Here is a 137740-nt window from a genome sequence, read left to right on the forward strand (position 1 = left end):
ACAGGGGTGGACACCTGCCACAAGGCCCAGGAGCTGCAGAGAACCTGCCAAGGGCTTTGTGGAATTGCCCATAGATGAGGATTGTGATCCAGTCAGGATAAACACGTCCAAGCTGTGCACAGGGATCAGTCACAGGCACCCCTGGAAAGCACACAAGGAAAAGCCCAGAACCCCAGGAGAGAGTGAAGCAGGACCATCATTTTCCAGAAAATTCTGACATTTTGAAATTCTTCCAAAGGCCTATGGGTAAAAGGGGAAAAAAGGGCACATTCATATTTTCATCCCAAAAAATAATTTTGGAAGTGTGTAGCCTAAAAAAGTTGGTACATTTTCTTCTGATGCTTTAAAATGTTACACCATTATATAATTCACAATAGAAAATATGCTCTTGGAATATAAATGTCCTTGAAAGGAAGGATTTTTTTAAGAACTTTTCTCAAAAGCAGAAGTCACTGGCATGGACAATTGATAAAGTCTGATTTCAGTGAAATGAGTTCCAGAGAAATGTCCTGGAGGAAGATATTCACTCCCCTGTGTGAGTACCTCAGCCTGATGTGGCTCAGAGCTCTCCCATGCCCTGTGAGAGGAGAACTGCACTGTGCTCCCTGCAGCTGTGCCATTCCTTCATTTTTCATACAATTCTTCCCAAAGCAAGCACAGCATGGGAGGGGCCTTTCAGTCTCACTGCAATATGAGAAATACCAGACAAAAGGGGCTCCAGTTCATGGGGGAAGTGGTGAGAGGAGAACACAGACCATGGAATATCCTGAGTTGGAAGGGATCATCCAGGGCATCTCCTGGCCCTGCCCAGACACCCCAACATCCCACCCTGGGCATCCCTGGCATCACTGTCTAAACATTCCTGGAGCTCTGGCAGCCTCAGGGCTGTGCTCATTCCCTGGGGAGCCTGGGCAGTGCCAGCACCCCTGGATGAGGAACCTTTCCCTGAGATCCAGCCTAAATCCCCCTGACACAGCTGCAGCTGTTCCCCCCAGTGTGTCCCTGCTCACATGGGAGCATGGCTTGAGGCAGAGGGACAACAGAGCTTGAGGCTGCTTGGCAGCAGCAGCAGTGACAGTGGTGGCCGCAGTGACAGCAGTGACAGCACTGGCAGCAGCAGTGACTGCAGTGACAACCACAGCAGCAGTGGCAGTAGTGACACATCAGCTGCCACAGCTCATGGTCAGCAAAGCAGATCTGGAAAAGACAATGGCACTGTAATTCCTTCCATGTCCTTATGCAAATAAAGAACCAAGTCTGGACTTTTTTGAGCTCTAAATGAGCCTCACCACATCTGCCAGGGGAGGAGAGGCAAAGGCTTGGGGGGCTCTGTATGAGGGAGCAGCGAGGGGTGGGTGGGCAGAGGTTCCATGAGAAGATGCTGGGTGTGAGGAGCCAGCTGTCCTGGCACAGGAAGGCTGGCGTGGCCCTGGCTCAGGAGCACCTCTGCCATGTTCCCATGCCCAGCACAGCCAGCAGCAGAGGCACCCACTGCTCCAGCAGCCCGGGGAGGGAGGGGACAATGGGCAAACACCGCAGGACGGGAGAGTCCCACCCTGTTTTCACCAGCACCAAGGAATGGGCAGCTTTGCTTCTCTTTATTTTCCAGTAAAATGCTGAGGACTCGTGGCTCTTTCAGTGAATGTGTCAGGAAACAGGGAACGAGGGGTTCCTGCACACAGCCCCAGCTGGGTATCAACAGCAGCAGCAGCCAGGGCTCCACTGGGCACAGGATCACCATGGGCACCCCAGCAGCCGAGCACTGGCCTGTTAAAACATAAAGGAACAGCAAAATCCTATAGCTCTGCACCCCAAACCTCAGCTCCAGTGTCTTAAAGGCTTAGAGACAGCAGAAAAGAGAAAACCAGCCTGACACTGTGATCCTTTTCTAAATTATATCATACTCCTGGGTATTACAAAATGTTTTACCCTCCCTGGAAGTGTCCACCAAACCCTGGAAGTGGTCAAAAGGCGTGTGGATGGGGATGTGGGGACATTGTTTAGTGGTGAACACAACAGTGCTGGATTAATGGTTGGACTTGATTGTCTTAGAGGTCTTTCCAAACTGATTGATTCCATGATTCTATATTTGAGCCAATTACATTTTCACTCTTGCTCCTGATGTCTGCCTCAGAATTTGAGAAAATGTAATGCTGGCACCACTGGAGAAGAAATATGATGTGAAGATAATTTTAGGTTCCAAAGGAGCTGTTTTGAATGGCTGTGATTTTGCTTTCAGCCAGTGCAAAGAGCTGGACTTACACCTTTTGTTAAATAATGCATCTGGGATAAGGCCTGGGCTGCAGGAAGAGGGCTGGCACACAGCCCTGCCCCCTTACACCCTGCTCAAGTGCTATTGAGTGCCTTCCAGGGGATTACAAGCCGGGAGTGGGCTTTGTCCTGGCTCCCACACAGCCCAAGCTGTCATTATTCTCCAGGAGAGCCGCTCTGCAGATGGAGCTTGGTGTTACTCCATGCAAATAATCTCCATCAGGAAGTACCTGCTGCTCGAGCACTGCATCGAACATTCCACTGATGGTCACGGCCATTATCTGAGACTCCTGAAATATGGAAAAAAAGGCAAGAAATAGAAGAGTCAGAGGGCAGGATGGTTTGGCATGGAAGCATCCCTGACTGTCACCTCTCTCCCTCCACTGGCAGAGAGCCCGGAGCCCAGCAGCGATGGCAATTGTCCCACCTCATCAGGTGGCACCAGGAGTGCTGTGCCTGGGTGTCCTGCCCACCCTGACACCTGCCAGCCTCCCCCAACAGGATTTAAACACGGAATTAACTTGCATCTTCCTGCAGAAATCAGCCCCCAAGATACCTCACTTAGAATTCAACATGAGGAAACAAATCAATGTTGATGTGACACCTCGGGTTTTGTGTCCTCCCTGATGGTGCTGACAGTGCTCCTGGAGGGGAACCGGAGGTGCTGCCAGCAGCCCCTGGTGGGTTTAGCAGCAGGGTCGTGCTGATGTTGGCAGGTGAAACAGCTCCCATCATCCGCCTGCCTTGGGAAAAGCCAGAGCTGGCTCTCAGCATCAGCTGTGCTGGTAAAGGGAGAGCAGGGAGTGTGTGCCAGGGGTGGGGAGATCCTTCAGCACCCACTGCCATCCCCAGCCAGGGTGCTGAGCACCTGCTGTGCTTTGTCCCCAAAACACTTAGAGATGCAGCTACACAACTCTCTATGGGTGCCCACGCTTACACCACAAACACCCCCCACCACTGCTGGGGCCCTGAGGCGGCCCCTGCCCTGCTGTGGGGAGACAGGCTGGGTGCTGGGCCCTGGGAACCGGCCACCAGCCAGGACAGCCCATGGCCCCTTCCCCCTGGGCATCACCCAGCCATGGCCCCTTCCCCCTGGATGTCACCCAGCCATGGCCACCTTCCCCCTGGATGTCACCCAGCCATGGCCCCTTCCCCCTGGATGTCACACACTCCTGCTCCTCTCTGCACGGGCAGCACAGCCCCCTGCCCTCCACGAGGGGAGGGTGGTCTCCCCACACAGCAGTTCCCAGGTGCTGGAAGCAGGCCAGGATCCAGCTCTGGGATGTGAAAGGAGCTGAGATTCCTGCTCCTCATCACAGCATGACCCTGGCAAAGCCACCCAGGGGGCCACAGCTTCCCCTGCCACGGCACAGAGCTGTCCCTGTCCCCAGCATCCTGTGTGAGCCCCCTGTGCCCAATACCAGCACATCACACAGACTGTCCTTTCCATCAGCTCTTCTCCATCAGCTCCCCTCAGCTCCCTGTGGCACTGCAGGAGCTGCAGAAATCTCCCCTGTGCACCCTGTGCAGGGAGCAAAACCCCAAATTGCTGGAGAAAGGGGCTGGAGGGACAGGCTGGGACGTCACAGCCACTCCCAGGGATCCACAGCATGGACTGAGCTGTCCCAAGGGCCCCAGGGTCTGTCTGAACACTGGGGTCATGGCACTGCCCAGCCATGCAGCGATGGATGGGACATGGGGCCGTGTCTCAGTGCCATTAAGAAGGCAGAGGTGAAGGGTGCAATGAGGAAATTGGGGTTAACCTCATCAGTTGCTGGGTATCACGTATTAAAAATCCATCTAGTTCTGATGAGGGCTCTGCCCATTGGGATATTTGCTGTGATTTACACATAATCCCAAAAGCCATGCTGAGATGAGATGCAGCATCCTTGTCTCACACTCATTCAGGAGCCCCTGAACCCTTTTTAACCTATTTAAGAAGGGACTGTCCACTCTGCAGGAAGAGAGATGGGATTGGGGAATGCTCCAGGTTTTTAAGGAAATCTGCTGAGCTACTTAAACCTTGACCAGCTGGAAGGGCTCCCACAAAGATGGTGATCTTCTGGAGCACAGGCATGACCAGGAGGGGCTGAGGGAGCTGGAGGGGCTCAGCCTGGAGAAAAGGAGGCTCAGGGAGCCCTTCTGGCTCTGCACAAGTCCCTGACAGGAGGGGGCAGCCAGGGAGGGTCGGGCTCTGCTCCCAGGGAACAAGGACAGGAGGAGAGGAAATGGCCTCAAGAGCCAGAGGGGCTGTTAGATTGGATATTAGGGAAAAGTTCTTCATTGAAAGGGTAATCAGGCATTAGAACAGACTCTGGAGTCACTATGGCTGGAAATGTTCAAAACAGTATCTGTATGTGGCACTTGGAGAGATGGTTTAGAGGTGGACAGTGCTGGGTTAATGGTTGGGCTCGATGATCTTGGAGAACTTTTCCAAAGTAAATGATCCTGTGATTCTGTGAGAGAAAAAAGAAGTGCACAGCAAAGCCCCAGGAGCACTGTGGGGCACCACAGCAAGCACTGACCACCTGCAGCAACGACTGGACAATGCTCTCAGGCACAGGCTGGGATTGCTGGGGTGTCTGTGCAGGGCCAGGAGTTGGAGTTGATGATCCCTGTGGGTTCCTTCCAGCTCAGGATATCCTGTAATTCTCAGAGCTGCCTCAGCCCAGCCCCATTCCTTGGAAAGGGAGCTCAGTGCTGGGACACGGCTGTGGCTGTTGGGAGTGCATGGCAAGGACAGCTCTGGGCCACCTCCCCAGGCAGGCAGGGAGTCCCTCTCGCCCTGGGCAGCAGCTGCAGCCCATAAACCCCTTAACCCTTATTTTGTGTTGAGGACAAAAGCCATCAACAAAGTCCTAATTAAAAAACAACCACCAAGCAAAAAGCACAGCTAATTGCTTTTTGACTGCAGAACAAAAGCCGCTCATCTGCCTAATTACACTGTGAAAATGAGAAAAATTTAAACAGGAATTATAAGTAATCACAGAAGCAAAGAGAGGAGTGAATGCCTATGGAAACCTGGACGCAGGGCTGAGCACAAAGAAGGCAACAGCTAGAAGAGGGGGATGACAGGGAAAGTATTTAAGGTTCATTATATTGAGCTAATTGGCTGCTCCTCAAGTACCTTCCTGCTCAGGCACTCTGAGCATCCTGGTGAATTGAAGCTTCCCAGTATCCCAGAGGAGTCCTATGGGTCAAAATCACGGTCTCTGGCAGGTGGGGAAACACAGGAGTCACTCTCCCACTGAGGCCACCAACCCTCGAGTGCACGTCCCACTCGGGCACAAACACACTTCTCCCAACTCCTCTGGGGCACAGCTGGATGCTCTGCAGGGAAGAAGACCATGCAAGGTCTCCTGAGAGCAGAGCTTCCTCATGGTTGGATGCTAAAGGCTCCCTGTGGGGTCTGCAAAGGTCAAGTTCACAGAATATCCTGAGCTGGAAGGGACCCACATCAAATCCAGCTCCTGGCCCTGCACAGGACGCCCCAACAATCCCCCCCATGTGCCTGAGAGAATTTTCCAAATGTTCTTTGAACTCTGGCAGGTTCCTGTCTGGGCAAAGGGATGGAGAGCCCAGAGGGGAGCCTGAGCCCTGCTCTCAGCTCCACCCAAGCCCAGGGCTGTGCAGTGGCCCACTGGGGTGAGCTGACTGACCTCTCTCTGAGAGAGGAGGGTGGGGAAAGGAAAAAGTCATTTTGTTCTGAGAATAGTCAGTGGGGCAGAAACATGAGGAGGAAATCAGGTTACATGGAAAATCTCAGGGTCCTCACGGGAAAAGCAAGTCCTGCGTTCCCGAGGCCTGCACGGAGACAGTGGTCAGGAAAGCTGGAAACAATCAAATTAATGTTTCCTTAGAGGTAATTAGCCTGCAGAGCTCCCTGTGGGGGAGGAGGGTCCTTGCATCAAGTACCAGGATGACTCCCTGTCATGCCAAGGCCTTGGACCCCTGGAGGACAGACAGGTGCCAGGAGAGCAGGGGCACAAAGGACACACTTGGGCAGGAGGTTTTGCTTTCTGGTGCTTGAAGCACGGGACTGTGACAGCCCCTGAGGGGCAGCAGGAGCCTTTGCTCCTCTCCCACTGCACCTCTGCATGCAGCTCCACAGCCCGGAGGCCACACAGGAGCTGGATCAGGAAGGGCCCAGGGGGAACCTCCCCTTTGGGCTGAAGCCCTGCTCAGGTCCAAGCCAGGCCCAGATCCACATTAACCACAACATTTAATCCTGTTACTCCCTCCTGCAGTGGAGGCCAGGGGAGGCTCTCCCCTGAAATGCTGCGTGTGAATCAATAGTTCATTTCTCATCAGAGGGGCTGGGGACAGAGGGACCGGCAGCAGGAGAAAATCAAAGCAAATGCAAATGACACAGCCACAAGCTGATGTCTGAGCCAGCCCCACAGCAGCAGCTGCAGGTCAGAGCAGCCCAGGCTCTGCCACATCACTGTCAGACTCAGAGGTGCTGGGAGGTGTGAGAGCCAAAAGCCTTTTGTCACCAGGCTTTGTCAGCACAGCTTTGTGATCCAGCTGACCAGCCCAGTGGGATCTGGGCTTTGACTCCATGTTGAAGATCCCACCTGAGGCCACCAACCCACCAGAGACTGCCTCTGCCCTGGAGCCCAGACACAGCCTGGCATTCTGCACCCGACAGAGCAATCATGGAATGGTTTGGGTTGGGTTGGAAGGACATTACAGACCATCCAGTGCCACCCCTGCCATGGCAGGGACACCTTCCACTATCCCAGGCTGCTCCAAGCCCTGTCCAACCTGGCCTTGGTCACTCACAGGGATCCAGGGGCAGCCACAGTTGCTCTGGGCAACCTGAGCCATGGCCTCAGCACCCTCACAGGGAGGAATTTCTTCCTAACATCTCATTTGAATCTCTCCTTTTTCACTTTAAAACCCTTCCTTCCTGTCAATATCTGCCTGTGTAGGAAGTCTCCCTGGTGCAGGACAGTGCATCTCATCCCCATCCCCATGCCATTCCATGCCTTTCTGTATTTCTCCCATTCCATAGCTCTGGCCCTAAAGCTCAGACACAGCTGCAGTGCTGCCAAGGTGTCCTTTGCTCCAGGTAGGTCTATTCCCAACACTAATGAGCCTACCTTTCCCAAAAAAATCTGCACAGGTTTTTAAAAGAAAGGAATTGCTTGAATGCATCCCAGACTCAGAAACAGGGAGAGGGAATTTGCCATCCTGCAATTAAACATTTTTCAGTGCTAAAAGCAGCATCCCAAGATCTGGGATGATGGCATTATCCTGCCTTGAAATCCCTGGTTTGCAACATGCTGGCAAACACAGGCAGCTGCAGCAGGGGATGCTCTCCCAAGGGCTGTGTCCAGCAGGTCCCTGTGTCCAGGCCAGGGAGGTCCCAGTGCCCGGTGGCATACCCAGCCCCATATGGGGGTCACTCCAGTGCCACCAGTGGAGGGCCCAGCATCCAGCCTGTCCCACCAGTGTGTTCCACTCCTGGAGGAAAGTTCTGACCACTAACTGCCCAATCCAAGAAGCTACAAACTCCTTTGTGCATGGAATCACAGACCCGTTAAGGCTGGAAAGGACCTTTTAAGTCAGTCAAGTCCAACCCTTAACCCAGCACTTCCCAGTTTCCATGTTCCCAAGTGCCACATCCACACACCTTTGGAACACTCCCAGAGATGGTGACTACACCATTGAACCTGGGCAGCTGTGCCAGTGCCACCCTTTCAGTCAGTGGCAGCTTTTGGAAATCCTGACCTACCTGGCTGTGCCAGGATACCTTTGTGGTGGCCAAAAAAAGATAAATATTTGAGGGCAATCATGTTTGAACCATCTGCCTCCCCCAAAATCTCACGCAGTGCTGTATTTGCCTTCAGTCCTCAGCAGCAGGCAGATGAGCTGCACAAATGACCTGGAGAAGAATGACCAGCATAGGAAGTCACCTCTCCCCTTGCCCCCAGGCTTGATGTGGCTCTGACACAGGAGGAGCACATCTGGGACTGTCTCAGGGGAAAGATGCTGGAATACAGGAGGGATACAGGATACAGCTGGAATACAGGATGAGTAGAAATGTACATTTTTCTCTTGGAGAGGTTTTTCTACAGAGGAAAGACTCATCCATCCTAATCTGCCCCTCCTCCTTCCTGCTGCCCAAATGCTGGAATTCAGGTTTACCTTGGGCAGCAGTGATGCTGTTTCTCATATTCCTTGGAAATGTTCTTCTGCCTCAGCAAACCAGCCCTGGTTTACGTAAGCAACCTCAGGGATATTTGCAGGAGGCAGAGGCACTCAGCAGGCAAGGGGTGTGTTTTGTAAGACTGCACACTCTTCAGGGAGCTGGGGATGCAGCGAGGGGAGTGGCTGCCAAGCGAGAGCCAGAGCTTCAGTCCCGCTGCTGCCGTGGCACTTCCAAGTTCTTCAGAGAGAAGACCAAGGAACAAGGGATGGAATCCTCCTTGCCAGCTTTATCTATACAGGATGGCTCTGGCAGGGGAGAGCCTGGCATCAAGAGCACAGAGGCTGTCACAACCACAAAACCTCAGGATCTGTCTGACACCTGGCAGGAGCATTTATCTGCAGCTTGTGGAGCTCAGGAGCTGGAGCCAGAAGGGAATTGCCAATACTAACCCTCCTTGTTCAAGCATTTTTATTCAGCACAGTATCTCCTTCCTCATCCCTTCCCTCAGCCCTCCCTGCCAAACTTCCCACGTGTTCCAGGCAGCACTGTGGCTGCTGGGTTGGAGGCACCTTCCAAGAAGAATCACAGAAGATTCGTAGAAGATCCATAGAAGATCCATAATTGTTTGGGTTGGAAGCAACCTCACAGGTAATTCCACCTCCCTTCCAGGACCAGAGACACTATCCCAGGTTGCTCCAAGACCCACCCATCATGGTCTTGGACACTTCCAGTGGTGGGGCAGCCACAGCTTCTCTGGGCACCGTGTGCCAGGGCCTCACCTCTCACAGGGAACAATTCCCTCCCAATATCCCATCCATCCCTGCCCTCTGGCAGTGGAAGCCATTCCCTGTGTCCTGTTCCTCCAGGCCCTTGTCCCACCATCCTCTTCAGTTCTCCTGGAGCTCCTTTAGGCCCTAGAAGGGGCTCTGAGGCCTCCACAGAGCCTTCTCTTGTCCAGGCTGAGCAGTCCCAATTCTTTCAGCCTCAAGAACCTGTAGCACTTGTGTTCACCATGCACACACCTGCAGCTGTGACTGGAGACCTCAGAGGAGCAGCTTGAATCAGTCTGGTTTATTAAACAACTCACATAAAATCTTTGCCATGTTTCATTTGACCCTGATGCAGAAAGCTTGGAAGAAGCTCTGGGTTCCAAAGGCTTCAGACCCAGGAGTGGTAGAGCCAGAGTATTTCATGGTTATGGGACTGGTTACATTAGTCATGGGATGCTGGTGGATTCCAGCACTCATGTCACCTGGGATCAGCCTTAGCTGATCTGTGTAGGCCTCTTGTTGGACCTTATTCCAGCCAAACCATCAGGAACAAAATTAATCTCATCCCTGGAAGTGTCCAAGACCAGACTTGGGATTTGGAGCAACCTGATCTAGTGCAAGGTGTCCCTGCCCATGGCAGGGGATGGAATGAGATGAACTTTAAGGACCCTCCAATTCAAACCATTCTGTGATTCCATAATCCTGGACACTTTGGCATCAGACTGGCCTTACCAGTGCAATGCTGGGGGCTTTGGAAGCTGGACCTGTGAAGAATTTGTACCACATGGTGCTCCTGCTGAGCTGGGAACCTGAGCCTGTGCTGGACCATGGCACTGGTATATCCTGTCCCCCACCAGATCTACTCTGCTCTCAAAGATAAAGAAATGTGGTGGAAGAAGCAAGGACTTCTCAAGCAGTGACTGTAAAATAGGTTGTTGTTGGACCTCAGAGGTCAAAGCATCCCCCCCCTGCGCTGACAGAGGATAAATATATCCAGGCCAGCCCTCATGGCTGCTCACCCAACCTGTTCCACAGCCCCTGTGGTTAATGGGCTCCAGAAGGCTGGAATGTGAAATGTTTGGAGCCTGCAGCTGTGCCCAGGGGCTGTGAGCTGGGTGTTGAGGGCTGCAGCCAGGCTGCTCCAGGCACATTCCTCTGCAGTCCCTGTAATTCAGGAGTCAACACGGGGCTGGTGCTGGCAGGTGGAGGCAGTTTCCTCTTGTGTATGGGATCACTGAATTTCAGGGCTATAAAAACATGACTTGCAGCCAGGATAAGGCAAAAGCCTGGAGGATCACTCACCTGGATGAAATCAGGTGTCATCCCACAGCAGAGGTGAAGAGAAGATTCAATTCCTGCTTGTCTTCCAAACACTGCTCTTTCTGCACATCCTGGGCTAGCTTGAAAATCTCTGTGCTTTTAAGGAGGCTTGTGGCAGTTGCTGAGCAAGAAATCCTGCAGTAGCAACCACCTGAACTCCTGGAAGAGATGCTTGCACCAAGCCCTGCAGCCCCTTGTCCTGCTGAAGTCCTTCCCACTCTCTCCCTCCTGGGATCCCCCTCACACCATCCCACTGCAGCCTGGGGTTTATCCGCCTCTTTGCATTAGAGATTTGGCCTTTGTCTTTGTTATTTGCGTCTCCAATTCTTCCCCTACCAAGTACATCAGTCGCTATGGAAACGATTATTTCCTCGGGATGAGTAATCTTCGTGACAGCCCCGAAAACAGCAAAAAGTCAGTGCATACACTGCACCTTCTACTTAATTCAGCGAGTTGTTAATTAGCTCTTCCCTTCAAAGGGATCAAAATCTCTGCCACCAATGATCTGCAGGGGAAAAAAAGGAGTTTTGACTGGCTGCTTTGATCATTTTGTGCTAACTTGGCATGAATAGGAGAAACCCACCAGGCAGCTGCTGGAGCAGTAACCACCATCCAGTCCCTCTGTGTAGGAGGACCAGAGGATATCAGCTGGATGTAGGAAGCTCCCAGTAACTCACAGCATTTGTTCCTGAACCAGTGAGCAAAGCAGAAATCCCACTGGAGTCCCAGCTCTATGGAGCTGACAAAGTCACTGCAGCACAGCTGGGGGGTGCAGGATCTCCTCACCAGTGTCCCCAGGTGGGCAAGAGGCCAGGGCACCAGGCCTGTACCAGCCACGATGTGGCCAGCAGGACAGGGCACTGCCTGCCCCCTGTGCTGGGCACTACTGAGATCACACCTCAAATCCTGCGTCCAGTTCTGGGACCCTCAGAAAAAGAGAGACCTTGAGGGGCTGGAGTGTGTCCAGAGAAGGGAACTGGGCTGGGGAAGGGGCTGGAGCACCAGGGCTGGCTGAGGGGCTCAGCCTGGAGAAAAGGAGGCTCAGGGAGCCCTTCTGGCTCTGCACAAGTCCCTGACAGGAGGCGGCAGCCAGGGAGGGTCGGGCTCTGCTCCCAGGGAACAGGGACAGGAGGAGAGGAAATGGCCTGGAATTGTGGCAGAGGAAGGTTTAGATTGGATATTTCAGAACATTTGCTCACAGAAGGAAGTCAGGCACTGGCACAGCTGCCCAGGGCGGTGGTGGAGTCACTGTCCCTGGTGACATCAAAAGCTGTGTGGATGTGGCACTTGGGGACATGGGCTAGTGGTGGTTTTGGCATTGCTGGGGAAGGGGTTGGACTCGATGGTCTGAGAGGGCTTTTCTGACCTTTACAATTACAATTAGTGAGAGAAAAAGACACTCTGTAGCAGGGCCCATGAGCATCTCCATGGGCTACAGTGAGCAATGACTGCCCCAGCAGGGACAGCACTGGCTCTGCCAGGTCCATTTGCAATATCTCAAAGTTTATCCAAGGCTTGACATTAATGAGCCATGATTAAACAGCTCAGGCTCTCACAGGGTGTCTGATGGCACAGCTGGGGCTGGTCCCCTGTGCCAGGATGCAGCCCAGACCCCTGAGGCACACGAGTGCTGCTGCTGCTGCTGCTGCTCCTCACATGGACCTGCAGGGCTGAGGGGAGAGCTGGCTACTGCAAGCTCAGTGAGAACTGATCTCGATGGAACTTTAACTAAGTTCTACAAGGATCCAGGGATGAAAGGCAAAGAGGAGCCTGAGAAGGGCATCTCCTCCTGCCTTCTGGAGGAAGAGGCTCAGGTTAGGATGTCCCAGAAGAGAGCCTGGCTGGCTCCTCAAGCCAGCTGGGGTGCTGGATGAGAGACACAGGTGAGCACTGCCAGGTCTCTGGCGAGAGCTGATGGCACAGGCCCAGGCTCACATCAGCAACTGCAAAAGCTCTTTGGTGTAGAAATGAACAGCCAAAAAGATTGGGTAGAAAACTACCCCAATCCCAAACCAAAAGAATCCCAAACCTCCTGAAGAAGTTGGTATCTCCAGTGATCCATCCACAGCAATAAACCCAGGAAAATCCCCTCCCTGACTGTGAACAGCCTGGCTCTGCAGGCTACACCACTGAGGATGGAATGTGTGAATGGGACGGGACAGATTGAGCTGCTGCTTTATTTCTCTTTGTTTCTACCCAAGGAAAACGTACTGCAGCTCAAATAACAGCCCAGCAATGAATACTGCCTTCTCTCCCCACTCGGTCTCATCCCAGCAGTGACTGGTACTGACATTTCTGGGGGTTGGGGGCAGCACTACACTCCCTGCCACCTTCCCTGGGAGCACCTCCCACCCCAGCACCCCACACTCCTGCTCCATCCACTTGGCTGCAAAGGCAGCCACTGCTCCCAGAACCTGCAGGACCCTGGGCTGCCACCTCTGAGATCTTCCTTCCCACCCTGTGGAAAGTCCATGGGATGGTGGGGAGCTGCCTGCAACCCAACACTGCACTTGGGCACTGCCAGGTCCCAGGGCTGGCAGCTTGTGAGGTGTCAGCTGGGTGCTCATCCCTGAGCAAAGAGCTTCCCTGAGTCACTGCACTCAGACAGGGGCAGGCCAAACAATCTATTTTCCATCTCCTCCTGGCACCGCAGCATAATTAGAAGGTGCTGATGTCTCCAGATCGATCACCAGGAGCAGGGAAGGTCACGTGCAGACAAGCTGATTGCTTCTTCATGTTGCTGAGCGAGGCATTTTGCATGTTAAGTGTCACCTCTGGGCTGAACTTCACCCCTGTGCTCACCTCAGGGGTCTCTTACCCTGGAGAGGACACATGGCACAGGGGACTAGGCCAGGCTCTGACTCAGCTTCCCAGAGCTCTCCCTGTGCTGGAGAGCTGGGAGGAGACACAGAGCCCCTGCTCCAGGGTTGCCTAAACAAACCCAGCTCTTCTCCTCCACCACCCCTACAAGCAGCTTGATGTGTTTTCATATTTAACACCACCACTTCTCACCCTGCACACTCTGCTTTTCTCCCCAAATCCCTCTATCTCCTGCCTGCACCCACCTGTGCTGTGTGTTTCCTGCAGGGACTGTAAGCCAGCCCTGCATTAAGTCCTGGCCTAGGGCATGCTTAGGTGCATCCTGGGAGGTTGGAATTTCTGTAAGGACTTGAAAGCTCACTTTCAGCTGGCCAAGTTGCTCCTAAATCTCAAGGCTTCATTCCCAAGGTGGAAAACAAGCCACTGGAGCAGCTTTTGGAAGAGGCTGGTGGGGCAATTCCCTGACACAGATACCAGCTCCTTTCCAAGCTCGTGCCTGCCCCTGGTAATCATGCCTTCTCTGGGCTCTTGTGGTCACCCCCTTGGCACTGGCCCTGCTGACAGGGCTGGGGGATGTCTTGCTCCAGGCTCAGCCCAGCTCCCTGCTGGAGCAGCATGGGATGAAGGAGGCAGTGGGAAATCCCTGCACATCAGCCACAGGACCACGTGTAACAAACAGTGAGGTCACCACAGTGACAGCAGGAGCCTTTCAAAGTCCTCTGTGCCATCTCATGGAAAATCTCAGATCCACACCCCATCCAGTGAAACCCCACTGATCTGCTGGCATCCCTCTGCACTGCTGTGCCCCCACCCAGGTGGCAGGAATGCAGCCAGATCCTGCATCTGCACACCATGGGGAAAATGCTACAGCCATGGGTTTTATTTTTCTATGGATGTATTTCAGGTTTTACTGTAAAAAGAAAAAAAAATATTTAGCTTATTAAATGACATCTAGACAATCTTTTAATTAAGACACCCAAATATTATTCCATCTGTGTTTGTACTAAGTGAAAACTAAACCATTCTTATCAACAGGCTTGTCAGCAAGTCTTGGGAAAAGGGTAAAATTAAGCCATGAGTGCAAACCTCTTAATAATATGAGCATCTGTAATGCCCTCAAAACAGAAGGAAACTAAAAATCAACTCAGTAAAATCAGGGGAGAAGGAAATTAACCAACTACTCTTACAGTACAGTAGTTTTCCTTTCTTGGAAAAAATCCACAAACAGGTTGATCTGCTCTGTGTCAAAAGATGCAAAACTCTTCTCCTTTCATCACCTTCCACCCCAGCCCCTGGAAGCTCAGCCCAAAAGACAGCCCAAGTGTACCAGCAGTTACCTGCACTGGGGTCTTTCTTCCAGTCAGTTCTGTGTGCTATTAAATCTCTCTTTCTTACTCATGGCACAACCCAGATATGTTCTGCTGGATTTACCAGGTCAATTCTGAAGTCTGGTCACATAAAGCTGTAGCAGAGAAAAATAAACTCAACACATCTTAATTCAAAGCCTGAAGACACAAACCTTCATGGAAAGCAGTTTGCACTGCTGAGAATAAATCTCTATCTCTGCTCATGTATAAAGATCTAAGAATAAATTATTTGATAATGTTTATCCTTGTGTGGAAGTCTTGTATCATTCATTACATGCTCAGGATAAGCAGCTGAACTCTGAGCTGCTCTCCTGACTGGACAGGAATGCTCTGAGGTCCTGACAGGGTAAATTAATTTCTCTTCCCCTCCCTGAGCAGTGAAGGGTCATTGCCTACAAGCCATGGCCGAGCCCAGCCCCACCCCTGTGTGCCAGATCCCTCCAAGCTCTGCTGGCGCTGTCCCAGAGGGACATCACCTCATGCACCACCATCACAGCTCCTGACTGCTCCTCCCCACACCTCTGCTCTGCTCTCCAGATCTCTGGGAGCTGGAGCTCCTCCAGAGCCTGGGGCAGCAGGGTCCCACCCTCCTGCTTGGCTTCATCGTGGTGCCCCAGCTGAAATCCTTGCTGGCATTCCAAGGAAAGCCTCCCACTCAGCAGGGGGACAGAGCTGATCAGAGCCAATGGCCTGGGCACAGCCTCCACATCTCACCAGCTCCACAACCTGGCAGTGCTGGGTTAATAATGGCTGGGCAACAGCAGGTCAGGAGTTCTGCTGCCAGGCCTTAACCTTCCACTTCATCCCACAATTTTTTTTTATTCCAGCTCCCACTGCTGTAAACTCTGCCCTTTCCCCATGGCTGGGAAGGAACACTGACACGCTGCTTCAGAGAGGAGATCAGCTCTTTGATCTCCTCCCAGAGAGATCAGCTCTTTGGATTTCCACCCATAAGGGTTTAGGTGTTATTAATACTTTTGGAAATGGCATTTTTAATGCTAAATCAGTTTCAGCTTAAGCCAAGAAGGCCAAGTATCGTGGGCAGCACAGAGAAGGACTCACAGGAAGGATTCACAGAAGTTAAGGATTTTTTTTTTTTTTTAAATAAAGAAATCTGTGATTAATCTCCTTAATGCAAAGAGCATTTTCTGGGACGTCAGTTTAATGACTCAACACTTCTGCTGCAATGTCACAAAGTCCCTCCACTCATCCAGCTCCTGGAGTCCAGGGAATTTCTGGCTTATATTCAGAGTCAAAAGTGCTGAACCCCAGTGGAAGGCAATAGCCAGAGAAGGGAATAGAGGTCCCCCAGGAAGGCATGCAAAGGCACTCAGCAAATCACCATCCTCAGACCAGACTGAGGTCTTGGAGTCCCATCCCCATCTTCCTGTGCCTACGCCAGGCTCTCCCCATCCCGAGATCTCCCAACCCTGGCACTGGAGGGCTGGGACAGTGGAGCACCCAGGGACAGGGGGCCGGGCACTGATGGCCATCCTGTCCACAGGTCTGTCCGACATCGGGGATGGGCAGTGAGCACTGCTCAGGGCATCCCAGGGGCTGCTGCACCGCCCAAAATCCACCCCACAGTGACAAATGTCAGCCAGGCCTGACAGAGCAGATGGACAGAGGCTGGGAAGCAGATGGAGAGAAAGGAATTTGGAGCTGATTTGAAAGGCCCTGAAGTGCCTCGTTAGGAAAACACATACAGGCACAGACAGAGCAGCCTGCAAAGTGGGGAGGACAGGATGTGACAGGAGCTACCAAGCTCTGCTCCTGTCGCCCGTGGGGTCAAAGGACAGCCAGAGCTCCCAAGGGAGACCACACACCTTCATTCCCACTGGGTGCAGACCCAGGTGGCAGCTTTCTCAACCAGCCACACACTCCAAGCAAACAAACCCAGGAGAGGCTGGGAGCCCCCATAACAACCCAGAGCACTCCTGGGGGTTCTCTCACCGCAGGATTCCAGCCATGATCCCTGGTGAGGGCTGTGCCAGGTTGGCATCGTGTCTGTGTGCTGCCTGTGCCCGGAGTGATGGCCAAGGCACAGCCCAGTGTGTGCCCAGACCGGGGCTGTGTCCTGGGCCATGGCACCAGCAGCTCCTGGGTGGCTTGGCTGGCTCCTCCTCACCCCCTCCATCCCCAGGACGTGGAGGGAGAGGGATGGGATCTGGGAGCAGAGGGGATGGGATCTGGGAGCAGAGGGGATGGGATCTGGGAGCAGAGGGGATGGGATCTGGGAGCAGAGGGGATGGGATCTGGGAGCAGAGGGGATGGGATCTGGGAGCAGAGGGGATGGGATCTGGGAGCAGAGGGGATGGGATCTGGGAGCAGAGGGGATGGGATCTGGGAGCAGAGGGGATGGGATCTGGGAGCAGTGGTAGCAGGTTTGGTGCCTGTGCTGGTTTCTACACCCCTCTGCTGGGCAGCCAGCACAAGCACTAAGGAAAGTGGCAGAACTGCAGGAAGAAGCCTAGCAGGAAAAGGAATAAAACCCCAACATGTTTTTAAAATAAAAATGCCAGGGAAAAACCCCAACTTCTTTAAAATTCAAAGTGTGGAAGATCACCACCAGCACTGTGGCCAGACAAGCTGAAGCCTGTGTCAAGATCCCTTGGCCCAGCTCTGCCTGAGGGGACAGGACTGATCTGAGATTTTCACCTGGACAATTCCTGAAAGAAAAATAAGCTGGGAATCCTTGCTGTTCCAGATATTGGTCATCTAGAAGACCCACATAGGATTCATATAAAAAAAAATATCACTCATCTTTTATATTCTTGTAAGGCAGAGGAACCTGAGAATTTGGGCTTGGACACATCAGTTTTTAATCCAAGCTCAGGCAGAGGTTTCCCACGTGTTCTGTGACTTTTCTTTCATGGTTTAGTCCCAGCTGGCAGCTCAGCCCTGCACAGCCATTCACTCACCCCAGTGGGACAGGGGAGAGAATCAAAAGCAAGAAAAAAATTAATGGGTTTGGATAAGGACAGTTTAACAGGGAAGTAACATACACATACACAAGTAAAAAAAAAACCAAGGAATTCATTCCCCACTTCCCCAGGGCAGGCTCAGCCATCCCCAGGACAGCCAGGCTCCTTAATGGTAACATCACTGCTGGGGCGAGGAGCAGAACAGCCCCTGGCTGTGTCAGCTCTGCTCAACAACAACTAAAACATCCCTGTGTTATGAGAACTGTTTTCAGCATAAATCCAAAACACAGCCCCATACCAGCTACTGGGAAAAAAATTCACTCCATCCCAATCCAAACAAGCACATTCTACCCTTTATTCCATATCATTTATGTCATGCTCAGGTCCCACAGTATCCACCAGTCCACTTCCAATCTTTTGATACAATACAGAGATATCTTTCCCCTAATCTTTGCACCACTGTGTAAAATGTCCATAAATTGTCCACAAAGTGAGCATTCAGTTCATTTAGTCCATGTCTTTGGGCTCCATGGCATGGTGCTCACTCAGGGCTGGAGAAATGGTGTTTGTGGGGAGTTCCTGGGCACCAAAGGCAGCCCAGGTCAGGTCACTGCTCCCTGCAATTTCTTCTTTGTAGTTCCTCCACTGGTTCAGGCAGTTCCTGCTGTATTAATTCCCATAACCTGCAACTCCAATCCTGGGTTACAACAACTTGAAGACATTTCCATGACAATCTCCACCTCTTTGCACCTGATTATTTGGTTTAACACTGCAGTGAACTCTTCCCTTCTTCCCTGTCTCTGCTCCAGCTTGGATTTAATCACAGATTGCAGCCCCTTAGGGGGTGTCCCTGCTGCAAGTGGAGTTTTACCCATAAGCCAGTCTCCACGGGAGTCCTGCTGTGGCACAGACCTATCCAGAGCCACAGAGCTCTGAGTTGCACCTGCTCCAGTATGGCCTCATCCAGGGGCCACAACACCTTCAGAGACACACCTGCTCCAGCATGGCATTATCTGCAGCCACATTCCCCTTGGGGAATCCCTCTGGCCCTGCTCAAACACGGTCCTACTCCTGCCTTCATCCCTCTGTGTGTGCTAATCCATGGCCAGTTTCAGGTGCTCCAGCATGGCCTCATGCACAGCCATGGATGTTCAAGGTGTACCTGCTGCAGCATGGACTTATCCCACAGCACCAGATGCCCTGAGACATCTCTTCTCCAGCATGGATTTATCCTTAGGCCACAACCCCTTTGGAGGTACAGCTTTTGCAGGATGAACATGACCACAGCCAGACACTTCCAGCAGTACCTGCCCTGGTGTGGAGTTATCAGACACTTTGGGGTGTCCTGCTCCCATGTGGACTCATCCCCAGATCCCAGTCCCTTTAGGAGAGAACTTAATCCTGCACAGGCTCATCCCAGGTCCCAGCCCCTCTAAATGGAGCTCACCCGGAGTCCCAGCCTCCCCAGCCAGCCCAGCACAGACACAGCAGCAGTGTCACATCTCCCTGGCTGTTATCCAGGTGTTCCAGGCACAGCACAGTGAGATGATCGGCACCACAGCCAGCAGGGAACGGCAAAAGCTGCCACTAATGAGCACAAGACTGCAATCTGTCAGTGAGCTGAGCCCCCAGCCAGCACAGGAGCTGCCAATTAACAGCTCAACAGCACTCACACCTATAGATTCCACCCAGCACATTCCAATCAAACCTGTCACTAACTTGAACGCTTGGAGCCCCACAGCAGGCACCAAAAAGGGCTCTTGTGGGCTGCTGCACACACAGGCAGAGCAAACCAAGGGATTAATTCCCCACTTCCCATGGGCAGGGAGGTGCTCAGCCCAGGACAGCCAGGCTCCATCATGGTAACAGGAGCTTTGGCAATTGTCATCACTCTGAATATCCCCCACTTCCTTCTTCTTCTCCGGCTTTCCATCGTGGTCTGGGATGTCCCTGGGGTCAGCTGTGCTCAGCTGTCCCCACTGTGTCCCCCCAGCTCCTTGTGCACTCCTCTTGCTGGAGGAGTGAGAAGCAGAACAACCCTGGCTGTGCCAGCCCTGCTCAGTAACTACAACACCTGAGTTACCAGGACTGTTTCCAGCACAGATCCCAAGCACAGCCTGCACCAGCCACTGTGAGGAGAATTAATCCCACCCCAGCCCAAGGCAGCACAATGTTATTAACCCAGCAGTGTGCCAGCGGGGTCTAGACACTCCATGTGGAGAGATAACTGATTTTCTATAAGTACCCATAGCAGAAGCTGAGACAGCCTTTTCACACAGTCCCCAAACTGAATAAGATGGAAATTCAGGTTCAGGGTTCAATTAGTGCTTTTTGTGGGCACAGAATTGATGGCATTCCTCCTCTGGCCTTCTCAGAGGCAGGCAGGACCTCCTGCCTTGTCTACCTGGAGTACAGAGAGAATTTTGGCTGGAGTCTGTGACCATGTTGGAGATGCAAAAAGCCCACAAAACATCAGCTGGTGCTACTGGGCAGAGGAACAAACACTTTCAGAGCCCAAGGATACCCATTTCTCTTGGCTTGTGTGAGCTCTAGCTGTACCAACACCCACTCTGAGCCATGCTGGGAGCCCCTGCTCACATGGAGGGACCATGGGGGCATAAATCCATTGGTAGAAGAGAGAGCAGGAGTCTGAGAGCCAGCTCATGTGCATCTATGCTTGGTTGCTCTCCTGCACTGGCCACTTCAAAAACCAAGCCCAGAGGGGACCCACAAGGCATATGAGGACATTCCCTCACATTGTGCAAAGGGAAATGTGGGGAAAATCCCATCCCAGAAGTACTGTACAGAAACAGCCACAGTCAGTTCAGCAGCTCTCTTGGTATGTGTCAGGGGGTCCCATTTTGATCCAAACCCAGGAGTCAGTGGCTGGGATGGCTCCAAAGGAGGTGCTAAGGCACAGCAGATGGATGAGCTGCTTGATCAGCTCCTGGGAGCTGGAAACATCACCCATGGCCTGCCTGACTGAGAGGCAGTTTTTGTTTGTGCCGTGACTGGATGCCAATAGCTTTTGGAGCTTTCATGTTTTAATAGGGCAGAGGACTTAAAATCCTTAGGAATTGTATCTGAAGAAATATAAATCCATAGGAAATAACCCATTTGAAGCTCACTGATTTGCCGTGGCCTGTCTCTGAGACATCATTTCTTTGTCCCTTTGCTTTCTTTCCCCCATCCTATAGAAGAGAACATTATCCTGTGCAATGCTTCCTGATCCTGAATTTTGGAGAGAAAATGTGCAAGAAGAAGGAACCCTTGTAGGCAGGGCCACACCTTAAGGTGCCACAGGGACACCTCCTGCCTTCTGCTCTCCCTCCATTCTCCAGAGCCACAAAGAAGATGACGGTGAGACAGCCAGGGCTGCTGGGAATGACCCCAACAGTGAAGCACCCAGCTCCCAGGAACACCGGAGCTGAGTTGGGCCATTTTGCACGTGAGTCCTTCTGGTGTCAGTGCCTATGGGCTCCCCAAGAGGAGCTACGGGAAAATGGGAGAAAACCTGCTCATTTTTACTCTGGAGCAGGCCCCAGATTCAGAACTGGGTTCCCAGTCAGAGAAGCATGACAAGAACAGGCTGATGGGAGAGGGAAGTGCAACAGAAAGAGTCGGACATTTGACAGCAGCATCCTGAGACACCAGTCTTGCAACACAAGGCTGGTGGATAATAAATTCATAATATGCATACTTTAGACTGTTTTCATGAGCCACTCATATATGGCCATACTTGGTGCTGGCACGGCTGGAGGAAGAACATGAATTTCACACTGAGGGCTCCTCTGACAACAGATTATAGGAAATAATCACAAGCCAAATATTAACCCCCAACAAGACAGACAAATTACATTGATATTTATATTGGACTAACAATAAAAGGTGTGTAGGTTACCAGAGCTCTGCTGCATATGTTGCAGATTATGATTAATTACAGACCTGAACCTTTGTACCGAGAGATCAGGGCCTTTCACTATTAGTAGGGAAAAAGATGAATGTAATTTCTTCTTCTGACACTCCTCCCTCCCTCCACTGTCGCACAGAAATACCATGATACTCATCTGTCTTAATTTCTCTTAAGTGCCCAGGGAAAAGGAACAAAGGTCTGAACTAAAGAGTTGCAGGTTCCAGTTGTGCAGCTCCAGCTGATTTGGTGGATCAAACCATAAAACTCACAGGTCTGGGGGTTTATCCAGAGTCCCAGGAGCACACATCCCTCTGGGCGTGAGAAAAGCTGTGGATTCAGGGCTGAGCCTGCAGTGTGCTTGTGGGTGTCAGGAACAGGACTGCCAATCAAGGGTGTAAAAATGACAGGGCACAACAGAGAGAGGTCAGACACTGCTCTGGAAGGATGGAGAAGATAATTGGATCTTATCTGCTTTGAGCGATCCCTACCATCCTGCCTGGACTGTGGGAGAGATGAGGTTCACCTCTGGTCACTGTGTCACTGCTTTACAGCCAGTTCTTGTCTTCCAGGATTTCCAACAGACCAAAAGAGAAGGAATAAGACAGCACAAGGGTATGGCCAATACTAATTACAGCCAAGGCTGGTTGGAGAGGTCCCTAAATGGCCTTGGAATAGGGGGAGGTTTTGCCATTCACCTTCTGGGCCCCAGGTTGATTCTAATCCAGGAATAAGGAGGGAGAAAGCTAGAGGAAGAATGAACAATGTGAAAACACATCACTGATTATGGGGGACAAACACTGAAAAAAGGGCAGGGGATGTGAGAAAGAAAGATAGGCAAATGGCTTGGAGGAAGATGTGGTACCAAGTGAGGAGGCACCTTGAAGACTCTTGATTCCTTCTCAAGGACAGAAATGGAAAAACAAAACAAAAGGACAAGATCCTAACATGAATCCTCCCTCCCTTTCCTTGTGGCCTCAGCAAATCTCACTCTGCTGGCACCTGCCAAGAGCCTTGAGATGCTCCACCAGAGACAGCCATCACATTACCAGCCTGAAAGACACAACAGCCAGTGCTGGTGTATCAGCATCCCATGGGACACGGGACTCCTCATCCCGTGTGTCACATCCTCTGCATATTCCAAAGAGCACATGGGGCCCAGGCACTGATGCTTTGGAGAAAGGAGCTCTGGCTGTGGAGGCCCTGGCCCAGTTGTGGAGCTGCTCTGGGGGCTGTGCTGGCCCAGTCCCAGGGAGGTGCTGTGATGAGATCCTGCTGGATCTCCTTACACACAAGCAGGAAGCAGGGAACTGTGTCTCCTTTTCCCATCTAGACACTCCCTCACCCAGCAGATGCACTGATAGTGCTGTTTCTCCCTTTCCTGATCTGTCTCACTCCCATCTTGCTTTGTTGCAGACTGGCTTGGGGATTTTTCTAACCTGACTTTGCTTTTGGATTTGCTGGGTTGTCTCATTACAGGAAAACCAATTCCTTCATGTGCTTTTGTTTGCCACCACCCGTTCCAGGGTGGGCAGGGCCAAAGATCAGCTCTCTGCGTGCACAAAAACCAGCCAGGAAGCACAGGGCCTGTGATCACTCCTACTCTGTGTGGCCCTGAGCTGAACAGGCTGCATTTCATCCACCTCCAGGGCACGGCACAGGGATGCTCTCCCCAGAAATGGTGCTGATGTAAACACCAGGCGAAGATTCAGAGCTCAGAGGTTGCATGGATAGCACTTTTGCCATCAAGAGTTTATTTTTCCCTGTTGGAACAGGGAAAGAAATTCCTTATACTGAGAGGCAGAGGTGTTGAAATGAGCACCATTCACCCATGAGAGAGCAGCTTTTATGGGCTGTGAAAACAGCACTGAAGGGCAGGTATTTGGAGGAAGGCAGTTCCTCAGGGCTCTGGTCCTGAAGAGCATCCATCTGCAGGGAAGCCCTTAAAAACAGGCTGAGTTTCCTGCCTTATCCCTGAACTTCAGTCCAGGCTTTCACTCTGCCCTCACTGGGCATGGGATGGTTTAGCTGTACCTATCTAATGGGGTTGTTTCCAGTGAGTCTTACAGGCAGCTCCATAGGTGCCAGCACAGACAATTCCAGGTGAATGCCCCTATCAAGGGCTTTTTAATTTGTGCCAGGGAGTAATTTCTTAGGGAGAAAAGGAGTGGAAAATAACAGAATCCAGCTGTGTTGTAGAGGGGAGCTTTGGGACTAGGCCCTACAACCTGCAGTTATCCCAAAGGAGACACGAATTACTTAAATAATGTGGGTTTTACATTTTAAGTCTTTTGTAGAATTAATCCTTTAATTCTGTGTGTGCCCCACTCAGTGCAATGGTGTTGCTGCCCAGAGGAGAGGCTCAGAGACACTGTGACACTTTATTACTAAACAGTTTTCCCATCAGTTTCTGAGAAAGCTCTGGTGCTTCAGAGCTTGTTCTCCAATAGAAGTGCTACAGGTGGAAAACCCTGAGTGTGAGCTACATCCCAACACTTCCAGGAGAGCTTTTATTTCAGTAGGCTCAGGGACAAGATACAACATCTCATACTGTTCCTCTCTGTGTAGGGCTATTCAGGACTTTAAAAGACTTTTTGAATTTTCTACACAGAGATGTGTAATGGCTAAATTTATCTACGAGTCAAAATACCTATATATCATAAGGAAAAAAACAATACAGCAACTTATAAATTAGTTGCTGTAACTGCACACAGAAAACACTCCATCAATTTGTGAAATCATCCGAGCCCTTTCCCCTGTAACAAGCCATTCACTGCCTGTTGCACTATGTGGATCAAGCTTTTATTAAATGAGAAAAAACTGTGACTTGATTCTCCCAGTTCTGTAACTCAAACTCAGTAGTTGCTTTATTACAGATTCACTCTGGGCAACACCCCGGATAGGGAAGGCAGTGGTGATGCCCTGGGCTGTCACAGACAGGGATTTCCCAGCATGGAAGCAGGAGGTAAACATAAGCTGCTTTTAAAGCAACTGGGAAAAATCCTGCAGTAGGACTAAATGTGGCCTTTTCACTATTTAGATTATATTAATAATGACAATATAATATTGGCTTTTGCAAATGTATGTATTAAATTTGCTAATTTATGTATTAGCTTTTACTTGTTGGTATTGATCATAAGTATTTGGATATGGTACAATTTGTAACTCTTTTTGGCTGCTTGTTAGTGTAACACAATCTATTAGTTTTGCACTGTATAGCTTGCAGAAATAGTGGTGTGATGACTGTATTATATTGTAGGCCTTAGCAAACCACAAAATGTTAAAATGCTCCTATGCAACTAAAAGAATGGTGTAAGGCAATAATGCTTGTTTCCCCCACATCTGCTGACTGACCTCTCTAAGTGATAACAGTGACATAAACTAGAGCGCTGGAGAAGAATTTTAGAAGAACTCTTTATCAGGGAGTGGAACAACAGGGTGGAAACAGGAGAAGAAATAAAATATATGGACTTAACCCACAGGATGTCACACAGAAAAGTCGGAGTGTAAAATTAAACAAAAGAGTTCTTGAGACATCAAAAAGCTCACAAGAATGTTTGAATAATGCATGAAACACATGAATATGTATGTACCTCAGTAATGTAACAGTATATATATAACACTTACTTAATCTACCAGTGTGTTCTTTGGCCAATAGCCAGAAACACCCCAGTGCTGGACATTGTCCTTTTTTATTCCCTTATTAAACTTTAAAAAATTCTAGAGACTGAACTTTGTTTTCCACAAAGTTCGTTTTTATGTAGTATGCAACATAAAATTTTATCTGCATTAGAATAAAAATGCTTTATAAAATCTAAGTATTTCATGTAATTAGATATATAGAAGTTTGTCTCAAATATACAAATCATAGTGTATACTATGAATACCTCGAATGTAAAGCCCATCAGACTGTAAAACAGTGCATTTATCCACATATGAGAGGATTTTTATCAGCAGATAAGGAGAATTTTTCTAATTCAGAATATGGAAGTCAGGGCGCAGTCTTGGTGACTCCAGGCTGGTGTTTGGTGATTCTCCTGCACAGCCTGGAAGGGACCCCACACACACAGAGCCCCAGGGGCAGCCCGGGCTCTCAGGAGGCCGTGACAGGGCTCTGAGGGACCGACCCCGGGGCTCTGAGGGACCGACCCCAGGGCTCTGAGGGACCGACCCCGGGGGCTCTGAGGGACCGATCCCGGGGGCTCTGAGGGACCGACCCCAGGGCTCTGAGGGACCGACCCCGGGGGCTCTGAGGGACCGATCCCGGGGGCTCTGAGGGACCGACCCCAGGGCTCTGAGGGACCGACCCCAGGGCTCTGAGGGACCGACCCCGGGGCTCTGAGGGACCGACCCCAGGGCTCTGAGGGACCGACCCCGGGGGCTCTGAGGGACCGACCCCAGGGCTCTGAGGGACCGACCCCGGGGCTCTGAGGGACCGATCCCGGGGGCTCTGAGGGACCGATCCCGGGGCTCTGAGGGACCGATCCCGGGGGCTCTGAGGGACCGATCCCGGGGGCTCTGAGGGACCGATCCCGGGGCTCTGAGGGACCGACCCCAGGGCTCTGAGGGACCGATCCCGGGGGCCCTGAGGGACCGACCCCGGGAGCGCTGCAGGCTTGAGCGCGGCAGACGCCACGTACGGGCGGCGCATGCGCACAACCGCCAGCAGCTCCCGCCGGACCCTGCCCGCGCCCCCGCGCGCGCGCGCGCGCGCAGCGTTCAACCGCCGCCCCCCGAGCGCGCGCGGCTGCGCGGAGACGTTCGCGCGAGCCCCGCCCCCCCCTATAAAAGCGGCGGCGGGTGGCGGGCGCCATTGTGGTGCGCCAGGCCCGGCCGTGCGGAGAGGACCCGTAGCGCCTCCGCCACTCACGCCGCCAGCGCTTTCGCTCCTTTTCTTTCTCTCTCACTTTCTCTTTCTGTCTCTCTTCCTTCCCCTTCCTCTTCCTCCTCTTCTCCTTTCCTCTCCCTCCCCTCCTTCCCCCCTCTCCCCGCCGCGGACATGCCGCGCGTCTACATCGGTCGCCTGAGCTACCACGTCCGGGAGAAGGACATTCAGCGCTTCTTCAGCGGCTACGGCCGCCTGCTCGAGGTCGATCTCAAAAACGGGTGAGCGCCATCCGCCCGTCCGCCCCTCCCGAGAGCCCCGGGCCGGGCCGGGCCCGTCCATGTCGCGGCCGCTGCCGCGTGGCGCCGGCGCAAGATGGCGGCCGGGGGGGGAGCGGAGCGGAGCGGGGGGGCCGCGGCATCGTCCCGGGGCTGCGTCATGGGCCGGGGCCGTGACATTGTGCCCCCGCCGCCGCCTTACCGGGCCTTTCTCCTCTGCCCAGCTACGGCTTCGTGGAGTTCGAGGACTCCCGCGACGCCGACGATGCCGTGTACGAGCTGAACGGGAAGGACCTGTGCGGGGAGCGGGTTATCGTGGAGCACGCCCGCGGTCCCCGCCGCGACAGGGATGGCTACAGCTACAGCAGCCGCAGTGAGTCCGGGCCCGTCCCTCCCCGCGGGGCTCGGGGCGGCGGCGGGCAGGGCCGGGGGCGGGCAGGGCTCGGCTGGCACTGAGCCCCGGAGCTGGGCTGGGGGGGGTCGTTAGCGGGGGGGACCCGGTGCACCGCTGGGGCTGCAGCCTTTTCCCCAGCACCAGCGGCGCCCTCGGGTATCCCGGAGCAGTTCTGGCTACCAAGTCGTGGCCTTCTAGAAAGGGTATGCTCTTCTCATTAACGGCTCCAGTATTCCTGGGAGCGTTTAGATGTGACAGCAATGTTGCATCAGTAATGTTACTGTATAAATATCGTCGTGTAACTGGGGGAGAATCGCTCAGCTGTGAACTTTGATGTGATTGATTCAGTTGGATATATGGGAGGGGCGGGGGGAGGTTTTCGAGCAGGAATCTGTTGTGCTGAAGGGGGGGCATTGTAAATATTTCTGTGCTCAGCTTGCTCGTGTAGCTTCTTGAGCTGAGCTGTGTAGCGCTTGAACGGCCTAGTACTGTAATTGAAAGTACTAAGGTTGATTTTTCGGTGGTGTTTGGAAACGTGGTGTTGGGGGGGGTGGGTTTCTGTCTTTTTAAAAAAATCAAATGTATGTTGTTTTAAAATTGTTGCATGTTCAATTCAAACTTTTTAACAAGTCCTTGATGTTTCAATTTAAAAGTGACCAGTGGGGCTGAGGCTGTGTCCACTGAGGCTAAGATGACTGCCTTTCCTGGCCATGGCTTTTCCATACATTGTGTGACCCTTGCCCTATGACCCTTTGGCTGACCTTACCGGAAGCCATGACGACAGCAGCCTTTTGCCATTAGACGCAGGGTGATGGTGAGGATTCCAAGGGTTAGACAAAACTGGTTAAACTGAACTAGGTGACTGTTACCTTGCGTGTTTTGTGGCCAAACCACCACCAAAAACCTCATACTGTGATGTAAGTACTTAGTGTAACTAGTAAACGTTTTTGTAAAATGTAGAAATGCATGTAATCAGTTAAGTTTTATATTTTACAATGTTCTGTAAAATAAAACTTAGCAAGGTGAATCTAATAAGGAGCAGTCACTCTCTAACAGATCGTAGGAGCACAGACTTGTAGGATGTTAGTCTGTTTGATTTGCCATTAATATAGATCATGGCAAAATTGCAAATTTTATTGGAGGCTTAGCGAAATAAAGTCCTACTCCAGTAAATATGACTGTTAAACTAACTTTCAGAACATTGAGCTTCCTTCATGCTAGGAGACAACCTAACTTTGTTTCTTTGTACAATCAAGGTGGGGGTGGTGGCGGATATAGCAGTCGGAGACAATCGGGACGAGATAAATATGGACCGCCCGTTCGTACAGAGTTCAGGCTGATTGTTGAGAACCTTTCCAGTCGCTGTAGTTGGCAGGATTTAAAAGTAGGTATTGGATGTTCTGTGTGGAGTCTGTTGTGAGTATCAGGAAGCAATAGCTTCCTTTAATAGCAATGTTGATTTTGTTGAAGTAGAATAATTAAAATGTGTGCATTGAGTGCTGCTTGCAGAGCCCCCGTTCTGTAACTGCCCTCTGCTCCCTGCAGGATTTCATGAGGCAGGCTGGGGAGGTGACCTATGCAGATGCCCACAAAGAGCGTACAAATGAAGGAGTGATTGAGTTCCGCTCGTACTCAGACATGAAACGCGCCCTGGACAAGCTGGATGGCACAGAGATAAACGGCAGGAAGATCCGGCTGGTGGAGGATAAGCCACGCTCCAGCCACAGGCGATCCTACTCTGGCAGCAGGTCCAGGTAAGTTGGGGGTCATGCTGGTCACTGCAGCAAAAATGGTTACAGGCAGCATGGGGATGAGTACCCTACCTGCAGCAGTTACCTTGAGCTGATGGTTTAGGAACAGGAGGAGGCCTCAGTGTAGAAGGAAGTATTTTACATTATGCAGCAAAGCCAGCTTTGAGCAATTCATCACATGTGAAACCTCAGATGTGATTCACTGACAGTACGTTGAACCCACCCTGCTGGGACCACCCTTACTCTTGAGAAGTTCTGTAGAATGTGTTAGATTGTGCTACTAGATAGCACAATGCATTAGATGGATTCAGGAAGATTCTTCCCTGTGAGGATGGATTTCCCAGAGAAGCTGTGGCTGCCTCATCCCTGAAAGTGTCCAAGGCCAGGCTGGATGGGGCTCAGAGCAACCTGGGGTAATGGAAGGTGTCCCTGCCCATGGCAGGGGATGGAACAGTGTGATGTTTAAGATCCCTTCCATCCTGTACTTGATGATGGAGGGCACAATCAGGCAAAGAGAAAGGGAATGACATTTTAAATGTCTGCAGGTCACGATCCAGGAGACGATCTAGAAGCAGAAGTCGGAGGAGCCGGAGCAGCCGTAGCAGATCCCGTAGTGTCTCCAAAAGTCGTTCCCGGTAAGTGCCCCAGAGTTAATGCTGCCAGTGCAGGAAGCTCCTCACTGACAAGTGTTTACAGCTTGCTGGAAGTACACTGCAGACCATGCAGAATAAATTTCTCTCTCTCTTTGAAAGATCTAAATCCAGGTCACGAAGCAAAGACCGCTCCCGTTCCCGATCCAAAAGCAGGAAGTCCAGATCAAAGAGCAAATCCAAACCCAAGTCTGACAGGGGTTCACGCTCACACAGCAGATCCAAGGAGAAGTCGGAGAAGTCCCGGTCCAGATCCAGGTCCAGGTCTCGGTCTCCCAAAGAAAATGGTAAAGGGGATGCTAAGTCTAAGTCCAGGTCCAGGAGCAGGTCTCGCTCCAACTCTCCTCAGCAGCAGCCATCTGCCAAGGCTCGCTCCGAGTCACCGCCCAAAAGAGCCGCCTCCAGGTCCCGCTCCAGGTCTCGCTCAAAGTCCCGCTCGCGATCAAGATCCAGTTCAAGAGATTAGGACTAGAACTCTCCTCTCACCTTGCACACTATTATGGAACATTTTCCTACCTGTCAGGCCATTAGTGTTATGTTAGTACTTCAGAAGTTGGTTTTTTCTCTTGCAGGAGTGAATGGCCTAAGAACTAAGTCATAAGGCCTAAAGGTTTAATTTGTATCCCAAATTTGATAATACCAGGTGGAATGGTGGTACAAAGCAGGAAGAGTCCCCCTTTTGTAGAAATTGAGCTGAAAGTTTGATTTTATAGCATTTCAGCAGGAGTAACTTAACTACTCTTAAATGCAAAGTGGTTTTTATATTAAAAATAAACAATATAAACAGGCTTAAATATGGGCTTTTTGAAAGTATCCTTTTTTTCTTATTTTTTTCATGGCATTAGAGCTATGGGTGTCATTAGTTTAATAGGTTTCAGCCTCCAGCCAAAGGCAGGATTGCCTTGCTGGGCAGGTCACACAGTTTATCTTAATTTTTGAAGCAGGTGGCAAACTGTACAAACCAGTAAACAGTACTGGGAAGATTTTAGACCAGCAATAAACTCAAGTTGGAGGACTTAGGTTGTACCTTGACTTGCCAAAAGAACATTCCCCCCATACTGAGATTGTATTAAAGGTAACAGAAGAACTCTGGAACCTGTATTGCTGAAAACCCTTTCGTTCCAGACTTGAAAGAATAAAAGTTTTCTGACGTTTCTTGCTTGAATCTCAAGTGTCACTGTTGTCAGACACGAAGGTGTCTCTTGGCTGTGGTCCAAGTCTTAAGTATGCTGTATGGTTTGTCAGCCTCTGAATCCCCACTGGATATGAAACCCAGGTAAAGTAATCTGTCTTCCCTCCCCTTTGACTCACTTATGTTAACGTTTTGCTTCAGACTAGGAGAACTATAATCCTCGTGTGTAGGTCCGAACTTTATTGGAAATGTAATCTCTTGGAGCTAGAGTTCTAGTTTTAACAAAGGCTTTGCTAAACCACAGTTGCCAATTCACTTAAATTGTGGAATAGGACTCATCCCAAAAATTTCCCTTTATAGTTAAATTGATTTTTGTAACATGCAGTAGCAAACGTTAGAACTGCCTTGTACTCTTTATACAATGTGTAGTTTGACTTGTATAAAATTAAATTGGTGACTCAAACTTTTGTGTTCATTGCAGTGAAATGGGATTCTTGCTCTGCGTTTTGCTGGGGAAATCACAGCTTACCCTGTTTTTATGGAGAGAACGTCCTTGGTTTAGTGAGACACTTGGTAGCTCTTGACACACTCTTGGTGGTGTGCTTGAGACCAGCACTAGCTCTTTGTGTCCCAGTGTGTCACCCTGTCCTTTCTGCAGGTGTGGCTGGGTGTGACAGCTGCATCTCTGGTCCCAAGTTGCACACCTGCCCCGAGGAATTGGGTCAGCATGGGCACATGGGAAATGTGACTTGATGCCAACTTGTCTTTCCTAGAATTTCTTTGCGCTGTAAACAACTGTTAAAGTCAGTTTCTCACCATTTCCTGACCATCTCTGAAAAGCTGCACTTTGCCTGCTGCAGGTGAGTATCCATGCTGGTCACACAGGGGGTCCAAGCTCACGTTCCTGGAACTTGTATTGGAGTGGTTCTGTGCCTGGTGTTGCCATAAGATCAGGTTATCAGCCTGGGTGCTGCAGTGTTATCTGCACCTGACCCTGGTGGTAATTTGTGATAAGGACTTTTTGGCTTAAATTGGAGCTGTTTGCTGAGGGTGGTGTATTTCAGCATGAGTAGAAAAATGGTGTCGCAGTGTTGATTAGTGCAGGATCTCAGATGGGAGAGGAGTGTACTGGGGGCTTCCTACAGAATTCAGACTGGGCAAGAACAGTTAAGTTCAGGTTTACAGCCTAAAATACACTTGAGGACATACTTGAGTTAAGCTGCTTTGGTTATACTTCTGATCATGGAGTAGGTCAGACTTCAGAGGGAACTGCTTCTCTTTGTGAAACAGCTTCACAGAGAACGCTGGTAAAATACACATCACACTCCTCAAAAGAAGGATTGAGCTTGGAGCTCAGCAGGTTGAAAAGTACCTGTGCATATTCCCAATATCTGTCTGGTAAGATGTTGACCATTACTTTTTTGTAGATACAATCCCTTTCTAAAACTGACCCCAGTACCAGCCTGGGAATGTCCCGGCCACTCCAAGGCTGTGGGTGCCCCAGCCTTGGTCAGCAATGCAGAGGGAAGGCTCTTAACCAGCTACACTGAGCTTTCTGAGCCAAGATTGCTGTGACAGTGGTTATGTTTTGAGTGCTCCTTATTCATGAATTACAGGGAGGGGCCAGATGGCATTTTACCAATATACCTGAAACTCCTTTAAATATCAAGATTTCTTTCTGTGTTACTGGAGCCACATTGCCTGTCTCCTTTGGCTGCTGCCCTTCACTGTGCAAGTGAAGCAGGGATTCCTTGGCACAACTCATCCTTCTGGATGGGTTTCCTCTGGAAAGCCAGGAAGATTTTGGCAGTGCCAGATCCTGAGCCAGACAATGAAGTGCTCAGCTTGTGATAATGCTGTAATGAACCAGCAAAAACCCTAACACCCTCAGTGTTCAGCTCTGTCAGCAGCACTTTTTCTGGGAGTGGAACATTGAGGCTGGTGTGTGTTGGTCATCATAAGTGTGATTATTCCTGAGATCTCTTTTGGGAGTGCGGGAAAGGGTTGGGATAAATCTCCATACAAGAGTAAAAGGCTACAGGACCTGCATGCTGGCTGCATGTGCTTTGCTTTGCGTGCAGTAGCAGCAATAGTTTGATGGGAAAACCACTTGGCATTGTCATAACTCATTTTTAACCTGACCCTGGAAACAACCTTTTAGGAATGTCCTTCATAATTGGGCTACCTGACTTTTTTGTTGTTGTTTTTGTGGGGTTTTGAAGATTTTTTTTTTGCATTTGGTATAATCAATATAAATTTGTCTTTAAAAAGACAAAAGAGAAACCTGCCTTCTCATGAAATGTGGGTTGCAGGATTGATAAAAATCAAAGTGTCCTGTAGCAAATTGTGAAAGACAAATCAAAAGTACTGTTAAAAGTGAAACTTGGAATCTGGGACCGTATTTGCAGTCTGGTCCTGGCCTTTTCCTATATTCAAAACGCATCCCTCCATGTGTTTTGTTTTTTTACATTGATTCAAGTTTTGTCCTTAAATCATAGAATCACAGACTGGTTTGGGCTGGAGGGTCCTGGAAAACCATCCAGTCCCATCCACAGGACTGGGCAGGGACACCTGCAACCAGTCCAGCTTCCTCCAAACCTCCTCCAGCCTGGCCTTGGAGACTTCCAGGGATGGGGCAGCCACAACCTCTGTTTGATTCACTTTCTATTTGATTGTATATATCAGGAAGAGTTGTGTTGCTGTAAGGAAGGAAGGGCACAACTTCTGTGTCTGATGTGCACTAAAATAAGTCTCTCACCTTGCAATATCACTGCTTGGAGCAGCGCTGAGAGGCCCAAGTAAGCAATCCTCCTTTTTCCTACTATAACATTTCTACCTCTAAATTCTGTGGTTTCAGATTCTGTTTAAAACTGGGATATGTCTCTGTCTCAATCCTGATTGTAACCACCTTTAGATGAGCAATGGGGAGCGGAATTTAAAACAATTCTTGGATTTCTTCTTCACACATGGAATAACTTGAACTATTTCCAATTCCAAGTGTAGTTTAGGTTGGCACTGTAACATCCACAGAGCAATTTTATACATCAAAGAATGAAAACTGTGAAAGCAGGAACTTGGCTGAGGAACCTGGAAATCCCAACAAATAGCTGAGGTGCTGGGAATGTCTTTGAGAGGTGATACAAACCCTGGATCATTTGAAAGATGCATCATTTGGATGTGGCTGGTGATAAAGTTCTGCAACACTCTCAGCAGCTCTTTGCTTTGTCCTGGCTTTGTCAGGGCTGTTTAAAGCAAACAGGAACACATTACTTTAAAAGGTGAAAAGCACAGCTAACACAAATACTGCACTGGCAGCAGTTCAGTGTGTCTTTAGGATCATAATGGTTGCTTTTACACTGCGATCAACCCTTCCCCCTCCTTTTTTTTTGTGGTTAGGTGAAAAGAATGAGAATTAGGTGAGAATATGGGCTCAACTCTCACAGCTCCATCACACATTATTACTTTGCTAAATGTGTGTGTAGGTGTCAGAGGGGAAGTTTCAGCTGTTTCATAATCCAGTAAAAATCTGCAATAAACAAACTACTCTGAAGTGGCTCGTAAACTTCCACCCTTTTAGCAACACTGTCTTTACCAGGCTGGGTTGGAAGCACATAGGTGTGTCCCTGAGGGAGAAGGAAAGGCAGAGCAGTTGGTATGATCCACACCATGGAAAAAGTGCTGACCACGAAGATGTCAGCAGCTAATGCATGACTCAGGGTGTAGTTCACACCAGCTTGTACTAGGGCTCAAGTTTTGGGCATGATTCTGGGTGATTCTCTGACTCAAGGGCAACATCCGCTTGTTCAAGGAAAGTGTCTTGCAGGGTTGTCTGATCTAGAATATCTTAAACACTCTTTTTATTCATTCTAGAAGCAGACACTTAAGTCTTGCTCCAGTGTTTTTCCTTTGGGCAAGAACTGAGTACGGTGATTTCGGTCCAAAGTACCAAAAACAGTGCAGGGAAAGCTGTTTTTCCTGTAAAAGCTGCTTTTCCAACCCTGTAACGCCAGGGTTGGAAGTGACAGCCTGTGCTGGCATGTGGATGGAGTGGCGGGGTTGTAGATTTATTCCTGGTTTGTGCAGCTCCTGGAACAGGATTATTGTGTAAATGGGAATAGGAAGTTAGTGCTGTTATACTAGCAGGTGTTCAATGGATCACAGCTCATGGGCCTGCTGTGACCACAGTGACCAGGTGAGCTGCTGGGAGTAGAACAGGGTAAAGTACAAAATGCTTTCCCCTGCACAGCTCTTGTGCCCCTTGTTCTGCTCAGCACCAGCACAAGAGGAAAATAGCAGTCTCTTGTGATCACAGTGGTGACAGGGATGCTGTACAATTCACCTGGAGGGTGCCACAGCAGCTCTTGTTCTGCTTAGCTCTGGCTCAAGCATGGAGTAAGTGCTGACAGTAATGGGAGACACAAGAAAAGTACTTCTGAAAGAGCCTCTCCAATTATCTTGTCTGGGTCTATTTGCTGACAATTAAAACCAGTTCCTCTGCAACACTGGAAGTGTAATCCACCACTTGCCATAATTCAGGTGTCAGCTGTATACATGTGGCAGTCCAGACCAGAATTGTTCTGTAGTTCTCTGCACACAACATCCCCCTAGAAAGCATGAAACTGATACACAGCACTGCAGTGACCTTCCCAGTGGGAATAAAAGCTGTGGATGGCAGGAGCTTGCTGTTGCTTCACATTTTGAGGTATCTGCCAGGTTTTTGGGATATGCCTGTGGGTAAAGACAGGAGTGATAGGCACTACCACGTGTGCATGCTGTCACCCTGGGAATAGCAGGATGCTATGGGGATAAATCCCAGCCAAACAAGTCCTAGAGCAGCACAGCCCTGCACATGTTGGGTCTTGCAGGACTAATGGCATGGCAGAGTTGAAAAATCCATGTCAGAATAAATTAAATCACAAAAATATTACGAAGAGCTAAGTTTAAGTAAACGAAAGTTCATAGAATGGCAGAATAGCTCAAGCTGGAGGGGATCCATGAGGATCATTGAGTCCAAAACCCTGCTCCTGGCACCACCACTTCAAATGAAACCACAGGGACTGAGTGCTGTCCAGACACTCCCTGACCTTGGTGCTGTGACCCCTTCCCTGGGAAGCCTCTTCCAGGCACTGAGCAGCCTCTGGGTGAGGAACCTTTTCCTAACCTGAACTGCCCCTGAGGCAGCTTTGTTCCATCTCCTGGGGTCCCACTGCTGCTCCCAGAAGGGGAGATCAGCACCTGCCCCCCAGGAGGAAGGTGCAGACAGCGATGGGGTCACCCCTCAGCCTTCTCTCCTCCCTGAATGGGCCAAGTGGCCTCAGCTGCTCCTGCCACGTCCTGGCCTCGGGGCCTTTCAGCATCCTGGTCCCCTCCTCTGGATACAGCTCCAGCCCTCAGATGTCCTGTGTGTGCTGAGGGGCCCAAACTGTGCCCAGGACTGGAGGTGAGGCTGCTCCAGAGCAGAGCAGGACAGTCACATCCCTGATGTCCCCCAGGACAGGACTGGCCCTTGGGGCTGCCAAGGCACTGCTGGCTCGTGTTCCACTTGCCCTCAGCCCAAAGCCCTTGAGCCCCTTTCCTCAGGACAGCTCCCCAACCCCTGAGGTGTAAGTTTAGATCCTTCCCAAGAGAGGTCACAGAAATTGAAGTTGAGGATCAGAGAAGGAAATGATCTGGTGTTACATCAGCCAGAAGGCTCCCTGGGAAGTCAGGGTTGTTTCCTCTTTTTTACCTAATGTAGCTGTTCCCCAGAAATTCATCATTCTGAATTCCTGATTGTTTTTTTACAGCAAGCTCAGCCAGGAACTCTGCTTTTTAGTTTCACTCTGCTCCTCATTCAAATCTGTTTGACCTTGCCTCTGCCACATAAAAGGATTGATATGGGAATTTTTTTTCTACACTGTGCCACTGGAGTTTTATTTGGAAATGTGGAAGAAGGCAGTAGTAGCAAAGGAAGTATATTGTTACTTCCTTCCTGATTTGCAGGACTTGTTGCTTCATGGGTCTGACTTAATATTTTTAATGTGGTAAGAATTTTGGAATACAAAACTCAAGGTGGCAAGGAACTTGCAGATGCAATAAAACTGTGAGGTTGTTCCTACAGTTTCCAGAGTGAGCAGGAACACTCCATGCCCTGGGTTTGGAGCAGCCAGAGCTGGCTGTCAGTGTGAGCAGGCACTCACCTCTCCCCAACCCATCCAAAACACATTGAGAGGTTTTCTCAGAAGCTTTTTGTACATTTGACCCTTGTGCTTCCAGCCTTGGTTCTTTCCACTCCCACTTTCTGCAGATAAGTGGGACAGACCTTGTGTAAGTGTATGAAGACACTTCTTGTGTGGCCATAGAATACTGAAGGGTGGGCAGGTGAGCAGCCCGGCTTCGACCAGAGTCATTTGGAAGTGCTTCTGCAGTGTGTCCATCCTGCATTTCCACTACAGGACCACTCCAAGTGATCCTTTCACTTCCCAGGGATCTTGGGGATGTCACGTTAACACCTTCTGCTCCCTCTTTGGGCCTGTGGCTGGAGAGCCAGGGAGAGAAGTCTGCCCTGATACTGAAACCAGACAAGGCCTGGGGAGCTGATATGGTCTCCAGGGCCCTTGGCTGCTGTGCAGGGCATGTCCCCATTGGTGTTGTCTGATTTCTCTCAGAGGGGTGTTTGGTTAATCACACAATCTTAGAATGGTTTGGACTGCAAGAGACCTTAAAGGCTCATCCCATTCCACGCCTTGCCATGGGCAGGGACAACTTCCACCATCCCAGGCTGCTCCAAGCCCTGTCCAACCTGGCCTTGGGCACTTCCAGGGATCCAGGGGCAGCCACAGCTGGAGTGCCAGGGCCTCCCCACGCTCACATAGAAGAATTCCCTCCCAATATCCCATCCATCCCTGCCCTCTGGCACTGGAAGCCATTCCCTGTGTCCTGTCCCTCCATCCCTTGTCCCCAGTCCCTCTCCAGCTCTCCTGGAGCCCCTTCAGGCCCTGGAAGCGGCTCTGAGCTCTCCCTGGCTCCTCGTCTTCTCCAGGTGAACACCCCCAGCTCTCTGAGCCTGGCTCCAGAGCAGAGGGGCTCCAGCCCATCCACAGCACCCCGTGCCTCAGCGCAGCAGCACCCTGTGACTCTGTGCTTCCCCGTCCCGTCTAAGTCTGGCCCGGGGCTGCCCGGCCGCTCGGGGGGGCTCCCGGCGTTGCCATGACGCCGCCCCCCTTTCCCCGCATCCCCCCGAAAAGCTGCGGCGGGGCTGAGCGCGGCCCTGCGGATGCGGCCCCGCGCGTTTCCAGGGCGACGGCGCGGCTGAGCCGCCCCCTCCCCGCGCTCCCCGCGCACACTCGGACCGGCCCCGCGCCCCTCCCGCTCCGCGCCCCCCGCACCGGCCCGGCCCGGGCCGCCCAGCGCCGCCGGGGCTCGGAGCCGCGCCCGCCCCGCTGCAGGTAAGGAGGGCGGCCGGGCAGCCCCGGCCCCCGCCCGCCGCGTCCCCGCCCGGCATCGCCGCAGCCCGGTGCCCGCACGGGCGAGGCCCCGGCCGGGCGAGCGGGGCTGGGCCCGGCGCTGGGGGAGGAAAAAGCGGCGATATCCCCGTGGCCGCGGCGGGGCTGCCCCGGGCGGCGGGAGCGGCTCGCTGGCCCCGAGCGGCGCTGATGGCCCGGCCGGGCCCGCACACACCGCGCTGCCCCAGGCAGCCTCTCCGGGGCTGCGGGCGCCCTGCAGGGGGACGCTTGGCCGTGTTTCTTCAGGTGTTCCTCAAAGAGCGGCTGAGCAGGTGCTGTCCCGGAGCCTGCAGTGACACCACTGCAGCCCTGGACACGGCCCTGCAGCCCGGAGGGCTTTGGGCCAGCAGTGCACAAACAGCCCAGGCTGTGGACAGGCTGCTCCGCATGGTCCAGGACTGATTTCTTTATTCATTATAAAAGAAAATAAAACACTGGGCAGTTAGAAATAATTGGAGGTCAGGTGTCCATCCTGTTTAGGTGTTTCCATCTGCTTAGAAGTGTGGGAAAATACCCGAGCTGTGGCGGTCTGGGTGGTGAGCAGGGCTGGTGCTCTCGGGGGCAGTGGGAGGGGGCTGTGGCTGTCCCTGCTGTGCCCCTCAGAAGTGCCTGGGCTTCAGGCTGCCTGCTGGCCTTGGCGTTCAGCTTGGATGGTGTCGCCTTCACCCCTCTGGGGTGGCACATGGGATCTCTGGCAACTGCTCATCCTCCCCACCTGTGGGTGTGAGCACATCCACAGACCCAAAAGCTGGTGACAGTGAAACTCCTGGGGACAGCAGGTGACACCCAGCCTGAGTGTCTCTGCCTTGTCGTCTGTGTCTGAACATAAAGCTGAAGGCAGCTTGCTGCTTTATTGCCCTTCTCCCTCTGATCTCCGTTTCCACAGACTCTATTTGCTCTTTTGAAATGTGTAACATAAACAGCCTCTTACTGCACAGAAGGACATTTCATCTGGTTTTGAGGTGTTGATAAATACCGTGGCCCACTCCAAACCTCACCCTGCTGCACAATAACCCAGGAGCAGAACTTTGTGGCCCCTGGTTTGTTCCAGAGGAGGCATTTACTCCTGAGCAGCAGTCAGATTTGGAAGGGAAGAAGTGTGTGATTGTCTTTCTCCACTGGGCCAGCTGCCTGTGCCAGGGGTGTTCCTGAGTGCTCCTGTGTGTATACAAAGCAAGGATTTCCTGCAGTGCCATTAGTCTCCTAAACACCTGCCCTGGGCAATGCCAGAAGACAGGGGAAGATCCAAGGGAGCAGCTCTCAGCCTCGCAGGTCTCTGTAGTGCTCTGGTGTGCCACTTGCAGTTTTAGCATGATCCCAGCTGGTGGTCCTTCTTAAAGGCTCAATTTTATCACTGGAGGGAATTAAAAATCCATATCTCAGCTGATGGCAAGGATGGGGAAGTTCTCTGTTATGGGCAAGGAGATTACTGAAAATAATAATTTATAGAATCTCAGGCTGGGTGAGGTTGGGGGCACTTCTGGAGGTCACCTTGCACAGCCCCTGCCCCATCAGGACCACCCAGAGCCAGCTGCCCAGGATGTGTCCAGGTGGCTTTTGAGTCTCTCCCAGGGTGGAGGCTGCATCACCTCCCTGGGCACCTGCACCAGTGCTCGGCCACCTTCCCAGTGCAGAAGTGTCTCCTGAGCTCACAGGGCCCCTCCTGTGTGTCACTTTGTGCCCGTGGCCCCTGGGGCTGTCCCTGACCCCATCCCCTCTGCAGCCCCACCCTGGGTATTTATCCCCAGGGGTGAGATGCCCTGAGCGTGCTGTGCTCCAGGCTGGGCAGTCCCAGCTCTCTCAGCCTCTCCTCATGGCAGAGATGTTCCAGCCCCTCCATCGTGGCCCATCATGGCCCTGTGCTGGGCTCTGTCCAGTCTGTCCCTGTCCCCTGTACTGGGCAGCCCAGCTCTGGGCCCAGCACTCCAGGGCTGCCTCACTGGTGTGGAGCAGAGGGGAAGGATCCCCTCCCTCCACTGGCTGTGTCACAGCTCCCAGTGCAGCCCAGGATGCTGTTCTGCACTGCTGCAGGAGCACATTGCTGGCCCATGGGCATCCTGTGTCCAGCAGGACCTTTCCTCCCAGCTGGGCAGCCCCCAGCACGCACCAATGCAGATTTTAGAAATGTCTGAAAATCTGAGAAGCCACAAAGTGAATATCCATTAATATTGTTCGAATTAGACTACTTTAAGCCAGTTTTGTGGTGAACAGAAGCAGCTCTTTTGAGCAGATCGTGCTTTATAAAGTGCTGTTGGGGCTGTGCAGTGGCTCCATACTGGGAGCTGCTTTTCTCCATGCTCCTCTATGTCCTGTTGCATGCAGCATGTCCCTCCTCTTCCCAAGGAGCAGATCATTCCCTGGCTCTGGTTTGGTGTGAGTGTGAGGCAGAGCTGGAGGCTCGTGTGTATGGCAGCCCTAGAGATGCTCTGCAAGCCCCAGGTCACTTGTCCGGAACGTGGCTGTGCCAGCACCCAGTGATCTCTGTTGGATGAGCTAAACCTCTGTGAGCCACAGAGCCAGAGATCCTTGTTGCCCCAAAGTGTGTGTTTTGTGGCCAGTGTCCTTGGCTCGTGTGGCTGTGTGCACGGGCTGGTGTCCCCAGCTCTCTCAGGTGCTCAGGCTGGTCAGACTGTGCTCTGGGCTGATGCCCTTCCCTGCTGGGTGAGGGGCCGTGCAGGGACCCCTCTCTGAGTTGGTGCTTTGTCTCCTGAACCTGGAGGTTTGATTTTGACAGAGACCACTGTTCAGAGACACTGATCCTGCTGTCAGAACTGGTTGGAATAGGCTGGTACAGACAGTCTCCATGTGCACAGCCCCACCCTTACACAGGGCACAGGAATCCAGGAGCAAAGCAGGAGAGAGCGAAGTGCTCCCAAATGAGAATCGTCCTGAAAAATTCCACCTTCCAGCCAGCACATTGTGGTGTTCTCTGGAGGGACCATGTGTGTGTATGTGTGTGTGGCCAAAGTTTCTTGGGCTGGCTTTCCTCCTTCCTGGCTTCTCCTGCCAGAGATCCTTGGGTGTCCCTCAGCAGAAGGCAGAGGTGAGGAGTGGATGTGAGGAGTCATGGAATGGGTGGGCAGCTGGCTGAGGGGTGGGGCTCACCTGCACCCTTGGTAAGATGTGGGGTTACACCCAATACCAAAAAAAATGGAGAACTCAGGGCCTCACTCTTAAGGCCAAAACAGCTGCAGCTCCACTGTTGCTCTTTTAAAAGCTACCCTGGGGGGAGGGGATGGGTTTTGAAGGATGCTGAGCAGCCTGATTCTGGTTTGTCTGGGTGGGCAGAGCTTTATCATATGTCACTGGGACATGTGTAGGCCAAAAGCTTTTTAAACAACAGCTTAGATAAACAAACAAGCAAACAAATAAATAAAGCTTTTGTTCAATATCTAGGGCAATCAGCAGAACAAATCATAGAATATCCTGAGCACAAGGATCCTGTTCCAACTCCTGGCCCTGCACAGACACCCCAGCAATCCCACTCCATGCCTGAGAGCATTGTCCAAATGCTTCTGGAGCTCTCACTGTCCTGGGGAGCCTGTTCAATGCCAGACCACCCTCTGGGGTTAAAAACCTTTCCTAACATCCAAGAAAAAGTGTGAGTTTGGTTTGCCAATTTCTGTGCTAATTTGCAGGTTTGCACCCTGGTAGGTTGGATAAAGATGTGGCTGGGTAAAGCCCTGAGCAGCCTGGTGTGATCCCAGGTGTGTTCCCCTGCTGGGAACAGAAGGTTGAATAACAGACCTCCCAAGGTTCCTGAATTATCCTGTGATAATATGGGTCACTCCAGGGCTTGTAGGAGACCCCCTGAAGGGACCTCTGGGGCAGTGGTACCTGTCTGGGCTCTGGCTCCAGGAGCTGAGGCTACCGGAGTTATCTGAGCTGTGGGCATCCCCTCCATGACATCTTTTCTGCTCCCAGGGAGCAGGGTTATCCAAAGTGCCTTTCTCCTGCTCTGTCAGGGGTGCCTGGGCAGGTAACAGCTGTGGCTGAGCCCCTTTTCCTCATTTAGCACTCCTGACCTGAGATACTTCACAGCAGGTTAGGCTTCAGGGGGTTTCATATTGGGATTTTAAAAACTCTGAGCTCCAAACAACATCTCCAGTCCTGATTCTCAGTCCTCCAGGTGAGGATGGAGCTCTGCAGCCCAGTGTCATGCCCACACCTGTGAGGCCATGGTCCAGGGGCTGTGGGGGTTATCCCAGGAATCCTGAGTTAAAAGTTTAACAGTGTGTGCTATGGTTGGTGAAAACAGTGTTGTGGTAAATTGTTGTCTGGCACCATGGAAGCCCCTGACAAGAGGTGGGAGAACCCTGGGAGCTGCTGAGTTTCAGCTGTGGCAGGAGTGTGCTTACAAGTTCACACCAACAGTGTTGTTGCTGCCCATGTGTGGCCTTGGAATGGTTTTGGGCTTGGAATAGAATTTGTGCTCCATGTGTGCTCAGAGGGTGGGAGTTGGGACAAGGAGTAAGGGAAAGGTTTCCACCAGCAAGACAGAAGTTGCTCCAGCCAAAGCACTCACACTGCTGCTGAGGGACAGGTGAGGGGAACAGGAGGCACAGTTTGTGGTAGAATGATGGCACTGTTAAGGTTGTAGAGGACATGTGAGATCACCGAGTCCAACAGCAGGGCAGGGATGGGCTCCTCTGCCTCTTGAAGGGCTCCCAACGTTCTGAGCTGGGCTGTCCCAGCACTGGGACATGCCCTTGGCTGCAGTGAGGCCTTTCCCAGGAGGCTACTGAAGGAGGGGATGTCTGGAGATTAATGTCAGTTGTTCAGCTTCTCCAGTTTAAAGACCAGCACCACAATCTGTAATCCAAATTCATTCTGTTCACCCTGAACTCACAGGAGAACCAGTATCCACAGCATCAGCCTAGCCCCGAAAGGATTTGGAGAGTGATCCACAATCACAGAATATCTCAAACTGGAAGGGACACATAAGGACCATCAAGTCCAACTCCCTGCTCCTGGAACCCAGAGTTAAACCATAATGTTGACTACTGCTTGGCATTTCCTGTGCAAATATTTGCTTTTGTGTTCACATCAGAGACTGTGAGAAACCTGGGTGGAGCATCATGAACCTGAGCACTGGATCTAGTTATTTCTCTTCCTTTCTAGGCATTTTCCAGGCCCAAGTTTTGTTTGATTTTAAAAAAAGGCAAAAATTCCCACAAAATGGGGAACTGTCCTTGAAATACGTGACCCAATGATGAATTAAGGATTGACTGGATTTAAAAAAAAAAGCAGATAGATTCCTATGGGGTATTAGGAAGCACTGAAACAGGTTGGCTACTAAATTTATTTTGGCTTTCACTTGGAGTCTGGTGTCCAGATTAGTTTCTCAGTTCCTTCAGTTATCCTGACACTTAACAGTGCTTTTCTGCACCTGGAGAGCCTGAAAGGTCTGTGCTGTTTACCAGTTGACATCAACTGTGTTGATATTTCTGGTCACAAACCTGACAGAACTGGGAGAACTAGATCTTCTCCTCAATGTGATCACACCATCCCACTCTGTGCCCTCTGATTATAACACCTTTATCTGAATGTCTCTGGTTTTAAAATTCCAGACTTTGTCCTTTGTAGCCCAAGTCTTAGCTGACCCTGCTTCACCGAAATGGGTACCCTGTTTTCCACATGGATGTCTTCCCTTTCAAATTCAAACTGCATCAGAAGGGGCCAAGACATGACGGTGGTCCTCTTTGTAGCCCTGCCTCCATCCTGGCAGCAGGTGCTTTGGAGAGGATGCTGCTGCAATGTGGAGCCCCTGGGCCCATGGGTGGGGGGCTGGTGACAGCCAGTGAGGGCCAGTTGTGCCCTCGAGGCCCTGACATTTTGCTTCTTCCTTGAGATTCATGGCTAGACAGGCTGAGCATCACCAGTGCCATGAGAAACTCAGGTGGGGTTCAGGGAGCAGTGACCCCCCAGTAACTCCTGTCACTGGTGAAATTCTCTCTCTTGCAGCCAGTTAGAAGATCAAGGGTGACCCTCCAGCTGGAGAATTGGAAGGGGACCTGGAGGGAGCTCTGCCTGCTCCAGGCTGGGATTTGGCAGCTCTCAGTCACAGTCTGTCAGAGCACTGTAGGCCCCCGTGGGAGCCAGGAGCAGCTTGTGGTGGACCTGTTGTGCTTGTACCATCTTATGGTGGTGCCAGGTGAGAAAAAACTCTCAGCATTTGCAGGCTCTGAGCTGGGACCTCACAACAGGGGCTTTCATGGGTCACGTTGATGCCAGCTGTGACTTTCATGTGGGTTTAATGGACCTTTAGTACATCTTGTAGGGGTTTCTTCTGGGAGAGACCATCCTGTGCAGTCACTGTCTCGCTCCATGGTTGTGTTCATACTGGTACCCAACTTGGTTTCTTCCCTGCTGCCCTACAGGGCCTCGCTGTGTGTCCAGGCAAGGTGATGGACAGCAGGGGGGAGATGGAGGTGGTGAGGAGCACCAAGGGCAGTGCTGCTGGGGAGGTCAGTGTCCACGTGGTCACCACCGAGAGCACTGTGCAGAGCACCCACCTGCCCACCACTGCCTTCATCATACCAGGTATGTGGAGCAGCCCCCTCCATCTGCTGCCTCCCCAGCCTCGATAGCCCACTCTCCTTGTGTGGCTGTGCTCCTCCCAAACCTTGGGAGGCAAAGACAAGCTGCTGTTGCCGTCTTGGAGGTTCTCTGTGGATATCCCACATCACTTGGACTGCTTGTGGTCAATCAAATCTTCTTGAGCTTTAAGCTGAAGCCTGGATGAGAGGGGCCCTGAGCCAGGGTAGCACAGTGTGCTGGGTGCCTGCTCTGCAGGGCTGTGGGCTCCTGGGCTGCTGCATTAGCCTGGAATTCCAGAATAGCTCAAGCTGGAGGGGATCCATGAGGATCATTGAGTCCAAAACCCTGCTCCTGGCACCACCACTTCAAATGAAACCACAGGGACTGAGTGCTGTCCAGACACTCCCTGACCTTGGTGCTGTGACCCCTTCCCTGGGAAGCCTCTTCCAGGCACTGAGCAGCCTCTGGGTGAGGAACCTTTTCCTAACCTGAACTGCCCCTGAGGCAGCTTTGTTCCATCTCCTGGGGTCCCACTGCTGCTCCCAGAAGGGGAGATCAGCACCTGCCCCCCAGGAGGAAGGTGCAGACAGCGATGGGGTCACCCCTCAGCCTTCTCTCCTCCCTGAATGGGCCAAGTGGCCTCAGCTGCTCCTGCCACGTCCTGGCCTCGGGGCCTTTCAGCATCCTGGTCCCCTCCTCTGGATACAGCTCCAGCCCTCAGATGTCCTGTGTGTGCTGAGGGGCCCAAACTGTGCCCAGGACTGGAGGTGAGGCTGCTCCAGAGCAGAGCAGGACAGTCACATCCCTGATGTCCCCCAGGACAGGACTGGCCCTTGGGGCTGCCAAGGCACTGCTGGCTCGTGTTCCACTTGCCCTCAGCCCAAAGCCCTTGAGCCCCTTTCCTCAGGACAGCTCTCCAGTCTTGTTCCCCAAGTCATACAATTTTTCAGGATTATCCCAGGTGCAGAATCCAGGTCTTACTCCTGTTTCAAGCACATGGTGATTGGATTGCCCAGCTCTCTGGTCTATCCAGATCTCTGTGTAGCGTCTCTCTACCTTCAAGGGTGTCCACAGCTCCTCCTAATTTATTGTCATTGATAAACTTACCTAATTGATATTCAATTCCTACATCCAGATCATTTATAGAAAATTTAGGAGCACTGGCCCTAAAACCTGGGCAACCCCACTGGTGATGGCCACCAGCTTGATGTGCACCCAGTTCGTGTAAGGCTTTGAGCCCAACTGTAGGGTCCCCATCATCCATTTGTTCACCTGATGGACAATGGACTGGATGAGCTCTGTACTGGACACTTTGTCCAGAAGGATGCTGTGAGAGACAGTATCAAGGCTTTGCTAAAATCCTAAAACCCCACATCTATTGGCTTTGCTTGGTCAGCTTAGTGGGATGACCTTTCCATAAAGGGAAATTCAGTTGGTTAACCAGGACTTCCCCTGTGTTGGCTGTGACCAACAATTGCATTGTCTCTCCAGTGTTCTCCAGGAACTCCCAGAGTAATCTCCATTATTTTACCAAGCACTGTAGTGAGACTTACAGGCCTGTAATTATCAGGGTCGTCCTTCTTACCCTTCTTGAAAATTGGGACAGCTTTGAGTGCAGCTGATCAGTGTTTTTAGTAGGTGTTTGAGCAAAGCATGGCTGTGTGTTAGGTGAGATCAGGGGTGTTCTCTAGAAGATCTCCCAGTTTTTCCTGGTGCCTCAGTTCTCACTGCAGGGAGGCCCTAGGTTGCACAGTGTGTTCCTTTGAAACGTAACTAAACTGGAAGTTGCAGCCCAGGAGCAAATTCCTGTCACATCAGGACACCCTGGGCACAGAAACAGTCTGAGATCAGGCTGAAGTAGAAACCCTTGAATGTGGGTAGTGTTGGTGCCACCCCCCCAGCATGAGCCATTACTGGCTGCAGATTTTTTGCATTGCCCTGCTTGCTCTGTGCTTTGGCCCACAGCAGAGCCCTCATCTGGGAGACCATGTCCTCTGGGATTCTGAGCTGCCTTTGAGCCTTATTTGCATCAGTGAATTGTTCTGTGTTTGCCTCTGGTTGTTTGTCTCCTTTCTTCCCTTCTCAGCAAACGCCACTGCCATCAACCTGCCCACGAGCACCTTAGAAATCCAGCGATTCCCCCGGGAGCCCCAGAGAAGCACAGGGGCTGAGAGGCCAGAGAGAGGAGCAGGGAATGAGCCCATCACAGCTGCTGTCATTCCCCAGATCAGTGGGGTGCAGACCTGCAGCACAGTCCGTGTGCTGGAGTGGAAAGATGGGGTGGCAACTTTGCCTGGGAGTAACCTGCGGGTAAGTGTGGCCCTGGGCCACTGGGTTTGACCCCTCTGCCTCTCCCCACAGGTGCTTGTGCTTGTAAATCCCCCAGTCTGTGCCAGGCAGGGAGCACCAGGGTGTGCTGTGGCCCCCCTGCCCTCCAGCTGGAGGATCCTTCAGTTGCTCCAGCTCTTCTCCTGCTCCATCCCTGTGGCCTTGCCATCCAGGGAGCTTAGTACAGAGCTCACAGGGGTGTCTGGGGGGTGCAGCAGCTCTGCCCTGCACAAGGAGGCACAGTGGTGCTACAGGACATCATGTGCTGTGCAGGACATTTTTCCTTCCAAACTGTGCTGTGGACTTGGCTCTGCCTAAGCTCCTGCCCTCAACCTGGGAGCAGCGGCCTTGTGCTCATCTGGGCTCCTCAGGGGTACCCTCAGTGCATGACAGCTTGCAGAAAATGCACCCATTTCTCATCTGCTGCTCAGCCTCAGGACACCTCATCCTCCAGCCACCCACCTGGCAGCTCCAGCTGGTGCTGGTGTCACCTGAGAGGCCAGCACAGGCTGCAGGCAGAGCACCTTCACAGGGCCTGGGGTGCTGTGCTCACCTCTGTCCTCAGAAGAGTTGTCCTCTGTCAGACACACTGATGACCAAACCGTGTCCCTCATTTTCAGACCCAGTTGTAACCACACAGTTAAATGTCTGTCCTCCTTAACTCCTTTTCCATGCTTTTTGTTCAATGGCACAGTTCCGGATAAATGAGTATGGGACGCTGAAGGTGGTGAGTGCTGATAAGATGCCTCCTGTGGAAGCTGTGAAGGAGGGTCACACAGAGAAAGATGGGGACTCTGAGGTGGCACCCCCCAGCAGAGACAATCCTACTGTGGCTCAGGGTAAGGGCACCGTGGTGGCACTTGTGGGGTGGGTACCACCATGCAGCAGATGCTGTCTGGTGTCTCCGTGGGCGAGGCAAATGCCTCCTGCATCTGCTGTTCCTCCTTGTGCCTCACTGCTCTCCTCTGTGTCCCAGAGGTGCCGGAGCAGCCCACGCTGCCGGCGGCAGAAGGCCTGTGCCACTGCGATACCTGCGGCCGCAGACACGTGTGGGACGGGGCCCGGGAGGGCAGGGGCTTCTGCAGCGAGCACTGCCACCAGCAGTTCAAAGAGAGGTAAAGGAAGGGGGGTCTGTGCCCTGCAGAGCCAGTTCCATCCCTCTGCCCTTCCTCCCTGCCCTGATCCACATGCTCCAGCACAGGATGTGAGCACATCTGCCTCTGGCAGGTGCTGGGGGTCCCACACGTTCCTCTTGTTCCTGGAGGCAGGCTGAGAGAAGGAAAACTTCCCAAGGGAACAGCAAGAAGCACAGGAACCAGATTTTCTCCTATCCAATTGGTGGCATTGGAAACATATCTGCTGGAGCAGGAGGCTGCAGCAGTGCAGGCCACAGAGGAATGCCACAGGTCACGGGGGCAGTTCCAGCCCTACTTCTGACCAGTGTATGACTTTCAGGACTTGTTTTCCAGCATCTCTGGTGCAGATTAGAGCCCTGCTTCTAAACTAGATCCCTTTTGATTCATCCCTGGGTTCAGGTTTCTGACATCCAAGTGTGTGAGGGTGACTCTGGCCTATCCTTGGCTCTAACTCTTGGCAGCTTGTGTGTGTACATCCATCAGGAGGGGTGGGGGTGTGTGTAAGAAATGGGGGGACCGTGATTGTCCAGCTGCCCCTCCCTTACTGACACCCCAGGCAGTGTCACCGTGCTGCACTGGCTTCAGTGCTTGGCCCTCCCTCCCTCTGTGCAGGTCTGTCATCGTGGAAAACTCTGCCAGCAGCACCAATGCCACTGAAATCCTCAAGCCTGTGAAGAAACGAAAGAGGAAGGACTATCAGAGCCCTTCAGAGGAAGAATATGAATCTGAGCAAATGGTAGGACAGGCAGTGAGGGGTGTGTGCAGCCAGTGTCCTGGGGGCTGGGGGCCAGCCCTGTGTGCACAGATCTCATGGTGCTGCTCAGGGCTCTGTCAGCTGCAGGTCAAAAGGGAAACGGCTTGGCCAAAATGCCAAAAAGATTTGGATGTGTGGAGATGAGGCTGGGCTGGTGGCACTGGGCTGTTTGTTTGGCACATGGAGCACTGAGGCCTGGGCAGTGCCAGGCTGTCTCTTGAGTCTGGGCCACCAAAGTAGGGGTTGAAGCAGGGGGGTGTCTGTCTGTTTGCTGGGTGTCCTGGGGAAGGAGAGGCTTTGACAAGGCAAGGAAACTCTGCTTGCCAGCCCTGTCTGTAGCAGGTCCAGTCCAGGTGTGATTGCTACCAGTCAGCACCGATGTCCCTGCGAGCTCCCATCATCAGATTCTCTGGTAGCCCATTTCTGGGCCAGGCATTGGTCAAACCATAGACCTGGTGGAGGTGCACTGTGGCCCTGGGCACCAGTGGGAGGGTACGACACAGCCCAAAACCTTTGTGGACCTGAGTTCTGTTTTGTCTGCTCTCATGTCTAGGAGGAAAAGCAGGAAGAGAGGAAAAGCTCTGTGGAAGACTCTGCCATGAGCAATCTGGAGGCTGAGGCGTGGAACGGGAGCCAGCACGGTGAGAAGGGTGGGGTGGGCAGTGGGGTGAGCACTCCTGCTGGGGCTGGGGGATCCCACTGCAGGTTTGGACACTTTTGGTGCTCCTGCAGGGTCAAACACCCACTGCAATGTGCTAGCATGTGGTCCTGAAGGCTTGTAAGCTCCTCTGCTTGCTTGATCCTGCTCTCTCTGTCTCTTTCCGTTTCTCTCCTTTCCTTTCTTTCTCTCCATGGGAAGGGGGCTCCCCTATGGACACAGCACTGGCCCGTGCTGGACAGAGCTTCCTGCCCCTCCCCTTGGGAGCTCAGTTTCTTACTGGCTCGTGGACACTGTGTTTGCTCCCAGGGACACTGTCCTGAGCCAGAACAGGACTGCCCTCCCTTGGGATGAGCTCATGGGGAACTTCCTTCGTGGCATCAGGAGCTCACAAGCTTGGGAGCTGCTCGTGTAGATGTGGTGCCAATGAAACCATGTGATTTGGGGTTGTCTCATCCTGTGGGGTCTGTTCTGGGACTGTGTCAGAGATCTCAGAAGCAGGGCTGTTGACATGGAGGGAAAGGAGACAAGCTGAGGGATGCAGTGTTTGCTTGGTTCGTTTTTTTCTCTGCATTGTCAAGGAAAACTTTGGGAAACACTGAAAATAAACATTTATGGGAAACCTTTTGTCTTTGAGTACTGAAGGTCATACTCAAAATAATTTTAAAATTAAACTGTTCCGACTTCATACCGCTCTCCATAGCCAAGTGCAGGGATAGTGTCAGGGGTCTTTAACCCCTGATGTTACACTGAGTTAACCACCCTTAAAAAGGAATCTCAGATCTCATATCTGCTTCTCACTCTGAGCCCTGAGCATGTAACCTTCCCTGCTGCATACAAGTAAGCAGTGATGAGCTTTGTTAACTTCAGCATTTTATTTTCTCTTAATTTAGAAGTACTTCAGCAAACAAAATACACACCTGGATGCCTCAGTGCAACATTCAGTGTATGCTCTGACTCTTGGTGTATTTGTCATTCTCTAGGAGTGCAGAGCTTGTACTCACAGATTCCCCAGCCATGCCTGGCACTTTTTCTATGTCCTAATGAATAGTAAAAGTGTTTTTCACTCTGAAGTGTCAGCAAAGCAAGGTTAGTCACCTTGCTCACTGAAGTTCAGCTTTAATTTCTTCCCTAAGTTTCTGTTTTTTCCCCATCTCCTCTTCCCCTAAGAAGGAGGAAGGAGTTGGTCTGGTTTTCCCCTGCATTTGTGGCCTGCCCTACCCAAGGCTGTCTGCCATGGCTGACTTGTAGCTGGGAATTCCTCAGCACCAGAACAGGCACAAGCACCCCTGGAGTCCCTTCAGCTCCCTAATGGGAGACAAAGAAGCTGGAGAACAAGAGACTTGGGTTGTGTCTCATGGTTCTTGGGCAAGGCCTCTGTGGCCTTCTCAAAGGCATGAAGAGTCACCTCCCTGCCTGTGAAGAGTCAATGCTGTCTTTGTAATACGGGAAGATACATCATAGGGCACCAGAGTGGCCTTGCTGTGCCATGGGGGCTCAGGTGGCTCAGAGCAGAGGATGGCAGAGCTGGGATGTGAACCTGCTGCTGGTTTGACTCTCTAGGAGCCCCTTGCAGCTGGCAATGATTCCCAGACCTCTGCATGGATCCTGCTGGCTGCCCCAAATCCATCCTGTGTGGACATAGCACATATTGTTGCTGGAGGAGGGTCTGGTTGCACAGGTGTCCTGATGGTTCATCCCTCACACTCCTTGGAATCCCAGACTTGTTGGAAAGGACCTTAAAGCCCATCTGGTTCCACCCCCTGTCGTGGGCAGGGACACCTTCCACTAGCCCAGGTGCTTTATTAGGACATGGTTCAGGACATTTGGGTCACGGGGGCTCCTGGCTCTGCCTCTCGTTGTGCAACTGGCCTGGTTTTCTGGAAAAGGGGCTCTGGTAGGATGCTGCTGAGCTTTGCAGGGATGCAGGACCCTGTGTGAGAGCGGGATGGCCCCAAGGCAGCGGGGCAGGGCTGGAGTGGCCCCTCAGCAGCGTTTGTGTGCGTTTGTGCTGCGCTCAGGTGCCAGTGAGGAGAAGAAAGAAGGCTGGTCTTGGGCGTCCTACTTGGAGGAGCAGAAAGCTGTTGCTGCCCCTTTAGATCTCTTCCAGGATGTGAGTTGGGATTTTCCTGTCTTTTTCCCTCTTTCATCTTCTCTTTTCTCTCCCTTTTTTTTCCCATCCCTCCTCCTCCTCCTCTCTTCCTTGCTTCCCTGTTTTGCGGGACTCTAAGCAATAGCCAAGCTCCCGTTGTCAGCTGGAAGGGAGCGGGCAGCCTCCAGTTTTGATTTGCCCGGAGTCCCACTCCCCAGCAGGGTGCTGGCCCCCATCCCAAACACCCCACCTGTGCCTAGGACACTGCTCTGACTCTGCCAGGGTGGTGGAGCCTTTCCAGCCCTTCCTGGAAGCCAGGTGGGTTCTCCTGAGGCTGTGCAAACAAGTCAGGCCCGTGCCCCTCTCCCCTGGCTGCAGCTTTTACCCCAGGGACACCTTGCCCTGCCAATAGCAAGAGATGTAAATCCATAAGGAGGTGAAACACTGTTTTTTTCTATGGGAAAAAATTAAAATTTGGATGACAACATAACCTGTGGCCCACAGTCTCTTGGTCCCAGCAGCTCCCATTGCCTGGTGATTGCTCCCCTGGTGGGCTCCAGACCCAAATCCCTGTGTTGGTTTTACATTGTACTTTAATTTTTGTTTCCAGTACCAAGTAGCTTCCCAGCACAAGAATGGCTTTAAAGTGGGGATGAAGCTGGAGGGGATTGACCCGCAGCACCCATCTATGTACTTCATCCTGACAGTGGCTGAGGTAAGGAGCCTCCAGTGCCTGTATTCCTTGGCTCCTCCTGGCTTCCATTCACCCAGAGGCTCTGGGGCAGGGGAGGTGCTGCCAGCTGGCCCCTGGAGGAGACAGGGCCTGTTGCTGCAGGAGATGAGCTGCTGCTCCAGCACCACAGGCAAACAAGCAGGGAGTTCCCTGCCAGCTTGGAGGTTCAGGACACTGCGCTGTGGAGCTGTGTTGGTCTCTCTGTCACCCTGACACAGCATGGAGGGGGGGATTGTGGTGATGGCAACAGCTTATATCCCTAAGACAGGTCTGAGCCCTTGAGATGGAGGGTGTGGAGGCATCCCACTCCCTTCCTTGTGTCCATGCAGGTCCACTTGGCACTCAGCCATGTGGCAGCCAAGCCAGCCTTGCCTCACAGAGCTCCCCAGGCAGCCAGTGTGGCATTTAGCCAAAATCCCTGCACCAGCAGCTTCCTGGGCTGCAGAAAAGGGAGTCTTTGCACTTGCTGGATCCAGCAAGGTGATCCACCATGTCATTTAATGCACCAGCCTGAACATCCCTTCTTTGGGCTGGCTTGTGGTGGCTTTGCACTGACCTTGTTCCATGCTGGACACCCTTTGGGACTGGTTTGTGCCTCCCAGTTTGGGCACTGGCCTGTGATTGGCTTTTAGCTTCCCAAAGTGACCCATGCTGAGCTGGTGTGTGGGAGAGGAGAGGGTGTGATGCTCAGCCAGGGACAGCAGCAGGTCTCCATGGCCCTTTTCTTCTCCTGCCTCCCTGCTGGCAGGTGTGTGGGTACCGGATGCGTCTCCACTTCGATGGCTACTCAGAGTGCCATGACTTCTGGCTGAACGCTGACTCCCCTGACATCCACCCTGCTGGCTGGTTTGAGGAGACAGGGCACAAACTCCAGCCTCCCAAAGGTAAGGAGTTAATTTATCTCAGGTGCTGTGTCCTGCTGAAGGAGGGGGATGAAGAGTGGGCGAAATGTAGAGCTTGAGGTGGGGACAGGGTGGCTCCATGGGGCCGGGGAGGGATGCTGCCATACTGGGGGAGTTCCACAGGACAACATTTCAGGCACCCATCTCTGCTTGCTCAAATTTTGAGGCAAAGCCCTGTTGCTCTGGACCTCCCAGTGCCACCATCTGTGCCCCAGTGCATGCAGGACAGGAGGAGCAGCTGTGCTCTGGATTTCCACTCCTCTGCTCATGTTTCCTAACACCCCTTCAAAACCATCCATCAGCCCTCAGCCATGGGCTTTGGGCATCCCAGGGCTGCTGTAGATGCTGTGTGCCCACAGCAGGATATGCTGGCAGGGTGACAGTGGGTCAGGGATGGCCAGGCTCAACCTCACATCCTCCTAGCTGTGAACTCACTGCTCTCATTTCTCTTCCTGAGGGGTTGTAGGTTATAAGGAAGAAGAATTCAGCTGGACAAACTACTTGAAGTTAACAAAGGCTCAGGCAGCTCCTAAGCACCTCTTCATGGTCCGAAACACTGTGAGTAGCAACATCTCCTTCCTGCCAGAGCCTACAGGCTCAGCTGTGACTCTTCCCCTCCAGCTGAGCAAAATGCTTACACTAGCTCTGGGCTTTGCTTTGTCCATCCCACACTCCTCAAGCCCACAGTGCTCAAGACCCTGGAGTGTGTGGCACACTTTGCTGCTCAGGATCTGTAGCTTGGGCACTCATTTGATCTGCCCAGAACTGGTGCTGCTCTGATTCTGTTTCATCCAGGTTGATCTCATGTACAATTAAATCTGTTACAGAAATACTGGTGAGGAGAAGTAACTACTACTCTCACTCTCAACAATTATTTGGCTAAAAATGCATCACTTAATGTTTTATAAGTATGATTCCTTTGTCTCTGTTTTGTGTCTTTGTTGTTTCTGTGTCTGCCTATTTTTTTTACATGGAAGCTTGGGTAAGGAAAGTGGGAATATAGGAGAATGAAAATGCTGATGGTTCCTTTGTCAGCTGCAGAGGAAACTCACCCTACTGGCGAATCAGCCTCTCCAAGTTATTTATTGTGTCTAAACCCTGCTGTTCCTTGCTGCAACATCCCCACCAGTGTGTGTGTTTTGCACAGAATCTGGATCCAAGAAATAAAGGCAGGGAAGGGAGAAGGGCCCCATCCCAGATTCTCCTGCCATGCCTGAGGCTTTGGTTGCTGCTGACTGTGACCACAAACAACTGTTTTGGGACAAAATCAGAACTAGCATCAGTTGGAGGTTTTTTCTCTCTTGGAATTTGCTGCTTATAGAAGATCCTGAGGGTCTGAAGATCACTTTTCCTCTTTCTTTGTGTGGCCCAGCTGAGTTTCTTACCCCCTTCCTCTTTCCTTGCACAGCAGCACACTGCCCATGTGGGAGCCTGAGTGGTCCCAGGCCTGTCTGGAGGCCAGAGAGGGTCTGGTTTGCAGAGGGTTTGGGCAGGTGTCTCCTTGCAGCAGACATAGGAAGTGGTGAGGAAGGAGCTGGGGCTGCAGCTCTGAAAAAGCCCTGCCCCTCTCTCCTGCCAGCACGAGGCTTCCCCAGGCTTCAAGGTGGGCATGAAGCTTGAAGCCGTGGACCGCATGAACCCTTCCCTGATCTGTGTTGCCACAGTGACTGACGTGGTGGACAATCGCTTTCTGGTGCACTTTGACAACTGGGATGATACTTACGACTACTGGTGAGTGCACAGAGGCTCTTGGGGGGCCAGTGGTAGGGAGACATGCACAGAGGGCCCTCTGTAAGAGCTTGGGTATGTTTTCTAGGTGTGATCCCAGCAGTCCATACATTCACCCCGTTGGATGGTGTCATGAGCACGGCAAACCCCTCACACCTCCTCAGGGTGAGTCGGTGATCAGTCAGGGGCAGCCTGGGAGGAACCGGCTTCCCAGGGTGGTGTGGGGGACACAAACCTCATGTCAGGGCTCCTGTACACATGCTCAGGTGCAGCACAGTGCTTGTGTTGGGCCAAGCCTCCACTCAGAGATAGGAGGAGGACCCCAGCTGTCTGTGTACACACAGCTGTTTCTGCTTCCTTGTACTGTGGGTTTCGTGGTCCATGAGAAAATAGCAGCACTTCTTGGGTGTCTCTCAGGTTCCCATGCACCTGGCAGAGATTTGGTTAGCCCTCAAAGGCAGTGGGGCATCCTGGGGTACTTTCTGATTTCCTGCAGACATGGCTCACCTTCTGCATCTTCCTCCTTCCAGATTACCCTGATCCAGACAACTTCACCTGGGAAAAGTACTTGAAAGAAACTGGAGCATCTGCTGTCCCAGCTTGGGCCTTTAAAGTGGTGAGTGTCACATCATCTGCTCCAGCCCACCTGGGCAGGAATTTGGGTTTTCTTCCTTGTCAGGTCTCTGCTTTTGTGACAAGTCCAGAGATGCTCTGTTTTCTCCTGCCACAGGCCTAGGCTTTGGATCTACACTCAGGGTTCAGAAGTCAGGGCTATCCTGGGCAAATAGTTCAAAACTGGGAAAAATGAGGAGTATGACTGTACCCTCAGCTAAACAGGAACTGAGTGATGGGAAATAATTTAAGTTTGCTTGATTAGTTTTTGTCTCAAACTGCACCACCAGCAGCTGTGTCCAGCCAAGCATGGTTGCAATATAGATCCCCAAAATGTGTCTCTTAGAGACCTTCTTCCCTTGGGTACATCTTGTTAAAGACAGCTCAAATGCAGGGAGCCTGTTCCTGCTTTCTCCTGTTGCCACTGCGAGCTGGGATGGCTCTTCCCTGGCCAGGGCAGGGGTGGGAGCTGGCTCAAGGAGGACACAGTGCTGGGAAAGCTGCTGAGGGGACAAGAGCCTGAAACAGGGCTCTGCTCCCCCTGACTGGGCTCTTCCAGCGCCCGCCCCACGGCTTCCTGGTCAACATGAAGCTGGAGGCAGTGGACAGGAGGACTCCTTCCTTCATCCGAGTGGCCAGTGTGGAGGATGTGGAAGATCACAGGATAAAGGTGAGTGCTAGAGCATCAGTGCTGAGCCTGTGTCCAGGCACTGTGCTGGCTCGCTTCTGCCCTTCCCAGCTCACTGGGAGTGCTGTGTGGAAGCACAGTGTGCACAGGTGGGCAGGTCCCAGTGCCTGGCTCCAGGAGTGGAGAGCCTTGTTCTCTCAGTAGAACTGCACTTCTGCCCTGCTGCTCGCTCTCAACTCGGAGGGCTCCAGAGCTCCTCAGAGAGGTGTGCTGGCATTTGAAGGGTGACCTCTCTACTTGTTCCCCCAGGTCCATTTTGATGGTTGGAGCCACGTGTATGATTTCTGGATTGATGCCGATCATCCAGACATCCATCCCATGGGCTGGTGCTCAAAAACAGGACATCCACTGCAGCCTCCTCTCAGTAAGTGCTGCAGCTGTGTCAGTCCCTCCCCACAGAGCACACCAGATACCACTGTCACTGCACCTGCCCGTGCACAGAAATGGGAGGGCAGGTTCTGGCTGAGAATGGGCAGGGAGGAGAGGCCACTCCGTGGATTTGTCAGTTGGAAAAACCCTCCCTGTTTGGTGCAGGCAGGGAGCCCAGAGCCCTGGCTCTGCCTGGGCTTGCAGCCGTGACAGCCTTTCTCCTGTTCCTCTCCCCCGGCTGCAGGGCCAAAGGAACCGGCCTCCTCTGCCCATGGGGGCTGCCCAAGCCTGGGCTGCAAGAGCATCCCTCACTCCAAGAGCTCCAAGTACAGCTTTCACCACAGGTGAGCTCCCTGGCATGGCCTGGAGAGGCACAGCTCTTCCTCTGCTCCTCCTCACCTGCCACCCCCACCTGCAGCATCCAGCCCTTCTCTGCACTGACCCCACACCTGGCCCTGCCCCCTGCTCCCCCAGGGCAGCACCCCCCAGCTGGAGTAACCCCTGTGAGCCCCTCCTGTGCCTGTCCTGTGGCCCCAGAGCCCCTGAAGGTGTCCCGTGTGTCCACCTAGCACGGGCACCTGTGGATTGTGGAGAGGACAGTGAGTGTGCTGTTCACTGGCACCAGCTGGGAGGACGCTGTTCCCCCCACCCCTCTCTGATGCCTTTCCCTGTTCGGCTTTGAGCTGGGAAGTTCCAAGGAGCAGTGCATGGTTCCAGCTCAGGCAGTCGCTTGAGGGACCTTTTCCAGGGGAAACCAGGCTGGGTCTAGTGCTAACCCCAGCACTAAGCTGGTGTCAGGAGGAGCCTGTATGGTGGAGTAGCCATGAGGATGGGGAGGGTAGGTCTGCCTCCCGGAGGTTTTTCTGCTGGCCATGCTCCTGGCACAAGTTCACTGCTGGCTCTGAGGCTGGTCTGGATGCCTGTGGGGGCAGAGGATGATGGGGACTCTGGGAGCCCCGAAGAGCTGCTCCATCAGCATGCTGGTGCCTTGCCCAGGGATGGCAGAGGGCCAGGGTTTGTACCTGGAGGGACTGGCTGTGCCCTGCCCCTGCCCCCAACAGCCTGGCCTCAGCAATTTGCTCGGAACATCTTTCCTCTGCTTTCCATGGCCAGAGCAATGGCTGCCTGTGCTCGAGGGCAGAAGGGTGGCCCTGCTGGCTCATCCCCTGGTGCTGCTCCAAGCTGGGCCCAACGCTTGTGTCCCCTCTGTTCTCTAGGAAGTGCCCCACGCCGGGCTGCGATGGGTCAGGCCACGTGACGGGGAGGTTCACAGCCCATTACTGCCTCTCAGGGTGCCCGCTGGCAGAGAAGAACCAGGGCAGGCTGAAGGCCGACCTGTCTGACACCGAGGCCTCAACTCGCAAGAGGAGCCCCATGGGTTTCCCTCAGCGAAAGAAATCTCGGCACCACGGGAGGTAGGGGCACGGGAGGGAGGGCCCCTGGGCCACACTGCCCACCCTGGCAGGGCTCACCAGGCCGCAGAGGCTCCTTGGCCTCGGTCCTGCCGGCTCTGCTGGGCACCTCTCGCTTTTTCTTCCCATGGTTTCTGGCTTTGGCTGCCAAGCCTTTGGGTCAGGGTCCAAGGGGTCCCTGCTCTCACTGTCTCTGGGTGCTGGGGAGGAGGGTCCTGGGGCCAGTCCCAGCCCAGCCGGACATCAGGCTTCCTGTCTCTTTAGAGGGAGACCTCCAAAGTACCGGAAGATCCAGCAGGAAGACTACCAGAGTAAGTGCCATCCTCTGCCATGGTGTCATTGCAGGGCAAGGCTGGAGGAGCTGGGGTGGATGGGGGTGCTGGGGGCAGATCTGCCTTGGCTCACACAGATCTGCCCCAGTGAGGGGCTTGTGGTCAGCTGCAGGAGCTGACCATCGACAAGAGACATGTGGGCCTTGTGCCAGGGCTCACAAGCTCCCCTGGTTTGGCTCTGGGGTAATGGCTGGGAATCTTTGAGTGCTTCATGGCATGGAATTAGGATCCCCTCTATGGCCATGTATTTTCTGTGGTGCTTCGTCCTCTTGTGGATAGTGTGAAGTTGTGGGGAAGTTGTGCCCCAAAATTTGAGTGTGGTTGTGAAGTGCCAAATTCCTGCTGCCCCACAGAAACTGATGCTGGACAGTTGGCTTGGCATTTAGTTCTGATGCCTGACAGGGGCAGATGCCTGATGTGTATTCCATCCAGCATCCCTTTCAGCATGGGCTGTCCTGCCACCTACCCCACCACTGGGGGTGAGTGGAAAATAAATGATTAAAGGTCATGAGAACAAGGCCAAGCCAAGCTTGTCTCAACTTCTTTCCCCAGTATCCCTAATCCCACCCAACTAAACACTTGGATACACTGACACCCTGTTGACTCAAGAGACAGCCACTAGCTCTTGATACCTGAATGGGATGATCCCATCCTTTACCTCGTATCACATGCTGTGCTTTATCCCCAGCTATTTCTTCAGACAACATGCACCAGTCGCTCTTCATGTCCGCCCTGTCCGCCCACCCCGACCGCTCCCTGTCCCTGTGCTGGGAGCAGCACTGCAAGCTGCTGCCAGGGGTGGCTGGCATCACAGCAGCCACGGTGGCCAAGTGGACCACTGATGAGGTGAGGTGTTTGGACAGCTCTGTGCTGGCCCCTGATGTGCTGGGAGTGCCCTGCCTGGCTGTGCAGCACCGTGGCACACGCACCAGGCACTTCAGCGGCCATGTCCCTGGGCTAGCAAGGAGGGGTCTGCCAGACATGTTGTCAGCTTTTCTCACTTTCTTGGGCAGCCATGGTGACCCCTGTTAAGGCCTGAGTAGGTGGAGGAGCTCTGGCACCAGCTCCAGTAGCCCCTGCCTGCTCTCAGGCACTGGCAAAGGCTGCCCTGGGCAGTGGTGGAGTCACCATCCCTGGAAGTGTTCAAAAGGTGTGTGGATGTGGCCCCTGGGGACATGGGCTAGTGGTGGCCTTGGCAGTGCTGGTCAGTGGTTGGCCTCAATGATCTCAGAGGGCTCTGCCAACCTGAACAATCCCCTGATGTTCCCATTCCCCTCCGTGTGCCCCTCTCAGGCCAGTGCCTGTACCCAGGGCCAGGGGTGGGCTCTGGCATGGGAGAGCAAAGCAACTGCAGCCTCTGCCCCAAGAGCCCCATGGCACCTTTCAGGGCTCAAAACAGGAGGATGTGGGCTCAGGGGGGCCTCCAGCAAGAAACTTTGCTCTGTCTTGACATTTCTCTCATTTATTCCAAGGTTTTTAGCTTTGTGCAGACTCTGACGGGCTGTGAGGACCAAGCCAAGCTCTTCAAGGATGAGGTGAGAAGGGCTGGCAGATGAGAGCAGGTGGTCAAGGACAGCTGTTTGCCACCAGGGCCAGGAGGAATTGGCCAGTGGCCTTCCTGCAGTGGCTTGCTGCTGGATGCTGAGGCCACATCCAGCACCTGGCAGCGGTCCTGCCCTGCAGTCCCACTGCATGGGGGTGTGCAGCCATCTGGCTGTGCCCATATGGGGCAGGAGGGGAGCTGCTGACCCCCAGGGAGCTGTGCTGCTCTGTTCTCCCAGCATGGGAGAACAGGGTCCCCCTGAGGGGATGCAGATGTGGGCAGGAGGAGGATGGTGCTGCCTTGAGAGCACCATTGCCTCCTGAGGGGAGCTGCTCCTCCTCACCCTCTCATCCTTCCCCCTCTGCCCCTCTGACCAGCACAGCAGTTGGGTGGCACTGCTGCCTGTCAGGCTCGGTGTTTTTGGACCCTCTGTGGGCAGACATGTGGGGTGGCTCTGACACCTGGGGCTGATCCTGGGCGCTCTGGGTACAACCACTGTACAATTCCCTATCTGGGAATGGCCCCTGTGCTTTAAGGGTGCTCAGGCAAAGCTGAGCCGGGGCAGTCCCTGAACGTGGGTGCTGGTCCCTGGAGCAGGGAATGGATGGCTGCCTGCCCAGAGCAGGTTGTGATGGCTCTGTGCTGTGCCCGTGGGGCTCTCCAGCACAGAATCCCAATCTGGCTGCAGTGTAAGCTCCTGGCATGGCCCCTGGAAGGGCTTCTCCCCCTCTGCCCTGTTCCTGGGCACATGAGCTGCCAGCTGGGGTTTCCCCTGGATAGTGTGGGAGTGCTGTAGGTGGCCCCTGCCCTGCTCCCTGGGGTTACCTGTGGCTTCTGCCCAGGTCATGCTGGTGCTGGCTGTCCCCAGGAATGCCAGCCCAGGTTTGCAGTGAGTGCCTTTGTCCCTGCTCTCCTCCCCAGATGATTGATGGCGAGGCGTTCCTCTTGCTGACGCAGGCTGACATCGTCAAGATTATGAGTGTCAAGCTGGGCCCGGCACTCAAGATCTACAATGCCATCCTCATGTTCAAGAATGCTGATGACACCTTGAAGTGACTTCTCTTGGCCCAACGGGGACAGTCCCTCATCACTGGTGCTGCCAAACTGTCTGGTCAGGACAGAGATTCCCCCAGCCGACCGCAGCTTGTCACGTCCTGCTCGTGTCCTCCCACGATGCCACATCTCCACTCTCCCACCAATCCATCTCCCATCCTCTTCCTTCCGTGCTGCCCTTCTGCAGTGCTGGGCCCAGGCTGGCCCCAGGCCTCGGGGGCGGTTGCAGGGAAGGAGCGTGGACGTGGCCCTGCCCCATTTAGCGCCACAGTTCCCCCCACGTCCTGCTGTGCCTGCCCTGGGTAAGGCGTGCTGAGGCCAGGGGAGCACTGTGCAGGGTGTCACCGTGAGGGGCTGGCACCTACTCCAGTCACCCAGGCAGGGGAAGGGACTGACTGCCTGCATCCATGCTCATACCTGCTTAAAGGCTGCTCTTGCCTTTGCTCAACAGCTGAGGGAGATTTGGGGTTTTTCCCTCTCTGTGATCCCCTGGGGGTACTTGTGCTAACACCGTTTCCAAGGGACGTTCAAGGGACGTTCTTGAGGAGTTTCTGCTCATTTTGCCTTTTTCTCTGAATTCTTTTGACTTTCCCTTTATAAGGCTGGTTGATGACTGCTTTGCCCCTGCACTGCACTGCAAACCAGTGACCACCTCTTGTCCCTTCAGTGAGCAGCTGTCCTGGCTGCTGCTCTGCCCATGACCAGCGCCTGTGCTTTATTCCTTTTTCCTGGAATGCAGCAGCCCCAGAGCCCTGCCAGGCCAGGGCTGGCTGGGTGCAGAAAAGGCTCCATTTCTTCTTGAGTTTCAGACTCTTTTGTCCAGCACTTCTCTGGGAGAAAGGATGCTTGGATTGCACCTATTCAAGAGCCATCTACAAAGGAAGTTGGGCCCTCTTTGGTCCTTGTATTAGGAGCAAGGCCTTCTTTAGAGTGGAGACAGCTGCCAAGGACGAGAAGCATCCATTGCTCCAACAGGCTGATCCACAGTTGCTTCTGATGGCATTCCTGAGTTGGCTCAGTCGATTCTGCCAAGCTGCCTTCTCCCCCCTCTTTGCCCTCACAAGGCATCCAGGTTTTGCTGTCTGAAGAGCAGGATCTTCTGCTGTCCCTGGATCCCTTACCTGCAGAGCTAAAAGAAATCTAGCACTTAGTTGCTTTGTTTCTGTCCTTTTCAGAAGATAGCACCTTTCCAACAGGGCCACAGGCAGTTTGGGAATGCTCTTGTAACATTGTCCCTTGTAATGGAGGAGGGACCAAAGAGCTGCAGAGCCAGAAAAACCAACATTCCTGGGGGTCCTGGCAGAGTCCCAGCAGTTTCTGATAAGCCCCTGTGCCTCCTGGCAGTCCCCACACTGCTTTCCATGGTCCATCACCCTGCATGCCTGATGTGGGAGCTGTTGCAGCAGGGGGTGGCCGTGCAGTGCTGGAGGACAGCCACCTGCCCAGGGACCCAGTCTCAGGTCCACTTCCTTTGCCATTCCCAACAATGACATTCCAGTAATAAAAAAATTTCCTCCCTTTCCCACTGCCCAAAGACAGGGGTGCAGAGATGTGAGCAAGTGCACCAGCAATGTGTCCTGGAGTAGCGCTGCCTTGGGAGCCACTGTCACATCTGGGTCAACCTGTTGAGGCTTCCCATGGAAATGTAGCATTTTGAATCTATTATTGAATATTTGGGGTCATGTCTGACCTGCTCTTGAAACATCTGCTGCTTGCTCTTCACGCAGGACTTGCAACTTGTCCATGTCTTTGTTTTGTCATTCCTTGGGTTTGATTTAGGCAGCTTTCCCCCTCCTTTCCTTCTTTATGTCCTTGTATCTCTTCAAGCACTGCAGTTTGGCCAGCTGTGGAGAGAGAGACTGGGAGCTGTGTCCCTGGGTCCCAGAGTCACTGCCTGAGCCACCCTTCATCTGCAGGAAGTGGTGTGGAAGTTGGTCTCTTCAGCTGATGGAGAGTCTCTTTCTGGGCCACTGTATGCTGGGGGAGAAGAGGAGGAGCCCTGGGACTTTCAGCCCAGGCTGTGAATGGTGCTGAGACTTTTCCAGGTGTGATCTGGAATGAAAAGGCTCCCTCACACTGGACACAGCCCTTGAGCTGGCAAGGACCCATCTTAGGAAAGCATCCTGTTCTCATCTGCTGTATTCCCATGTGTGAAGTCATTCCTTCTGCTGGGGAAGGGACTGAGCACCGTCCCAGGGTGCTGGGAGAGGAGCTGCTGCCCAGGCATCAGATCTGAAACTACTGTGAAGGAGGGAGAGCCTTGTGTCTCACAGGGCTGCCTGGGAGAGCAGAGGTGGCGAGGAGCTCAGAAGATCCTGCTGAAGGGGAAGAGGAGCCATGAGCCAAGCCCTGGCTGCCCCCCAGGGCTGGGTACAACCAGCACCACTGGCTCTTGCTCTGCTGTTGGGTGCAGCCAAGCCGAGCTCTGCCTGGACACCAACCACACAGGCACAGGTGCATCCCCACACTGCCAGCCAGGCAGCGCCCGCCCTGCGCTCTCCTCACCTCCCTCTTAGAAACAGACGTGACCTGGACCAGACTGCCAGGGTGCTGCCCCCTCAGCTGGCTGCAGAGCTGGAGCCCAGCTCCCCACTGGTCTGAGCTCTGTGCTGGGAGCAGCAGTGCCACTGGAAGGGTGATGGGAGGCTGTGTCACACACCTGCTGAATTGAGCATCACTTCCTCAGCCTCTCAGGCTGATGTACCTGTTGGGGTACAAAGCTGCTGGATTTGTCTGGGTGAGGGAGTTACAGGGTTTGTAGGTGGTCAAGGGCTATTTACTGTTAAAACTTACAACCTTCTGTGTCCTTTAAAACCAAACCCAAAGCATTGTGTACGTGTGGATGGGTGATTGTGGGAGCACCCTGACACCATTCCCCTGCTGTTGGTGTGTTGCTGTTTTAGGGTGGGGGTCTCTGGGGCTGTGGACGCAGCAGACACCCATCCCAGGGTCTCATGTGATGTGTCCTCTGTGAGCAGTTGTCCCTGGTCCCAGCAGGGAGGGCAAGAGAAGGAAAGTTTGCTGCACCCCTGGCCTTGGTAGGTCCTTCATCCCCACAGAGCACTGAGTGGGAGTCCTCCCTCAGGGACTGTCAAAGACAGCTGTGACCAAGGCAGAAGCACCAAAGTTTTCTGTCCTTCCCCTGTTGCCTGACCATATTCCTTACAGGGACATTCACTGCCGTGTCACTAAGAGCCAGAGAGGACAGTGGGCTGGGTCTGGCCCACAGGTTCCCCTCTGGGACCTTTCTGAGAGATGTGACTGCAGCCAGCATTTCTAAGTCAATGAAGAATTCTTCAAGTCGAATGTTTTTCTGAGTGGAGGTCCCCAGGTCTCTGTTTCTGCCATTCCTGCCCCTGCAGCTGGTGTTGGCAGGGCTTAGCTGGAACCATGGGAGAAGTCCCACTGCATGCTCCAGCCTCAGCTATGGGGTGTCTTCTAGGGGGGCTGGTCTGTGCCTGACTCCGGGTGCGTGGGGGCAGTTGGAGCCTCTTGGGAAACTGTGTCCTCCTCCTCGTGGAAATGGGCAGCACTGGGACAGTGCAAGCCAAGGTCTCCATTTCCAGGAGAGCAGCCAGCCTGGAGCTCAGCAGGGAGTGCGGCTGTGCCTGCCCACCAGAGCACAGCCGCCTGCCCTCGCCTTCCTCCGCTGCTTTCCGTGGCGATCACAAGCACTTTCAGAAGAGAAAAGCACCTTCCAAATGGTGTAGGAGGGCTGGGGGCTTAGGGCAGCTGCTGCCTGCAGGGGCACATCTGGGCCTGTGGTGCAATGAGGGTGTTGGAGGAGGGAGCCAGGAGAGGGGTGTGACTTTGCCACTGGGGTTCTTCGCTCCTCATCCTCCAGGAGAGCTCCTCGATGTAGAGAGGGAAAGACAGGAGGGCTGCAGTTTGGCTTCCTTCTTCCAGCCCAGCCTTTCCCTCTGGGGCCTGAGGTTCACTTGTCCTTGGAGGGAGAAATAGGGACCATATTATGGAGGGAGTGTGATTATGATAACAAAAGCTTTTTTGCACTTTCATTCATTTTGCACTCTTTCTTAATTTCTTTTTTTCTGTGTTTTTGATATTGGCGCCTCCTCTCTGTGTTTTCATAATGAAAATCCTGTTGTAGCCAGTGCAGCTATTCTGGAACTGTGTGTCCTGAATGTACAGAGATATAAAGGCTCTATATATATAAATTTATAGTGCTACAAAAGTAAATTTATATATATAGATGATGGTGTGATGTGTTTTGTCAGTGTTTTAAAATAATAAACGAATGTGAGCAACAGAGGCCTGCGAAGCAGGAGTGGTCACTGTGCTGTGGGACCGGTCACTGCAGGGTTGGAGCTGTCACTGTGCCACAGGGCAGTGGGAGCAAACGCTGTGCAGTGGGGTAGCAGGAGCCGTCACTACATGGTGGGGGAGAGGTCACTGCAGTGGTCACTGCTTGGGAGCAGTCGCTGCGTGGCCAGCGTGGTCAGTGTGCAGCAGGTGAGGTCAGTGCAATGGTCAGTGCAGTGGTCAGTGCAATGGTCAGTGCAGAGGTCAGTGCAATGGTCAGTGCAGAGGTCAGTGCAATGGTCAGTGCAGTGGTCAGTGCAGAGGTCAGTGCAATGGTCAGTGCAGTGGTCAGTGCAGAGGTCAGTGCAGAGGTCAGTGCAGAGGTCAGTGCAATGGTCAGTGCAGTGGTCAGTGCAGAGGTCATTGCAATGGTCAGTGCAATGGTCAGTGCAATGGTCAGTGCAATGGTCAGTGCAGTGGTCAGTGCAATGGTCAGTGCAGAGGTCAGTGCAGAGGTCAGTGCAGAGGTCAGTGCAGAGGTCAGTGCAGTGGTCAGTGCAGAGGTCAGTGCAGAGGTCAGTGCAGAGGTCAGTGCAATGGTCAGTGCAGAGGTCAGTGCAGAGGTCAGTGCAATGGTCAGTGCAGAGGTCAGTGCAATGGTCAGTGCAGAGGTCAGTGCAGAGGTCAGTGCAGAGGTCAGTGCAGAGGTCAGTGCAATGGTCAGTGCAGAGGTCAGTGCAGAGGTCAGTGCAGAGGTCAGTGCAATGGTCAGTGCAGAGGTCAGTGCAGAGGTCAGTGCAGAGGTCAGTGCAATGGTCAGTGCAGAGGTCAGTGCAGAGGTCAGTGCAATGGTCAGTGCAGTGGTCAGTGCAGTGGTCAGTGCAGAGGTCAGTGCAGAGGTCAGTGCAGAGGTCAGTGCAATGGTCAGTGCAGTGGTCAGTGCAGAGGTCAGTGCAGAGGTCAGTGCAGTGGTCAGTGCAATGGTCAGTGCAGAGGTCAGTGCAGAGGTCAGTGCAGAGGTCAGTGCAATGGTCAGTGCAGAGGTCAGTGCAGAGGTCAGTGCAGAGGTCAGTGCAGAGGTCAATGCAGAGGTCAGTGCAGAGGTCAGTGCAGAGGTCAGTGCAATGGTCAGTGCAGAGGTCAGTGCAGAGGTCAGTGCAGTGGTCAGTGCAATGGTCAGTGCAGAGGTCAGTGCAATGGTCAGTGCAATGGTCAGTGCAGTGGTCAGTGCAGAGGTCAGTGCAGAGGTCAGTGCAGAGGTCAGTGCAGAGGTCAGTGCAGAGGTCAGTGCAATGGTCAGTGCAGAGGTCAGTGCAGAGGTCAGTGCAGAGGTCAATGCAGAGGTCAGTGCAGAGGTCAGTGCAGAGGTCAGTGCAGTGGTCAGTGCAGAGGTCAGTGCAGAGGTCAGTGCAATGGTCAGTGCAGAGGTCAGTGCAGAGGTCAGTGCAGAGGTCAGTGCAATGGTCAGTGCAGAGGTCAGTGCAGAGGTCAGTGCAGAGGTCAGTGCAATGGTCAGTGCAGAGGTCAGTGCAGAGGTCAGTGCAATGGTCAGTGCAGAGGTCAGTGCAGAGGTCAGTGCAGAGGTCAGTGCAGAGGTCAATGCAATGGTCAGTGCAGAGGTCAGTGCAGAGGTCAGTGCAATGGTCAGTGCAGAGGTCAGTGCAATGGTCAGTGCAGTGGTCAGTGCAATGGTCAGTGCAGAGGTCAGTGCAGAGGTCAGTGCAGAGGTCAGTGCAGAGGTCAGTGCAGTGGTCAGTGCAGAGGTCAGTGCAGAGGTCAGTGCAGAGGTCAGTGCAATGGTCAGTGCAGAGGTCAGTGCAGAGGTCAGTGCAATGGTCAGTGCAGAGGTCAGTGCAATGGTCAGTGCAGAGGTCAGTGCAGAGGTCAGTGCAGAGGTCAGTGCAGAGGTCAGTGCAATGGTCAGTGCAGAGGTCAGTGCAGAGGTCAGTGCAGAGGTCAGTGCAATGGTCAGTGCAGAGGTCAGTGCAGAGGTCAGTGCAGAGGTCAGTGCAATGGTCAGTGCAGAGGTCAGTGCAGAGGTCAGTGCAATGGTCAGTGCAGTGGTCAGTGCAGTGGTCAGTGCAGAGGTCAGTGCAGAGGTCAGTGCAGAGGTCAGTGCAATGGTCAGTGCAGTGGTCAGTGCAGAGGTCAGTGCAGAGGTCAGTGCAGTGGTCAGTGCAATGGTCAGTGCAGAGGTCAGTGCAGAGGTCAGTGCAGAGGTCAGTGCAATGGTCAGTGCAGAGGTCAGTGCAGAGGTCAGTGCAGAGGTCAGTGCAGAGGTCAATGCAGAGGTCAGTGCAGAGGTCAGTGCAGAGGTCAGTGCAATGGTCAGTGCAGAGGTCAGTGCAGAGGTCAGTGCAGTGGTCAGTGCAATGGTCAGTGCAGAGGTCAGTGCAATGGTCAGTGCAATGGTCAGTGCAGTGGTCAGTGCAGAGGTCAGTGCAGAGGTCAGTGCAGAGGTCAGTGCAGAGGTCAGTGCAGAGGTCAGTGCAATGGTCAGTGCAGAGGTCAGTGCAGAGGTCAGTGCAGAGGTCAATGCAGAGGTCAGTGCAGAGGTCAGTGCAGAGGTCAGTGCAGTGGTCAGTGCAGAGGTCAGTGCAGAGGTCAGTGCAATGGTCAGTGCAGAGGTCAGTGCAGAGGTCAGTGCAGAGGTCAGTGCAATGGTCAGTGCAGAGGTCAGTGCAGAGGTCAGTGCAGAGGTCAGTGCAATGGTCAGTGCAGAGGTCAGTGCAGAGGTCAGTGCAATGGTCAGTGCAGAGGTCAGTGCAGAGGTCAGTGCAGAGGTCAGTGCAGAGGTCAATGCAATGGTCAGTGCAGAGGTCAGTGCAGAGGTCAGTGCAATGGTCAGTGCAGAGGTCAGTGCAATGGTCAGTGCAGTGGTCAGTGCAATGGTCAGTGCAGAGGTCAGTGCAGAGGTCAGTGCAGAGGTCAGTGCAGAGGTCAGTGTCCGGCCCGCCCCTCTGCGTGTTTCTGGCTGTTCCACCGCCCACCCGCCCTCCCTGTGAGACTCCCGAGGCAGCCGGGACCGGGACAGGGATGGCGCCAGGGCCGGTTTATTTATCTCAGCTGGAGCTGCTGGCAGGGCCTGCTCGGGGCGGTGCCTGGCAGGGCAGCGCTGCCTGCGGGGAGCAGGCAGCTCCTCCAGCTGCGGTTCCTCCAGCTGCGGTTCCTCCAGCTGTGGTTCTTTCAGCAGCGGCTCCTCCAGCAGCGGCTCCGTGCCGCCCCCGCCGTGAGCGGCCCCAGCAGCAGCAGCAGCAGGAGCAGGAGCGCGGCCGCCAGCGCCAGGCGCACGGTGTTGCACAGTGTGTAATCTGCAGGGACACAGGGCACCGTCACTGGGGAGCGACCCACCAGGAGATCCCAGTCCTCCCATGGGGGCAGCAGGGGATCTGAGGGGACACACAGGGCAAGGGGACACCCCAGGGAGATCCTGGGCTAAAGAGACGCGAAGGGAAGTTCAAAGGGAGCCCCGAGGGGACCCCCAGCTGCACATTCCATATCCCTGTCCCCTGGAGCACCTCCTACTCACAGTCTCTCTCTGTGACCCCACCCTTCGGTGGTACCAAAGATGGGAAGGACAGAAGAAACATGGAGCTGGCCCTCAGATGCCACTGCCAGTGAAATTGTGACACTGAGCTGTGACATAATATATGACTGTCCCTGGGGCTGGGAGGTGCAGGGAGAGGTGTCCTTTGACTCTTGGACCTGTCAGCCCAGCAACCCTGTATCTATAGGGTCTCTAGGTCATCTGTAGGGTCTCTGAGGAGCTGGCCAGGCTCAAACACAGCTGAAGGAAGCTGTAATCCTCTGCTTGGACCCCTCTTAGAGCTGCTTTCCTGTCCTAAATCCTCTTTTCTAGTTCCCCCAGGACGCAGAGTAGGATTGTGGCTGGGGGGATGTCTCACCTCTCACCACCAAGTCCAGGGTGTTGCTGACAGCAGACCATTCTCTGGAAGCATTGATGGTGTAGCACTGGCAGCTGTAGCGGCCGCTGTCACCGTTCTGCACGTGGGAGAGGTTGTAGTCACCTCGTTCGCTTGGCAGTAGCTGGGCTCGGATCTGCCCCTCCAGGTACAGGTAACAGCCGGTGCTGGGGTGTGTGGAGCTGCAGTGGAACATCACATCAGCTCCTGCAGTCACCTCGTGGCCAGGCAGGACAGAGAGGTGGGGTCTGGGGAGACGGAGCTCTGTGGGGACAGGAGAGGGAATGAGAAGGTGCAGAGAGCTTTGATGTGGTGCCAGGAGCTCCAGCATCTCTGTGAAGCCACCAGCTGGCTCAGGCAGAAGTGAAGATGGTCCCCACCTCTCCAAGCCAGGGAAGAGGAGGAAGAACCCTGCCCATCATGGAAATGGCTATGGGCATCTTGGTGTGCCCTGGGGCATGTGACCCCATAAGAGGGGAAACAGCATCTCTCTCACCTTCCACAAAGACCTCCAGTTCCTCACTTCGAGCCAGCACAGTGCCTCCCTGCAGGTAATGGCAGTTGTAGGTACCGCTGTCCTGGGAGGTGGCGTTAGAGATGGAGAACTCAGCCCTGCTGCCACTCTGGGTATGGAGCCGGTGGCTGCCCTTGTACAGCACAAAGCTCCCAGAGCTGTGCTGGCAAATGCAGCAGATGGTGGTGGAGCCTCCTAGTGGGATCACCCCAGGTGGCTTCAGGAAGATGGAGATTGTGGGGGCACCTGCACAGGGAGAGAGGTGCTGCCAGACAGGCAGGGAGCCCCCAGCAGCTGCCCTGCCGTGAGCCCAGGGCTGCCACCAGGCCCTGGCTCCACATAAGGGTGAGTTTTGTTCCAGGGGGCTGTGGAAGAGCCCTGAGAGATGGGTGGGCCCAGAAATGTGTCCAAACTCCCCATCTACCTTCTCAAGATACTCACTCAGTGTAGCCTCGCTCTGTGCCACCAGCCAAGCACCTGCAAGAGAAGCAGCTGTGTAACATCTCTGTGGAGTGTCTGGACACCTCCTGCCGCCCTCTAGGAACTCCCACAGCCTCTGGCACTCACCGAAGGCCAGCACATGGGTCACAGGCAGCATCACGTCCCTCCTGGCTCCCTCTGTATTCAGCTCAAGCAGGGCTTCTTCAGAGGAAGGCTTTGGCCAGAGGCAATGAGCAGCTGGGTGGCTTCTTGTGGCTCCTGGTACGACCTCGTTACCACCTTCTGTCCACTACAGCCACCTTCTGTCCCAGGGCTTGGGTTTCTGCAGCACGACAGCAGGGCTGCAATGGTTGAACTGGAACTACAATGTCCCTGTCACATGCCCAGGGCTGGGCCCCTGTGATGACTTAGGATCCTGCAGGCCTTGGGGGAAAGGCTATCAGGCCTTTTCTTTCTCTTTCTTAGATCCGGTCACTTGATGGGGAAATGGCTTCTTCTCTGCCTTATGAAATAGAGGGTTGTTTTGCAACCACAAACCCACAAGTTTACTGGCTCAACAGAAAGAAATAGGAGGGAATGAACTTGACTTCCTTTTTCACCTTTTCAGGGGCAGTTGTATCTTCCTGGCCTACAGTGTCTTTCATTGCAGAAGGAACAGCAAACCTGTAGGTTTGGTTCACCCCACAGGATTGGTCCCACTCCTCATCCATCCACATCCCCCAGTCCCACACTGCAGCCGCCAATGGTCCTTACTCCAGACAGCTGCTCCCTTCCACCCCACACCTGGAGCCAGGTGCACCTCAACTGCATCTTCTCTGGGTGATGTAGACAGAGCTCACTTTGGCAATAATGAGGGGCAAATGAAACCGGGCAAGTGCGTGTGGGAGAAGGGAACAAATGGATTCTGGCACTGCGGCTGTGTGGGACCTGGGGTAGCTTGTCCAGGGTCCTTCTCTGAAGGTGGCAGTGTTTGTAGCTCCCTGCCCTCCTGTGAGCTGCAAGCAGCACATCCTGTCCCCTCTGTGTCTGCAACCTCTGCCACAACTGGGCCCTGCAGGAAAAACAGGGAAGGCTCAGGGCTGGGTAGGGGTGGGGGTTGTATGGGTGTAAATCAGGGGAAAAAGGCAAAGCTGGACTTCTTCCAGACCCTTTTCTACCCTTTTCTTTCTTCCCCCTTCTAACCTTTATGGTCTCCCTTGGATATTCCATGGGCAAGAAGTTTTGGCAGCAGGGTGCCCTAAGGCCTTTTCCTGTTCTGGGCACCTCCTCTGGCCCTCTCTCCTGTCTAACCTCCCCCAGCCTCAGCTGATTTTGGCATTGATGCCTTAGTATTTTAGGTTTTATATTTTTCATATATTTGTAAGCCTACACTTGTTTAGTGTATAACCCTAAACTCCATATAGATTGCTAGCTACTGCTTTCCCATTTTAGTCAGATAAAACAATTCCTCTCCAGACCTGGGAATCAAGGACACCTCACTATCTCAGACCCCAAGAAATGTAAACAAAAGTGAATTGTTGGGGGGGGGGGGTGGGACAACAAATTTGGGGTTAATTACTTCATTAGCTGAAGCTGTAATTGGAAGATTAACCCCCAATATGCAAATGGACCAAACTTATAAAAGTTACAAAAGTCTGAAAACCCATGAAAGTCCATTTTGGGTGTAGCTCCTGGGGCGCTTCATCTGCCTGAAATGTACCTGAAGGTCCTTCAATAAATATAACTGTTTATTATTCCCTTTATTTTGTCTGGCCTCTCTTTTTAGGTAGCCCCAAGAAGGCAGCAGCAGCTCCTTGGAGAGCCTCCTTTCAGGCCCATTTGTCTCCACAGCCCCCACTGGCCACACCAAACTTCTCTGGGCTCACCTGTGCTCAGTGAAGAACAAGCCCTGGCCATTCTGTGGCTCTGGCCTTGCTCACACTGTCCTGGATGATGTTGGTGGCATCTCTGTGGGCCCATCCATGGGCATATTGGAATCTTTGCTCCCTTCTACAGAGCCTTTTCTCACATCCCTCAGCCTAAGACCAACCTCTGGGTGCACATCCAGAGCACGGGACCATGGAAAGAGCTTTCCCCCTCCATCACCACTGTTAGGAGCAGCCTGGGAGAGAGAGGAGGCTGCCACAGCTCCAAGGAGTTTTGGAGCTCACAGAGGACAGGTGGGGTCACACACAGACACAGACAGTCCCACAGGTCTGGACAGGCACACAGGGCCTCCCACAAACAGCACAACAGCATGTCCCCCTTGTACCCCTGCAAGCACATTTGAGCTTAAAGATCAAAAGCTTTAGTGAACAATGTACTGTCAGAGTCCTACCACCGTAAATGTTTCTACAAGGGGTATGGAAAGGTGTCTGGAGACAATTCCTCATATCCACTTAAGCAGTTCCAAAGAACTCCCCTGTGATCTGGGTTTCACCCTCAGCTACAGCTACACCTCTCTCTATTGCCCAAAGGTGGCTCCTCAGCAGCTGCACTGCTTACAAGACAAGGCTGCTGCACATCTTTCCTCATCAGCAAGAGAAATATCACCCTCTGTCAGGAATCAATATTCCCAGGAATCAATATCTACCACTGGGCATTCTCACCTTAGAATCACAGAATATGCTGACTTGAAAGGGACCCATCAGGATCACGGAGGCAAACTCCTGGCTACAGTGCAAATAAGTGAAACAGTAGCTTATTCTTTTTTTGGCCCTGAAGGAAACCATTGTTCCATAATATTTCCCTTTCAGTCATCTACCTTCCCCAGTTTAATTCTGCAGCCTCAGGTCACTCGCTAGACCAGAAGTATGTCCATACTAGAAAAAAAATAAAAGGGAAGAATAAAAAAAATACAAGCTGTTTCCAAGCCATGCAAATATCACAAGAAACCAGCCCTGCTGCCAAAATCAGCAACTGCTGCAGTGCTCCGAGTCAGTCCAGCAATGATCTTCGACCTGCTCATTGGTGGGACCATCATGTTCACAACACCTGAGTCCATGTCTCCCTATAGCCCTGCAGGCCTTGGCTGTCATTTCCTGCCTGGATTCTCCCTGGCTCTCAGTGGAGGTCTTAATCACGAAGTAAACACATGCAGAAGCATCTTCAGACAAGCTAAGCGTGAAACGAACCTGTCTGTTCACACACCACCACATGAGCATGCAGCTGGTGTCCTCCAGTGGCGAGGCCAGAGAGCAGCAAGAACCAGTCTGAAGCAGGATTCCCAGGAAAGGTGGCTTTAAAAATGTCAGAGCAGACTTCACATCATTCTACACCTGCCTCTGCTGGAGAGAAGCACCAAATTCAGGTGCTCAGGGCAAGCAGCATCAACCCACAGTTCACTGAGGTACACCCAAAATGTGACATGGTGCAACGTTCACTAGAATTTGTGCCACAGACATCTTTAGATTTTAACCATTAAGCTAAGCTACATATGGTTTTTTACCTGTCACACAAATTTTAGAATTTTGGTAAAAAGCCAAAAACTTGGAAAATAATGCTATTCAAGAAGACAAATGAGAAGAATTTAAAAAATTAAATTTAAAAAATATTTTATGTAAATTATGTTTTTATCTTCTTTTTTTGGTTACTTTTTCACACTTTATGCATTAATTCAAATACTGTGATGAAATCATTGTCTTGAATTTAAAATACTAAAATATTCTTCTTGAAAATACCAACAGGAAAACATCTTTTCCACCTGAGTTGTTTCAGATTAGTCCAGAATAATAAGAACTGATTCTTTCTTACAAGAAGGTTTTATTGGTTTTTCAGTGAACCTACATTTTCCAGAAGAGAGAAAAAGAAAAAAAAGTCATACTTGTTTTGGGTTCTACTTCCTTTTCTTATGATCTGCCTATTTTTGCCTTTCATTTTCAGTTTCAATTTTTCAAATTTTGCCTTAATTCTGAGAGCCGAGATGCTGGAGGATAAATGTCTAATTAGTTCCCTCCCTCCCTGTCCCTCGTCTCTGAACACCGCTGTTTGTTCTGGCTGTGCTACATCCCGAGAGAACTACAATGAAGACTTTGCTCCAGACATGCAAAACTGTTCCAAGTGGCCCAGGAGGTGCCTCACCTTGCCCTGTCCACCCCTCAGCCCAGCACACAGAAAAAGCAGGGAAGAGAAGGGTCAGTTTTATTGCACCTATCAAGGGAAGGACTCATTTTATGTTCCTTCTGTCAGACAACTGAGCCCTACACATGATCCTGGTGGGACGGTGGAGTGAATCTAATGGTCAAAGAGAAAAAACAAACCCCTTCTGGTTTGAGATAACATTGCTTTATGAGGGAAGCAAAAGCTGCACCTGCAAGCAAAGCAAACCAAGGGATGAATTCCCCATTTCCCATTGGCAGGTTCAGCCATCCCCTGGCTGGCTCCAGCACAGCAACAGTGGCTTGAGAAGACAAAAGCCACCACCCGAACATCTCCCTTCTCTCTTCCCCAGCCCTCCCTGTGAGCACAATGCCATCTTCTGGCGCAGCAGCAGCTGTGTCCCACTGTCCCCCGGCGGGCACCACTGCAGGACCCATCCCCATCCCTGCACAGGGGGAACGTGCAGCAGAGGCCTGCAGTCCCGTGCAGGGATGAGGGTCTCGGAGGGGTGGGAATCTGCCTGGGGAAGGGTTGAAGCCGTGGAGCACTGGCCTGCACACCATCGCACTCAGGAGCAAGGTGAAGGAAGGAAGAGGTGAGGAGGCTTCCCTGCAGAGGCATCTCACAGCATCCCCTGAAATTTGTCCTACATTTGCCCCAAGTCACTGTGTCCTACAGGTTCCTTCTTCACACATTCCAAGCAGTCCCATGTCTTTGTGGCCTTTTTGCCTGCAGTCTGCAGTCCAAGCAGCCTCAATGTGGTGTCCTTGTGATGTCGTGTGGTCCCCACATGGTTTGTAACAGTCCATGGGGCTGAAATTTGCCTTATGTGATCTATACGGTGCAAATGATCTCCATATGGTCCCGTGATCCATTTGATACATCCCCTTCATCCTGGACAGTTCAGGTGTTTCTGCAGGTCAGTCTCGGGCAGGATACCGGGCCCTGGTGGCCCTGGACCCATAGCAATGTCCCCATGTATTCCATAGCACACAGGTGTACCCTTACATATTTCCATACCATATCCCTGTAGCCATCTCCCCATGTATTCCCATACCCCACCCGCGTATCCACATTCCCATATCCCTGCCCCATCGCCAGATTCCCGCTCCGGTTCCCCCCGCCGCCTTTCGTGTCTCTTTGCTCCTCCCCCGCCGCTACTTTCGGTAGCGCAATTTCCCCGTTTCTGTGTGTGCAACGGGGAATAGAAACTCTTGGTCCGGGAGGCGGGACCAGGGCGGTGGAGCAGGGGGCGGACCGGCAGCGCACGGCATCGGGCTGCACCGGCACAGGCAGCTCACAGCAGCACCGGCACCGGGCAGCACCGGCACCGGGCAGCACCGGCACCGGGCAGCACCGGCATCGGGCAGCACCGGCATCGGGCAGCACCGGCATCGGGCAGCACCGGCAGCGCACAGCGGCACCGGCACCGGCACCAGCTCCGGGCAGCAGCAGCTCCGAGCAGCGGGCAGGGGTCTCCCTGCTGTGCCCATCATGGCCTTCAAGCAGCCAAAGCAGTGAGTGGGTCTGGGGAGTGTCACTGGGGTCACTGGGGGTTTGTGGGGGGACACAGGGCATGGCTGGAGCGTTTTGGGGTCACGGGGGGCTGTTGGTGGGGCAGGGGGCTCAAGGGGTGGGGGGGAGAACTGAAGGGTGACTGAGGGAGGTGGGGACTGCAGCGGTCAGAGCTCACAGGGAGGGGGTTTTGGGGGCTGCTGGGTGTCTTGGTTTTGACTGGGAGAGAGAATTTTCTCCCCAGAAGCTGCTCCAGCACGGTTTGGGATTCAGAGTGAGAACAATGTTGGTAACACACTGAGCTGGAGCCCCATCGAGCTCACTCCAAGTCAAAGACTTCTCAGTGTCCCTTGCACGGCCAGCAAGAGGGAGCTGGCCAGGAGACCCGACCCCAACTGGCCAGAGGGATATTCCAGACCACACAACTTCTTGCCCAGTGTAGAAACTGGGAGGGGTTGGCCAGGAGCCACCGATTGCCCCTGGGGGACGGGTGGGGCATTGGTCAGTGGGTGATGAGCGAAATTTGGGCATTGCTGGTTTCTCTTGCACTTAATTCCGTTCTCTCTCCTTTTCACTGGTCAAAGCAGAAGTAGTAACAGCAGCAATATAAATATATTTAGTTGTGTTTCAATTATTAACTGTTCTTGTGTCAGCCTGTGGGCTTTACCTTTCCCTAATTCTCCCCCATCCCACCAGAGCAGCGAGCGGCTGCGTGGGACTGAGGGCTGGGGTTAAAGCACGACGGTCCCGACTGGTGCTCAGCTGGGGCACAAGGAGTTGAGATAACAACAGATCTGAGCAGGATGTGTTAAAACAATGTTGTTGCAAGCATCTTTTGTATTTATTTCATAGCTGTGGGTCACAGTTTGCTCTTGGAGTTCCTGCCCATGCGCTCACAGGTGCATTTTATAAAACCCTTCCTGGTGTGTGTGTTCCCGTGGGAATGTTAATCCGCCCTGGCTCTGGGCTAAGGTTACCATTCTGTTGGGGTTGGTAACACCGGGCTGTGGTACGAGAGAACGGCTGGAGCTGAATCGAATCTGCCGGCTGTGCTCAGCATTGCCGTCCCCGCTGGATTCCGGGAGCCATCCAGTGGGAACCGTCAAGAATTACAGCTTTAGGCTTTTCTGCGAGAGCCAAGCCATGAGACAAATCTTCCAGCGTGGTCTTGCCTTTGCCTTGCCTTGCCTTTCGCCTTTCGCCTTTCGCCTTTCTCCTTTCTCCTTTCGCCTTTCTCCTTTCTCCTTTCGCCTTTCTCCTTTCTCCTTTCCCTTCCCTTCCCCTCCCTTCCCTCTGTGGTTACCCAAATCCTCAGGACAGTTTAACCCCTGCCTGCAGCTCATCCCACAAAGCCACTCACTGTTCCCAGTGGGGAAGAATCAAAAAGAAAAGGTAAAACCTCTGAACTGACACAAGAACAGTTTAATAATTGAAACAAAGCTAAATATATTGATATTACTGCTGCTACCAACAGTGATGAAAAGGAGAGAGAACAGAATAAAACCCAAGAGAAATCAGCAATGTCCAATTGTTGCTCATAACCCACCCTCAGCACTGATCAGTGGCTCCTGGCCAACCCCCTTCCAGTTTCTGTACTGGGCAGGAGTTCCAGAATATCCCCCTGGCCAGTTGGGGTCAGGTCTCCTGGCCCTGCTCCCCCCTCGCTGACAGAGCACAGGACACTGAAAAGTCCTTGACTGGGCTCCAACTCAAACATCAGTGTGCAACCAACACTGTTCTCATGCTAAATCCTGAACACAGCTCTGGACACGCTTCTGGGAAGAAAATTAACTCTATCCCGGCCAAAACCAGGGCACTGGAGCATCCAAGGAAGAGATGGGGGTTTGGGGAAGTGTGGTTGTTGTCCTTGAAGATTGCTGTTTCAGTGGGTCCTGGTTACAGAGCCTCCCCTACACCTTCTCTCCCTTTTTGTGCTTTACAGGGACACCTTCTGCCAGCGGGCACCCATCTTCCTTGACTACCTGCACAGCATCCTGCAGAAGTACCCGGATGGAGGGCAGATCCTCAAGGTCAGACCCCCAAGGAACCCATCTGTCCAGGATCTTTTGCCCAGTGGGGCAGAGTTACCGCAGGCAGTGGGGCTGGTCCCTGTCCAGCACCAGCCCCAGGACCTCGGTGCCCCACTGGGAGAGAGGGTCAATGCTCTTCTCAGGGCCTGGGGGCCCAAGTGACCAGGCACTGGTCCCTAATTCCAGGAGCTGGTGCAGAATGCAGATGATGCTGGCGCTCATGAGGTCGTGTTTGTATCTGACGAGCGAGAATTTGACATCACCGGAGGGGGACTGGAGGGCACCCAGGGTGAGAGGCGCTGTAGGCGCAGTGAGAAACCCGATGAAGCGCTGGGGTGGCACTGGCTGGTGCTGGGAGGGATTGGGGGAACTGGAACTGGTGAGGGGTTCTGGGATGTGCTGGAGGCACTGAGGGTACTGGGAGGGTGAGGGGTACACTGCGGGGTGTTTTGTGGGACTGGAGCTTGTGGGAACACTGAGTGTAAATGACAATTCCCTCTCCATGTCCCAATTTCCCCCAACCCATGGATGGTGCTGACCACCAGGCCCAGCTCTCCTGGCCTACAACGACGCCGTGATGTCGCCCCGGGACTGGACAGGGATTCAGCGCCCAGGGGTGTCACACAAGCGGGAGGATCCCCGCACCGTGGGGCGCTTCGGCTTGGGCTTCATCTCTGTCTACCACCTTACGGGTGAATGGCACTGGGAGCCTCAGCTGGGACTGAACCGGGGATGTGGGTTTTACTGGAGGCACTGAACTGCAGGTGCTGAGGAGAACTGGGGTGAGGGGCACTGGGGGAGTGCAAAATGGAGGGCGGTGTCCAAAGTGAAGAAGCCTGAAGCATCAGAAGGCTGGGGGGGAGGCTGGCTGGCAATGGAGGGCAGGGCTAGGGGGACAAACTGAGGGAGGACTGGTGAATTGGGATTAAGCTTTAGATCATGGGAGGCACCGTGGGGATAAACTTGAGGCCATTGAGTGGGCATTTGGGGCACTGGTGGATTGGGATGATCCGGGAAGGCAGTGGTGTCCATGTCATATCTGTGGCCTCATGGTTCCCATGTCTCCAGACCTGCCAGGTGTGTTGAGCCCCCCATACTTGGGGGTGCTGGACCCCGAATTCAAGGTGCTACCTGGTGGTGGCAAGCGCTGGGACATCACTGAAGCCCAGGACCTTCCTGGCCTTTTCAAGCCCTTCTGGGCTGGGCTGGAAGCTGTGGGACAACACCGTGCCTCAGCCCAAGGCACCCTCTTCCGCTTCCCCCTTCGCCGGCAACCCTCGGAAATCGCTGCAGGGGTCTCTGATCCTGAGCGCATCTGTAACCTCATGCAGACCTTCCTCACAGAGGCCCCTCTTGCCCTCCTCTTCCTCCGCCATGTCCGCCGTGTGGCCCTGCACCGTGTGGCTCCTGATGGGGTCCAGACACTCATGGGAACACTCGAGGCATCCCCTCAGCCTCTGCCTGTCCCGGTGCCGTCTGGGAATGAGGGGCTGAGTCTGGTGTGGCACCTGGTGGCCTTGCACGGGGATGGGGTAGGTGCTGGGAGCGAGTGGCTGGTGGCCACAGGCAGGGTCACTGAGGGGCCAGCCGTGGCTCTGGGCACAGGGCTGGGGTGCTGCCCTGAGCTGAGCCTGGCACACCCTCTCCACGGGGCCTGCCAAGGGCGGCTCTGCTGCTTCCTGCCACTGCCAGCCACCGACGAGACGGCCACAGGGCTGCCCGTCCACGCCAGCGCTCCCTTCTCCCTCTCTGATGATCGCCGCCACCTGCGCTGGCCCCAGGAGGGCGAGAAGGGTGAGGAAGATGCCCGCTGGAATGCTCTTCTGCTGCTCGATCTCCTGCCCCGGGTCTACAGCCACTTGGCCACCGTGGCCGTGGCTCTGCCCAGTGCAGATGCCCACAGCCTGTGGCCAGACCCCGAGCGTTTGCCGAGCTCTGGCCGGATCCACAGCCTGGTGAGCCGGGTGTGCCAGGAGCTGGCGGCTGCCCCCGTGCTGGTGCCGGCCGCGGAGGGGGCAGCGGGGCGGCTGCGGGCCCCCGAGGCTGTGCTGCTGCCGGAGGCCGCGGGGGATGCGGCCACACGGAGGGCGGTGCGGGACTTGCTGGTGGCAGCCGGGGAGCCGCTGGCTGAGGTCCCACCCCACGTGTGGAGGGCGCTGACTTTGGGGATGCCAAAGGGTCTGCGGGAGGCCACGGCGGGACACGTGCGGGAGGTGCTGCGGCAGCACGAGGCCGCAGAGCTCCCGGCCGCCAGCCGCCTGCTCCTGCTGCGCTACATGGCTGGGGATGGGCGCCATGCCGAGCTCCGGGGCCTCCCCCTCCTGCCTCGTGCCGACGGAACCTTCGTGGCCTTTGGAAATGCATCAGCCATTGTCTACGTGGACACATCCGACTGCCCCAGGTGAGCCCGGGGCCCCTGGCAGCTCTGCAGAGTGGGCAGGACAGCCAGTTGCCCACAGTTGCAGCCCTCGTTCTTGAATTGGAAAGGGGAGCCATGGCCAAACCTGGATATATGGGCTTCTCACTGCTCTCACTCTCTCACCTGGTGTCACCAAGTGGGAGCTGAGGCAGGTGCCCAGAAAGCTGCTCCCCGTTATCCCTATAGTCCCCCAGCACCTCTATTTGTCCCCACAGGGAGCTCCTGCCTGGTTTAGCTGGGTCCTTCCTGCCCTCAGACCTGGAACCGGGCTTGGACAGCCTCGTGCGAGGCATTGCCAAGGAGGGTAAGAGACAGGGGTCCCTCGACCACCTTTAGGTCCCCTGGTTGCCCCCCTTAACCTCAACATCCCCAGGCAGGCTTGTACACCTTGGGGTTCCTGTGCAGCCCCAGTATCTTCCTGTACCTCCCTGTCTCTCTGGCAATCCTTGTCCTTGCTGTTCTTCCCACCTAGCCCTGACCCCTCAGATCCTGGTCTCCCTGTGTTCCTCATCTGAAGACCTCTGTGCTCCCCAATACTGGTCCCACTAACACCTTTTACCTCCCACATCTCTTTCTTATATCCCTTATATAAGTTCTCTCTGCTCCTATTAAGGGCATCCATTGTCCCTCCAGAGCCCAGGCTCCTCCCGTATCCCATATGGGGGCCACCCACCCCATACAGGTTCTTTCTCCCCCATCCTGGGTCCCCCTCCCATGTCCCAGGTCCCACGTGTTTCTAGTCCAGCCTCTGCCTCTTGTACACAGGTCTCTTCCCCAACCTGGTTCTGCTGGATCCAGCTGTGACTGTACAGACCCTGCGCTTGGCTCTGCCCCACACCTGGACATCCCAGTCTTCAACCCCAGTGACCTGGTGCCCAGCCCAAGGTCCCCCCCAGCCCCCGGCCTCCTGGTTCCCAGCCCTGTGGCAATTCCTGGCCCACCACATGGAAGACCTGGGCCCTCTGGAGGGGCTCCCTCTCATATCCCTGTCCTCACTGGATGCCCCCAGTGTCTGTCTGGCTCCACTGATACCTGAGTCCAGTCTTATCTTCCAGGCATGGGAGGGCCAGCTCTTGCCACTTGCTGTGGCCTCTGTACTGGAGATCCTGGGTTGCCCTGTGGTACCACCAGGCATGTGGCACCGCTCCCTGTCCCGCTACGTCCTGCCTCCATCCCCCCTCAATGTCCTGCGGGCCCTGGGCAGGCAGGGGGCTGCAGCGCTGGCCTCCCGCATGGCCTCGCTGCCTGATGCAGATGTGGCCACCCTCCGGCTCTACCTGGCAGATGTCCCATCCCTGACAAAGCAGGACATGGCCACTCTGGCTGCTCTGCCCCTCTTCCTGCCACTGCCCTGCTTGGCCACCCCACAGCCCATGGAGTTGGTGCCAGCCGGTGCCACCCCGGCCTTGGAGCCAGAGCTGAAGCTGCCCCAGGATGTGGTGCTGCCAGAGGCTATGTTGCGGTGCCGGGATGAAGTTGACCGGCAGCTACTTGGGAGGCTCCAGAAGCCACTCATCAGTGCAGCCCATGTGATGCTGAAGGCCATCAGAGCCGTGGCCCAAGGCACATACGAAGGACGAGCGGCTGAGACGCAGGCTCTGCTGCTCTGGGTACTGCAGCATGGAGACATTGTCTTTGCACAGAGTCCCCCCCTCCAGCAGGCCTGCAGCAAGCTGGCCTTCCTGGAGACCCCCAAAGGCCCCACATGCCCACGAGACCTCTACGACCCCTGCGACAGCACCTTGCAGGCACTGCTGGGACCGGAGCGCTTTCCTCCTGTTGCCTTCCACAATCCGTCTGTCCTCCGTGCCTTGAGGGCCCTGGGCCTGCGGCACGGTGAGGGGTGCCTGCTGCCCTCAGACATCCTGGCAGCTGCAGCAAAGGTCAGTCAGGGCGGCACGGCAGCTCTGGACAGGGCTGAGACACTGATCACAGTCTGCAACCAGCCCAAGGCACTGGATGGCTTCAGCGCTGCAGAGCTTGGGCTGCTCCAGGCCCTGCCGTGGGTGCCTTGCTCCAAGTGCACAGGAGAGCCTGGGCAGCCCTTCCTGCCCCCCAATGAGCTGCGATCCACCCAGTACCAATCCCTGGTGGGGCTCTCCATGCCCCTGACTGATGCCTTTGTGCCAGAGGCAGAGAAGAAGCTGGGGCTGAGCCAGGTCCCACCACCAGAGAGAGTGTGGGAGCAGCTGAGAAAGCTGTCAGGGCACGAGGACATGGATGAGGTGGGTCCTGCTCTCCAGAACATCTACTGCCACATGCAGGAAAACCTGAAGGTCTTTGGGATCTCCCCAAATGGTGCTGTTGTGTGGACTGGGTCTGGGTTTGTCCTGCCACGTGATGCTGTGCTGGGCTATCCTGAGAAGCTGGAGCTGGGAATGCTGGTGCCCCGGGTGCCCGCTGACTTCCTGCCCTACAGCTGCCTCTTCAGGGCTTGGGGGGTGGCAGAGGGGGTGAGTGAGGAGAGGGCAGTGTCAGCCCTGCGCTGCCTGGGGCAGGACATAGACAGGCGCAGCTCCAGATCGGGCACTGCTGCAGAGCTGCAGGTGGTTTTAGCTGTCCTGGAGTGGCTGGAGAGTCGGGGCCACCAGGGCGAGGGCACTGTGCCAGTTCCTGTGAGGGTCCCGCAGGGCTCAGGCTTTGCCCTCCGTCCAGCTGCCTCTGCCGTGTACCTGGACATGGAGCTAGAGAAAGAGGAGGATATTCAGGAGGTGGTGCACGAGGCAGTGCCTTCCAGCACAGCCATGTTCCTGGGTGCAGAGCTGCTCAGTACGCGGGTGCTGGGCCCGGAGCCATTCACAGCCTGTGGCCCCTCGGAGCCCGTCACCCTACGCCTCCGTAATATCCTCCGGGAATACGGCGAGGAGGGCGACCTCTTCACAGAGATGGTCCAGAACGCAGAAGATGCCGGTGCTACCGTGTGCCACTTCCTCCTGGACCTGCGGTGCCGCAGAAAGGCCACCTCTGGGCTGCTTGACCCAGGCATGGCTGCCTGCCATGGCCCAGCCCTCTGGGCTTACAACAATGCCCTGTTCACAGAGGATGACCTCCAGAACATCACCAGGATTGGGGCTGCCACAAAGGAGGGCCAGGCAGGCCGGATTGGGCGCTTTGGGCTGGGCTTCAGCTCTGTCTACCGTGTCACGGATGTGCCAGCAGTGCTGAGTGGGCAGACGCTGCTCATCTTTGATCCCAATGGCACCCATCTGGGCAAGCACATCCCCAGGGCCAGCTCCCCTGGCATCCGCCTGGACTTCTCCAGCCGACCACGCATTCTCCGTGTCTTTGCTGAACAGTTCCAGCCCTACCATGGTATCTTTGGGTGCTGCCTGCCTGAACCAGTACCCTTTCCAGGGAGCCTTTTCCGCTTGCCTTTTCGCACTGAAGAGGAAGCTGTGACATCGCAGATTTGCTCTGAGGCCTTTGGTACAGAGCGCATCCAGTCCCTTGGGACTACTTTCCTTGCTTCTAACCGGCTCCTGCTGCTCTTCCTGAAGAAGGTGAGGGAGCTGTCCCTGGAGATGCTGCCAGACATGGCCTCCTCTGCAGAGGATACCATGCCTCTGGCCACGCTGCAGCGAAAGGAGATCAGAGACCTGGGGGCTCCTGGGGATCCCCCAAGTTGGGCAGCCATTGAGCAGCTCTCAGCCTGTGAGAAGGAATCCAGGACCATATGGCACTACCTGGTTTTGGTGTGTCAGGGTGATGGGGAGTTGCTGGAACTGTTTCACCAGAACACACAGGCAGGACTCCATCCTCCACTTCCCATGGCTGGTGTGGCCCTTCCCCTTGACCCTACTGAAGATGGCAAGTGGATGCCACGTCTGGATGCTGAGAAGGGGCAAGTTTTCTGCCACCTTCCCATGCCAGTCATCTCAGGGCTGCCAATCCACCTGCATGGGGCCTTCAGCATCCTCTCAAATCGCAAGGGGCTGTGGGACACAGCAGAGCGGGGCAGGTGGAATCGGGTGCTGCTCCACAATGCCGTGCCGATGGCCTGGCTCCGGGCACTGGACCATCTCCGTGCCATGCATGAGGCAGGTGAGTTGAAGAACTATGAGTACCATCTCTTCTGGCCAGACATTAGCACTGCCCGTTATCCCTTCACAGAGGCTGTGACTGGTTTCTACCAGGCTGTGGCAGCCAGAAGTGGTCCCAGGCTCTTTTCCGATGGCCATTCCTGGTGCTCACTGCAGGACGCCCGCTTCCTGCACCAGGCTGTGGAGAGACATCCTAAGCTGGGTACTGTGGCGCAGCGAGTCTTTGCCACCACTGTGCCCCATCCCCTGTTGGCTGTGGCCTTGCCTGGGAAGGTGCAGGAGGGCCTCAGGAAGGCGCTGGATGCTGGAACCTATGACTGGAATCGCTTTCTCTGTGAGCTTGTGCTTCCCAACTTGAAAAAACTCCCTGCTGCTGACCGGAACCTGCTGCTTCTCCATGCACTGGATATGTCTCATGAGGATGTGGACAAAGTACTGCAGACAGTGCCCTGCATCCCTGTCACCCCTCATGGCCACCTGCAGCTCATCAATCGCCTGGTGCATCCCAAAGGCCGTGCTGCCCCTTTATACAACCCCAAGGATGGGCGCTTCCCCAGTGAGAATGCCTTCCTTTCCTTGGAGAGACTAAGCCAACTGGAGAGGCTAGGCATGGTGAAGAACACCATAGCCCTGCCAGAGCTGCTGGAGAGGGCAAAGACCGTTCAGCATGTCTGGACCAAGGATCGTGACCAGGGCTGCCAGAGGGCTGCCTGCATCCTTGAGTTACTTCAGGATGCAGTGAAGAAGAGAGAAGACAACACCCTGCAGGCTGATTTCCAGACAGTGCCCTTCCTCCCTGCTGCACTGCCCACTGGTGACCATGTGCTGCTGCCAGCTGCCCAGCTCTACCATCACCGCCATGCCCCACTAGTGGGACTCATCTATCCTATCTTGGCTCCTGAAGTGCTGGGGAAAAACTTCAGCCTTTCCAAGGAGGTAGCATCCTTCTTGGGGCTGGACCGGCAGATACCATCAGTTCCCGTCCTAAAGCAGTTACAGGCACTCAGCCATAGCCCCAACACTCTCTCTTTGGAGACCCTGCAGGACAGCACCAACTGCTGCTACAAGCACCTGAACATGCTGCTCCGGGAAGATCACTCCAGCTGGGATGAGGTGGCTTCTGCAGTGGCCCAAGGGGAGCCCTTCATCTTGGTGGGCTCCCGTTTTGTGCCAGTCACAGCTGTGGCTGAGACACTGTCATTTGAGGCTGTCCCATACCTTCATCAGCTCCAAGAGCAGTACAAGCCCTACAGAGAGCTCTGGGAGTGTGTGGGGCTGCGCCACACGTTCACCTGGGATGATTATGCCCGAGTGCTCTGTATTCTGGCAGAGAGACACGCTGGAGAGCCGCTGCCTGCCCTGGAGCTGGATCTGGCCCTGCGACTGGTGACTTGTGGCTTGATGGAAGATGGCAAGCAGCCAGATGCCTGCCAGACCCAGCAACTCTTTCTGCCTGATGAGGAGGGCATTTTGCGCCCACGGGACAAGCTCCACTTCAATGATGCGCCGTGGATGCCCTTGGACAGAGATGTCCTGCTGTGCCATAAACAGCTGTCCCGAGATGTGGCCCTACGCTGTGGGGTGGCCACCACACGCCACCGAGCACTGGAGAGGAGTGAACTCATCACTGATCACCTGAGCCTGTGGGCGCAGCCATTTGGTGCCCATGAAGATCTGCCAACACGACTGAAGAACATCTTGAAGGAGTACTCGGCATCTGCTCCTGATATGGTGAAGGAGGTGCTCCAGAATGCGGACGATGCTGGTGCGGGGCTTGTGCACTTTGTGTGGGACCGCCGGCAGCACCCAGTGAAGGCCACTTTTAGTGAGAAGTGGAACATCCTGCAGGGCCCTGCCCTCTGCATCTACAATGACCGCCCCTTCCAGCAGCAGGACATTGAAGGCATTCAGCGTCTGGGGGTGGGTGGCAAGCAAGACCGGCAGGATGTCACAGGCAAATATGGCCTTGGCTTCAACACTGTCTACCACTTTACTGACTGTCCAGCCTTCCTGACTGGAGACAGTACCCTGTGTGTCTCTGATCCCCATCTCTACTACATGCCCACAGCTACAATTGAGAAGCCTGGTAGCATGTTTGCTGTCAACACTGAATTCAAGAAGAATTTTCCAGACATTTATAACACCTTCCTACCATCCTTCTTCAACCTGAAACAGGGCGTCCTCTTCCGGCTGCCGCTCCGCACAGCAGCTGAGGCTCTCAAGTCCAGGGTGTCTGACATGTTCGTGCGAGACCAAGACCTCAAGAGCATGGAAGAAATGCTGGCTGAGGAAGGTGAAGACTTGATGCTCTTCCTCCGGCACGTCCACACTGTGGTCTTCTCTGAGATCTCCCCAGCTGGGAAAGAGTTGGTGGAGAAGCTGCGGGTGAGCACAGAGCTCACAGGTGATGATGCAGAGCTGAGACAGAATTTTCAAGCAAGGTTAAGCCAAGCCATGGATGGGAACAGCCCCACCCTTCTCTCTTATACCATGAAAGTCAAAAATAGCAGGGCCAAGACCACAAGTGTGTGGAGGGTGATCTCCCAAATTGGGGTGCAGGGTGGGGCTGAAGAGTCTCCGGTGCATAAATGGTTGCCCTATGGGGCTGTGGCTGCTTGCCTGGAGCCTCTAAACCGAGTCACAGGCAGAGCCTTCTGCACCCTCCCACTGCCTGTGAGCACTGGGCTGCCTGTGCACATCAATGCCAGCTTCTCTGTGGATGCAGCCAGGTGCAATCTCCGCTGGGACAGAGGCTGCACAGAGGCAACCTGGAATGACTTCTTGCTCCGGCGCTTGGTGGTTCCACTATACTGTGACTTTCTCACCAGGCAGTGGAAAGCCCTGGGGCCAGAAGAGCTCCAGTATGAGTCCCTGAAACTCTGCCAGGAGCACCTGTACCCCCACTTCCTTCAGTTTTTCCCTAGTATGAAATGGGTGCTACCTATGTTTCAGGACATGGTGAGAGAGGTCTACAAGCACCTCAGTCATGCACGCCTGCCCCTGGTGCCTGTGTACCATAAGAAGTCACCTGGCAGCATGGTGACAATAACCTGGGCATCTCCAGGTGGAGGGGATGTGCTAACAGAGCCGTACTTCCTTAAGGAGATGCCTGACCCAGAAATCCAGAAAGTGCTGCAGCAACTGAACATGAAACTGGTTCCAGCATTCATCCCCCTGCAGCAGATCTATGAGGAGTTCATTGAAGCCCGCGTAAATGCTCTTGTCTTAAGCCCAGCCTCTCTCCGGTGCTTCCTCAAGGCCCTGGCTCTGCCTGTGCCCTGCAAGCTGGCTGAGACACCCCTGAGGACCCCAGAGAGCTGCATCTGCCTGCTGCAATACTTAGAAACATGTACTCCCAGGCACTCCCAAGGTACTCCCAAGGATGGGGACGAGGCAGAACTGGAAGGCCTGCCCTTGCTGGCCACAGAAGATGGTTTTCTGAATGCTTTCAGCAGCCACCACCCCGTCTTCAAGAACTCCTTTGCCCACCTCTTCCCCAAGCACAGCCACCGTTTTGCCCAAAAGTGTATTCCTGCATGGATCCCACCTTGCTTTGTGAAGGAGCTTAGCCTCCCAGAGGCCACACCACTCATCCAGGAGGCATTAGGTCAGTTGGAGTGGACCAGAGAGGGGCAAAAGTGGCTCAGGGAGCTGTGGACCTTCTTCGCCAAAATGGTCCATCAGGACCAAAAGGTCACCATCAGGAACTCAGACGTTAACACAGAATCATTAATAAATCATCTTCAGGATATGGCAGTGCTGCCTGTTCAGGAGAGTAAAACAGAATCAAAGCACCTACTGCCAATATCCTCCCTCTCCAGGGTTCTTTTTGAGTGTAACTCCGAAGTGGAAAAGGTGCTGCACAAACTGGGCATCCCTGTGATCCAGCAGTCCCTGCTGGCCTCTGGTTTTGCCCACAGGTACCTGAAGCCAAGGGCACTGCAGGTCACAGATGCCAGCGCTGTAGTGGCCCATCTGGCAGACACAAGAGCTGATCTCTGCTGGGGGGATTTAGGGGAGCAGGATGTGACAGCCCTGCTGAACTTTGTCCAGCGGGGAAAGATGGATTCACGTGCACTGGAGCAGCTCCGGCACCTGCCTCTCTTCCAGAAGTTTAAGGGGGGCTACACAGCTGTGGCTCCCTACCGCAAGGTGCTGTTGCTCCGTAGACAGTTCCTGGAAGTGCCCTTGAATGCCCAAGCCCTTTATGACCTGGACAGAGACATACTGCTTCTCGCACCAAGCTGGATCCACGAACAACTGGCCAGGGGTTTGAAGTGGGAGTTCACAGATGACAAAGAGCTCTTCATGACTGTGGTGCTTCCTCGGCTGTCCCAGCTCACACAGCAAAACCGCATGGAAGCTGTACGCTTGTTCTTTATCCTGCAACCCGTCTGTGACGGTCAGAACGAGGCTGACATTGTGGCAGCTTTTCAGAAGGTGGCCTTTATACCAGATGTCCACAGAACACTGCGCTTGGCCTCCTACTTCTACCTTGACATGCCCTCCTTACGCATCCTGCAGCTCCAACACCGCTTTGTGCCTGCATCTTTCTTTAAGGAGCTACATCCAAAGTGTAAAGCATTGGATTTCCTCCTTAAGGCAGGTGTCCGCACCAGCCTCTCTGTAGAGGATTTTGTGGCATTGGCTGAGGAGATAGAGTATGAAGCCACTCAGGCTACCTGCCATGCTGCAGAACTGCTGGAGCGACAGCGAGAGATGATCAACCAGCTTGCAATCCTGTTGGAAAATCTTGAGTCAGAGGATTTCCTGAGGAAAATTGCCTCAATCAAATTCCTGCCTCCACTGGATATTCCCCAAGACTTGATGAAGCTCCACCCTCCTTTTGCAGATTGCGTTAAGGCTGTGGCTCTGAAAGGCAGTGTTTTCTACTGCAAAAATGTGGCTGAGCTCCTGTGGACATCAGCCACCATCCTGCCTGAATCCCTTGAAATTGAGGAGGGGTCTCTGAAGGCCATGGGAGTACTTGTAGAGATACCCACTGCCCTGGTGGTGGCCAACCTGGAGCATGTGTGCAGGGCAGCCTGCTCAACACAGCAGCAGGTAAGCACACGGGCCAGGGTGATCCATAGGATATACAGCTTCCTGCAGACTCATCTGAAAGAGGTGGATGTAGAGCACCTCGCTGAGCTGCCCGTGGTGCTGGCCAAGTCAGGGGACATGGCCAGGCCACAGCAGGTGGTGACATCACTCCTGGACGAGGCTGACTTTTCCCCCTACCTCGTCACGCCTCACCCCGATGTGGCTGCCTTTGGAAATCTCCTGCAACATCTTGGCGTCATGCTGGTCCCCACACTGACTCACTACAGTCATGTCCTGGCCCAAATCTATCAGGAGAGCCAAGGCAGTGGGACTCTTACCAATAGCCAGAAGAAGACAGTCCTGCTGACCACACGGCATTTCTTCCAACTGCTGCAGGAAGAACCGGAGTCCCCCGATTTCTCCACTGTGGCTGAGCTGTACCTGCTGAGCACTGCTGACTGCCTGGAGCTGTCTCACAGACTGTGCTTCAATGACTGTGTGCCCTCAGAGACTGCTCGGGCCCTGGAGAAGACCTTTGTGTTCATGGCTGCACTGCCGGTGTCTGGGTGTAATGCCAGGTGGCTGCTTCAAAGGCTGCCACCACACCTGCGGCCACGGATGCTCTCAGAGGTGACAGAGCAGCAGCTGGAGGAGGGTGGTCCACAGCCGTGTCACTTCGGCTCTCAGTGTGCTGTGCAGAGCTGTCTGCAGACCCTGCTGGTATCCCCGTGGTTTAGGCTGGGGCTGGAGTCTCTGCTGCAGTGGCAGAGACACGAGGCTATGACGGGAATAGAGGGGGATAGTGGTATGGCAGTGGAGCAGCTGAAAGTGCAGTGCTGCAAAGAAATCCACACTGTGCTGGTGCATGGTGGGGCAAAGGTGGAGGGCAGCTCCCAGTCACAGGTTATTCATGTGTGCCCATCTGGTGGTGCCCAGTGGCTCCTCTACATCCGTCATACAGAGATGGTGCTGAACCGGCACCAGCTGAGGGTTGTGGAGACGCTGGCACAGGTGATCAATAACATCCTGGGTGGGCAGCTGGAGGCACACGCTTTGTCCATCCTGCGAGAAATGCTGGTCTGCCAGGAGCCACAGGACGTGGCCTTGGTTCTGGAGGAGAACAACGTGGCACTGGTGGGCACTGCACCAGAGCCAGAGAAGAGGCTGCAGGAGGAGGCTGTGGCAGAAGAGGGGCCGTGGAAGGATCCCAGCCTGGCAACCTTGAGGCCTCTGTGTGGTGTCAGGCGGCCAAAGGTTTGCCCACAGCTCCGGGACCAATACAAACCTGCGAGTGCTGCCAAGCACCACAGACAGGGAGGTCGTGGGTCCTGGCTGAGCAGTGAGGAGCTCATGGCCCTGACTCCATCCGTCCCCGAGGCCCTGCGTTGGCTGTGTCAGGCCACAAGTGACCTGCAGGCAGCCCATAATGATGTCCAGCACTGCTGCCCCAACTGGGTGCTCTTCAAAGTGCACCAGGCCCTGGAGAAGGCGCTGGTGGCGGCTGTACTTTGCCGTGGTGAAGCCTTTGAGGGCCATGGGGGGCTGATGGATATGGCCCAAAGGCTGGAGGTGGAGGAGCCAGAGCTGAGGGGCCTTGTCCTGGATTTGCAGTGGTTGTGTGACTGTGGCATGGACAGCAAGGCCACACAGTACCCAAGTTACCATCCCTTCCCCATGACCCCCAGTGAAGCCTTCCCCAGCGTGGATGAGGAGGAGGTCCTGAAGCAGGCACAAAAAGTGCTGGTGACACTGAAGAACCATGTGGGCAGAAAGTGAGGAAGGCCTTACCAAAGGGCACAGCACCTGGGCCAAGGGACCACCAGGTGCCAATCAGAGACCATGGACCTGTTGTGGACTCACTGTGGACTTGCCACAGACCTGCCGCAGGCAATCCCAGACTGTCCAATTCTGCTAGGGGAGTTTTGGCATCAGACGAGGGCCCAGACCACTGGACATCACAGGGTAACCTGTGCATGTCTTGACTGTGCAGTAAATAAAGTGCAAAATAAATGTTGCAGTGCTGGTAGACCCTTCACTGACAGTGGAGTCAGGGACATGAAGAGGTCATGGGCAATGGGTGTGGAAGGTGGAGGTGGTGATGAAGGAGTTTGGAGAACTGTGGGGGGTCAGTTTTGGCTAGCCAGGTGCCTGCTGAGCCCTTTCCATCACTTTCCCTTTGATCAAAAGGGGAGAAAATGTGATAATAATCCCATGCGTCAGGGAGGTCACTCACCAATTACTGTCACAGTCAAAATAGACTCACCTTGGGGAAATTAATTTATTTTATAGCCAATTAAACAGAGTAGGAAAATGAGAAATAAGAACAAAACTGAAAACCTCTCCCTACCCTCCCTTCTTCCCAGGCTCAGCTTCACTCCCAACTCTTTTACCTCCTCCCCCTGAGCAGTGCACGAGATGGGGAATGTGGATTACTGTCAGCTCATAACACTTGTCTCTGCTGCTCCTTTCTCCTCACAGTTTCCCCTCTCCATGTGTGACAGATTGACATTTAAGAAAAAAAGCGAAACACCTAAGGAAGTTTAGGCTGCTGGAGGCCGATGGGAGTTTTTCTCCTGGCCAATAACTGGCCATTTCTGACAGCTGAGAGTATTTTTCACCATTGAAAAGTGACATCAACCTGTGAACACCACCCTTTAAAACTTAAGCCTGGGAATTTCTCTTTCTCTTTGGTTTCTGGCTTCTGAAGAGGTAACAGGGCTCCAGCTCAGCCTCCGCCGCTCCAGGCCGGACAAGGCCGCGAGGGGAGCGGGGCTGGCCGGAGTTCTGCGGTTCCTGGTGGTGGATGGAGACTGTGAAGTGACAGGAGCCCCTTCCCAGAGGGGCTGAAGCCCTCGCAGGGCTCGCTGAGCCTTGTGCAGCGGGGCTGTCGGGCCAGGCCGGTTCCTGGCTCGGCTGCAGTTTCTGCCGCTGCTGGCTTTCAGCAGAGACTGCCGAGGAAGGGGAGGGAAAGCTCTTGAGCTGTGGCGTGCTGAGACAGTGGCCACACTCCTCCAGAGCAGCTACCAACAATCTTCCATGGCAAACAGCTCCAGCCACTGCCTCGGCAGAGATCACGGCACCATCCACAAGGCCTGGGCAAGAGTTTAACCCTTTCACTAGCCAGATGAGATTTTGTTTAGGTGTCCTTTTTTTTTGTTGTTCTGGCTTGCCCGTGGAATTTTTACCCATTAGTTGCGGGGACAACCTGACTGTGGGTACTTGGTGGGTGCTCGACAAAGGACAAAGAGTGGCCGGGCCCAGGGGGTGATGGGGGCAGGAAAGGAGGGTGGGGACAGTTTGGGTGAGCTTTCTTCGGCTTCGGGGAGACACATTCTTTTTTTTGGGGCGCGGAGCTGCTGCGGTAGAGAGAAGGGAATTTCGCCATCACCCAGACAGAGCTGCTGCTTCTTCTCCTTCTCCCCTCTTTGTTGGTGGCCTCGCACCCCCTCTCCTGCCGGGACGTGTGGCAGTGCCAGGCACCGCCGCGGAGCTGCTGATACACCTCATCCACCGGCCTGGGATCTCTGCTCATCCCTGCTGTTCCACCTCATCCACCGGCCCAGGATCTCTGCTCATCCCTGCTGTTCCACCTCATCCACCCGCCCAGGATCTCTGCTCATCCCTGCTGTTCCACCTCATCCACCAGCCCAGGATCTCAGCTCATCCCTGCTGTTCCACCTCATCCACCGGCCCGGGATCTCAGCTCGTCCCTGCTGTTCCAGCTGAGTGTTCCTCAGAGCCCTGCAGGAGCACCGGGACTGACTGCCCGAGGGGGTTTGTGAAGCAAAGCCTCTCCTCCATCCCATCTCAGCCGAGAAGGCTGTCCTGGGGTCCCTGGTTCTGTGTTCTTGCTAATGCTGTAGTTACTGTTGTTTGTTTGCCTGGTTATACTAGTAAAGAACTGCTATTCCTATCCCCATGTTATAAATGCAAAGGCAAATTTGGGTTAAATAAAAGAACAATTTATTATAAAACAATTTTTATAAAAAAATAAACAATGAGGAAAAACCACAATAAAATAAACAGCGCAGCGCTGGGTGGACAGGGGTCTATACCCAAAGGTATAGGTGTTCCCAAATCCACGAAGGAGGGTAGACTGTCCGGGGTTTTTATAGGGATTTTGTGTCCTGAGGCCAAATTCCAGGCAGGCACCATTCACCAAGGGTCCTTGATTGTTGGATGAATTGATTTCCTGGCGTTGGAGAATAGAGTCAAATAGACGTCCGGGCAGAGTCTCCTCATATGTAAAGAAGTTCTGAGTGTTCCTTGATTTCATTTTGGTTCAGGCCATCTGGATGGGATGGTTGGATCCGGGTTGGAGCTGATGGATATCTCGGCTGGACTTTTTTTTCCCTTTGTCAGCCTGATTGCTTCCCCAACAGTGGCCTGCAAGGCGGGGTGTTCAGGTCCGGTGATGAGTATCTCGTCTGAGCCCTTCCCTGTCAGCCTGATGGTCCATGTCCTGCTCATTCTTTTCCGTTGATGGGCGCCGGCTAGGATCGTTATCTCTCGAGTGGGAATTCGCGACTAGATCTGGGAAGGACTTGTGGGCCACACTGTACTTTATATTTTATATCATTATCGCTACAAATATATTTATTTAGATCTCTACGAATTTTTATAAGTTCATTTATCACAGTCCCCCACCTAATAATCCATCACATTAAAAATTCATGTTATTTTATCTAATTCTACGGGGGAAGGACTATAATTTTCACTCACATTCATTTTCTTCCCAGTCTGTTAACGAATTCTCACAATATTCTTGTGACAGGTTATGTTTATTTTGTTTTCAGGGTCCATCCCTTCCTCATCTCTGGAGAAGCAGAACACTTGGTCGAATTGCAAACATACTCGGTCATCATCACTTTTTAACAAATCAAGAATTATCGGTTCATTATTAAAAGAGGCTTTTTCTTCATGTTTTAAATTTTTTACCTTCCCAATACACTTTCCCCCTTATGGTACACATTTTTAAGTTTGCTTTATTGTAACACAAAGGGTTGATTTTATAATATGCTAAAAGGTGGATTGTCTTTTTCCTCCTATTCAGACAGTTTTGTTACATTGGCTGCAGATTGGAATTGGAGGAAGCATTCCCACTTCTCTCTTATACTTGAAGTGGGTAGCTTTGGTTTTTCTTCTCATAGGAGTCTTAGACTGCCCGTCCTTAAAACCTGCCCCTGAGTGGTAACACCAGACCTCCCCCTTTAATTCACAAAGATTATACTGAGTGCTGTTAGACAAACAACGTTCCGGAGGACAGTCAATTATTCGTCTGGTATCTGTGGCAGTCTGACACTGCTCACACTTCCCCAGGAGACGCTCCCCCGGAGGTACCTCGGGAATCATTCCCTCGGCCAAGCACACGGCTAGACTCAGGACAGTCAGGATTCCCCACCGGTGTATCCCTCTGCCTTGCCCTTCGCCCGTATAGAAATACACGGCGGGGATTACCATCTTCTCGGCAGCAAGGATATTCTGATATTCTTCAGGGGCCCTTGTAGTCCTAATGGCGTACTTTCTCTTGAAAGCAGCCCACCGAGACGACTTAATTGTGTCTGTCCTGCTCGGTACCTTGACTGTCTTTCGGCACTCAATTTCTAAAGTTTCTGCCTTGGAGTCTAGTTTACCTCTAATCCCCTTTTGAAAAAGCAGGTACCACTCAGGAGAGTCAAGTTCTAAAAACCCCGCCCGGGTGACAAGTATTAAGAAACGGCTAGTCAGCTCTTGTTCTTTAGTCAGACAATCGGTACACAATCCCTTAGACTTGTACTCTCCCCAACAGTGGGTTACTCAAATTTGTTTACAATAAGCACATTTAAAATGTATAAATGGAAAACAATCACAGTTTGCGTTGATGTAACTTATCTGGTCTGCAGCTCTACCATCTCAGAACAATCATGTACTAATTTTTCTGAATAGAAACTGAGCAGGATTTTGTGCAGTGGTTTTCAATTCCAAACCGGGTGAGCTGATTAAGATGGCTTCATATTTTAGAAGCCTGGAATCAGTCAGCCACTTCTCTGCTTTTTGCTGCAATATGTTTCTCACATCGTGGGGAGTGTAAACTACCAGGGGAGGAAAAGTTATTTTCTTCGCTTCTCCCACTAACAGAGCCACTGCTACAATTGCTTGTAAACACGTAGGCCAACCCCGACTGACTGGATCTAAGATCTTTGAAGCCTATAGGCTTCCTTTTGTCTGCCCATTCCTGAGTTCAGCCCATTCCTGAGTTCAGGACTCCCTGTGCTGTTTGTCCACTCACATCCACAAACAACTGGAATTCTTTATTCGTATCTGGTAGAGTTAGTACTGGGGTAGTCATAAGAACAGTTTTTAATTTCTGGAAATTAGACTCATCCTGTTCAGTCCACTTCAGCCTGTCAGTGTTTAATCTTTCATACAAAAACTTCACTTTTTCACTGAAACCCTCAATCCACTGCCTGCAATATCCCAAGAGCCCTAGAATTTGTCTAATTTGCCTTTTTGTTTTTGGTGCAGGCAATGCAAGGATGCCTGCTACCCTTTCTGGGTCCAATTTTTTTTTTTTTTTTTTTTGTGGTTTTTTTTTTTGTTTTCCTTGAGATATCTAATGTCCGAGGTATTTTATTTCAGGCTCTGTGAATTGCAGCTTGGATTTTGATACTTTCAAACCTTTCCTTCCTAGAAAGTTTAACAAGGCAATCGTGCTTTTCCTCACGCTCTCTTCAGTCGGTCCAGCTATTAGCAAGTCATCTACATACTGCAAAAGCTTTGTCCTGTCCTCAAGAGCAAATTGGGTTAACATTTGTTCTAAAGCTTGTCCGAAAAGGTTCGGAGACTCCACAAACCCCTGGGGGAGGACCATCCACCTTAGCTGTTGCTTACGGTTTGTATCTGGGTCCCCTCACTGAAATGCAAAATAATCTCTACTCCTTTCATCCAGAGGGCAGGTCCAAAAAGCATCTTTCAAATCAATCACACTATACCACACATCTTCTGGTGTGAGCCTATTTAGTAAAGTATAGGGGTTGGCCACCACCGGGAACCTAGTCCGGGTCCTAGCGTTTACCGCTCGTAGGTCCTGGACCAATCGGAAGCTGCCATCCGCCTTCCTTACAGCCAGGATGGGGGTGTTGTGTTGAGACATGCAAGGTTCTAAAGTACCCCCTTTTAGGAGGTCATCAATTATTTGTTTCAACCCCCTTCTCCCCTCTATCGGGATGGGATATTGTTTAACCCTTATAGGGTCCTCAGAGTTCTCGATTTCTATTTTGATAGGTTTGATATCTAGCTTTCCTACCTCTCCCTTTGAATGCCATACTTCAGGGTTTATTTTCTCCTCATCTTTAGGAGTCAACTTAAATATTTTCACCACCAATTCAGGATTTTTAATCATGATATTAATTCTTAAAGTGACAATCATGTCCCTTCCCAACAAATTGTAATCTGCTTCTTCCACTAATAGTAAATTCCCTAAGCAAATTTTATTTTCAGATTCTATTTCCACATCTTTTATTACAGGCACTTCAAAGGGGTCTCCCTTTGCACCGATTACAAAAACTTTTTCTCTGCTAGCCACACATCCGTATGGCAATTTCTGCAGGGTACTTCTCTCTGCCCCAGTATCCACAAGAAAACGTACCTCCTGTCGTTGGGGTCCCACTTTTAATTTTATCAAGGGCTCCTTGGATGTTCCGGTCCCCAAATTAAAGAGCCCCTGACACCCCTAGTCTTCCTGAAAAATTTTCTCATCTTTTATTCTTTGTCTACAATTCCGCTGAACGTGTCCTACCTTTTTACAGTAGTAGCATTCAGGGGGTTCTCTTCGTGGGGCCAGGGCTGCCCAGTGAGAACCTCGACTTTTTCCGGGTAGTGTTTTAAACTTACCCTGCATCTGCTCTTGTTTCTGGACCTCTTTCACCGCAGTTACTAAAACCTTAGCTTGCAATTTCTGCTTCTCATCTTCTCTCCTCATGTATACTTTTTGAGCTTCCCTTAGGAGCTCCTGGAGGCTTTTATCTTGCCACCCCTCGATCTTTTCTAATTTTCTCCTAATGTCCTCCCAAGATTTAGCAACAAATTGTGTTTTTAACAGAACCTCCCCCACAGGAGAGTTCGGGTCAGTCCCAGAGTAAATCTGTAAACTTCGCCGTAATCTCTCGATCCATTCAGTGGGTGGTTCCTCTTTTCCTTGACACTCTCTAAAAACTTTGCTAATATTCTGGCCCCTAGGGACCGCTTCTCTTATACCTTGTACAATTATGCTCCTTAAATCCATCATGTTCCGTCTGCCTTCCTCCGTCTGTGCATTCCAGCTCGGGCTTACACTAGGCCATTTCTGGTTACCTGGCGTCCCCTGTGGATTGCGTCTGTCCCAGTCTCTGATACCGGCTTGTTTAATCATCTCTCTTTCCTCCTGATTAAACAATGATCTCAGGATTGCCATAAGATCGTCAAAGGTATAAATACTACTCCCTAAAAATTCGTCTAACCTCTCAGCCACACCAAAAGGATCATCTAACAACTGCCCCATCTCTTTTTTAAATGCCCTTACATCTCCAGAGTTAAGGGGTACATTCACAAAACCGATCACTCCCGGGGCCGTCGGTACTTCCCTAAGAGGGAACAACCGGTGCCCCTCTTCACTCTCTCCCCATTCATTATCCGTCATTCTCGCTCTCAAACGGGTTCTACTTGTGGGAGGGGAGTTGGTGATTGTGGGTTGCCTCCCCGTTATCAATTGTGGGAACTCCGCCGCACCTCGGCTGATGGGAGGGATCCCCTCCGTTGTATGGGAGGGTCCCGGTTGTGGCGTCTGGACCGGCAAGGATGGATAGGGTGATCCCCAGCCTTGTGCAGGAGAAACCTCCGAAGAGGCTGCTGTGGCTACGGTGTTTGCAGGCGGGGAAAGGGGAAGGGCTGCCGGCATTGCTGCCGGCCGCGAGTCTCCCGCTTGAGACACACGCATCTCAGTGGGTTGGTCTCGGGGGCCCAAGGGTGCTGAAGGCACCACTTGATCTGCAGAGGAAGGTCCCGCCGGTCCATGATATGGGGGTGGTAAGTGGTCGAGGGATTTCCAGGACTCAGCTCTCGACTCACGTTTTTCTTTTTCTTTTATTGGGAATAGCCCTACTCTGATGTTTAACTAGAGCTTAGCATATTCCCTCTCCTCAGGATCTGAGGGGACCTTGTTCTCCACATAGGAGAATAACTTATTACACGTCCATTTTTCAAATGTGCCTAACACTGGCCAAGTGAGATGACTTCTCAACTCCTGTCCTCCCCAAACCTCCATACAATAATGTATCAATTTTGCCTTTGATTTCCCCTTCCTCTGGGGACAATCTTCCCAGTGTTTTAGCATCTACCCCAAGGGACTTTCCAGCGGGATGTCTGGTGATTCCTCCCCCTGATCGGAGGAATTTTTCCCTGTGCTTCTTCTTTGAAGCTTACTCTTTTTCTGCCCCATACTTCGCAAATATATTTTCTTACCTGTCTTCGACTTCTCCGTGAGTCGATATCAGTTTCTGCGTTGTGTACTTACTCTAGGAATCAAAATTTGCCGATACTCACCCTTCAGCGAGCTGAGCTGAGGTCTCTTGTAATCGGTACTTTTGATCCTCTTCTGGACCTCTACCTGGGTCCATTAACTAAAAGGGTTTACCAGTTCCCGAGCTCGACAGGACGTATCCTTCCCCTTTTAGTACCTTGCGATCAGTCCCCGAGACACCCTTTGGCCTCAGGTTTTTACAAGTGTGTGTCGAGAGAAAAAAAACTTTCACTCTGGATCGCTTCCTTCGCGGCCGGCCAATTCCCTCGCGGGAGGATGGAAACGCGGCCTTGAAGTCCACACTCGCCCCGTGATCAGATCACGTCTCACACACTCGCCAGATCGCCCACTCAACCAGCAGTACTTACAGCTATTTTCCTGCGTGGGAGTCTTTGTGCACAATAGACGTTTTACGAGCAAAACAAGCCGCGGCTTCCCGAAGGCTCCGTGCCTTCCCGAGCTCTCCGATCCGGATCCTTTTCTTTTTTATTGTGGTTTTTATCTCAGCCTAAATTTGGTTCGGACGTCGGAACAAGCTACGGGGGCTCTCAACTCACCAGGCCGCCAAAATCAGCGGGGGTACCCTTCCTGGGCAGTGAGATTTCCCGCAGTTTCTCCGATCCGAGTCACGGCACCAATCTGTTATAAATGCAAAGGCAAATTTGGGTTAAATAAAAGAACAATTTATTATAAAACAATTTTTATAAAAAAATAAACAATGAGGAAAAACCACAATAAAATAAACAGCGCAGCGCTGGGTGGACAGGGGTCTATACCCAAAGGTATAGGTGTTCCCAAATCCACGAAGGAGGGTAGACTGTCCGGGGTTTTTATAGGGATTTTGTGTCCTGAGGCCAAATTCCAGGCAGGCACCATTCACCAAGGGTCCTTGATTGTTGGATGAATTGATTTCCTGGCGTTGGAGAATAGAGTCAAATAGACGTCCGGGCAGAGTCTCCTCATATGTAAAGAAGTTCTGAGTGTTCCTTGATTTCATTTTGGTTCAGGCCATCTGGATGGGATGGTTGGATCCGGGTTGGAGCTGATGGATATCTCGGCTGGACTTTTTTTTCCCTTTGTCAGCCTGATTGCTTCCCCAACAGTGGCCTGCAAGGCGGGGTGTTCAGGTCCGGTGATGAGTATCTCGTCTGAGCCCTTCCCTGTCAGCCTGATGGCCCGTGTCCTGCTCATTCTTTTCCGTTGATGGGCGCTGGCTAGGATCGTTATCTCTCGAGTGGGAATTCGCGACTAGATCTGGGAAGGACTTGTGGGCCACACTGTACTATATATTTTATATTATTATCGCTACAAATATATTTATTTAGATCTCTACGAATTTTTATAAGTTCATTTATCACACCCAGATCTCTGCCTGAAAGCCCCTTGATTTCAAAATTATAATAATTCGGAGGGAGGGGGTCTACATCCTTTCATCCCAAGGGAGGCTCCTGCCCTCCCTAGCAGACACCTGTCTTCTAGAACCAAGACAGATTTGCAGATTAATCCTTTGTCCAGAGAGGGGGGAAGAGAGAGAGAGAGTGATAACATGTAAAGAGACACCATAAACTATCAAAGCCAGTGAGGAAAGGAATTAAGCTTCAGATGAGGAGAGAAATAAGGTGATGCCTTAATAAGCTGAAATATAAAAGAATATTAAAGGTCCTTGGCTGGGTTTGATATATCTCGCCGGAAGCTGATATGGTTCTGTGGGCCAAGAAACACATGCATAACCTCTTCCCTGAGCTAACAGTGGAACTGGACGTTTCCACTGACCTTTGTGTACATCTTTGTATGTAATTTCTGGGTAAACTTCTCCATCAGTGGTCTGACCTAGGCATCTTGGATGGCCATCTCTAGTGGAGAGATTAAAAAAATTTAAAATATAAATTGCTTTGTCAAGCTGCTCCTGAGGGAGCATGCCTATCTGATTTCCCCTCTTGTTTTTGTAGCATGTTTTTCAATATATAATATGCCCTTTCCACTACAGCTTGCCCTGTTGGAGAATGGGCAATACCTGTAAATAAATGGAGCTCCTTGATCAGCAGAACACACCCACTGATGGTTCAGGTGGAGTACACCACAGGACTGGATCACATCAGTAGTAATGAAACCCCTGTTAATTGGGAACCATTTGTGACATATGAATATGAGACACACAAACTAAAAGCAAGTGAATCTGGTTTATTACAAAGTTAAGACAGTATTTATGCATTTCAACATGAGAAACTGTGTTCAGCAGTTTGCTCAAAAGCAGCTGAAGTCCTGTAATGAATCTGTCATTTTGACAGATTTGTCATTGTTTGTTATTCTTCTCTCACTCCCCTTTTGGTGTGTAGAAAACAATTTTTCTCATCCTTGTCAGCATTCCTGCTACACCCTCCCTGTGCCCACAGAAGAAAACTCCTACAATCTCACTTTGGCACTGAACACCTACCAGCACACACCAGAAGGGGAGTGGCAAGAGAACAGTGAAGAAACTTTGAGGTATGTCTTAGAAAAACAGAACACAAGAGCAGCACAAAAATCTCAGCTGAAAGCTGATGTTTCTGCCTGGCTTCCTATGAGAGGGCTCATTCCTGGTCCCAAAGACAGACCCGATCACCTTTCACCTGCCCAAATTCAATGGAGAAGACATGGAGGACATGCTCCACACAGCCACCATAGCCTGCCATCTCCACAGCTCCAGCCTTGCAAAAATCCACACCAGTTCTCTCTTCAGAATCATTACCTGTCCCTTGGCTTTTTCAAATCTAATTTGTTCGTCTTGTTGTTGGGCCTGCAGGGTGGCAACTTTCTGCCTCAGCTCAAGCAGCACCTTCTCGTGTTCCCGCTCTCTCTTTGCCTTCTCTTCTTCCCACTGTTCCAGCATCTCAGCACAGTGCCTTTCACGTTCACTTGCCTGAGGAGGGGAGGAGAAATTTGCAAGATGAAGTCCCAGCAAGCTCCTTGCTGAAAGATGTGAAGCTTCATCCATCCCACAAACCCCAACCTGAAAAGACAACAGCACTGGCTTTCTGCACTCCAGAAACCACGTCCTGTCAGGGAATTTAAAAGGAGGCTCAGCAGCTGCAAGAATCACAGCCTCATGGAATCATTTCTGTTGGGAAAAACCTTCACAAGCATTGAGCCCAAGCACTCACAAAAGGAGGTGTCACCTTCCCCTCCCTGATGCCCCAGCCACAAGGACTGAAGGACCAGGGGCCTGTTCCATTGGCTTCCAGCCCAATCCTAATCCCTGTGTCAGTCATGGAGGCACAGCAAGAAAGGACCTGAGTTCCCACTCCTGCAGCCAGAAGCACTGATGGCATCTGCTCCATGTTGGCATCTGCTCCATGTTGGCATCTGCTCCACGTTGGCATCTGCTCCATGGCAGGAGGGACTCAGGGATGATCCTGCCCTGGGCTGTCACACTTTGGGTGGGCACTGCCCAATCTGCTCTGGAACTTGTCTCACGCCCTCACTGGAGCCGTGGCTGCATTTACTGTCCCGGCACCATCCTGGGGGGCTTCACACACCTCCAAGTCCGAGCTGCTGGCTCTGCTGCCCAGCCCAGCAGCAAGAGGCCTCTGGCAGAGGATTGCTGCCCTTTCTCACCCTCAGGGTCAGCTTGTGCTAAACTCCTGACGTGGAGTCACAGTAGAGCATGAAAAACCCTGACAGGACAATGCTCAAGAGCCACACATGGTAGGGCAGGTGATTTCTTCACCCAGGAACCTCTGAACTCCCAGACCTGGAAGCAGATTGCCTCTGGAATGCAAGAGGAGGAGGAGGAGGAGGAAATGCTCACCCTCTGATTTCTTCTATCAGATTCTATTCATCTGCTGATAGCGGCTTGTGACCGTTCAGGTTTCCTCGTCCATTTGATCAATATGTTCCTGCAAGCACCCACAATTCCCTGAGACTTCCTGAAGCAATCCAAAGGGATGCTGTTTATCAGTGGATGTCAGAGTTGAGAGGATGCTGCCAGGATTGTCAGTGTAGATGATGGAATGGGCCATGCTGTCACCGTCGTCTATCAGCGCCTGAAAGCCCACATCCAGCTGTTAGTCAGGCATTCTCTTCCTATTCCAAAGTACCACTGAGATGCCTCTTCTGATCCCACAAGAACCAGTGTCCATTCAGTTTCAAAATCCCAGCCAGCTCAGCACAGTTTACTCACCTCAGGGGCTCGGGAGGATCGTCCCTGGTGAGAAAGTCCTCGAGCTCCCTGCAAGAGCACAGGGAAGAGCACACTCAGACTGCATGCCTGCCCCCAAGGCAGTCACCTCTAAGTGCTTCCCAGCCTGTCCCAGAGAGCAGCAATTCCAGCTGAGCTCTTCCTCCCCTCCTTGGGAATATTTTCAGCCCAGTAGTTTGACAGCAGCACAAACAAACATGCTGAAATGTGTCTCATCATTTCTAAGGACACCAAAATGGGCATTGCCCGGAGACCCATCCAACCTGGCCTTGAACACTCCCAGGGATCCAGTGGCAGCCACAGCTTCCCTGGGCAACCTATGCCAGGGCCCCAGCACCCTGACAGGGCAGAATTCCCTGCAAATATCCTATCCATCCCTGCCCTGTCTCAGTGGGAAGCCATTTTCCCTCGTCCTGTCCTTGCAGGCCCCTGCCTTAAGTCGCTGTCCAGCTCTCTTGCAGGCCCTTCCTTCCTGCGTTGATAGGGGCTCTAAGATCACCCTGGAACCTTCTCCCACCTGGACAACCCCAACTCTTGCCTCCTTTGCCCTTGGCACAGGTGCTCCAGATTTTTGGAGCATCTTCCTGTTATCCCCATGGCCTCCCCTAGGCCACTGGGGATCATCTCAGAAATGTCTGAGAGAAACCCATGTTTGCCTCTGGGAAGCGCTGAGGCTGCACTGTAAATTAGGCTGAGGGGAAGGCGATGACCCTTGTTTGTGCCCATGGCCTCAATGGTGGGACAAGGATGGAGGAGGAGATGTGGCTGTGCTCTGGGATGGCCAGGTGCCCCCCATTCCCTCCCAGGCCTGACCCCACAGCAAGCACCAAAGCTGCTGGAGCTCTGGAACAGCAACTGTTAAACCCTTGTTATTCCCAAAGGGAACCCTTCCCTGAGGCACAGCCCAGGCCCACCCAGGCCCCTGCAGGGCTTGGCACAAGGAGAGCAGTGGCTTTCTCACTCACCCGTCGCGAGTCCATCCGCTCCTTGGCACAAACTGTGTCCAAAGTGCAGTGTCCAAAGGCCCTTGGCCTTTGCCGGGTCCAAACCCAAATATTCAAACGTTCTTGGCCTTTGCCCGGTCCAAACCCAAATATTCAAACGTTCTTGGCCTTTGCAGGGTCAATAGCACACGATCCAAGTGCTGTTGGCCGTCGCAAGGTCCAAGCCCAAGCTGGGCAGCTGGGCAGGGACCTGGCTCATAACATGAGTTCCAAGTTGCTGCTCCAGGCAGCACCAGTTTTAAGGCTCAGCATTCTCAAGACCCGCATGCTTTTTTGGGATGCGCTTAGTTCCTGAGTCCCAGGAATTCTTCTGTCTTCCCTGACCAAGGGGAGATGTAAGGAAAAGCCTAAAAAGGTTCTTGGTGTTTCTAAGTATTCATGGAAAGTAAAGCTTTTCCTTTAGAACAGCCACCTGAGGAGGAAAAATGGTGTTTCAGGGACTTTTCAAATTCCTACACAGAAATGCCTAGAGTTGCAGTGTTTAAGGCTCATTGTTGTAGTATGTTTATTCAGTTCTGTTACAATTGTTAGTATTTCGTCTGTTTGATATGTTCCTGGCTCTCTCCCATTTACTGCTTTGGTTGGTTCCATTTGTCTGTTATGTAAACCCCTCCCAGTTTTTCCGAATGTTCCCCGTCAATCACCTCTACCCTGCCCCAGCTCCCCATCCATCACTGTAAAGCCCACCTCTCCTTCCAGCTCCTTCCATGTATGTCATCCCTTCCTCAAAACACTATTGGTTGTTACGTTGTATTCCCGCCTTCTTTGTATCCCCATTGGTCCCTGCTATTGTAACCTCCTCCCCTTACCCCTCCCTCCGCGAGCTCCCATTGGACCCTGGGCACTGTGGAGCTCGCCCAGAGCTCCGGTGCGGCCGAGAGCAGCGTCAGCTCATAAAATGGACTAAGAATCCTGAGACAGCCACAAGTGCATTTTCTTTGCTCTGCTCTCTGTTTGGTAATATATCGGTAGGTCTTCTTGGCAGAAGAAAAGTCCTGCTGCTTACATCAAAGATTCCTCACTAGGGACAGACCTTCAAGAACCAAATGGATCTGCTTGGAAAAGCTTGGGCAGGTGTTCTTTGCCCTCATCTTTGATAGCGTTTGTCTGTGTCCTAGGGAGGATTTCTGTGCCCCAGTTGACAGGAGCTGCCTTCTGAGCAGGGCACAAATCCTCTGTGCACAAGAGCTGCACCTGCCTTCTCCAGGGCCTGTCTCTCCAGAGACTGATGGCCCAAGGATGTCCCTGCCAAGTCAAGATTCAGAGACTGATGCAGCTTCAAGTCTCTGCTTCCACAAGAGCAGCTCTGGGCTCCTTGAGCACAGCTGCAAAGGAGCAGGACAGCTCCTGGTGAAGGTCTGACAGCCCCTGGCTGGTCCTTGAACAGCTCTCAATGTAGTTCTGCCGGTGCTGTCGGTCTCGGGCCAGCTGTGACTGCAGCAGGGACACCTGAAAGAGGCACAAGGCCCGGCTCAGACAAGCCCACGCTGGCAGCAGCATCCACAGCCCCACGGTACCGGCTGTCAGGGCAGACACAGCCTCCAACTGCAGCCCTCACCAACACTCTGCCCTTGGGGAAGGGGAAAGGAACAGGCTCCCAGACTGGCCCTGAACAGAGCTCAGATGATCAACAAGTCCGGTCCAAGGCTGCCAAACCCTTCCCACGTACATCCCTCAGCCCCCACAGGTCTAGCAGAGAGAGTTCCAACAGCAGTGAGGAACCCAACTCTGATTTCCAAAGGACACATTTGGGCCACTGAGCCCTTGCTCCACAGGCTGTGCATCAGCAGGAGGGCTACTGCTGCTCCCCTGAGCTGCTGGAGCTTCTTTCAGAAGTTGACCTGTTTTGGTGGTCAGACTTGGAGACCCTGAACGTAAGGGACTCTGGGGGGAACACTCTCCTAAAAGTTCTGATTCTTCTTCCTTCAGGTTCCACCTGCACATTGGATGGGAGAAAGGGTCACAGAAATCCGTCAGCAAACATGGAGCAAAAGAACCTCTGGACATCAATGCAAGATCTCTGCTCTGAGACCCTGAATTGCACCAGACAACACTGGGGGCAAAAAGCTCTCGCTGGGGGCTGCGCAAGAGAGGCCAGTGTGTGTCCAGGGACACGGGGCCAGGGAGGGAGACAGTGCAGTGAAGGCACCTTTGAGAAAGCCATGGGCTGCCGCAAGAGACAGAACAAACAAAAGGGTGCGCCCACAGCAGGGACAGGGAGAGGCAAGGAAACAAGCAGGGCAGTGCAAAGCACTGCCTGGGCAAACGTGCTGTGTTCCAGAGGAGCCTGAGGCTCTGTGGAGGCACAGAAAGCCCATTTTACCTGCTCAAGGGTTCTCCTGGGCTCAGTGGTTAATTCAGGAGACTCTGTCTTTTCCTCTGCTGATGCAAGCGGTAGCTGAGGTTCCAGCCTGGTCTGTGAGACACGTAACAGCTGCTCCTCTTGTGCTCCAACAGCCTGCTGGGGATTCAGAGGGGAGATGATTGCCTTATTTCAAACACCACAAGAGCTGTCCCTCAGAAATCTCCATCTTGGCAAGCATCCTCGAGGCACCAGCAGTGCAGCTGCTGCTGCTCAGATCTCTTGGTACAAAACTCTGCTGGGTTTAGTCCATCGCCCTGCTCACCTGCTCCATTCCTTCCCACACCAAATCCAAATCCCCACGTGTTGCCATGATCTTGTGTGGGGCACAGGAGAAGCAGCTCCCCATGCCCAGCATTTGGCCTGCAGCTGATTTGAACAGCAAACTCCAGAGCTGTAGCAGTCATTCTGGGTGTGCCAGGAAACAATCTGGCAGTCAATGGTCTCTGGCTGGGGCTCTCGGGGATGCTGCCCTGGAAACTCTACACAGGAGTGTTGGAAAAGCACTCCTGTTGCCCCAAGGCCTTGGAATGAAATGCTGAGGGTGTTTGCTCTCATTCCTTCCTGATGGAGAGCACATCCTCGTGGCACTGCCTAAATCCTGCTTAGCATTGACTTGAGATCCTGGCTGCAGTTCTGGCAGCTCGTGCCCAAAGGAACACGGGAGTGGAGCTGCCAGAGGTCGGGGAAGGGCAGAAAGGAAGCTGGGATGGGCTGAGCGAGCTGGGAAAGAGGCAGCGTCAAGGGGGGCCCAGCCAAGGTCTGCAGCAGCCCGAGAGGCAGAGAGAGAGAGAGGGGCAGCACGTGCCTGCCCCTGCAGCAGGAGTCCAGATCTGGTATGAGAAGCAAACCAAGAGAGGCAATGAGTGAGTCTTCTTCTCCCTGTTTTGGCAGCATGAACGGGAATTGTACCAACAGCAGCTGAGAGACCTGGAAAAGGACATGGGTGCACCTGACATCCAAAGACGGAAGAAGATAACCCAGGAACTGGAAGTGGAGAGGGAAGACATGCAAAAAGAGATGGACCATGGGACTGCTGCTGCCTTGAAGAAGAGAGGAAGAGAAGAAATCAAAGGGACAGAGAATGCTCGACTCCTGAGTGCTGCACTGAGGAAGAGTGAAGTGGCCAAAGGGACTTTGAAGAAAAAGTTAGTGATCCTGCAGGGAGAATCTCCTGACAACTGCATGGGCCAGTCTCATCTCCAGGTAGGCAGAGGCACTGACCTTCAGTCCACTCCAATGTCCCTGAAGAATTCCAGTGACGTTTCCCATAAAGAAGTGGGACTCTATATCCCTGTCAGTCCAAGCCTACTTGGGCAAAGCAGCCCAGGCTGCAGCAGGCAGCCTTGAGGCTGCAGCTCTGAACACGGGCTGAACTGGCTGTGGTGGAAGTGCCCTGCCCAGCCTGCCATAGCCACGTCTGTGTCCCCACATTGCTCAGTGCCTGGCACAGGCACCAATCCTGTCAGGGACAGCACTGCTAACAGAGGGACAGAGAAGCTCCAGAGGAGTGTGCTGCTGCTTCTCCTCCCAGATTTCCTGCTGGGACCCAGGAGAGAATGGGAGAAAACATCGGCAGCAGACACCAGATCCAGCCTTGGCCTGAGGGTGCAGCTGCAGCAGCCCTGGGCAGAACACGGCGACAGTGGATGCTGCTGGGAGGGGAAAGAGGTTGGGGCCTCCATGCCAAAGGTGGTGGTGTGTGTCCCTGGAGAAGAGGATGGAGTGCACAGCTTACCTGGGTGTTGAGCTGCTTCAGTTGTCCTGCGCGGCTTGAAGAGACCAGTTCAGCCTGCTGAAGAGCAGAATGAAACTGAGACAGCTCATTGTTCAGCGCCTGGTTCCTTTCTTCCAGCAATCTGAGGTTTTCAGATTCTTTTCCTCCAGAGACAGAATCAGCCTAGAAAGGAAGCATGCAACTCATTACTATATGCGATCACATTTTATAAATTCTTAAGATTTGCACCACTTCGGAGAAAAGTGCTCTGTCCGATGAGGCTCTGCAAACTGATGCTGCCTGGAGCAGCAACTTGGAACTCATGTTATGAGCCAGGTCCCTGCCCAGCTGCCCAGCAGGGCTGTGGGGAAATGGGGGAGGCAGGGCAGGTGCCAGGGCCAGCAGGGAGCTGGGATGGGGCGAGAGCCAGGGAGGGCCGCTCCAACAGTCCCTGGAATGTTGGGATCCAGACCCTGGCAACCGTCAACAGTCCATGGAATGTTGGGGGTTGCACCCCGGCAACAATCCAGAGCTCTTGGTTATTAGGGTTTGGACCCTGGAGCTGTCGACAGCTCATGAGCATTGGGGCTTGGACCTTGCGACGGCCAACAGCACTTTGATCGTGTTTGATCGCTATTGACCCTGCAAAGGCCAAGGGCCTTTAGATACTGGGGTTTGGACCCTGCAAAGTCAAACTCCATTGGACATTGAGGTTTAGACTTTGCAAATGCCAAGGCCCTTTAGGCACTGAGAGTTAAACCCTGCGAAGGCCAAGGGCCTTTGGACACTGCACTTTGGACACAGTTTGTGCCAAGGAGCGGATGGACTCGCGACGGGTGAGTGAGAAAGCCACTGCTCTCCTTGTGCCAAGCCCTGCAGGGGCCTGGGTGGGCCTGGGCTGTGCCTCAGGGAAGGGTTCCCTTTGGGAATAACAAGGGTTTAACAGTTGCTGTTCCAGAGCTCCAGCAGCTTTGGTGCTTGCCATGGGGTCAGGCCTGGGAGGGAATGGGGGGCACCTGGCCATCCCAGAGCACAGCCACATCTCCTCCTCCATCCTTGTCCCACCATTGAGGCCATGGGCACAAACAAGGGTCATCGCCTTCCCCTCAGCCTAATTTACAGTGCAGCCTCAGCGCTTCCCAGAGGCAAACATGGGTTTCTCTCAGACATTTCTGAGATGATCCCCAGTGGCCTAGGAGAGGCCATGGGGATAACAGGAAGATGCTCCAAAAATCTGGAGCACCTGTGCCAAGGGCAAAGGAGGCAAGAGTTGGGGTTGTCCAGGTGGGAGAAGGTTCCAGGGTGATCTTAGAGCCCCTATCAACGCAGGAAGGAAGGGCCTGCAAGAGAGCTGGACAGCGACTTAAGGCAGGGGCCTGCAAGGACAGGACGAGGGACAATGGTTTCCCACTGAGACAGGGCAGGGATGGATAGGATATTTGCAGGGAATTCTGCCCTGTCAGGGTGCTGGGGCCCTGGCATAGGTTGCCCAGGGAAGCTGTGGCTGCCACTGGATCCCTGGGAGTGTTCAAGGCCAGGTTGGATGGGTCTCCGGGCAATGCCCATTTTGGTGTCCTAGAAATGATGAGACACATTTCAGCATGTTTGTTTGTGCTGCTGTCAAACTACTGGGCTGAAAATATTCCCAAGGAGGGGAGGAAGAGCTCAGCTGGAATTGCTGCTCTCTGGGACAGGCTGGGAAGCACTTAGAGGTGACTGCCTTGGGGGCAGGCATGCAGTCTGAGTGTGCTCTTCCCTGTGCTCTTGCAGGGAGCTCGAGGACTTTCTCACCAGGGACGATCCTCCCGAGCCCCTGAGGTGAGTAAACTGTGCTGAGCTGGCTGGGATTTTGAAACTGAATGGACACTGGTTCTTGTGGGATCAGAAGAGGCATCTCAGTGGTACTTTGGAATAGGAAGAGAATGCCTGACTAACAGCTGGATGTGGGCTTTCAGGCGCTGATAGACGACGGTGACAGCATGGCCCATTCCATCATCTACACTGACAATCCTGGCAGCATCCTCTCAACTCTGACATCCACTGATAAACAGCATCCCTTTGGATTGCTTCAGGAACTCTCAGGGAATTGTGGGCGCTTGCAGGAACATATTGATCAAATGGACAAAGAAACCCAAATGCCCACAAGCCACTATCAGGAGATGGAGAATTTGATAGAAGAAATCATAGGGTGAGCATTTCCTTCTCCTCCTCCTCCTCCTGCATTCCAGAGGCAATCTGCTTCCAGGTCTGGGAGTTCAGAGGTTCCTGGGTGAAGAAATCACCTGCCCTACCATGTGTGGCTCTTGAGCATTGTCCTGTCAGGGCTTTTCATGACTCCTAAGGCTGTGTGGGACATGCACAGCCATGTTGGAATAGAAGACTCCTTCTTCTCACCATACCGCTTCCCTGAATTCTGTTCTTTGCGTGCCCCTGCCCAGCCACTGCTTCTCACTGAAGGAAGGCAAAATCCTGCCTTCCTTTCCCTTTGCCTCTGGAGGATTTCCTTGGGAGGGAAAGAGCAAGGTCTTCCTTAGCCCACTGCCCCCTGCTCCAGCCTGGAGTGCTGGAAATGGGATCGGTGACTCTTGAGGCCTCTTTGTTCTTCTGACTGAGCCTTGTCTCTGCAGTTGCTGCAAAAACGTTGGGAAGTCCAGGGAAAAGCTGCAGCAATGCATCGGAATCCCAGAGCCAGGAGCCTTGTGGCTGCGTCAAAGGAACACCGAGCAGCGGAAGGAAGCAGCAGCCCAGGTGGAAAAGGCCCAGCAGCAGGACAGGATGGAGGTTGGTTTAGGAAATGGGACGGGTTTTCCCTTGAAAACTTGTCTTGGCCCTTCTTGTACAGTGGAGGTCTTGGCAGCACTAAAGGGAGAAGACCGCTCATTGCAGAGCGAGCTGGAAATCAAGAGGCAGACACTGGAGGAATTGCAGCTTCAGAGGGATCTGCTGGAGCAAAGGAGGGATGATGTTACCATGGCTCTGGACACCTCACTGCTAGGCAGCACCTGTGGGAGTGGGAGTTGTGCCAGCCAGATCAGCCCAGATGCTGTTTCTGGCAGTAGAAGACAGGGACACTGCTGTGCACACCTGCCTCAAGATGACACACACATTTTTTAGCCAGGGATATGCATGTTCATCAGCAAAGTGTTGCCTGCTTCTGCAAAATTTGTTGCTTTGGGCAGCCACAGAGCCTCTAAAACAGGGGATGGAGTTGGGGAAGAGTCTGGAGCACAGGTTTGACGAGGAGCAGCTGAGGGAGCTGGGGGGGCTCAGCCTGGAGAAAAGGAGGCTCAGGGGGCACCTTCTTGCTCTCTACAACTTCCTGTGACAGGAAGGTGCAGCAGCTGAGGGTTGGGCTCTGCTCCCAGGGAGCAAGGGACAGGACACGAGGAAACGGCCCCAAGCTGTGCCAGGAGAGGTTTGGATTGGGTGTTACAGGATAGCTGCAAGAGAAGGGTTTGTTTCTGATGGTCCCTCTCAGACAGTCTCCGTTCTGGAGTAGGTTTGGCAAATACACAGCAGAGATTTTGCTTTTGAAGAAAAGAGCTCAAAAACACGGTTTGGTCATCTGGCTTGAATAGCAGCAAGGGCCATTAGACACCTTCTCTGTGTAAGACAAGTAAGTGGTATTGTTGGTGTGAATTGCTGCACCAAGACAGCTGCATTGGCCACATCAGCCAGACTTCCATCAGTCACTAAATGTCTGCTCACCACAAGAACCACTTCCCTGCCAAGCATCCCCTCGTTGCAGAGAGCTGCTCTGAACAAGTGAGGAGGTGACATTTTGATGGGGGTTTTGTTCTAGCTGGGGAAATCCTGTATATTTTCCTGTGCTTCAGGGAGCAAAATTGCTTTCCCCAACCTTCCTGAAAATGTCCAGTGCTGAAATAGATCCTGATAGAAATTTTCTTTGCCAAGCAGCTGGCAGAGACCAGGTAAAGGCAGGGAGCAGAGTCTTTCAGATGTTTTTACATCCATGGACAAAAACTGGGAATGTCTCCAAATAAAAATAAATATGCCACAATGTGAAGGTTATTTTTCTGACATCTAAAGCCAATAAAGATCTCATGAGCCTTGGGCTCCTGTTTGTGCTGCTGAGCACATTCCTGGGGGAAGTCAAAAGCAAGCCACCCAGCCCTGAATTCATTAGTAGTTAAAGAATGCAGATGTTGAGTGAAACCTTGAGTTTCTCTTGCGTTTGGTTCCTTTTTGTGAGCATCCCTGGTTCACTGAACATCCCTCGTTCCTTACCAAGTAGCTTCACAAGATCCTGGTCTTCAGAACTGAAGCTCCATCTTGAGCATTCCAGGCTCTTACCTGGGGACGTTGGGTGTGTTTTGTTCTAGAAGGGGAAGTCCTGTATGTTTTCCCTTGTTGCTTGCTGCCATTCTGGGTGAAGCCAGAGGCTCCTGCTGAAAGTCTTGAGGCTTTCTGCTTCCAAGCCCACTCTTGAGAAGTGTGGGCCAGGTGCTGGAGCTGGTTAGAGAGCAGCAGGGAAAGCTCTTTGGAATCCTCAACGACCTCTGGGGATTCTTGCTGATTGTTGATGGGCATCCACCTGCCAAACCCACCAAGGTCCCTTTGCACGGTCCCTCTCACTCTGTAAAGAAGGACAAGTCACTTGGGCTACTGCCTGCTTAGCCAACAACACTAAAATAAAGGTGGCAAGCCTACTCCTTGACCTTGCATGAGTTTAAACAGCAGTCTCGGAATTCAGGTAGTTATTGTTCAGACAAAAGGGTGTTGGTATTTTTTTACAAGTGCTGCCATGACCATGAGATTTTTCTGCACCATGCCAAGTAGTTCTGAAGTCTCTTAAATACACGGTGTCTGGAAGATGATGTACCTTTATGTCCATTTTCAAGAGCATTAAAAAGTCAGGAGTCGGGCAGGACAGGAGTCTGTTCTGTCCCCCTGCAGAGCAGCTTGCAAGTGCTGATGACAGAAGGGCTGTGAGCAGAGGCTGAGCCTTTGCTCGTCAGCCCATCCTGTCCGGGCACAGCTCCCCAGTGTCACAGGTCAGGAACAGCAAGTGAAGCTTTGGCTGTTGAGGTCGAGTTGGGCTGGGCTGTGTGTGCTGTGCCAGGCCATAAGGAAGGCCAGGGCACTCCCTCAGAGGGCCCTGCTTTGCTATGGAAATGGCACAAAAGTGCCTTCTCTGGACGAGTTTCCATGTGACCCAATTTCCACACTGATGTGTGGGGATCTTGAGCCTTGTTGTCCTGGAATAACCAGCTGTGGGTGTCAGGAGCAAGCAGCTCATGTCTCTCTGTATTTGCAACTTGTAGGTCAGCAAAGGACATCCTGGAATCCAGCCTGTCTGCTGCTCAGCAGCAGATATCTCAGCTGGAGATGAGCAGGAACCATCTGAAGGCTCAAGTGCTCACAGTCACACAGGCCAAGGCAGTGGTAGAAGGTGATGACCTCGTGTGCTTTGTTGTGGTGCCACCCCTGCTGAGAGAAGCTCAGCACCCTGTAAAGCCACTTCTGTCCACAGGGCTTCTGAGGAGTGGTGGGGCTGGAGGCACTGAAAGGGCCTGAGGTCAGTAAAGTCAGTAAAGACTCTGACTCCTGCTGTTGGTGATGTTTGCAGGACAAGTGAAACTCCTGCAACGAGAGCTGGAAGCAGAGAGAGCTCTCAGGAGAAAGGAACAAGAAGAGAGAGCTCAGCAGCTCTTGCAGGCAGAGAATCGGTGTGAAGAAAGCCTCAGGCTTCAGGGAACAGCCAAGCAAATGGAAATAAACAAGCTCCTGCAAGACCTGGTAGGGGACAATATGCTTCTGAATTGTCCAAGCTGGGCCTGTGGGAAGGTTCAGCTCAAGCAGAGCCTGAGGGTGAGAAGGGCAGCAATCCTCTGCCAGAGGCCTCTTGCTGCTGGGCTGGGCAGCAGAGCCAGCAGCTCAGACTTGGAGGTGTGTGAAGCCCCCCAGGATGGTGCTGGGACAGTAAATGCAGCCACGGCTCCAGTGAGGGCGTGAGACGAGTTCCAGAGCAGGTTGGGCAGTGCCCACCCAAAGTGTGACAGCCCAGGGCAGGATCATCCCTGAGTCCCTCCTGCCACGGAGCAGATGCCAACGTGGAGCAGATGCCAACATGGAGCAGATGCCAACATGGAGCAGATGCCATCAGTGCTTCTGACTGCAGGAGTGGGAACTCAGGTCCTTTCTTGCTGTGCCTCCATGACTGACACAGGGATTAGGTTTGGGCTGGAAGCCAATGGAACAGCCTCCTGGTCCTTCAGTCCTTGTGGCTGGGGCATCAGGGAGGGGAAGGTGACACCTCCTTTTGTGAGTGCTTGGGCTCAATGCTTGTGAAGGTTTTTCCCAACAGAAATGATTCCTTGAGGCTGTGATTCTTGCAGCTGCTGAGCCTCCTTTTAAATTCCCTGACAGGACGTGGTTTCTGGAGTGCAGAAAGCCAGTGCTGTTGTCTTTTCAGGTTGGGGTTTGTGGGATGGATGAAGCTTCACATCTTTCAGCAAGGAGCTTGCTGGGACTTCCTCTTGCAAATTTCTCCTCCCCTCCTCAGGCAAGTGAACGTGAAAGGCACCGTGCTGAGATGCTGGAACAGTGGGAAGAAGAGAAGGCAAAGAGGGAGCGGGAACACGAGAAGGTGCTGCTTGAGATGAGGCAGAAAGTTGCCACCCTGCAGGCCCAACAAGACGAACAAATTAGATTTGAAAAAGCCAAGGGACAGGTAATGGTTCTGAAGGGAGAACTGGTGTGATTTTTTGCAAGGCTGGAGCTGTGGAGATGGCAGGCTATGGGGGCTATGTGGAGCATGTCCTCCATGTCTTCTCCATTGAATTTGGGCAGGGGAACGGTGATCGGGTCTGTCTTTGGGACCAGGAATGAGCCCTCTCACAGGAAGCCAGGCAGAAACATCAGCTGTCAGCTGAGATTTTTGTGCTGCTCTTGTGTTCTGTTTTTCTGACATACCTCAGAGTTTCTTCACTGTTCTCTTGCCACTCCCCTTCTGGTGTGTGCTGGTAGGTGTTTAGCACCAAAGTGAGATTGTAGGACTTTTCTTCTGTGGACACAGGGAGAGTGTAGCAGGAATGCTGACAAGGATGAGAAAAATTGTTTTAACGACTCATCGGGAGTATTTCTGAAGAGGAACCCAGAGATGTCTTCTGGGCTGTGTTTTAAGTCACTTCCTGGGCAGCTGTGGCTCCCCAGGGCAGACAGTGGCCCAGGGGAGCAGCAGCCAAGTGCTCTGAGGGCGCGTGAGCCCATCCGTCTTTGCCTCTTGCCACACAGATGTTGCAGGCAAGTGTGAAACCCTCTGCTCTTTGCTTCTGTGCAGGTGCTGCAGGAAGAGCAGAATGAGAAGAGGGCTTTAACAGAGGCACTGGTCCAAATTCGGGGAGAGCTCAGCCAAGCATGCCAGCAGGTCCAGCAGCTCAGGCAGGAGGTGAAAGAGCAGCAAGAGAAGGGACAGGTAAGTCTGAGTAGGCAGGGAATGGAGTGCAGGGCAGGGACAAGGGCACAAAAGGCAGCTCCTGGGACTGAGGGGGCAAGGGCTGCCTCAGGCTGTGGGAGCACAGAGCCTGGTAAGCTCCAGAGCTCAGCCCCAGGAAGGAGGGCTTGCAGTGCAAGTAGAGCTGGGTCGAGAAGCCAGAAGGAGTAGCTGAAGGAATGGGATTTTGAGGCAGCAAGTGCAAAAATCTGAGCCTGAGGGCAGGTCCCAGGAAGTTGTTCCGCATTTTGTTGCCAGACCATCAAGGCAAAGCTGCAAGCTGAGCTGCAGGAAGCTCACATTGAAATCCAGGCTGTGCAGAGGAGGCACAAGGAGGAACTTGAAGGTATCAGAGAGGAGATGAATGTCCTCCTTGAGATGAGGGAGGCTCTGCAAAGTGACAACAGCACTGTCTTCTCTGCCTGACTGGGTTTGCCTGGCCTTAAGCCCACAAAAACTTCCAAAGCTGACAGAAGTGAAGGAATCTTCCAAGCAGAAGAAAAAGCAGGAATGGCAGGGGCAAGGTTCGGAGGAATAGCAATGTGTGTTTGCTCTTGGCCTTGTGCAGAGTGAGCAATCCAAGAGACACGAAGCAGCTGGGATGCCTGTGCAGGATTCCAGGGGATTCCAGTGGAACCAAGTATTCCAGTGGAGACAAAGGCAGAGAAAACAGGGAAAGGGAGGCAAGGGACACCCTTGAGGCTGCAGCTCTGAACACGGGCTGAACTGGCTGTGGTGGAAGTGCCCTGCCCAGCCTGCCATAGCCACGTCTGTGTCCCCACATTGCTCAGTGCCTGGCACAGGCAGCAATCCTGTCAGGGACAGCACTGCTAACAGAGGGACAGAGAAGCTCCAGAGGAGTGTGCTGCTGCTTCTCCTCCCAGATTTCCTGCTGGGACCCAGGAGAGAATGGGAGAAAACATCGGCAGCAGACACCAGATCCAGCCTTGGCCTGAGGGTGCAGCTGCAGCAGCCCTGGGCAGAACACGGCGACAGTGGATGCTGCTGGGAGGGGAAAGAGGTTGGGGCCTCCATGCCAAAGGTGGTGGTGTGTGTCCCTGGAGAAGAGGATGGAGTGCACAGCTTACCTGGGTGTTGAGCTGCTTCAGTTGTCCTGCGCGGCTTGAAGAGAGGTGTTCAGCCTGCTGAAGAGCAGAATGAAACTGAGACAGCTCATTGTTCAGCGCCTGGTTCCTTTCTTCCAGCAATCTGAGGTTTTCAGATTCTTTTCCTCCAGAGACAGAATCAGCCTAGAAAGGAAGCATGCAACTCATTACTATATGCGATCACATTTTATAAATTCTTAAGATTTGCACCACCTTGGAGAAAAGTGCTCTGTCCGATGAGGCTCTGCAAACTGATGCTGCCTGGAGCAGCAACTTGGAACTCATGTTATGAGCCAGGTCCCTGCCCAGCTGCCCAGCAGGGCTGTGGGGAAATGGGGGAGGCAGGGCAGGTGCCAGGGCCAGCAGGGAGCTGGGATGGGGCGAGAGCCAGGGAGGGCCGCTCCAACAGTCCCTGGAATGTTGGGATCCAGACCCTGGCAACCATCAACAGTCCATGGAATGTTGGGGGTTGCACCCCGGCAACAATCCAGAGCTCTTGGTTATTAGGGTTTGGACCCTGGAGCTGTCGACAGCTCATGAGCATTGGGGCTTGGACCTTGCGACGGCCAACAGCACTTTGATCGTGTTTGATCGCTATTGACCCTGCAAAGGCCAAGGGCCTTTAGATACTGGGGTTTGAAGAGCAGAATGAAACAGAAACACCCAATCCTTCAGCGCCAGGCTCCTTTCTTTCAGCATCCTGAGGTCCAAGACATCTCTGGGTTACTCTTGGCTTTTTCCAGTCTAATTTGTACATCTTGTTGTTGGGCCTGCAGGGTGGCAACTTTCTGCCTCATGTCCTACAGCACCTTCTTGTGCTCCTGCTCTCTCTTTGCCTTCTCTTCTTCCCATTGCTCCAGCATCTCCTGTAACTCTGCACAGTGTCTTTCTTGCTCATTTTTCTGAAGAGGGGAGAAAAATTTTCAAGATGAAGTTGCAGGCTCCCTGCTGAAAAATGTGAAGCTTCATCCATCCCACAAACCCCAGCCTGAAAAGACAACAGCACTGGCTTTCTGCACTCCAGAAACCACGTCCTGTCAGGGAATTTAAAAGGAGGCTCAGCAGCTGCAAGAATCACAGCCTCATGGAATCATTTCTGTTGGGAAAAACCTTCACAAGCATTGAGCCCAAGCACTCACAAAAGGAGGTGTCACCTTCCCCTCCCTGATGCCCCAGCCACAAGGACTGAAGGACCAGGGGCCTGTTCCATTGGCTTCCAGCCCAAACCTAATCCCTGTGTCAGGCACAGCAAGAAAGGACCTGAGTTCCCACTCCTGCAGCCAGAAGCACTGATGGCATCTGCTCCACGTTGGCATCTGCTCCGTGGCAGGAGGGACTCAGGGATGATCCTGCCCTGGGCTGTCACACTTTGGGTGGGCACTGCCCAACCTGCTCTGGAACTCGTCTCACGCCCTCACTGGAGCCGTGGCTGCATTTACTGTCCCAGCACCATCCTGGGGGGCTTCACACACCTCCAAGTCTGAGCTGCTGGCTCTGCTGCCCAGCCCAGCAGCAAGAGGCCTCTGGCAGAGGATTGCTGCCCTTTCTCACCCTCAGGCTCTGCTTGTGCTGAACCTTCCCACAGGCCCAGCTTGGACAATTCAGAAGCATATTGTCCCCTACCAGGTCTTGCAGGAGCTTGTTTATTTCCATTTGCTTGGCTGTTCCCTGAAGCCTGAGGCTTTCTTCACACCGATTCTCTGCCTGCATGAGCTGCTGAGCTCTCTCTTCTTGTTCCTTTCTCCTGAGAGCTCTCTCTGCTTCCGGCTCTCGTTGCAGGAGTTTCACTTGTCCTGCAAACATCACCAACAGCAGGAGTCAGAGTCTTTACTGACTTTACTGACCTCAGGCCCTTTCAGTGCCTCCAGCCCCACCACTCCTCAGAAGCCCTGTGGACAGAGGTGGCTTTACAGGGTGCTGAGCTTCTCTCAGCAGGGGCGGCACCACAACAAAGCACACGAGGTCCTCACCTTCTACCACTGCCTTGGCATGTGTGACTCTGAGCACTTGAGCCTTCAGATGGTTCCTGCTCATCTCCAGCTGACATATCTGCTGCTGAGCAGCAGACAGGCTGGATTCCAGGATGTCCTTTGCTGACCTACAAGTTGCAAATACAGAGAGACATGAGCTGCTTGCTCCTGACACCCACAGCTGGTTATTCCAGGACAACAAGGCTCAAGATCCCCACACATCAGTGTGGAAATTGGGTCACATGGAAACTCGTCCAGAGAAGGCACTTTTGTGCCATTTCCATAGCAAAGCAGGGCCCTCTGAGGGAGTGCCCTGGCCTTCCTTATGGCCTGGCACAGCACACACAGCCCAGCCCAACTCGACCTCAACAGCCAAAGCTTCACTTGCTGTTCCTGACCTATGACACTGGGGAGCTGTGCCCGGACAGGATGGGCTGACGAGCAAAGGCTCAGCCTCTGCTCACAGCCCTTCTGTCATCAGCACTTGCAAGCTGCTCTGCAGGGGGACAGAACAGACTCCTGTCCTGCCCGACTCCTGACTTTTTAATGCTCTTGAAAATGGACATAAAGGTACATCATCTTCCAGACACCGTGTATTTAAGAGACTTCAGAACTACTTGGCATGGTGCAGAAAAATCTCATGGTCATGGCAGCACTTGTAAAAAATACCAACACCCTTTTGTCTGAACAATAACTACCTGAATTCAGAGACTGCAGTTTAAACTCATGCAAGGTCAAGGAGTAGGCTTGCCACCTTTATTTTAGTGTTGTTGGCTAAGCAGGCAGTAGCCCAAGTGACTTGTCCTTCTTTACAGAGTGAGAGGGACCGTGCAAAGGGACCTTGGTGGGTTTGGCAGGTGGATGCCCATCAACAATCAGCAAGAATCCCCAGAGGTCATTGAGGATTCCAAAGAGCTTTCCCTGCTGCTCTCTAACCAGCTCCAGCACCTGGCCCACACTTCTCAAGAGTGGGCTTGGAAGCAGAAAGCCTCAAGACTTTCAGCAGGAGCCTCTGGCTTCACCCAGAATGGCAGCAAGCAACAAGGGAAAACATACAGGACTTCCCCTTCTAGAACAAAACACACCCAACGTCCCCAGGTAAGAGCCTGGAATGCTCAAGATGGAGCTTCAGTTCTGAAGATCAAGATCATGTCAAGCTACTTGGTAACAAGTGAGGGATGTTCAATGCCCACAATAAGGAACCAAACCTAAGAGAAATATGAGGTTTCACTCAGTATCTGCATGGTTTAACTACTACTCAATTCAGGGCTGGGTGGCTTGCTTTTGACTTCCCCCAGGAGTGTGCTTGGCAGCACAAACAGGAGCCCAAGGCTGACGAGAGCTTTGCTGGTTTTAGATGTCAGAAAAATAACCTTCATATTGTGACTTTTTTTTTTTTTGAGACACTTCCATTTTACGTCCATGGAATGTTAAAACATCTGAAAGGCTCTGCTCCCTGCCTTTACCTGGTCTCTGCCAGCTGCTTGCAAAGCTCTTGTCGCTGCTGCTCCAGAGCTGCCAGTTGTCCCTTAAGGGCAGCCTTCTCCTGGCCCAGCAGCTCCTTCTCTCTGCGCACCTGGGCCAGAGCGTGCCCTTGGCCAGAGGATTGCCGGCGCAGCTGCTCCAGAGCCCTGCTGGATGACTCTTGCTCCTGGGAAACCTGGAAACAGGACAAGGTACAGCTTGAGCCCTTCCTCAATGATGGCATGTGCTATCTTGAGGCAGGTGTGCACAGCAGTGTCCCTGTCTTCTACTGCCAGAAACAGCATCTGGGCTGATCTGGCTGGCACAACTCCCACTCCCACAGGTGCTGCCTAGCAATGAGGTGTCCAGAGCCATGGTAACATCATCCCTCCTTTGCTCCAGCAGATCCCTCTGAAGCTGCAATTCCTCCAGTGTCTGCCTCTTGACTTCCAGCTCGTTCTGCAATGAGGGGTCTTCTCCCTCCAGTGCAGGCTCCACTGTACAAGAAGGGCCAAGACAAGTTTTCAAGGGAAAACCCGTCCCATTTCCTAAACCAACCTCCATCCTGTACTGCTGCTGGGCCTTTTCCACCTGGGCTGCTGCTTCCTTCCGCTGCTCGGTGTTCCTTTGACGCAGCCACAAGGCTCCTGGCTCTGGGATTCCGATGCATTGCTGCAGCTTTTCCCTGGACTTCCCAACGTTTTTGCAGCAACTGCAGAGACAAGGCTCAGTCAGAAGAACAAAGAGGCCTCAAGAGTCACCGATCCCATTTCCAGCACTCCAGGCTGGAGCAGGGGGCAGTGGGCTAAGGAAGACCTTGCTCTTTCCCTCCCAAGGAAATCCTCCAGAGGCAAAGGGAAAGGAAGGCAGGATTTTGCCTTCCTTCAGTGAGAAGCAGTGGCTGGGCAGGGGCACGCAAAGAACAGAATTCAGGGAAGTGGTATGGTGAGAAGAAGGAGTCTTCTATTCCAATATGGCTGTGCATGTCCCACACAGCCTTAGGAGTCACAGTAGAGCATGAAAAGCCCTGACAGGACTTTGCTCAAGAGCCACACATGGTAGGGCAGGTGATTTCTTCAACCCAGGAACCTCTGAACTCCCAGACCTGGAAGCAGATTGCCTCTGGAATGCAAGAGGAGGAGGAGGAGGAGGAAATGCTCACCCTATGATTTCTTCTATCAGATTCTATTCATCTGCTGATAGCGGCTTGTGACCGTTCAGGTTTCCTCGTCCATTTGATCAATATGTTCCTGCAAGCACCCACAATTCCCTGAGACTTCCTGAAGCAATCCAAAGGGATGCTGTTTATCTGTGGATGTCAGAGTTGAGAGGATGCTGCCAGGATTGTCAGTGTAGATGATGGAATGGGCCATGCTGTCACCGTCGTCTATCAGCGCCTGAAAGCCCACATCCAGCTGTTAGTCAGGCATTCTCTTCCTATTCCAAAGTACCACTGAGATGCCTCTTCTGATCCCACAAGAACCAGTGTCCATTCAGTTTCAAAATCCCAGCCAGCTCAGCACAGTTTACTCACCTCAGGGGCTCGGGAGGATTGTCCCTGGTGAGAAAGTCCTCGAGCTCCCTGCAAGAGCACAGGGAAGAGCACACTCAGACTGCATGCCTGCCCCCAAGGCAGTCACCTCTAAGTGCTTCCCAGCCTGTCCCAGAGAGCAGCAATTCCAGCTGAGCTCTTCCTCCCCTCCTTGGGAATATTTTCAGCCCAGTAGTTTGACAGCAGCACAAACAAACATGCTGAAATGTCTCATCATTTCTAAGGACACCAAAATGGGCATTGCCCGGAGACCCATCCAACCTGGCCTTGAACACTCCCAGGGATCCAGTGGCAGCCACAGCTTCCCTGGGCAACCTATGCCAGGGCCCCAGCACCCTGACAGGGCAGAATTCCCTGCAAATATCCTATCCATCCCTGCCCTGTCTCAGTGGGAAGCCATTTTCCCTCGTCCTGTCCTTGCAGGCCCCTGCCTTAAGTCGCTGTCCAGCTCTCTTGCAGGCCCTTCCTTCCTGCGTTGATAGGGGCTCTAAGATCACCCTGGAACCTTCTCCCACCTGGACAACCCCAACTCTTGCCTCCTTTGCCCATGGCACAGGTGCTCCAGATTTTTGGAGCATCTTCCTGTTATCCCCATGGCCTCGCCTAGGCCACTGGGGATCATCTCAGAAATGTCTGAGAGAAACCCATGTTTGCCTCTGGGAAGCGCTGAGGCTGCACTGTAAATTAGGCTGAGGGGAAGGCGATGACCCTTGTTTGTGCCCATGGCCTCAATGGTGGGACAAGGATGGAGGAGGAGATGTGGCTGTGCTCTGGGATGGCCAGGTGCCCCCCATTCCCTCCCAGGCCTGACCCCACAGCAAGCACCAAAGCTGCTGGAGCTCTGGAACAGCAACTGTTAAACCCTTGTTATTCCCAAAGGGAACCCTTCCCTGAGGCACAGCCCAGGCCCACCCAGGCCCCTGCAGGGCTTGGCACAAGGAGAGCAGTGGCTTTCTCACTCACCCGTCGCGAGTCCATCCGCTCCTTGGCACAAACTGTGTCCAAAGTGCAGTGTCCAAAGGCCTGTTATAAATGCAAAGGCAGATTTGGGTTAAATAAAAACAATTTATTATAAAACAATTTCTATAAAAAAATAAACAATGAGGAAAAACCACAATAAAACAAACAGCGCAGCGCTGGGTGGACAGGGGTCTATACCCAAAGGTATAGGTGTTCCCAAATCCACGAAGGAGGGTAGACTGTCTGGGGTTTTTATAGGGATTTTTAGCCTTGAGGCCAAATTCCAGGCAGGCACCATTCATCAACGGTCCTTGATTGTTGTATGAATTGATTTCCTGGCGTTGGAGAATAGAGTCAAATAGACGTCCGGGCAGAGTCTCCTCATATGTAAAGAAGTTCTGGGTGGTTCTTGATTTCATTGTGGTTCAGGCCATCTGGATGGGATGGTTGGATCCGGGTTGGAGCTGATGGATATCTCGGCTGGATTTTTCCTTTTGTCTACCTGATGGCTTCCCCCAACGGTAGCCTGCAAGGCGGGGTGTTCAGGTCCGGTGATGAGTATCTCGTCGGAGCCTCTCCTTGTTGGCTTGATGATTCGTGTCCTGTCTATTCTTTCCCGTTGATGGGCACCGAGCCTGTCCCTGTCAGCTTGATGAGCCTTGTCCTGTCTATTCTTTTTCGTTGATGGGCGCCGGCTAGGATCGTTATCCTTTGAGTGGGAATTCGTGGCTAGATCTGGGAAGGGCTTGTGTGCCATACTGTACTTTATATTTTAGATCATATACATTTATTTAGATTTCTACGAATTTTTACAAGTTCATTTCTCACAGGCCCTTGGCCTTTGCCGGGTCCAAACCCAAATATTCAAACGTTCTTGGCCTTTGCCCGGTCCAAACCCAAATATTCAAACGTTCTTGGCCTTTGCAGGGTCAATAGCACACGATCCAAGTGCTGTTGGCCGTCGCAAGGTCCAAGCCCAAGCTGGGCAGCTGGGCAGGGACCTGGCTCATAACATGAGTTCCAAGTTGCTGCTCCAGGCAGCACCAGTTTTAAGGCTCAGCATTCTCAAGACCCGCATGCTTTTTTGGGATGCGCTTAGTTCCTGAGTCCCAGGAATTCTTCTGTCTTCCCTGACCAAGGGGAGATGTAAGGAAAAGCCTAAAAAGGTTCTTGGTGTTTCTAAGTATTCATGGAAAGTAAAGCTTTTCCTTTAGAACAGCCACCTGAGGAGGAAAAATGGTGTTTCAGGGACTTTTCAAATTCCTACACAGAAATGCCTAGAGTTGCAGTGTTTAAGGCTCATTGTTGTAGTATGTTTATTCAGTTCTGTTACAATTGTTAATATTTCGTCTGTTTGATATGTTCCTGGCTCTCTCCCATTTACTGCTTTGGTTGGTTCCATTTGTCTGTTATGTAAACCCCTCCCAGTTTTTCCGAATGTTCCCCGTCAATCACCTCTACCCTGCCCCAGCTCCCCATCCATCACTGTAAAGCCCACCTCTCCTTCCAGCTCCTTCCATGTATGTCATCCCTTCCTCAAAACACTATTGGTTGTTACGTTGTATTCCCGCCTTCTTTGTATCCCCATTGGTCCCTGCTATTGTAACCTCCTCCCCTTACCCCTCCCTCCGCGAGCTCCCATTGGACCCTGGGCACTGTGGAGCTCGCCCAGAGCTCCGGTGCGGCCGAGAGCAGCGTCAGCTCATAAAATGGACTAAGAATCCTGAGACAGCCACAAGTGCATTTTCTTTGCTCTGCTCTCTGTTTGGTAATATATCGGTAGGTCTTCTTGGCAGAAGAAAAGTCCTGCTGCTTACATCAAAGATTCCTCACTAGGGACAGACCTTCAAGAACCAAATGGATCTGCTTGGAAAAGCTTGGGCAGGTGTTCTTTGCCCTCATCTTTGATAGCGTTTGTCTGTGTCCTAGGGAGGATTTCTGTGCCCCAGTTGACAGGAGCTGCCTTCTGAGCAGGGCACAAATCCTCTGTGCACAAGAGCTGCACCTGCCTTCTCCAGGGCCTGTCTCTCCAGAGACTGATGGCCCAAGGATGTCCCTGCCAAGTCAAGATTCAGAGACTGATGCAGCTTCAAGTCTCTGCTTCCACAAGAGCAGCTCTGGGCTCCTTGAGCACAGCTGCAAAGGAGCAGGACAGCTCCTGGTGAAGGTCTGACAGCCCCTGGCTGGTCCTTGAACAGCTCTCAATGTAGTTCTGCCGGTGCTGTCGGTCTCGGGCCAGCTGTGACTGCAGCAGGGACACCTGAAAGAGGCACAAGGCCCGGCTCAGACAAGCCCACGCTGGCAGCAGCATCCACAGCCCCACGGTACCGGCTGTCAGGGCAGACACAGCCTCCAACTGCAGCCCTCACCAACACTCTGCCCTTGGGGAAGGGGAAAGGAACAGGCTCCCAGACTGGCCCTGAACAGAGCTCAGATGATCAACAAGTCCGGTCCAAGGCTGCCAAACCCTTCCCACGTACATCCCTCAGCCCCCACAGGTCTAGCAGAGAGAGTTCCAACAGCAGCGAGGAACCCAACTCTGATTTCCAAAGGACACATTTGGGCCACTGAGCCCTTGCTCCACAGGCTCCACAGTGCATCAGCAGGAGGGCTACTGCTGCTCCCCTGAGCTGCTGGAGCTTCTTTCAGAAGTTGACCTATTTTGGTGGTCAGACTTGGAGACCCTGAACGTAAGGGACTCTGGGGGGAACACTCTCCTAAAAGTTCTGATTCTTCTTCCTTCAGGTTCCACCTGCACATTGGATGGGAGAAAGGGTCACAGAAATCCGTCAGCAAACATGGAGCAAAAGAACCTCTGGACATCAATGCAAGATCTCTGCTCTGAGACCCTGAATTGCACCAGACAACACTGGGGGCAAAAAGCTCTCGCTGGGGGCTGCGCAAGAGAGGCCAGTGTGTGTCCAGGGACACGGGGCCAGGGAGGGAGACAGTGCAGTGAAGGCACCTTTGAGAAAGCCATGGGCTGCCGCAAAGAGACAGAACAAACAAAAGGGTGCGCCCACAGCAGGGACAGGGAGAGGCAAGGAAACAAGCAGGGCAGTGCAAAGCACTGCCTGGGCAAACGTGCTGTGTTCCAGAGGAGCCTGAGGCTCTGTGGAGGCACAGAAAGCCCATTTTACCTGCTCAAGGGTTCTCCTGGGCTCAGTGGTTCATTCAGGAGACACTCTGTCTTTTCCTCTGCTGATGCAAGCGGTAGCTGAGGTTCCAGCCTGGTCTGTGAGACACGTAACAGCTGCTCCTCTTGTGCTCCAACAGCCTGCTGGGGATTCAGAGGGGAGATGATTGCCTTATTTCAAACACCACAAGAGCTGTCCCTCAGAAATCTCCATCTTGGCAAGCATCCTCGAGGCACCAGCAGTGCAGCTGCTGCTGCTCAGATCTCTTGGTACAAAACTCTGCTGGGTTTAGTCCATCGCCCTGCTCACCTGCTCCATTCCTTCCCACACCAAATCCAAATCCCCACGTGTTGCCATGATCTTGTGTGGGCACAGGAGAAGCAGCTCCCCATGCCCAGCATTTGGCCTGCAGCTGATTTGAACAGCAAACTCCAGAGCTGTAGCAGTCATTCTGGGCGTGCCAGGAAACAATCTGGCAGTCAATGGTCTCTGGCTGGGGCTCTCGGGGATGCTGCCCTGGAAACTCTACACAGGAGTGTTGGAAAAGCACTCCTGTTGCCCCAAGGCCTTGGAATGAAATGCTGAGGGTGTTTGCTCTCATTCCTTCCTGATGGAGAGCACATCCTCGTGGCACTGCCTAAATCCTGCTTAGCATTGACTTGAGATCCTGGCTGCAGTTCTGGCAGCTCGTGCCCAAAGGAACACGGGAGTGGAGCTGCCAGAGGTCGGGGAAGGGCAGAAAGGAAGCTGGGATGGGCTGAGCGAGCTGGGAAAGAGGCAGCGTCAAGGGGGGCCCAGCCAAGGTCTGCAGCAGCCCGAGAGGCAGAGAGAGAGAGAGGGGCAGCACGTGCCTGCCCCTGCAGCAGGAGTCCAGATCTGGTATGAGAAGCAAACCAAGAGAGGCAATGAGTGAGTCTTCTTCTCCCTGTTTTGGCAGCATGAACGGGAATTGTACCAACAGCAGCTGAGAGACCTGGAAAAGGACATGGGTGCACCTGACATCCAAAGACGGAAGAAGATAACCCAGGAACTGGAAGTGGAGAGGGAAGACATGCAAGAAGAGTTGGACCATGGGACTGCTGCTGCCTTGAACAAGAGAGGAACAGAAGAAATCAAAGGGACAGAGAATGCTCGACTCCTGAGTGCTGCACTGAGGAAGAGTGAAGTGGCCAAAGGGACTTTGAAGAAAAAGTTAGTGATCCTGCAGGGAGAATCTCCTGACAACTGCATGGGCCAGTCTCATCTCCAGGTAGGCAGAGGCACTGACCTTCAGTCCACTCCAATGTCCCTGAAGAATTCCAGTGACGTTTCCCATAAAGAAGTGGGACTCTATATCCCTGTCAGTCCAAGCCTACTTGGGCAAAGCAGCCCAGGCTGCAGCAGGCAGCCTTGAGGCTGCAGCTCTGAACACGGGCTGAACTGGCTGTGGTGGAAGTGCCCTGCCCAGCCTGCCATAGCCACGTCTGTGTCCCCACATTGCTCAGTGCCTGGCACAGGCAGCAATCCTGTCAGGGACAGCACTGCTAACAGAGGGACAGAGAAGCTCCAGAGGAGTGTGCTGCTGCTTCTCCTCCCAGATTTCCTGCTGGGACCCAGGAGAGAATGGGAGAAAACATCGGCAGCAGACACCAGATCCAGCCTTGGCCTGAGGGTGCAGCTGCAGCAGCCCTGGGCAGAACACGGCGACAGTGGATGCTGCTGGGAGGGGAAAGAGGTTGGGGCCTCCATGCCAAAGGTGGTGGTGTGTGTCCCTGGAGAAGAGGATGGAGTGCACAGCTTACCTGGGTGTTGAGCTGCTTCAGTTGTCCTGCGCGGCTTGAAGAGAGGTGTTCAGCCTGCTGAAGAGCAGAATGAAACTGAGACAGCTCATTGTTCAGCGCCTGGTTCCTTTCTTCCAGCAATCTGAGGTTTTCAGATTCTTTTCCTCCAGAGACAGAATCAGCCTAGAAAGGAAGCATGCAACTCATTACTATATGCGATCACATTTTATAAATTCTTAAGATTTGCACCACCTTGGAGAAAAGTGCTCTGTCCGATGAGGCTCTGCAAACTGATGCTGCCTGGAGCAGCAACTTGGAACTCATGTTATGAGCCAGGTCCCTGCCCAGCTGCCCAGCAGGGCTGTGGGGAAATGGGGGAGGCAGGGCAGGTGCCAGGGCCAGCAGGGAGCTGGGATGGGGCGAGAGCCAGGGAGGGCCGCTCCAACAGTCCCTGGAATGTTGGGATCCAGACCCTGGCAACCGTCAACAGTCCATGGAATGTTGGGGGTTGCACCCCGGCAACAATCCAGAGCTCTTGGTTATTAGGGTTTGGACCCTGGAGCTGTCGACAGCTCATGAGCATTGGGGCTTGGACCTTGCGACGGCCAACAGCACTTTGATCGTGTTTGATCGCTATTGACCCTGCAAAGGCCAAGGGCCTTTAGATACTGGGGTTTGGACCCTGCAAAGTCAAACTCCATTGGACATTGAGGTTTAGACTTTGCAAATGCCAAGGCCCTTTAGGCACTGAGAGTTAAACCCTGCGAAGGCCAAGGGCCTTTGGACACTGCACTTTGGACACAGTTTGTGCCAAGGAGCGGATGGACTCGCGACGGGTGAGTGAGAAAGCCACTGCTCTTCTTGTGCCAAGCCCTGCAGGGGCCTGGGTGGGCCTGGGCTGTGCCTCAGGGAAGGGTTCCCTTTGGGAATAACAAGGGTTTAACAGTTGCTGTTCCAGAGCTCCAGCAGCTTTGGTGCTTGCTGTGGGGACAGGCCTGGGAGGGAATGGGGGGCACCTGGCCATCCCAGAGCACAGCCACATCTCCTCCTCCATCCTTGTCCCACCATTGAGGCCATGGGCACAAACAAGGGTCATCGCCTTCCCCTCAGCCTAATTTACAGTGCAGCCTCAGCGCTTCCCAGAGGCAAACATGGGTTTCTCTCAGACATTTCTGAGATGATCCCCAGTGGTCTAGGAGAGGCCATGGGGATAACAGGAAGATGCTCCAAAAATCTGGAGCACCTGTGCCAAGGGCAAAGGAGGCAAGAGTTGGGGTTGTCCAGGTGGGAGAAGGTTCCAGGGTGATCTTAGAGCCCCTATCAACGCAGGAAGGAAGGGCCTGCAAGAGAGCTGGACAGCGACTTAAGGCAGGGGCCTGCAAGGACAGGACGAGGGACAATGGCTTCCCACTGAGACAGGGCAGGGATGGATAGGATATTTGCAGGGAATTCTGCCCTGTCAGGGTGCTGGGGCCCTGGCATAGGTTGCCCAGGGAAGCTGTGGCTGCCACTGGATCCCTGGGAGTGTTCAAGGCCAGGTTGGATGGGTCTCCGGGCAATGCCCATTTTGGTGTCCTTAGAATTGATGAGACACATTCCAGCATGTTTGTTTGTGCTGCTGTCAAACTACTGGGCTGAAAATATTCCCAAGGAGGGGAGGAAGAGCTCAGCTGGAATTGCTGCTCTCTGGGACAGGCTGGGAAGCACTTAGAGGTGACTGCCTTGGGGGCAGGCATGCAGTCTGAGTGTGCTCTTCCCTGTGCTCTTGCAGGGAGCTCGAGGACTTTCTCACCAGGGACGATCCTCCCGAGCCCCTGAGGTGAGTAAACTGTGCTGAGCTGGCTGGGATTTTGAAACTGAATGGACACTGGTTCTTGTGGGATCAGAAGAGGCATCTCAGTGGTACTTTGGAATAGGAAGAGAATGCCTGACTAACAGCTGGATGTGGGCTTTCAGGCGCTGATAGACGACGGTGACAGCATGGCCCATTCCATCATCTACACTGACAATCCTGGCAGCATCCTCTCAACTCTGACATCCACTGATAAACAGCATCCCTTTGGATTGCTTCAGGAACTCTCAGGGAATTGTGGGCGCTTGCAGCAACGTATTGATAAAATGGACAAAGAAACCCAAATGCCCACAAGCCACTATCAGTTGATGGAGAATTTGATAGAAGAAATCATAGGGTGAGCATTTCCTTCTCCTCCTCCTCCTCCTGCATTCCAGAGGCAATCTGCTTCCAGGTCTGGGAGTTCAGAGGTTCCTGGGTGAAGAAATCACCTGCCCTACCATGTGTGGCTCTTGAGCAAAGTCCTGTCAGGGCTTTTCATGACTCCTAAGGCTGTGTGGGACATGCACAGCCATGTTGGAATAGAAGACTCCTTCTTCTCACCATACCGCTTCCCTGAATTCTGTTCTTTGCGTGCCCCTGCCCAGCCACTGCTTCTCACTGAAGGAAGGCAAAATCCTGCCTTCCTTTCCCTTTGCCTCTGGAGGATTTCCTTGGGAGGGAAAGAGCAAGGTCTTCCTTAGCCCACTGCCCCCTGCTCCAGCCTGGAGTGCTGGAAATGGGATCGGTGACTCTTGAGGCCTCTTTGTTCTTCTGACTGAGCCTTGTCTCTGCAGTTGCTGCAAAAACGTTGGGAAGTCCAGGGAAAAGCTGCAGCAATGCATCGGAATCCCAGAGCCAGGAGCCTTGTGGCTGCGTCAAAGGAACACCGAGCAGCGGAAGGAAGCAGCAGCCCAGGTGGAAAAGGCCCAGCAGCAGGACAGGATGGAGGTTGGTTTAGGAAATGGGACGGGTTTTCCCTTGAAAACTTGTCTTGGCCCTTCTTGTACAGTGGAGCCTGCACTGGAGGGAGAAGACCCCTCATTGCAGAACGAGCTGGAAGTCAAGAGGCAGACACTGGAGAAATTGCAGCTTCAGAGGGATCTGCTGGAGCAAAGGAGGGATGATGTTACCATGGCTCTGGACACCTCATTGCTAGGCAGCACCTGTGGGAGTGGGAGTTGTGCCAGCCAGATCAGCCCAGATGCTGTTTCTGGCAGTAGAAGACAGGGACACTGCTGTGCACACCTGCCTCAAGATGACACACACATTTTTTAGCCAGGCATATGGGTGTTTGTCAGCAAAGTGTTGCCTGCTTCTGCAAAATTTGTTGCTTTGGGCAGCCACAGAGACTCTAAAACAGGGGATGGAGTTGGGGAAGAGTCTGGAGCACAGGTTTGACGAGGAGCAGCTGAGGGAGCTGGGGGGGCTCAGCCTGGAGAAAAGGAGGCTCAGGGGGCACCTTCTTGCTCTCTACAACTTCCTGTGACAGGAAGGTGCAGCAGCTGAGGGTTGGGCTCTGCTCCCAGGGAGCAAGGGACAGGACACGAGGAAACGGCCCCAAGCTGTGCCAGGAGAGGTTTGGATTGGGTGTTACAGGATAGCTGCAAGAGAAGGGTTTGTTTCTGATGGTCCCTCTCAGACAGTCTCCGTTCTGGGGTATGTGGTAGGTTTGGCAAATACACAGCAGAGATTTTGCTTTTGAAGAAAAGAGCTCAAAAACACGGTTTGGTCATCTGGCTTGAATAGCAGCAAGGGCCATTAGACACCTTCTCTGTGTAAGACAAGTAAGTGGTATTGTTGGTGTGAATTGCTGCACCAAGACAGCTGCATTGGCCACATCAGCCAGACTTCCATCAGTCACTAAATGTCTGCTCACCACAAGAACCACTTCCCTGCCAAGCATCCCCTCGTTGCAGAGAGCTGCTCTGAACAAGTGAGGAGGTGACATTTTGATGGGGGTTTTGTTCTAGCTGGGGAAATCCTGTATATTTTACTGTGCTTCAGGGAGCAAAATTGCTTTCCCCAACCTTCCTGAAAATGTCCAGTGCTGAAATAGATCCTGATAGAAATTTTCTTTGCCAAGCAGCTGGCAGAGACCAGGTAAAGGCAGGGAGCAGAGTCTTTCAGATGTTTTTACATCCATGGACAAAAACTGGGAATGTCTCCAAATAAAAATAAATATGCCACAATGTGAAGGTTATTTTTCTGACATCTAAAGCCAATAAAGATCTCATGAGCCTTGGGCTCCTGTTTGTGCTGCTGAGCACATTCCTGGGGGAAGTCAAAAGCAAGCCACCCAGCCCTGAATTCATTAGTAGTTAAAGAATGCAGATGTTGAGTGAAACCTTGAGTTTCTCTTGCGTTTGGTTCCTTTTTGTGAGCATCCCTGGTTCACTGAACATCCCTCGTTCCTTACCAAGTAGCTTCACAAGATCCTGGTCTTCAGAACTGAAGCTCCATCTTGAGCATTCCAGGCTCTTACCTGGGGACGTTGGGTGTGTTTTGTTCTAGAAGGGGAAGTCCTGTATGTTTTCCCTTGTTGCTTGCTGCCATTCTGGGTGAAGCCAGAGGCTCCTGCTGAAAGTCTTGAGGCTTTCTGCTTCCAAGCCCACTCTTGAGAAGTGTGGGCCAGGTGCTGGAGCTGGTTAGAGAGCAGCAGGGAAAGCTCTTTGGAATCCTCAACGACCTCTGGGGATTCTTGCTGATTGTTGATGGGCATCCACCTGCCAAACCCACCAAGGTCCCTTTGCACGGTCCCTCTCACTCTGTAAAGAAGGACAAGTCACTTGGGCTACTGCCTGCTTAGCCAACAACACTAAAATAAAGGTGGCAAGCCTACTCCTTGACCTTGCATGAGTTTAAACAGCAGTCTCTGAATTCAGGTAGTTATTGTTCAGACAAAAGGGTGTTGGTATTTTTTACAAGTGCTGCCATGACCATGAGATTTTTCTGCACCATGCCAAGTAGTTCTGAAGTCTCTTAAATACACGGTGTCTGGAAGATGATGTACCTTTATGTCCATTTTCAAGAGCATTAAAAAGTCAGGAGTCGGGCAGGACAGGAGTCTGTTCTGTCCCCCTGCAGAGCAGCTTGCAAGTGCTGATGACAGAAGGGCTGTGAGCAGAGGCTGAGCCTTTGCTCGTCAGCCCATCCTGTCCGGGCACAGCTCCCCAGTGTCACAGGTCAGGAACAGCAAGTGAAGCTTTGGCTGTTGAGGTCGAGTTGGGCTGGGCTGTGTGTGCTGTGCCAGGCCATAAGGAAGGCCAGGGCACTCCCTCAGAGGGCCCTGCTTTGCTATGGAAATGGCACAAAAGTGCCTTCTCTGGACGAGTTTCCATGTGACCCAATTTCCACACTGATGTGTGGGGATCTTGAGCCTTGTTGTCCTGGAATAACCAGCTGTGGGTGTCAGGAGCAAGCAGCTCATGTCTCTCTGTATTTGCAACTTGTAGGTCAGCAAAGGACATCCTGGAATCCAGCCTGTCTGCTGCTCAGCAGCAGATATGTCAGCTGGAGATGAGCAGGAACCATCTGAAGGCTCAAGTGCTCAGAGTCACACATGCCAAGGCAGTGGTAGAAGGTGAGGACCTCGTGTGCTTTGTTGTGGTGCCACCCCTGCTAAGAGAAGCTCAGCACCCTGTAAAGCCACCTCAATCCACAGGGCTTCTGAGGAGTGGTGGGGCTGGAGGCACTGAAAGGGCCTGAGGTCAGTAAAGTCAGTAAAGACTCTGACTCCTGCTGTTGGTGATGTTTGCAGGACAAGTGAAATTCCTGCAACGAGAGCTGGAAGCAGAGAGAGCTCTCAGGAGAAAGGAACAAGAAGAGAGAGCTCAGCAGCTCTTGCAGGCAGAGAATCGGTGTGAAGAAAGCCTCAGGCTTCAGGGAACAGCCAAGCAAATGGAAATAAACAAGCTCCTGCAAGACCTGGTAGGGGACAATATGCTTCTGAATTGTCCAAGCTGGGCCTGTGGGAAGGTTCAGCACAAGCAGAGCCTGAGGGTGAGAAAGGGCAGCAATCCTCTGCCAGAGGCCTCTTGCTGCTGGGCTGGGCAGCAGAGCCAGCAGCTCAGACTTGGAGGTGTGTGAAGCCCCCCAGGATGGTGCTGGGACAGTAAATGCAGCCACGGCTCCAGTGAGGGCGTGAGACGAGTTCCAGAGCAGGTTGGGCAGTGCCCACCCAAAGTGTGGCAGCCCAGGGCAGGATCATCCCTGAGTCCCTCCTGCCACGGAGCAGATGCCAACGTGGAGCAGATGCCAACATGGAGCAGATGCCAACATGGAGCAGATGCCATCAGTGCTTCTGACTGCAGGAGTGGGAACTCAGGTCCTTTCTTGCTGTGCCTCCATGACTGACACAGGGATTAGGATTGGGCTGGAAGCCAATGGAACAAGCCCCTGGTCCTTCAGTCCTTGTGACTAGGGCATCAGGGAGGGGAAGGTGACACCTCCTTTTGTGAGTGCTTGGGCTCAATGCTTGTGAAGGTTTTTCCCAACAGAAATGATTCCATGAGGCTGTGATTCTTGCAGCTGCTGAGCCTCCTTTTAAATTCCCTGACAGGACGTGGTTTCTGGAGTGCAGAAAGCCAGTGCTGTTGTCTTTTCAGGTTGGGGTTTGTGGGATGGATGAAGCTTCACATCTTTCAGCAAGGAGCTTGCTGGGACTTCATCTTGCAAATTTCTCCTCCCCTCCTCAGGCAAGTGAACGTGAAAGGCACCGTGCTGAGATGCTGGAACAGTGGGAAGAAGAGAAGGCAAAGAGAGAGCGGGAACACGAGAAGGTGCTGCTTGAGCTGAGGCAGAAAGTTGCCACCCTGCAGGCCCAACAACAAGACGAACAAATTAGATTTGAAAATGCCAAGGGACAGGTAATGGTTCTGAAGGGAGAACTGGTGTGATTTTTTGCAAGGCTGGAGCTGTGGAGATGGCAGGCTATGGGGGCTGTGTGGAGCATGTCCTCCATGTCTTCTCCATTGAATTTGGGCAGGGGAAAGGTGATCGGGTCTGTCTTTGGGACCAGGAATGAGCCCTCTCACAGGAAGCCAGGCAGAAACATCAGCTGTCAGCTGAGATTTTTGTGCTGCTCTTGTGTTCTGTTTTTCTGACATACCTCAGAGATTCTTCACTGTTCTCTTGCCACTCCCCTTCTGGTGTGTGCTGGTAGGTGTTTAGTGCCAAAGTGAGATTGTAGGACTTTTCTTCTGTGGACACAGGGAGAGTGTAGCAGGAATGCTGACAAGGATGAGAAAAATTGTTTTAACGACTCATCGGGAGTATTTCTGAAGAGGAACCCAGAGATGTCTTCTGGGCTGTGTTTTAAGTCACTTCCTGGGCAGCTGTGGCTCCCCAGGGCAGACAGTGGCCCAGGGGAGCAGCAGCCAAGTGCTCTGAGGGCACGTGAGCCCATCCGTCTTTGCCTCTTGCCACACAGATGTTGCAGGCAAGTGTGAAACCCTCTGCTCTTTGCTTCTGTGCAGGTGCTGCAGGAAGAGCAGAATGAGAAGACGGCTTTAACAGAGGCACTGGTCCAAATTCGGGGAGAGCTCAGCCAAGCATGCCAGCAGGTCCAGCAGCTCAGGCAGGAGGTGAAAGAGCAGCAAGAGAAGGGACAGGTAAGTCTGAGTAGGCAGGGAATGGAGTGCAGGGCAGGGACAAGGGCACAAAAGGCAGCTCTTGGGACTGAGGGGGTAAGGGCTGCCTCAGGCTGTGGGAGCACAGAGCCTGGTAAGCTCCAGAGCTCAGCCCCAGGAAGGAGGGCTTGCAGTGCAAGTAGAGCTGGGTCAAGAAGCCAGAAGGAGTAGCTGACGGAATGGGATTTTGAGGCAGCAAGTGCAAAAATCTGAGCCTGAGGGCAGGTCCCAGGAAGTTGTTCCGCATTTTGTTGCCAGACCATCAAGGCAAAGCTGCAAGCTGAGCTGCAGGAAGCTCACATTGAAATCCAGACTGTGCAGAGGAGGCACAAGGAGGAACTTGAAGGTATCAGAGAGGAGATGAATGTCCTCCTTGAGATGAGGGAGGCTCTGCAAAGTGACAACAGCACTGTCTTCTCTGCCTGACTGGGTTTGCCTGGCCTTAAGCCCACAAAAACTTCCAAAGCTGACAGAAGTGAAGGAATCTTCCAAGCAGAAGAAAAAGCAGGAATGGCAGGGGCAAGGTTCGGAGGAATAGCAATGTGTGTTTGCTCTTGGCCTTGTGCAGAGTGAGCAATCCAAGAGACACGAAGCAGCTGGGATGCCTGTGCAGGATTCCAGGGGATTCCAGTGGAACCAAGTATTCCAGTGGAGACAAAGGCAGAGAAAACAGGGAAAGGGAGGCAAGGGACACCCTTGAGGCTGCAGCTCTGAACACGGGCTGAACTGGCTGTGGTGGAAGTGCCCTGCCCAGCCTGCCATAGCCACGTCTGTGTCCCCACATTGCTCAGTGCCTGGCACAGGCACCAATCCTGTCAGGGACAGCACTGCTAACAGAGGGACAGAGAAGCTCCAGAGGAGTGTGCTGCTGCTCCTTCTCCTCCCAGATTTCCTGCTGGGACCCAGGAGAGAATGGGAGAAAACATCGGCAGCAGACACCAGATCCAGCCTTGGCCTGAGGGTGCAGCCGCAGCAGCCCTGGGCAGAACACGGCGACAGTGGATGCTGCTGGGAGGGGAAAGAGGTTGGGACTACCATGCCAAAGGTGGTGTTGTGTGTCCCTGGAGAAGAGGATGGAGTGCACAGCTTACCTGGGTGTTGAGCTGCTTCAGTTGTCCTGCACAAATTGAAGAGACCAGTTCGGCCTGCTGAAGAGCAGAATGAAACTGAAACACCCGATCCTTCAGCGCCAGGCTCCTTTCTTTCAGCATCCTGAGGTCCAAGACATCTCTGGGTTACTCTTGGCTTTTTCCAGTCTAATTTGTACATCTTGTTGTTGGGCCTGCAGGGTGGCAACTTTCTGCCTCATGTCCTACAGCACCTTCTTGTGCTCCTGCTCTCTCTTTGCCTTCTCTTCTTCCCATTGCTCCAGCATCTCCTGTAACTCTGCACAGTGTCTTTCTTGCTCATTTTTCTGAAGAGGGGAGAAAAATTTTCAAGATGAAGTTGCAGGCTCCCTGCTGAAAAATGTGAAGCTTCATCCATCCCACAAACCCCAACCTGAAAAGACAACAGCACTGGCTTTCTGCACTCCAGAAACCACGTCCTGTCAGGGAATTTAAAAGGAGGCTCAGCAGCTGCAAGAATCACAGCCTCATGGAATCATTTCTGTTGGGAAAAACCTTCACAAGCATTGAGCCCAAGCACTCACAAAAGGAGGTGTCACCTTCCCCTCCCTGATGCCCCAGCCACAAGGACTGAAGGACCAGGGGCCTGTTCCATTGGCTTCCAGCCCAAACCTAATCCCTGTGTCAGTCATGGAGGCACAGCAAGAAAGGACCTGAGTTCCCACTCCTGCAGCCAGAAGCACTGATGGCATCTGCTCCATGTTGGCATCTGCTCCATGTTGGCATCTGCTCCACGTTGGCATCTGCTCCGTGGCAGGAGGGACTCAGGGATGATCCTGCCCTGGGCTGTCACACTTTGGGTGGGCACTGCCCAACCTGCTCTGGAACTCGTCTCACGCCCTCACTGGAGCCGTGGCTGCATTTACTGTCCCAGCACCATCCTGGGGGGCTTCACACACCTCCAAGTCTGAGCTGCTGGCTCTGCTGCCCAGCCCAGCAGCAAGAGGCCTCTGGCAGAGGATTGCTGCCCTTTCTCACCCTCAGGCTCTGCTTGTGCTGAACCTTCCCACAGGCCCAGCTTGGACAATTCAGAAGCATATTGTCCCCTACCAGGTCTTGCAGGAGCTTGTTTATTTCCATTTGCTTGGCTGTTCCCTGAAGCCTGAGGCTTTCTTCACACCGATTCTCTGCCTGCAAGAGCTGCTGAGCTCTCTCTTCTTGTTCCTTTCTCCTGAGAGCTCTCTCTGCTTTCAGCTCTCGTTGCAGGAGTTTCACTTGTCCTGCAAACATCACCAACAGCAAGAGTCAGAGTCTTTACTGACTTTACTGACCTCAGGCCCTTTCAGTGCCTCCAGCCCCACCACTCCTCAGAAGCCCTGTGGACAGAGGTGGCTTTACAGGGTGCTGAGCTTCTCTCAGCAGGGGTGGCACCACAACAAAGCACACGAGGTCCTCACCTTCTACCACTGCCTTGGCCTGTGTGACTCTGAGCACTTGAGCCTTCAGATGGTTCCTGCTCATCTCCAGCTGACATATCTGCTGCTGAGCAGCAGACAGGCTGGATTCCAGGATGTCCTTTGCTGACCTACAAGTTGCAAATACAGAGAGACATGAGCTGCTTGCTCCTGACACCCACAGCTGGTTATTCCAGGACAACAAGGCTCAAGATCCCCACACATCAGTGTGGAAAATGGGTCACATGGAAACTCGTCCAGAGAAGGCACTTTTGTGCCATTTCCATAGCAAAGCAGGGCCCTCTGAGGGAGTGCCCTGGCCTTCCTTATGGCCTGGCACAGCACACACAGCCCAGCCCAACT

At 53.0% G+C, this 137740-nt stretch overlaps 5 protein-coding genes across 9 annotated transcripts; 4 read left to right on the forward strand and 1 right to left on the reverse strand.

The window, feature by feature from the left end:
• Window positions 1-26346: 26346 nt before the first annotated feature.
• SRSF6 (serine and arginine rich splicing factor 6) lies at window positions 26347-31032 on the forward strand. Its single transcript, XM_005532183.3, has 6 exons — window positions 26347-26645; window positions 26867-27015; window positions 28293-28420; window positions 28582-28790; window positions 29333-29422; window positions 29540-31032. Exons 1-6 carry the CDS (start codon window positions 26539-26541, stop codon window positions 29901-29903), a joined length of 1047 nt encoding a protein of 348 aa, XP_005532240.1. The 5' UTR covers window positions 26347-26538; the 3' UTR covers window positions 29904-31032.
• Window positions 31033-31070: 38 nt separating this feature from the next.
• Window positions 31071-65343, forward strand: L3MBTL1 (L3MBTL histone methyl-lysine binding protein 1). 5 transcript variants are annotated; one of them, XM_088064402.1, is made up of 23 exons: window positions 31071-31429; window positions 44018-44207; window positions 44434-44596; window positions 46680-46903; window positions 47616-47760; window positions 47898-48036; window positions 48670-48793; window positions 49365-49452; window positions 51491-51582; window positions 52172-52276; window positions 53043-53178; window positions 53654-53754; window positions 54776-54927; window positions 55013-55089; window positions 55455-55540; window positions 56096-56206; window positions 56474-56588; window positions 56838-56937; window positions 57811-58008; window positions 58270-58316; window positions 59026-59183; window positions 59810-59872; window positions 60838-65343. In XM_088064402.1, the coding sequence occupies exons 3-23, from the start codon at window positions 44461-44463 to the stop codon at window positions 60934-60936; spliced, it is 2496 nt and encodes an 831-aa protein (XP_087920528.1). In that variant the 5' UTR covers window positions 31071-31429; window positions 44018-44207; window positions 44434-44460; the 3' UTR covers window positions 60937-65343. The 5 variants fall into 5 exon arrangements, 4 of the variants coding, with proteins under 4 accessions (XP_087920528.1, XP_087920526.1, XP_014116280.1 ...); XR_015774133.1 differs by lacking the exon at window positions 60838-65343 and adding an exon at window positions 59351-59487 and having other exon boundaries at window positions 31072-31429; window positions 59810-59835; XM_088064400.1 differs by having other exon boundaries at window positions 31072-31429; window positions 60802-65343.
• Window positions 65344-68230: 2887 nt separating this feature from the next.
• On the reverse strand, window positions 68231-71129 carry LOC102102221 (putative killer cell immunoglobulin-like receptor-like protein KIR3DX1). Its single transcript, XM_005532211.3, has 5 exons — window positions 70198-71129; window positions 70072-70107; window positions 69613-69876; window positions 69099-69380; window positions 68231-68504 (listed from the first exon to the last, which is right to left on the reverse strand). The coding sequence occupies exons 1-5, from the start codon at window positions 70226-70228 to the stop codon at window positions 68380-68382; spliced, it is 738 nt and encodes a 245-aa protein (XP_005532268.1). The 5' UTR covers window positions 70229-71129; the 3' UTR covers window positions 68231-68379.
• Window positions 71130-75433: 4304 nt separating this feature from the next.
• Window positions 75434-93171, forward strand: LOC102102044 (sacsin-like). Its single transcript, XM_014260776.2, has 7 exons — window positions 75434-75665; window positions 77606-77693; window positions 77880-77982; window positions 78239-78385; window positions 78762-80094; window positions 80328-80416; window positions 80878-93171. The coding sequence occupies exons 1-7, from the start codon at window positions 75643-75645 to the stop codon at window positions 90969-90971; spliced, it is 11877 nt and encodes a 3958-aa protein (XP_014116251.2). The 5' UTR covers window positions 75434-75642; the 3' UTR covers window positions 90972-93171.
• A 9548-nt stretch (window positions 93172-102719) lies between these two features.
• LOC148182783 (uncharacterized) lies at window positions 102720-115872 on the forward strand. Its single transcript, XM_088064744.1, has 12 exons — window positions 102720-102776; window positions 105687-105785; window positions 107168-107479; window positions 109761-109808; window positions 109946-110178; window positions 110618-110771; window positions 111879-111922; window positions 113276-113403; window positions 113581-113750; window positions 114517-114684; window positions 115294-115428; window positions 115705-115872. Exons 1-12 carry the CDS (start codon window positions 102720-102722, stop codon window positions 115870-115872), a joined length of 1716 nt encoding a protein of 571 aa, XP_087920870.1.
• The last annotated feature ends 21868 nt before the right edge of the window (window positions 115873-137740 follow it).

Source organism: Pseudopodoces humilis, chromosome 19 (genome assembly GCF_049639895.1).
Source record: "Pseudopodoces humilis isolate 2021_Gansu_Grassland_sample_001 chromosome 19, ASM4963989v1, whole genome shotgun sequence".
NCBI classification, from domain to species: Eukaryota; Metazoa; Chordata; class Aves; order Passeriformes; family Paridae; genus Pseudopodoces; species Pseudopodoces humilis.

What these genes read in the sequence shown, in the direction of transcription:
- L3MBTL1 (XM_088064400.1), top strand. Translation starts at nt 44,461, where the DNA reads ATGGACAGCAGGGGGGAGATGGAGGTGGTGAGGAGCACCAAGGGCAGT. An exon ending in CAATCCTACTGTGGCTCAGG is followed by an intron (nt 47,761 to 47,897) that starts GTAAGGGCACCG and finishes TCTGTGTCCCAG; the next exon opens with AGGTGCCGGAGCAGCCCACG. An exon ending in AAATCTCGGCACCACGGGAG is followed by an intron (nt 58,009 to 58,269) that starts GTAGGGGCACGG and finishes CTGTCTCTTTAG; the next exon opens with AGGGAGACCTCCAAAGTACC.
- LOC102102221 (XM_005532211.3), bottom strand. Translation starts at nt 70,228, where the DNA reads ATGCTGCCTGTGACCCATGTGCTGGCCTTCG. An exon ending in ACTGGAGGTCTTTGTGGAAG is followed by an intron (nt 69,381 to 69,612) that starts GTGAGAGAGATG and finishes CTGTCCCCACAG; the next exon opens with AGCTCCGTCTCCCCAGACCC. An exon ending in CCTGGACTTGGTGGTGAGAG is followed by an intron (nt 68,505 to 69,098) that starts GTGAGACATCCC and finishes GTGTCCCTGCAG; the next exon opens with ATTACACACTGTGCAACACC.
- LOC148182783 (XM_088064744.1), top strand. Translation starts at nt 102,720, where the DNA reads ATGGGCCATGCTGTCACCGTCGTCTATCAGCGCCTGAAAGCCCACATC. An exon ending in CAGACTTGGAGACCCTGAAC is followed by an intron (nt 105,786 to 107,167) that starts GTAAGGGACTCT and finishes CTGTTTTGGCAG; the next exon opens with CATGAACGGGAATTGTACCA. An exon ending in AGCAGCAGGACAGGATGGAG is followed by an intron (nt 110,772 to 111,878) that starts GTTGGTTTAGGA and finishes GTGCTGAAATAG; the next exon opens with ATCCTGATAGAAATTTTCTT.
- SRSF6 (XM_005532183.3), top strand. Translation starts at nt 26,539, where the DNA reads ATGCCGCGCGTCTACATCGGTCGCCTGAGCTACCACGTCCGGGAGAAG. An exon ending in GTAGTTGGCAGGATTTAAAA is followed by an intron (nt 28,421 to 28,581) that starts GTAGGTATTGGA and finishes TGCTCCCTGCAG; the next exon opens with GATTTCATGAGGCAGGCTGG. An exon ending in GTCTCCAAAAGTCGTTCCCG is followed by an intron (nt 29,423 to 29,539) that starts GTAAGTGCCCCA and finishes TCTCTTTGAAAG; the next exon opens with ATCTAAATCCAGGTCACGAA.
- LOC102102044 (XM_014260776.2), top strand. Translation starts at nt 75,643, where the DNA reads ATGGCCTTCAAGCAGCCAAAGCA. An exon ending in GCCTTCAAGCAGCCAAAGCA is followed by an intron (nt 75,666 to 77,605) that starts GTGAGTGGGTCT and finishes TGTGCTTTACAG; the next exon opens with GGACACCTTCTGCCAGCGGG. An exon ending in ATGGAGGGCAGATCCTCAAG is followed by an intron (nt 77,694 to 77,879) that starts GTCAGACCCCCA and finishes CCCTAATTCCAG; the next exon opens with GAGCTGGTGCAGAATGCAGA.